The sequence below is a fragment of the Rhinoderma darwinii genome, chromosome 8 (assembly GCF_050947455.1).
Source record: "Rhinoderma darwinii isolate aRhiDar2 chromosome 8, aRhiDar2.hap1, whole genome shotgun sequence".
Lineage (NCBI taxonomy): Eukaryota > Metazoa > Chordata > Amphibia > Anura > Rhinodermatidae > Rhinoderma > Rhinoderma darwinii.
Window position 1 is genome coordinate 28,055,539 of NC_134694.1, and position 144,179 is coordinate 28,199,717.

At 39.9% G+C, this 144,179-nt stretch overlaps 1 protein-coding gene across 2 annotated transcripts; it reads right to left on the minus strand.

Moving 5' to 3' along the window:
* Window positions 1–13,856: 13,856 nt before the first annotated feature.
* On the minus strand, window positions 13,857–101,543 carry TNC (tenascin C). 2 transcript variants are annotated; one of them, XM_075835543.1, is made up of 24 exons: window positions 101,343–101,543; window positions 77,779–78,335; window positions 73,724–75,130; window positions 71,532–71,795; window positions 70,559–70,674; window positions 66,512–66,665; window positions 63,769–64,032; window positions 62,730–62,915; window positions 62,541–62,630; window positions 62,198–62,461; window positions 59,370–59,642; window positions 56,285–56,557; window positions 52,695–52,967; window positions 45,663–45,785; window positions 44,616–44,759; window positions 43,750–43,869; window positions 43,504–43,647; window positions 42,180–42,310; window positions 36,749–36,881; window positions 32,576–32,727; window positions 28,010–28,106; window positions 24,412–24,573; window positions 21,155–21,318; window positions 13,857–17,153 (listed from the first exon to the last, which is right to left on the minus strand). In XM_075835543.1, exons 2-24 carry the CDS (start codon window positions 78,239–78,241, stop codon window positions 17,043–17,045), a joined length of 5,508 nt encoding a protein of 1,835 aa, XP_075691658.1. In that variant the 5' UTR covers window positions 78,242–78,335; window positions 101,343–101,543; the 3' UTR covers window positions 13,857–17,042. The 2 variants fall into 2 exon arrangements, with proteins under 2 accessions (XP_075691658.1, XP_075691657.1); XM_075835542.1 differs by lacking the exons at window positions 52,695–52,967; window positions 56,285–56,557; window positions 59,370–59,642 and having other exon boundaries at window positions 101,343–101,541.
* Window positions 101,544–144,179: the final 42,636 nt, after the last annotated feature.

Consider the following 144,179-nt stretch of genomic DNA (forward strand, 5'->3'; position numbering starts at 1 on the left):
TTTGGCCGGAAGTCCCGGACCGAACACAGTGCAGGGAGCCGGGCTCCTAGCATCATAGTTATGTATGACGCTAGGAGTCCCTGCCTCGCTGCAGGACAACTGTCCCGTACTGTAATCATGTTTTCAGTACGGGACAGTAGTTCCACGGAGAGGCAGGGACTCCTAGCATCGTACATAACTATGATGCTAGGAGCCCGGCTCCCTGCACAGTGTTCGGTCCGGGACATGCGGCCGAAATACGTTCCGTCCATTACGGACGTAACATGGTCGTGTGAACCCAGCCTTATTTGTCTCCATGTGTCTCCACAGCGACCAACCCCTTGTAATGATTTCATAGAGCTGAATCTTAAAAATTTAAGTTCAGGATACAGGACATTGCCGTTGACAGTTAAAGAGGCTCTGTCACCAGAATATAAGTGCCCTATCTCCCACCTAATCTGATCGGCGCTGTAATGTACATAACAACACAGTTTTTTTTGGGGGGAAAACAATCATTTTTGAGCAAGTTATGAACAATTTTAGATTTATGCTAATTAGTTCTTAATGACCAACTGGGCGTTTTTTAACTTTTTACCAAGTGGGCGTTGTAAAGAGAAGTGTATGACGCTGACCAATCAGTGTCATACACTTCTCTTCATTCATGTTTAGCTGTACTCACATACTCCCACACGCTGTGCTGTCACATACTCCCACAATAACTTTACCAAAGTGTCTTGAGAGTGAATAGACATCGCCTCCAGCCAGATTGCGATGTCGATTCACACTCCTGACACTTCGGTAACGTTTCTGTGGGACTTACTCACAGCACGATCTCGCGAGATCACGATGTGCTGTCATTAATGTTCAGCTGTAGTCACAAAAATTATAGTTTTTAAAAATAAAAACCACTGCTGTTATCTACATTAGGGGCTTTGTAATAGGATCCTCGGCCAGACATGTGGTAATCTAGAATACCTTTGTGGGCCAGATACATACATGATATTATGATACTCTAGACTAGTACCAAGTTTCTCAATTCTAATGATGTAGGCTTGTGCTATGCTTAGAAAATAATTTTCAGTACCAAAGGGGCCTATTCACATTGCCTTCCGTTTCGCCTTTCCATTCATCTGTTCCGTCAGAGGGACGGAAATTCAAGCAGAAAGTACCGTTTCCATTTGCAATACCATTGATTTCAATGTTATTTTTTTGGTTTCAGTTTATTTCAGCTTTCGTCCATTCCGCTAAGTTTCCGTTTTTTTTTTTTTTCACTGAAACAATAGTGTAACTGTTACTTTTCTCATTAAAAAGTGGACCCTTGAGTTGCAATCTGTTAGCCGCTGGCTGAACTGAGGTGCGCAGTTTATGAAATTTTCCATTTCTTCAACCTTAACCTCCGCAAGGCGGTATGGACTTTCCCGGTTGGATTCTCAGATTGCGGTTCCCAGGATAGTCACTGCTAAGCACCAGGTACATTGCAAGGAAAGTTATCTACATTACAGCGCCGATCAGATTAGCTAGGAGAAAGGGCACTTATAAACTGGTGGCAGAGCCTCTTTAAGCAAAATCTATATCAGCTATTTAGGTATCCGAGGGAGTGCATGAATAATGACGGTTGTAAGTCTTCCAAATGTAGACACAAATGCCACTTAAGCATTAACTCATTAATTGCGCCTATTTTAGACCTTAATGACCAAGCTATTTTTTACGTTTTTCCATCGTCGCATTCCAAGAGCTATAACTTTTTTATTTTTTATTTGACATAGCTGTATAAGGTCTTCTTTTTTTGCGGGACAAGTTGTATTTTTTAATAGCACCATTTTGGGGTACATATAATTTATTGATTAACTTTTATTAACTTTTTTTGGGGGTAATAGAAAAAAACCCAGCAATTTCGCCACTCTGTTTTTGCATCCTTAATTTAGACCATTTACCGTGTGGTATAAATAACATAATAACTTATTCAGCGGGTCATTACGATTGCGACAATACCAATTTTATATAGTTTTCTTATGTTTTACTACTTTTACACAGTAAAAACACAGTTTTTTCTAAATTATTTATTTTGTGTCTCCATATTTGAAGAGCCATAACTTTTTTATTTTTCCGCCGATGCAGCTGTACGAGGGCTTTTTTTTGTGGGACGACTTGTAGTTTTTATCTGTACCATTTTGGAGTACATGTGACTTTTTGATCACTTTTTATCACTTTTTTTGAAGGCAGGATGCACAGAAAACAGCAATTTTGCCATTGTTTTTTATTTTATTTTTCACAGTGTTCTCCGAGCGGGTTAAATAACATAATAGTTTTATAGTTGAGTTCGTTGCGGACGCGGTGATACCAAATATGTGTAACTTTTTGTACTTTTGTTTACAAGAATAAAGCATTTTTATAAGGGGAAAAAGTGGGTTTTACATTTTTTTTTCTTTGGAATTTTTAGTTATTTATTTAACTTTATTAAACTTTTTTATTAGTCTCACTAGGGGACTTTACTATGCGATCATTGATCGCTTTTATAATATATTGCAATACTTCTGTATTGCAGTGTATTATTGCCTGTCAGTGTAAAACTGACAGGAATCTGCTAGGTCATGCCTCCGGCATTGCCTAGCAGGCATCCACTACAGGCAGAACTGGGGGCCTTTGTTAGGCACCGGCGCTGCCATAGAAAACACCGACACCCTGCGATCGCATGCAGGGTGCCGTTGGGGTGAGAGAGGGAGCCCCTTCCCTCCCTCCAAAACCACTTAGATGCAGCGCTCACTATTGAGCGCCGCATCTAACGGGTTAAACGGGCGGATTATGATCCACCCGCTCGAGCTGCGTTGCTCCAAGCCCTCAGCTACCGGAGCAGGGAGTTTTCCGTCCTCACGGCGCTGATCATTTATTGTGATGCAGCGCCATGAAAAGGCGTATGCATCAGAATAAAGCCCATTAGTGGCCTCCGTGAAAAGTCGTATTGGTGGTCACTAACGGGTTAAGACATGCCTATACTCTGGGGTGTTTATGACAGACAGAGATAGACAGGGGTTGGTCACCCAGAAGGTGATCATCAAGGGAGACGTCCAACGACATACACTGATACCGACGATGAAGGCACACACCCAGGGCTAAGCAAGATGGAGACGACAAGTGTCCCATACAATGACTATGTAAGATGATATCTTTATTCTGCATTACAATCTAAGCTATATTACAATATGTATCTGTCTATGTATGTATCTATGCTATAGTATTATTTTTATTACTATATCTAAATAAACTAACCATTTTTTGTATAAGTTTCATATTCCACCTATTAAATACTGATCGAGAATATTGAAGGAAACACGGTCAATATTAACTATTCAGTGAGTCAGAAAGAACGATATTTAAGAGTCGTCAATACATTTAACCGATTATATGTTGAAGGATCCGAAGAGCATTACTTTTCTGTGACAAGTTTATACACCATAGGAAAACTGCAATTCTCTTAACATTTTCTGGGGCTGTTTACGCACCATAAAGCAGCAGTATGCAGCTTGAATACATTTACATCAATGATAATATAAAAACGTACAATGTCTGAGCCAGTCTGCAAAATGAGGACCAGCAAATCTGTCTAGTCTGTCCATTCGGGTAATTTCTGGTCATTGGTTTATAATTTCACAAAATATATTTACCCCAAATGTATGTAAATTGCTTCACAGGGTATCATTTTCTAAAAATTTAATTCTTCCCATTATTCCGAACGTGCGTTCCCTCTGCTTTCAGACACTACTGTGATTATGAAGGTACGCTTGTCTTATACATTAAGTGAATATATTAGTGTGGCAGCTATTCATCAGACCTCTGCTGCCAAACCCGTGGTGACCCTTCACTACTTGAAAAACAGCTTATTACCTAAGGTGTTTAATATGGAGCATGTGAGTGGTAGTAAATGAATGTAAGGTCATAATGTGCTGAATAGTAAGGAACCTCTGCCGTGATTTAAGCCATTAGCAAAGTGATCTGCGATGTCATGGTACATGGTTGTGTTCCTTTATAAAACATAATCATTTCTTTGAATTGGCATTATTATAAAAATATGAAGGCTTATGTTAATCTTTATGAATGTGTCATACACAAATATTTGAAGATAATACCGTGACAGACCATTGAAGAGATCAGGGCAATGTATGAAGCATGAAAACCCACAGCTGAATACAGCACACTATTGGTATTCTGTATTTTATGGAAATGAAATTCAGGTTTAATTAATAAAATGTATCAAGAAACATTCTGTATGAGGGGCAATTGAAAATAGATGAAAAACAAAAATCCTTGTATCACTGTCTGCAGCCTGTAACTCTGGTGACTAAATGTCCCATGATGCCATATAAGGATTGACTCACTTAGACCTCATGCACACGACCGTGCTCGTAATTACGACTCGTAATTACGAGCACGGCCGGGCACGGCCGGCCACTGGCAGCCGGCCGCTTTTCCAAGCCATGCTCCCATTATAAAGTATAGCAGCACGGCCAGTAAAATAAAAAAATAGAACAAGTTCTATTTTTTTAACGGCATGGGCACCTTCCCATGAGAAAACGGGAAGGTACCCGTGGCTAACAGAAGTCTATGGGCCCGTTATTGCGGGTTGTAATTACGACCCGCAATAACGGGTGTTTTTACGGTCGTGTGCATGAGGCCTTAGGGGAGTGTGGCCAGATTACATCTAGAGTAAGTTACAATTATATATATATATATATATATATATATATATATATATATGTATATATATACAGTATATATATATATATATATATATATATATATATATATATATATATATATATATATACTAGAAAATCATCCGGCGCTGCCTGGGTATAACGTGTCGGTCTGTCTGTTTGTGATTTCATTGGCTTTGTTCTAAGGGTGCCCAGGAGGCCAATCCTGCCCTTGTATTTTCTTGGTTTACAGGGAAATCGTTAGTAGCCCTATATGCCCCGGCAGTTACACACAGTTTATTTAAATTTTAACTTCCTAAATACCTAAAAGCTATCTACAGTCATAAGATTGTGACAGAGCCTGATGATTAACAACATTGGCAGTTTTATTACCAGTTGGCCATAGACTATGGTTGGATCATAATTGAAAACAGCAACAAGCATGAAAGCCAACTCATTAGCACACTGAACATGATGCGCTCAATCAGCTTGCTTTCTAGCCTGGGTTTGGGCAGGAGTCTCTGTGTTTCTGAGAGCCACCTGTCTGATCTGTTGCTGAGAAAGCCCGAGTTTGCTGAGGAGTTTCAGCAGCTCGAGCAGCATTATGACGCATTTGATAAGCTTGCAGTTGGGCAGGTGGAGTCTCTGCAGCTAGTAATGCAGCTTTCCTTCTGGCCATCAGTAGTCTTATTGGTTTCTATGGGTGACTGCTCACCTGTACCTTCCCATCTAGGATTATCTTGTAAAGTGCAGTACCTGCTACTGCCAGATAAAAATATCTTTACTATAAAAGCAAATGTCTGTATTCACTTTTATAGTATTGGATTGTGATCATGTAATAATGGCTGATAACAGGGAACAACAGCAAGGTCGGGTTATTTTCAAAAACCTTCCTGAACACCCAATGTACCTATGTGCCAAATTTGGGGTCAAATGGTTCAGGCGTTTGGATGCCTATAGTGCCTATAGTGGACAGACAAACAGACATTCACTTTTATAATATAGAATAGCAGAGTTACCCGGCTTCACACTGGTCCATTTGTTTATTGTTTGTGTGGTTAAAAACTTAATTTCCTGCTGATATGAAGCCGACAGATTCATAAATACAATAAATATATTTATATATACACACTCAACATTGAAATTGCAACACTAAGGAGGGCAAGCCGTAAGATTATGCAAATCGAGGAAGTAGTAGGTGTCGCTAAGAGCTGCAAATGATCACATTTTCAAGCACCTAGCTCTGTGGCATGTGGGAGAGGCATAAAAGCCAGATTGAAAGCAAAGTTTTTGAGCCACATAAAACCTCAAAAATCGGATTAAGTGGTGTTGGATGAATATGTTATGCCTCATGTTTGTCGACGTGCCAGTTATCGCCACTTGTCAGAAATTGAAAGGGACAGAATCCTTGAACTGAGAGACCTTGGTTCATCACACCGGAAGATCGCTACGTGCCTAGATAGAGATGTCTGTAGAAAAAGATAAAAGATACAAGATGTAAGATTGAAGCAAGAACGGTGCTCACCTGGTAATGTTGTGCTGGGAGCACAACGTCCTTCTTAGCAAGAGATAGGAGGGTCTGCAGCCTGGGAATTGTCCGGTGACCCGTAGGGTTCCGTTGGCACAAATTGTAAGTATACGAAGCGAAAAAGAGATTCCCAATGAACGGCGCTGATCCTCCCAGAGGATAGATAGAGGGGATCCAACAAGCTCCTTCTATCTGGAGCCACTAGTCAGGTTTCAATGAAATCCAAGACTGCTATAGAAATAGTCCTTAGTACTTTTATTGCGTTTTTTATAAAGTAAAATACATTTGAATGTATTCAAATGCATTTTACTGACTCCAGATAGAAGGAGCTTGTTGGATCTCCTCTATCTATCCTCTGGGAGGATCAGCGTCGTTCACTGGGAATCTCTTTTTCGCTTCGTATACCTATAATTGGTAGAGATGTCAGCACTGTTCAACGTTGCGTGTCTCGGCGGTTGGGAGAACGAACCTCTACACGGACAGATTGTCTGATTGGAAGAATGGCGCAAAGTGATTCATTCTGTACTCCAAGTGAAATTGGACATCACATCCCAAACCTAGGGCGGCAACCAGTCTTGACACAAACCATCAGAAGGTGTTTGCACGACATTGGGCTACGAGTCAGACGTCCAGCTACAGGTATTCCAGTGACCACACACCACTGCTCTCAAAGGCTGTTATGGTGCACAGCAAGACAGCAATAAAGGCTGGAATGGAAGTCTGTCCTTTTCAGCCATGAATCCCGCTTTTGTCTCGGATGCAATGATAGCCAGAGATTGGTCTGTAGACCACGTGGGCAATGCCACAAAGCGGCCTTCACAAGGCAACGCCACATCGGTTCTACTCCCGGTTTTATGGTGTGGTATAATGTATGGTAGCCGGACCCCTCTAGTCTTCATTTCAGGTACACTAACAGCTTAACATTACATTGATTTGGTTGTGGAGCAAGTGGTGCAGCCATTTCCACAAAGAGTCCCAGAAGCCGCTATTTAACAGGACAACACCCGGCTGCATGTTGCCCGTGCTACTGTGAGCAGCCTGCGTGGCCTAAACTAGGTACCATGGCCTGTAGCTCTCCGAACTTATCTACCATCTAACACATCTGGCACGTCATTGGTCGACAATTACAAAGGGAGCTGCCAGCAGCCAATCTTGAAGATTTGCGTGCCCAAGTGCATTCAGCGTGGCATAACATTCCTCAGACAATAGAAAGTAGGGAGGAGACCTCCAGCTCACCTAACACACTCCGGTGTGTTTTGGATGGCACTCGGATCCTCGTGTCGACACACGGTAGATAAACAAAAGGGAAGGAGTAGGATCCAGCGCTGAGTCAAGTTTTAAAATGGATTTTCTGTTCCAAGTTTAATGGCATAGATGTTTAAAAGGAAGTCCAGTTGTGGATAGTCCTGGGTTGGTAAGAAGTGAAGGTATTGTCCTCGGGGCCTACGCGTTTCGGACGACTGCCGCGTCCTTAAACTTGGCTGTAGTGGTGACCACTACAGCCAAGTTTAAGGACGCGGCAGTCGTCCGAAACGCGTAGGCCCCGAGGACAATACCTTCACTTCTTACCAACCCAGGACTATCCACAACTGGACTTCCTTTTAAACATCTATGCCATTAAACTTGGAACAGAAAATCCATTTTAAAACTTGACTCAGCGCTGGATCCTACTCCTTCCCTTTTGTTTATTCCTCAGACAACCATTGAAAACCTCACTAATAGCATGCCAAGGCATGTAAGTGCGTGTAATTCTGCACGTGGCACTCGATACTGAATAAACCAAGGTGTTTGGAATATTTTTTTTCACTTGCATATTATTAACATGTCTATTAAAAAATACGTCTTGTCCCAGATATATGTCTAAGGCATGTGAGAGGCTGCAGACCGTAACCTACGCAGCAACATTCATGTATCGGCCGCTGTCATGGACCTCCGCCGTTCCTCGCCTTCAGAGGGCAGCGACCGCAGACCTCTGGCTTCATACCAGCGTCTCCCTCCTCGGAGACGCCAGCTCACGCCGGTGGCTGGTAACATTCTCAAAAGACTTACAGCTAGGTGAGCCCCTTTAGCTTCTTAAACACGATTGTTTTTTACCTTGTTCTTTGGAAATCCTTCTTAGGTGCAAACGAAGGTGTCCATCTGTTAGGATCCATGTACACATGAACTACATAGTATATCACATGCATTATAATCACTTATATGGTATACGGTGTTCATGCATTATATATCATTAAAATTCTAGACACATCTATATATTGATGTACTAGCTGTATGGTAGAATTTATATCTCATGTTTACCAGCTATATGTTGTTTCTATTTTTATATTTTTCTCTCTGCATTTTTATATATTTAATAAAAGGTATATTTTATATTCACACTTTTGTCTTCCCTTAGTTTATATAACTCCGTTTAGGTCGATTTTGAGTTTAAAGTATTTATATGGAGTATTGAACCATGTTCAATTGTTGTTGTTTGGACTTTATATAAGAATATTCCTACATACCCGGCCTTTATGGTAAGAGCATTATACAACAATGTTTCAAATACTCTAAACCTGTTCCTTTGATGCTGCAAGCTCTATTATGTTTAGTTCTACTACCTACAGTACCTGCTAGACATATCAATTTGCATTGTGTTCCGGGCTTATCAACAGTTATTACAGTATGTCAGTCTTCACTGTAATTCTGCCATTCTATTCATAAATAGACCCATGCCATACCATGCCCTATAAAATATCTGTCCTCATGGCCACTATTTTATGTCCCATATCCTCAGTACTGGGAACTTATGGGAACTTGTACATATATTGTGAATAATATTTGCAGCTCTGATTTGAGTTGCACTTTTATAAGCTGCCTATGCGTCACCAGCTTCAGGCTACTTTTATGAAAGTACAAAAGAATATTTCTGCAGTTACATGAATCTGATGAATTCGAGCCCTTGCTTGCCGAGTCAGAATTAGATTAGAAAATGAGACTTTTCTCCTTTATCTCAAAATGAGATTTCATATAAAGATGTAGTATGTGTCAAATTGTCTCTTCACACATGAGGATTCTGTCATATTCTGGGTACTTGATAACAGGCTTCATAACACTGAGTATTATTAATGCTTAATATATTTAAAACTATTGGTAAGTTTTACCTACAGTGATGCGCGTAACCACAAGAAGTGTGTACGTGAGCAGTAAAGAGCAAAGACAGGTTTTGGTACTGAGTAATTTATACTGCCACATAGTGGTCACAAAAAATAGTGCATTAATTCAATTTTTTTGTTGCTCAAATCACAAAATTACATTGAAATGTATTTCTAAGGCCAAGATAACTTACAGATATTAAGTGTGGTATCACATCCAAAATATATCCTGACACCATGTTTTATTGCAAATATAAGTGCATTTAAAGTGAATCTGTCAGCAGATTGAGGCCTCAAACTGGGGAGAGGAGGGTGAGGGCATTGTAAACATACCTATTGTCTCGGTCATTCAATCGACGTTTGATTGCGGCGGTCGCTAGTGACACTTTTTGCTCTGAGTGACAGGTCTAGCAGCCAATAAGGAAAGCGCTAGAGCCGTCACTCAAAGTAGAGGGGAGGGTCTGGCAACATTCAGGGCAGGAGCATTTGCACATCAAGTGCCCACCTTAGTGGCAATTGCGATCGCGGCCATGGGAATTAAACATTGTTTTCTCGGTCATGCCAGTCAAAAGGTATGTTTACAATGACCCCCCCCCCCTCCCCTATATCACTCTGTCAGCAGTTTTGAGGCCTGACAGATTCCATTTAAATTCCATATAGCTTTACATGGGGAAGTACAGGGGCATAGCTAGAGGGGGGGGGGGGGGCTACATGGGCATTTGCTAGGTGCCAGTGAAGGCACTAACAAGTCAATCTGACTTAACCAGAGTATTTTGATTCATGACTAGGGTAGCAACCTGAATCTTTGCCCTTTCAAAGTAAAGTCTAGCTATGACTCTGGAGAAGTAAATTTAGAGGGTGCCTTTGGCAGGTAAATTACTTAAAATAAATTGTTCCCTCTGCCAAACAACTTAAATATCGTAGTCGCTATTGACCGTGGCATTTAAGGTGTTAAATGGCCAGGATTGGAGGTTTCTCCAATCTCAGCCATTACAGCGGGAGCCCGGCTGTCAGGCACAGCTTCTGTGCCCAGACGACCTCCTTCACGTACATGAATGGCAGAATGTGCTAATGGCTGTATTCTATGCCGTCCGTGTACGTGATTCTGCGCCAACTGTTAAAGTCATGATATCATGCAAATTTAGATGACATTTTATGTAATATTGTGTGTTTCTGTATTTTCTTTGGGTAAAAAGGAGCTCAGAATTATTATTGTGTAAGATCACATCCCACCGCTGCTTAGTGTTTGGTTTGAGTATTTGCATACTTTAATGTTCTAGTGATAGCGCTGATTTGCATTGATGATTCTTGTTGCTTGGCGATCACCAATAAAAGTAATTATAGCCCTGTGTGATCACTGGTGTTATTCATTCTATTCCCTGCTTCATTGTCATGCGTGCTGTTTAATTAAAAAGCAGGAGTAGAGGAAATTGGACTGGAGAAGATAAAATACTGACTCAATGTACCACTGTTTTTTACTTAGAATAGCACAGCTTGGTCAGATCTCAGAGAAGAAGAGAAGAAAGGCTGCTCAGAAATGATTTACTCGCTGCTGTTCTTCAGTCCTTTAACAGCTGTTCTCTGTGGTGCTGTATGCTTCACTACTAGTAAGATGACAGATTTTAAGACTATAAAGGCATAAAATAACAGACAATGAACTTAAAGGGAACCTGTCACCAGCATTTCACCTATTGGACTTTACTTATCCCTCACTGGCCGCTGCTATCAAAAGTTCATTGCCGTTATCCCCTCTCCTAAACTCCTCCCCCGACTGTAAATAACGGTCTGCAATCATTTCACGATTTTTATCGTAATAATCCGGTGACCCTTTGTGCGCACACACCAGAAGAGGACATCAATGCACAAGTGCGGGATTTTGTGTGCTGGGGGAAGGCGAGGAGCTGTCAATCAAAAGTAAGGAGGCGGAGTCAACTCGGAAAGACCTGAGGAATGAAGATTTGACTCTTTTCAAATGAAGATATGACTCTTTTATGCTCATTAGCATACGGTGCGGGAACACTAAAAAACTGAATACTAAAGCAACAGAGCCGACTAAGAAGACAATTATAGGTTATATAGAAATGATTTTTCACCCACTACCAGGTATTGGTGGTTTAATAGGTGAAATGCTGGTGACAGGTTCCCTTTAAGAGTTATCTATCACAAGATAACAAGTCCGATAGTTATTTACTGTTTAATGATTAATAGATTAATAATGTTTCTCACGTGTGAGTATTGACCCTCAATTTTTGACCAATTAATTTGAAGATCATTAACTAAAAAAAATGTTTTCCAGGGATGCCAGGTCAAATGAAATATATGTCTTAAAGGCTATGTACACCTTTGATGTTGTTTCTGTTTTTTTTTTTTTTTTATATGGGCATCAGTGTGTTTGGAGCAACTTCCTAAATATATTTTATTATAAAATATTATTTATTTTTTTAGATACAGCTGCTTTGCATCCTGTATACAGAGCAGCTGTATCTAGCACTGAAACCTGTATCCGTCCGATCAGCGGCACTGAGGGTTTCAGTGACAGCGGGTATTATATCTACAGGATTGTGCTGATAACGATCACATCTAAGTTCATAACTTAGATGTGATCGATTACAGGTGGATCCTGTGTTTCAGAGACATCCAGGACCCTCAGTCAGTGAACCCGTCAGTTCTACAGACCTGGCAGATTCAGGTCTTGGCGCACTATACAGCTGCTCTATATACAGGATACAAAGCAGCTGTATCTCAAAAAGTTAAAAAAAAATATTTATAAAATGTAATTAGGAAATTGCACCAATCACACTGATGCACAATTTAATTTACCCCCCCCCCCCCAATAAAAACCCAATAAAAACAAAACATGTCAATGGTGTACATATCCCTTAAACAGGATTCCCAATGTGATATTTCCTTAAACCTATAAATCTGATCGACCTTCTTTATCTAATGTGCCGTACTATGGATTTCTTTTGATGGTTTTATGTTTAACTTAAAATGGTTTTCCTATCTCAGACATTTATGTTATGGTATATCCACAGGATAGAGTTATACCAGAGTGTTCCAGATATACAGAGTATAGTATTCCCAGAGGAAGAGTACACACATTGCTCAGACGGTGCCACATAATAATGTATACAGTGCCCACGCAGTGCCATACTGTGCCTCTCCACGGAACTGCTGTTCCATACTGTAATCATTTTGTTCAGTAAGAAACAGCAGTTCCGTGAGGAGGCAGAAACTCCCAGCATCATAAATGTCTATGATGCCAGGGGTCCCGTTCACCTGTACCGCGGTCGGGCCGGGAAATCCACACAGACATGGACCGCTTTTCACGGCCCGAACTCGGTCGTGTGCAAGATGTGTTACTGTCCAAAACCTTACAACTCACTTAGAAATGTAACAATCCACTACTTATCTAGGTTACTAGAGTAGAAATTGTTCAAATGATGGTATTGCCTTGTATTCTTTATGTATTCCGAACTATACCTGTTTCTAATGAATATTTCGCAAAACTACTAAAAATATTCACGGATTTCATTTGGGCAGGTCGCAAACCCAGAATTTGTTTTACTACTATGACGAGACTTTGGACCAAGGGCGGCATGGGGAGTCCTCACTTGAGGAAGTATTACTTGGCAGCTGTTTTAGACCTAACCAAATTTTGGTGGAATACGTCTCCTGGGAAAAGGTGGGCAGAGATTGAATGTTTAATCCTGGGCTGCCCTCTAATTGCGTTACTGTCCCCCTCTAAGTACCCCATATGTCGTGGTCATATAATGAGATTAAATCCGTCCTACCCACATTTTTGCTGGAGAGGGTGTGGATACATCGGTACCTATATGAATGTCCGGTGGGGCTGTCCCTTAGTAAATACCTTTTGGAAAGCTATAGTCGCTCTTCTTAAAGAGATCACGGAATAGATATTTAATTGCAACCTACATTGGCTCTCTGCTTTTTAGGAATATTAGATTTCCCACTAAACCTAAGTACAGTAGTAGGACTCATCATACTAGCTGCAAGGGCCATGATTGCAAAATACTGGAAATCCAGCTCTCCCTTAACCACTACTGAACTTTGTCATACCGTACAATTTGCCTATAGTATGGAAAGAATTCTAGCCATGAGTTCGAATTCCGTATCCCGATTGGACTTAAGATGGTTTATATGGAATTCCTATTATTTGATCACATATCCCTAGACATAAGATATCTCTAGACGTAAGATCACTAGAACCTTATGACCTATACTTTGAAGTGAATTTTAATGGTCATAGGCTGGAATCACACATGCAGTTTTCGTGGCAGTATACTTGGATCCACCCTTGGCTTTGGCACAAAAAGACCGCACCAAAGACTTGCACGAAAACGGCATGCCTGATTCCAGCCAAACTGTAGTTTTCACATATTTACTTTTTACACTTGGTTCACTGAGTTATCGCATACTATGTTGCATTCCACTTGAAATAAAGCAAATACTACAGACTGAATGTACATTATTTTTTATTTTTTTATTCAAAGGTTATGGTACATAACGCAGAGGGACATTTGGTTCTTTCCACAAGGATTTACCTAATAGTTGGCACCATCTGGATGGCACATTGAATGAGCACTCTTAATAGTTAAGGAGATTGCAAAGCATCATTGTGAAAAGACAGACAGGCTCCTGAGGCCTGGAAAGAGTTAAGCGTGGTTTACTTAATGTTGTGTCATGTACACCAATATATTATTCAACTAATTTTTATAAAATTACTCAGATATAAAAAAATAAAAAAAATATAGCGTGCTGTCACGCAATCCTGCTGCGGAGGGAAACTATAGCATCCTTTGTGTTTTTGTGCTTGACAGAATTATTGCCCTCATAGCAAATCTATATACAAATCTGTATACAGTACAATAACATCAACTCTCAAAAAACGGTCATTTCACTTTTGAATTTTTTTTTTTCAGATATAAGCCATTTTTTGGCTTCCAAGTTTTTCTTGTGCTCTGGATATCCTGCAGAACTCAAAGGCCATTTTAATCTAGAAATACTCAATGGTCTATAGTTTTAGGTGTCCAAACAGGGAATTGAAATCATTAGATCAGTGTCAGAAAACTCTGGAACAAACTTTAAAACGACTTATAGCGAACTGGGCTTGGGTCAGACATGACCTATGGAGGGTTTATGCAAAAATCTTGTTGACCCCAGAAATAAAACAATCATCGAATATGATTGGGCACCAATAACTTCTGCCTCTGAATTAATCTACAATGCCTAGTCTAGGTCTATAGCAAAGTTAGGTGAGAACATATAGTCAGGACCCCATTCAAACAAGGGTCTGAGATGTTTTTTGCCATTGCAGGTAAAACCTTTTCTATAGTCGACTCCGCTATTGATTCCGTCGGAAAACTGGAAACCTGCCGTAATGGTGACGAACGGAAAGCATTAGCGATGTTTCCGTCACCATTGAGATCAATGGTGACTGAAACGGAGGCTGTGCTTACACTTTCACTTTCCGTTGCGGGGTTCACCCGAAGGAAACCTCCGACGGACACTTATACTGTCATTTTTGGTTAGACTCTTATTCTAACTCATCCCTAATGTAAATGAGTAGTTTTATTTTCAAATGTAAAAAAGTATATATTTTTTCCAGAAACAACGGGTCTAAGCTGCAGTACCAGATATAGCGAAAGGACAATAGTGGCGCTGTTTCAAGAACAGCTGACTCTTTTTCTCATCTCAGATAGAATAGGCTTGAAGAAATATTTTTCTTTTAATGTCTTTTGTTTCCCAGAAATGGTTAAATAACTCCAATGGCTGACAAGCCTCGGGCAGCTCTACAGAGTTTATATTTAACTGATCAAATAATGACATTATAATTTTGAAAAAATAATTTTTGTCATGTTAAATTATATACATTATTGCAAATGACAGTGCGTTTAGTCTAATTGCTTTTCATGGAAATTTTTTACTTTTTTGTCTTGTACTTTATGAACAGTCTATGGCGGACAAAGTGTCTCTGCCAATGTAGCAGAAATACATTAGACCGCACGTCAATACATTCCTCATTATTTGAACATTTGGTTGTTTCACAAAAAATATTTTTTTTTTTATTCAAGCAACTATATGAGATACATATAAGGAGCAGCGAAGGCAAAAACATTGTGATTTTTTATTTAATTATAGTTCTTTTACAACTAGAATTCTTAAATTTAATATGGAAATCTTAACTCTTTAGGGTTTCTATAATGTACGGTAGTTTTACATTTGTTCACCATTTTACAGTTTATTTATAATCTACATAAAAAGTTGAGCAACTTACACTGCATTACTTATGTTGTACTGATATTGAAAATCTGGAGTAAGCTATTCTCATCTACAGATGCATTCACAATTTAGAAGGATGCTGAGCTGAACGTCCCCTACTTGTTCAGTGTCTGCACAGAGTTTGCGTCTTACAAAGTGTTGTCCTTATATCAGGCACTGTGCAGTAATCTGTAGGAAAAAACAACTCTCCCAGAATGCACTGCAGCAGAGATGATTGCTCAGCTAAGCTTCGTGGGCGTGTCTGTCAACAAACTGTCGACTTGATCCAGCAGCAAGCAACCAAAATCTGAATGCAGCTCTGATACATGCTGACTGACATAAAATACCTGCGGTGTGGTTGTAGGGAGTACAGAAGGCACCCAGGCACTTTGCCTGTGAGGGCCCAAAGGCTTCTTTGCCACATAAGAAGTCACTAGTATTATAAATGGCACATTTTAGGTGAGAGGCCCTGTTTTAGATATTGTATTGGGGCCCAGGAGCTTCCAGTTACAACTCTGTATGATACAAAAGGTAAAGCAATGTATTTGCAAACTTACTAAATGTAGGTATATGATATATATTTACATATAAAATGTAAAATTATGCGCAAAAGTGAACCCGCACCTTAACCATCAATTGTAACGTTTGAATCTCATAGAAAGAATTCATTACCGTAGCATATATATATTATTTTCTTTATAAATAGTGGCAGTAGGATTTTAACTTGGGGCAATTATCTGGAGTTTTTTGGAGAGAGGAGGGGTTCTCTGGTAATGGGGGCTCTGGGTGATTGACTTCAAGCAGCTAGAATAGAAAACATTCAAACGCAAAAAATGTGCCTTCTCTTTCCAAACCCAGGACGCTCTTAACATAGCATGATCATTAGAGGGGGACTAACTTCAAATATAATACCAAACTTTCAGAAAGATTTTATTTTTTTCACAAGACAGTTTTTTTTCGAAAAATAATGTAAAATTTCCAACTCTCACAAAAAATGTTTTTGTTTTGATACATTTTAAAATGTAATTTATTTATTTTTAATATAAAAGCCTCCCAACCCACCAAATAAAACAATTTTACTTATGACAAAATATTAAACAATAGCTTTGTTCAAAGTATGACAATTTCTAAAACTACAACTGTACACTTCATTTTTTTTTCATTGTTCCTGTCAATGTCCTCTTCTCCCGTTCTGTATCATTATAGGAGGGTGCTATACGTATGCTTAGCTGTATCAGAAAGTCTTTGGTGTTGTTTGGGCCACAAAACACCTTTAAGCAATGACATACTTAAGACACTGCGGTATTTCTGTAAGACACTTTTTTTTAAGGTTGAGTTGTATAGTAGAAGGTGTGAACCGGCTGGTGTAATTCGATATCGAAGTCAGTCTGCCCACCGTTTCTTCTATTTCTTTTAATATATTAGTCTTTATGCTCTCTTTCGCCTCCCTTCAAGATTTCTGAAACTGGCTGGTCTTATTTTCATTTCTGCAAACTCAATGGAGTATTCATGACCCTTCCAGTGGAACCAGTTGACTCCCTGCAAGAAATAAAGTAGAGAAAATAATTACAGTATAGATAATATACACGGGTCATGTAGTTACATCATTTCCAAGCTCATTACTGATAGCTCTGCTTGTCCGATCCATGATACGGATTGCTGCACCTAATGATCACGGCATAGTATTAAAGTCTTACAATGCAATGTTCTGGGGCATTGAGCTTGTGAATGTGTGGCATCACATCCAGTCATATGGCACATGCCGCAATGTAGCCTTCCCCTAAAATCAAACCTAAGCAAACCTGAAAGCTCACTTATTAAAATAATATACACAGCCCAAACATAGTATACGTCAATTTCCTAAGATAGGATTGATTTATCAAAACTGTCTAACAGAAAGTCTGGCCATGTTGCCCACAGCAATCAATCACAACGCAGATTTCATTTTTTTCAGAGCGGTTTACAAATTCAAAGCTGAACTCTGATTGGTTGCTGTTCTCATACTTGTATGAGGTCTTGTTTTTTTTGCAGGAGTAATCAGTGGCTTAGCTATAGGGGTCGCAGCAGTCGCAATTGCGACCGGGCCCCGAAGCCAGATGGGCCCCCGGACCACATCAATAAAAAGTTACTATAGTATCTCGGGCCGCGGGCCCCTGTTACTACAGTAACTGACAGTACTTACCTTCCTGGTTCCGGAGCGCAGCGGAGGTCCTGACGTCACAGCGCTGTGCGCAGCGCATGACGTCACAACGCTATGCGCCGCGCACAACATCGTGATCCTGGATAGAGTCAGGACAGAACTTCCGCCGCGGCTGAAGAGGAGGGTAAGATTAATATCCCTGTCTGCTGAAGCTGATTGGCAGGGTCCGACTCCCGGGAGCCAGCCAATCAGCTGTTTTGAAGGGGCCGCAGCACTCGTACGGGAGCTGCTTCCCCTTCATTCTGGTCACTTCATTCCAATCACTTGCTCACACTGTGAATCCATGTCGGCGATTCACAGTGTGAGCGAGTAAGGGAAATGAAGGGGGAGCAGCTCTCGTACGAGTGCTGCGGCTCTTTCAAAACAGCTGATTGGCCGTCTCCCGGGAGTCGGACCCTGACACATCAGCTATTGATGGCCTATCCTGAGGATAGGCCATCAATGTTTAGGGACTGGACAACCCCTTTAAGCCTACGATGTAATAGTCTTAGAGGGCCCATGAGACAGGATCACAGATTGTGTGATGCTGTCTGCTGTGCCCTGTATCTAAGCCAATCACATAGTAGGCTTAGATACATGGCCCATGTGTGATCCTGTCTGATGGGCTCTGTATTTAAGCCTACCACATGGTAGGTTTAGATACAGGGCCCCAGCACACAGTAATCTTATACTGTATAAGATTACTGTGTGCTGGCCCCTGTATCTAAGCCTACGTTTTGGTAGGCTTAGATACAGGGTCCCACCGACAGTATCACACATGGGCCCTGTATCTAAGCCTAACACATGTGTTACTAATCGTTTTTTGTATGTTTTCTTACAGGTTCGCTCGTTGGACTACGTCGGATTCCAGGACTACTTCGATGACAGCTTTTTTTATTATCAATAAAATGGTTAATGAGGGTTGTGTGTTTTTTTTTTATTTCAATAAAATTGACAGCGTCCATTGCTAAGGGGCTTAGTGTTAGCCGGTGCAGAGGCTAACACTAACCCCCATTATTACCCCGGTACCCACCACCACCAGGGGTGCTGGGAAGAGTCGGGTACGATCCAGTACTTGGCCATCTGTAGTGATGGTCGGGCAATGGGGCGGCCACAGGCTGGTATTATCAGGATGGTAAGGGCTAGAAACAGTGGCCCTTCCCACCCTGGTAATGCTAGGCTGCTGCTGCTTTATTGTATATGGCTGGTTATGAAAAATGGGGGCAATTTTCATAACCAGCCAGATACAACACAGCAGCAGCAGGCAGCATTACCAGGGTGTTAAGGGCCACTGTTTTTGGCCTATCCCAGCCTAATACTACCAGCCTGCGGCTGACACGGTGCCTGACCGTCGCTACAGATGGTCGGGTACTAGTTCGTACCCTGCTCTTCCCAGTACCCCTGGTGGCGGTGGGTACCGGTGTAATAATGGGGGTTAGTGTTAGCCTCTGCACCTGCTAACATTAAGCCTCGCCTTAGTAATGGATGTTGTCAATCAGTCAGCAGCTATTACTAAGGCGGTAATAATAAAGTTTAAAAAAGATACAAGCACATGGAAAATAATATTTTATTGAAATAAAAAAACACAACCCCCATTAACCATTTTATTGAGAATAAAAAAAACGCTGTCATTGAAGTAGTCCTCGAATCCGAAGTAGTCCAACAACCGAACTTGTAAAAAAACACACAAAAATAATTAGTAACACATAAAGAAGCAAAACAATTATTATTCTTACCTTTCCTGGGTCCAGCGCTGGAGCCGCAGTGTCAGCGAGCTGGGCCCTATATCTAATCCAATCATGTCTGATACTGTCTGCTGAGCCACTGTATCTAATCCTATCATATGTGATACTGTCTACTGAGCTACTGTATCTAATCCCATCATGTGTGATACTGTCAGCTGAGCTGTGTATCTAATCCCATCATGTGTGATACTGTCTGCTGGGCCCTATCTCTAATCCTATCATGTGTGATACTGTCTGCTGAGCCACTGTATCTAATCCTATAATGCGTATCTGCTTAGCTGTGTATCTAATCCCATCATGTGTGAAACTGTCTGCTGGGCCTTATATCTAATCCTATCATGTGTGATACTGTCTGCTGAGCCACGGTATCTAATCCTATCATGTGTGATACTGCCTGCTGGGCCACTGTATCTAATCCTATCATGTGTGATACTGTCTGCTGAGCCAATATATCCTATCCATAGTTTATATGGTCGTAGTGCTATAGATTTGTTGTCTCCTATACACACACACACATTTTTTTTGGGTGGACACATATGTATTGAGGCTATTTCCCCTGACATTTTAAGTCCTTAGTGACGCCCCTGGCTGCTAGTGCTGCATTGTTGGGTCACTTAGGAGACCCAGCGATGCAGCTGAAAGCTGCGGACCGTCGACCATGAGAAGTTCGCGAGGGGGGGCCCAATAAGAACTTTTGCATCGGGCCCATGAGCCTTTAGCTACGCCCCTGGGAGTAATTGTTCTTTCATTCGGTACAATTTTAGGGTACGTATATGATAATGATTAATTTGTATTAGTTTATATTTTAACTAAAATGCAAGAAAATAAAAAAATTGTTTGTAGTTTTTGATTTAATTTTTTTATGCCATTCACCAATCACCTTTAATTATGTAATAGATTTATAGAACACGTTGTTAATGTTATGGTGATACCCAATATGTGTATATTATTTGTTGCTTTGTAACCGTTATACAATCATGTATAATGTATTATAGGTAAAAATATTGTTTGCATGTTTTTATTTTTCTATGTTTTTTTTCACAAATATTTTTATTTAATATTTATTTATAGATTTTTTGCAATCCCATAATGAGAGTTTTTAAAAAATATTTATACTTTTACATAATATTGTGTTTGCATACATACATACATACAGCATATGCAAGCACATTATGCATGTGAACTTATAGATATGCCCTAACTATGGTGGCCCCTTCAAAACAGCTGATCGGCGGTGGTCCCGGAAGTCAGACCCCGACCCATCAGCTATTGATGGTCTATTCTGAGAATAGGCCATCAACTTTGATCGGCTGGAAAACTTCTTTAATAGTAATTGAAACAACTACAATTTTGGAAGGAAATCCTCATTTTAAATTAAAATGAGCGACTACTTTATACAATTCCATTATATCTGTTTATGGGGTAGTTGGCTTATAATTAATATGCCTACTATAAAATATCCTGAATTGCAAATTTTCTCTATTATTATGCAATGATTTAGTAGGGCATTAGTTCCTGCATAATTATTTGGGATTTTCTAAAAGACAGGTGACAACTGACGTAACAATTGTAATAGCAAAATATTGAAAATCATATAAGAAAGGGTTGAAGCTTACCTGACTGTGACTGTTGTCACCAAATCTACCCATGAGATTTACTCTGTGACAGTTCTTATACCAGAAAGCTCCTTTATAAGACAGAGCACAGTTGGTAATAGCAGAATCATTGTCCTTGTCATATGTAGAAAATGGACGTCCATTGTGATAAGTCATTGAATCACCTAAAATATCAGAAAACCCCTTACAGTTAATAACAGGTATGCACACACATATGCTTGTGACAACCTCCACAAATATGCTTGTGACAACCTACGCACAACACTTGTTCACTTTGCAGTCATTCAATAGGAACCTTCATTGTAAACTCCCCTGGGTTCAAATTCTGTCCATGGTCATGTGATGGACACACAGGTGCAGGACTGATTACAGTTACATTAAAGTTATCAGTGCTGTGAATTGTAACGAGTCCTGCACCTGTGTGACGATCACATGACCAGGACAGATTTTTTACCCCCTGGAGGTTGAGGGTATGTGCACACACACTAATTACGGACGTAATTCGGGCGTTTTTGGCCTGAATTACGTCCGAAAATAGCGCCTCAATAGCGTTGACAAACATCTTCCCATTGAAAGCAATGGGCAGACGTTTGTCTGTTCACACGAGGCGTATATTTTCGCGCCGCTATCAAATGACGGCGCGTAAATAGACGCCCGCGTCAAAGAAGTGACCTGTCACTTCTTTGGCCGTAAATGGAGCCGTTATTCATTGACTCCAATGAATAGCAGCGCCAATTAGGTCCGTAATGGACGCGGCGTTCAAGCGCCTGCACATGCCGTTACGGCTGAAATTACGGGGATGTTTTCAGGCGGAAACATCCCCGTAATTTCAGCCGTTACGGACGCTGTCGTGTGAACATACCCTAACAATGAAGGTTCTTATTGAATGACTGCAAGCAGAGATCTTGAAAACTATGAGGAATTGATACTGAAAGTATATTGGAAAAGTATCTAACTTTTCATTATACAAAAAAAAAAATAACATTTATTTGCTGAAAACTTAATATCCTTTTAAATGTTGAAAAACTTATCTCATTGTAGTTTTCAAGAACACAAAATACATTGTCAGATCATTTAAATTATTTGGCTATTCCATTTACGTCCACATTTAACAATATCAGCTTAATGATAATTGAGGAGGTAATTAAATATCTAATTACAGCAGGTAAAAAATGAGAGCACAAGGATTCTGAACCAAACATATGTTCTACTGGAAATAATGACTAAATATGATTAATAGCCCAGCTAAGTCATGTATATCAGTAGCAAAGAAGAGAAAGGATCCATCGATGCGTAGTATAAGTAGGGGAAACTCCGTTCCCACTTTATTGGAAAATAATCACACAAAGTAAGAAGAAACACCAGGAGGATGACAAGGTGGTCAGAATGGCAAAAACGAAGCCTACGCGTTTCAAGCACTGTCTGTGCTCTTAATCATGGCTAAGACACAACTCATTTGTCTTAGCCATGATTAAGAGCACAGACAGTGCTTGAAACGCGTAGGCTTCGTTTTTGCCATTCTGACCACCTTGTCATCCTCCTGGTGTTTCTTCTTACTTTGTGTGATTATTTTCCAATAAAGTGGGAACGGAGTTTCCCCTACTTATACTACGCATCGATGGATCCTTTCTCTTCTTTGCTACTATTACATGCCGCGTGCCGTCGCGGTTGATCCGGGCGATATTGGACACAGGAGTGTGGAGCTGGTGAGCTGGAGGTTTCCTCCCATTCCCTTTTCCCTGTTATTATCACTGCATGTATATCAGTATCGCCATTATCTCTGGTACCAGAACATGTATTATAGAGATGATGATTGTATAGATATTAAAAAATATAGCTGTGCCCAACAAAAGTGTACCCATTGTCATGCCCCGTTGCAAGCATCATGTGACTAGTTATACCTACATGCCATCTACATTCTTGTCTTACACTAGTCTTGAGGTACAGAATGTCTAACGCTGGTTACTAGTGGAACACGTCTACAATTTGTTGACCAACTCACCTAGCTTTAACCTAGTTTAACTTGACATGTTGCATTGCATTCTGGGTGAGTTAGGCCCTGTTCACACAGAGTTTTTGTTAGGCAGGAAAAACCTGCCTCAGAAATCCTTTAGGAATTTTTAGGCAGATTTTGACCTGCCTGCACTTTTTTGACACACCTTTTTTGCCCACATCCATTGAGGCCAATGCAAGGACCGTGGGCAAAAAACACCACAAAAATACTTGGAAATGAGCGCCACAGGTTTCTTCTAGCTCCCATTGAAATCAATGGGAGGCAGAAGAAACCTGCGACACTCGTCAAAGGTGGAAGCGTAGAAAAGGAGGACATACCGCTCTCTTTTTCCTACGAGCGGCAAAAGGCAGCTCGGGAAAAAATACGCCTCTACCTCCCATTGAAACCAATGGGGGGCAATTTTGGCTGTTTTTGGGCGATGATTTCGACGCCGTTTACGCCTCAAAATCAGCACCAAACTAACTCAGTGTGAACAGGGCCTTTGTTTTTTTCTTCATGTCTTTTCTGTTCTGTCATTTTTACAGAAAACATCCCCATTGATTTCAGCAGGATTATTGTGAGCTTAGTTGGCACAAGGTGGCTTCTATTACATCCAGTTTTATTTCGTTTTTTGAGTTCCATTTTTTATATCACACATGTACTTGAGATTATTAACATATTAATTCGAGCAAAGTTACTATATTCACCTTTTGTTTTCCCTACATTCTGGGTTTTCCTGTGGAAATGCTCCGGATTTATACCCGAACATGTCCTTCTGGCAAACTTTGGGTGGTATGTATCGGTGAACCTATTTTTTACTTTACAATGGGTGACATATGCAACTGTATGCTATACATTCGGCATATACTTCGGAAGAATGTCTCAACATACATGTATATGTTGAATGTAAATGAAAAACAAGATGTGAACAGAGCCTAATACTGTTGTACCTAAAAGCAGTTACGCTATTTGGAATGAGCAGTTTTAGTGGGCACCATTTCTTTCAATGAGCTCAAGCCTGTTGGGGCCACATTCCACATGCTACAGAACAGTGCCAGGTTGTACTTATGTTTGTTCCCTGCCATTTTTCTGTGACATTCATACACATGGAGTAATATACATATATGGAGTAATGGAATTAGGAAATCTGCCCCATTTTACTTTTGTGAACAGACTAACTTCTTTAAGTTGACTGTATTGTCCAATAACTTTTTGAAGTACTGTATCTAATATACTGATCATGTTACATAAGATAAACACTCACCTGCTGTACCACTGTAACCATCAACCTTCAGTCTGTATCGACTCTTAGAATCGCCAACTCCAAACTTATCATAAACAGCGAAAGCAGTTTCACCCCGATCTCTAAGGTCAACACGCAACTCATATTGTCCCTGGGATGTAATTTTGTGCAAATTCTCCAGACCTATAAATGATAAATGTTTAGATACATTTTTATAGTAACATGGGTTTTACAAGGTGATACTTGATATAAACGCAATTCAATTTTCATGGATAACGCAAAAGCACGCATCATTTTAGGGTTGACTTTTTTTTCAGAAACAGCACCACTCTTGGTTATGGTCTCTATCTGGTATTGCAGCTCAATCTCATTGGAAAAATGGAAAAACCCACTTTTTCCCCTTACAAAATGCTTTATTTTGAAAAAAAAATGTTTCAAAGTTATACATATTTGGTATCGTCGTGTCCGTAACGACCCCAACTATAAAGCTATTATGTTATTTAACCTGATCGGCGAACGCTGTAAAAAATAAAATAAAAAACAATGCCAGAATTGCTGTTTTCTGTTCACCCTTCCTTAAAAAAAATGTGATAAAAAGTGATCAAAAAGTCGCATGTACTCCAAAATGGTACTGATAGAAACTAAAAGTCATCTTGCAAAAAAAAAACCCTCAAAGCTGCATCAGTAGAAGAATAAAAAAGTTATGGCTCTTCAAATATGGAGACACAAAAACACATAATTTAGAAAAAACTGTGTTTTTACTGTTTAAAAGTAGTAAAACATAAGAAAACTATATAAGTTTGGTATAGTCGCAATCGTAACGACCCACTGAATAAAGTTATTATGTTATTTATACCACATGGTAAAACGGCGTAAATTAAAGACACAATAAAAGAGTGGCAAAACTGCTGTTTTTTGTTTTCTATTACTCCCCAAAAAAAGTTCATAAAAGTTTATCAATAAATGATATGTACCCCAACATGGTGCTATTAAAAAATACAACTTGTCCTACAAAAAACAAGTCCTTATACAGCTATGTCGATGCAAAAATAAAAGTTATAGCTCTTGGAATGCGACGATGGAAAAACGTAAAAAATAGCTTGTCATCAAGGTTTAAAATAGGCTGGTCATTAAAGGGTTAAAGGTGTTTTCCCCTAGATAGACCCGCACCTATCAGGCATTTATAGACATATAGATGTCTGAGATGGGAATAACCCTTTGAATGAATGGGGGTGAGCTGCAATACAAAACATAACCAATGGACAAGACAGGCAAGTTTTTTGGAAGAAAGAAAAAAGAAGATCCTTTTTTTTAAATTCCGGACAACCCCTTCTAATAATGTTGAGTTTTGCTAGCGCCAGCAGCTTCCCTGTTGTTATCAGCTGATTCCCACGGGGAATTTTTGAGACAGGCCCTTTAGGCACTGAACAGACCCTTTAGGTGTAAATGACCATCTTACTAAACAACATACCGCATACCAATAATCACATCAATAACTGGTCAGCAGTATTATTGAACCTGGTAAATTTAGCTTAACCACTAGGGACTATACAGGAACCCTACAAGGCGAAAAAAATGCAACATGAATATGTCAATATTAGATTTTTTCTCTTCGTCTGTTAAACAGTTACAGGTTTAGAAAATTATTTATAACCCGCGAGCATTGCTAATGATTTCTTAACTGTGTTTTAGAGCGTGTAATTCTTGTTTTTAGCTGTTAAATTTGCTGTTATTATTATTTTGTTTTTGGTTTTTTTATAATTTGAACAGAATGAATCAATTTAACTGGATAATCTGGTATTATTGCTGTTCTGTACGATAATGGCAGTGAAATAATGACTTTTTTTTTTTTCCACAAAACATCATTTGCTATTGCGAAAGTTAATTGCTTGTCTGATACTGTTCAACAAAATAACACATTTCAAACTGGAAAAAAAATCCATACTGTATTAAGCTGTTGTTTTCTGCTCAGTTCTATTATATAAAGCCAGAACCCCCGCAGCTCAAATGTACGTCTTTGTACTGGAGATCACAAATGACTCTACAGTGCAGATTTGTGCAGTATTAAATGAAGATAAACTGATTTGGTATTTGTACCTATAGATTTTTTAGGATCAGTATGTTTTTATATGTTTTATGTGCTTTATATTTATACATGTGAAGGGATTTTAAAAGGGGCTGTCACACCATGACAACACCTTCCTGAAATAACCCTAGCTCAGAAATCGACCGATTCGACTTCTGAAACCCGCACCCGGAAATGTGACAGTACACGGTTCCCACTCTATTAAACGGCCATCCATGTAATATATGAATGCGAGCTGCTGATACTTAGTGGCTCTCCATTCTCTCTATTCTGACTCATATGGGGGTCCCACTTATGATAATTATATGCCCTAATAAAGGGTTCTTTTAATGAGACAACCATTTTACATATGTTGGTTTTTTTAAAACTTATGTCTGTTAGCTAGATGCTGTATCAAGATAATTTATCATGTCAGCAGGAGGAGGCTATTTAAAGGGTAACTAAACGTTTGACAAACTTCTGACATGTCATAGTGACATGTCAGAAGTTTTGATTGGTGGGGGTCCGAGCACTGAGACCCCCACCAATCACTAAAACGAAGTGGCAGAAGTGCTCGTGTGAGCGCTCAGCTGCTTCGTGACTGTTCGGCTTTTTCCGGAAAGTCTATGAGCCAGTACTCCGATACATCGGCTTTCCGGCAAAAGCCAAACACTCACTCAAGCGCTTCTGTGTCTTCATTTTAGCGATTGGTGGGGGTCTTAGTTATTGGACACCCACCAAGCAAAACATCTGACATGTCACTATGACATGTCAGAGGTTTGTCAAACGTTTAGTTACCCTTTAAATGTTTATTTCACATGAATCCCTACTATACGAAAAAGTCTGAAGATCATTTATTTAAAGGGGCTGTCCAGGAGTATAAAAAGTGTCTGCTTTTTCTCTGGAAAAAGCTCCGCTCATGTCCATAGGCTTTGAATGGTATTGCACAAGCATGGCTGGCTGTTAAGAATATGTCCATTACTTACATCAAGCACAAAGCACATTTATTCATGTTTGTTAAGTACAATACTCTAAAGCTCGTCCTAATATTGGAAATATTATGTACCAAAATTTACTATGTTCATCCCAATAAACACTAAAGACAATGATGTGACATAAGAAAATCTAAGAGGTAGAAACAGAGGAAAAAGGCTTAAAGTATTTATTAAAGTCTAAAACGCGTTGTTAATTTTTTTTATCGAGGCTTAAATGCAAGTGAAGATCCGCTTTAAGATGCACTTTGTTTCAACATTTTATTTGATTTTGTTTAGGCATTTTATCTTTTTGGATTTTTTTATTGTGTGTCGGTTTAAGTTGTAAATCTGGAGGTTGATATGTTTATACTGTGCCATTATTTATTCAAGGCTATTTGTTGGTGAATCGTTTTGTTTCTGTTGTATTGTGTAGTGCCCATTTCAAAGGGTTTTTTCTCTTTGTGTTTTTTTTATATCTGTAAATAAGACGTTAGGTTCAAGCTAATATTCCTTAAATGTGATATGCACTTGATTCTTATTTTTAGTAAAACGTTTTGGATACATAGTTTGTCTTTCTTACCTAAGAAAAATTCATTTTTGGGATCTCCAAATCCACTGCTGTAAGTTCTCCAATTTTTGTAAAAATCTTCAGATCCGTCAGTTCTTCTCACAAACACCTACAGATAACAATAATTGTTTATATAACACAAATAAAAAAAATACATTTACAATTGCTCTTTCTTTACAAAATGCTTTGAATCCATGCTACTCTAGTAAAGAACATTTACTACTGATTTTCAACCCCATGATATACATTTAAAGGGATTTTCCCATCAGGGGCATTTATGACATATTCACAGGATATTGTAAAGGATCTGCCAGACACAGCTTCTGTGTCGACACCCGTGGTTAATCAGTCTGTTTCTGCTCCTAGGTCTGATAGAGTGACTCAATCTGCTACCACTCAGGCTGGTAGGCTGAGGAGTGGGAGAACCTATCACAGCCTGGCCAGACGGTTCTAGCTCCCGCCCTCGGTCTATGTATACCTTCATTTGCTTCTTGTCTTTGCCTGTGATTCTATCTTGTTTCCTGACTCTGCTGTTCCAGCTATTACTATTGACCTCTGCTTCATTTTGACCCTGGCTTTACTGACTACGCTCCTGCTCTGCGATTGGTACCTCGTACACTCCTGGTTTGACTCGGCTTGTTCACTACTCTTGTTGCTCACGGTGTTGCCGTGGGCAACTGCCCCATTTCCCTTAGCTTCTGTGTACCCTTGTCTGTTTGTCTGTCGTGCACGTATTAAGCGTAGGGACCGTCGCCCAGTTGTACGGCGTCGCCTAGGACGGGTCGTGCAAGTAGGTAGGGACTGAGTGGTGGGTAGATTAGGGCTCACCTGTCTGTCTCCCTACCCCGTCATTACAGATATGCCATAAATGTCAGATAGATGCAGGTCCCACCTCTAGGACCTGCACCTATCTCTAGAACGGGGCCCCCTAAACCCCGTTCTACTGCTCTGTGCTCCCGCTGCCACGTTGTGATTTCCAACCATGTAAGAAGAAAACAGCATAACTCGCTGAGCTACACTGTTTCCCTAACTCCCATAGAAGTGAACGGCAGTTACGGAAACAGCGTAGCTCAGTAAGCTATTCTGTTTGCCTGATTAAATGGTTGAGAATTACGAAGTAGCAGAACAGGGTTTAGGGGGCCCCATTCTAGAGATTTGACATTTATGGCATTTCCCATGGATATGCAATAAATGCCCCTGATTTGCAAACCCCTTTAAAGATGTTCTGACATTGTCATGAATAGTTAGTTACCTGGGGTCAGTGAAACTGATGGTTGCCCAAGGATGTGTCAGAGATAAGCAATATTCTGCTTGGTATAGTTATGGTTTTTCATGCTTTGAAGTTTTCCTAACTTTCTTACTCAGTCTTCCAGCTGCTCTCCACATGCTGGATGAAAACTTGCTTTGCAGAACAATGATAATGTTCATGTGTATATTATACATGGGACAGATGGATAGATAGATAGATAGATAGATAGATAGATAGATAGATAGATAGATAGATAGATAGATAGATAGATAGATAGATAGATAGATAGATAGATAGATAGATGATAGATAGATAGATAGATAGATGATAGATAGATAGATAGATAGATAGATAGATAGATAGATAGATAGATAGATAGATAGATAGATAGATAGATAGATAGATAGATAGATAGATACGTAGATGAGAGATAGATAGATAGATAGATAGATAGATAGATAGATAGATAGATAGATAGATAGATAGATAGAGAGAGAGAAAGAGAGAGAGATAGATAGATAGATAGATAGATAGATAGATAGATAGATAGATAGATAGATAGATAGATAGATGAGAGATAGATAGATAGATAGATAGATAGATAGATAGATAGATAGATAGATAGATAGATAGATAGATAGATAGATAGATAGATAGATAGATAGATAGATATGAGAGATAGATACTGAATAGTTTTGATTATTATTCTATAGAAAGATATTTGACTGTAATTTTGTCACACTAAATCATCTGCCTTGTCTCTGAAATGTTTCTCTCTGACTTTACTACCTTAAAGGACAGGCGTGTATAAAATGTATCCTATAGGCTTAGTTTGACATGCGATCTGGGCGTTTTATTGCTGTGCAAATATTTAGCATTTTTGTATTATTTCCCATACTTCTTCAGGTTTCTACAACAGGTGTTACAAAATTCTATGTATTATTTATAGAAGTTTTAACTTCTATAAACCTTAAATAATAAATACTAGAAATGTCTCAATATTTTCTTTTTGGCAAAATATTTTGTCTTTTTTATACATTTTTAAATATCAGAAACGATATTTAAAAAATTCCCACTGTATTTTGTCTTACATTTTTTTACACTTGCCATACATGATTGGACTTAGATGAGATCATCTGATGTGTCCATACAAGCGAAATGTTAGACAAGAACTGACCTTCAAAGGGAAGAATCTAAACAGGTTCTATACAGATCAGCAAGAATTTATTATGTGTAAGATGACCCCTGGCTTAATGGCTGATAACTATTCATCTGTGTATTTCAGAAGGGTCACATTCCAATGGCAGATATGCAGTCATTTTAGTATTCATGGGGGTTGGGGAACACAGTCTATGAATCATTACTTTTACTGTTCCTATAGGTTATAAAACATAGAGTTAATATACTACATGTGGAGCATGGAAGCCAAGAGATAAGTGACTCGCTTAGACATTTTATTCTTGTATCTTATCCCAACCAGAACCACAGGAAACCATATAACTATTGTTTTATATATAAAAGATTAAAATGTTTTCATTCAAATTAATAAACAAAAAATTATGTGCAGAATAATTTTGTTATTTATTTTTATATCTCTTTAGCTCCGTTTTAGAAATAAGAAATAAAATTCTGGCTGCCTTGGAAAGTTTTGTAGATTACTGTGTACTGCCGACTTATACAATGAATGTAATAATAGCTTTAAGGTCCTGAACCCCACCTAGTGGTGGTTGCAGGTAGCGCGTAATTTAACGCTCTTTACAGGGAATTTGGAGTGCTTTATCTGAAAACCGATGTCCACCCATTAAAAATGTATTATGAAATGAATCAGAACATAATATTGGACGTAAAAACCAACATGATGTTAAAAAGTGGAGATTTTCTTTAAATGAACACTAAATGTAAAATCTGCAGTTCATAAAAGTGCTTATAGAAAGAACTAATACTACTATACATATATACAGATATAGCCAAGTTTATCTGGGCTCTGATAACTTGCTGCAGTGTGAGTTCGTCTCTGGGCTTTTTCTGGACTTCCCACTAATCCCATTGAGGAACATTAGAGTCATCCTAACCCAAAATGGCTGCACCAACAAATAAAATCCAACTGCACAGTACATAGGTCTAGTGTCCCATTTAAGGGGTTCTCTGGGAAGAAGGGGGTCATTTGTTTACTTACATTTTGTCTATAGACAAGCAAAATAAAAATAGATTCAAATGAATGCATCCTGTAACCATGGACGATATACAAGTAAACAAACATGTAAAGGGCCCTCTTACATGGGCTAATGATTGGGCAAATGGCGTTCATACAAACTTTCTTTCCCGATCATTGCGCTCTGTAAACAAGGCAGCGATCAGCCGATGAGTGAGCAATTGCTCGCTTATTGGCTGACTGCATCTTTTATGCGGCCAGAAAAATGGTCACTTTTTGAGTTAAGATAAAAAATGTATGGGAAGGAATGATTGTATTTACGATTGTCTGGGAAGGAACGATTGTATTAACCAATATTCGTCCCCATACTTCCCAGCATTGCTCCAATCGACATGCTGTATTGTCGATCAGCGCTTGGTTGTGTAAAAGGACCTTAACGCACAGCAAAGTCCTCCAATTTCTCCGGAGTTAACTGTTCATTAATGTAGTAATGTAGTTGACGCTTCGGACAACGAGAAAACAAAGGAGCCATCCTTGAATATGAACGGGAAGAAAATGTCTACACGGTAACTGTCCTAAAAAAGGTATCAATTATCTTTCTTTCTTATTGGCCTGTATTTGGACCCATATTTGCATCTAAAATGAGTGAAATTGTCTAAGATCAGTTCCGGACTGGCCCACCAGAATACTAGGGGGACCCAGGCTCTGCCGGGATTATGGTGCCCAAAGGTCCAGTAGAAAACAACCCCATTTGGAGCTAATCACTTGCCACTTTTTCTTACGGGTTGATTCACAAATAATCTCTTAGATCTTCTTGATTATATATCCTGTTTGTGCAATAATAACAACAACGGCGTTTACAATGTAATTAATAATGGACGTCCTTGTGTTCTGTATGGATGGAGTTGGGGGGAGGGGCCCTCAGAATAATTCCCTCCAGTGGGCCCAATAAATCCCAGTCTAAAGCTATCTGAGATTATAAACATTGCTAATTGGGCTGTGTCATTATAACGTTTTACTTACTCTTTATACTTTTACCAGCCAAACTTTTAGAAATAAGTGAACACCAAATGGATCTCGTAATTAATAAAAGCATTACATTATTTTTCAATGGTTTGGATCATGTGATACAAGCGGCTTTGAGAATCTACAGTATATTTAATTATGTGATACTTACAATCCATCCACCTCCATCAACATTCATGTCACAAAATACTTCCATAGGTTGTGACTGGTCACCATTTACATAAATTGTGTACATTCCTGACTCTATCTCTCCATTTAGAATGGCTTGAGAACAATCTTTAGGGAACTGGTATAGAAGTCCAGCTAGAATAAAAAAATGAAAAAATGTAAAAGTCGATTAGAACCAGAAATTTTGAGCCATTTTTTATTGCAATAAAGGTGTCCCGTAATATCATCTTCTAAAATTGAAATTGGTCACATTGTTGGGGGGGGGGGGGGGGGGGGGTCAAGGTATTATTTACATTAAGTCAATTTCCAACTCAATTTTATTGGATAGTAGGTCGCAATTACAATCTGATTTGTCATAAGAGGGATTGACAAGAATATTTTAAAAAGAAACCCAGCCAGGAAAATTTACTGTTACTCTGACAATATCCTAAGCTGTGTACTCAATTTGTATGTTTACCGGGAGGGGTGTACACAGAAATCACGGGGTCTCATATCAAGGCTTAAAATGGGCCCTACCCCCCAATGGGAGTTCAGACAAAGTTTTTTTCCACCCTAAGGCCACTTTCAGTATTTTGGATCAGTATTTGTAAGCCAAAACCACGAGTGGAATCTACAGGAGAAGTAGAATGGAAAGATTTGCACCTCTTCTGTGTTTGCATACACTCCTAGTATTTACTTACAAATATTGAAGCAAACCACTGACCCAATTACTGCCATGTGAAAGTGGCCTAATTTTGTAACATATCTTTATAGAGGTTGGAGATCTTTTGCACATGGATCAAACTACTGGGTGCAAAGTAAAATCTGTGTGGATTTACATAGCTACTATTGAACTCAATTGGAATTGTAAAAGTCTTTATGAAGTGGGTTCCTCCATAGAGCTCATGTGTGGGTCGAAAAACAGGAGAGGCCTGTCTGTTAGTGCACCCTCCCTCCATGGGTTCCATAGGAGTCGTACGGCCTGTCTTTTTTTTTTAACTCTTCCATATAAACATCTGGTGCCAACAAGAGGGGAAGTATTTTCCCATAGCAATCAATTGGATCACATATAAACTGAAACCTGATTGGCTGCTGTGGGCAACTGGTCTACTTGTGACCCACTAAGTTTTGTATTACTTTGTTCAACTGATCTACTAAAAACTTCATACTGAATGACTCATATTCATTGTACATAAACTATAATAATAAATTTATCTGTAAGGATTGGTATTAGTAAGGATTCAGCATTTTGATCATAATATATTTCTTAAAACCTTTCTGTTCTGGAACAGATATCTCATTCTTCGTCCCAGAAAATGTTATTTGTATGTGATGGAAAACAAAGGGATTCCAGTTCTAACATGACACATCTGATTGTTCCTATAAATATGGTAACTGTAAATCCTGAGCTTTAAGAACAGGAAGAATAGAGATTCGGCAGCTTCTGTGTGTAACCACAAATACAAAGAAGCCAATAATAATATGCTGTAGGGAATAAAGTAGCCAGACTATTCCCATGCATGCTGCTTGCATAACATATCTACGTGTTAGTCCTGTCCTCTGGCATTAGCCAATATTTTTTTTTTTTATCAGAATGGCTTTAAAACTTAAGTTGTTCCCTTTCGAGGATTAACTCAGAAATGTGTCTGCTTTAGATTTCAGCACAATGAAGCCACCGGCACTGGGAGCACATCCTGTTCACTTGTCCGATAGCCAGGGTGAGGTAAGTAGCCCAAAACAAATTCTTTGTCTGGTCTTCAAATCTTTGTAGTATGTCCCTTCCTTCCAGCAGTTACTAGTCTGGCTTCTCTCACTGTACGCGAGTCCTTCCAAGCACATGTTTCCTTTCAAATATGAATGACTTTCCATTCAATAACTTGAGAATTTAGGCACCCTTAAGTCATATTTAGGTCAGACTGTAAAAAGTTATAGGACATTGTATATATTTTAGCCAATTGTGTATATACCGTATTTTTCGGACTATAAGATGCACCTGACAATAAAACGCACCCAGGTTTTAGACGACAAAAAATTGGGGGAAAAAAAAAATCATTTTTTACTACTTTTACAAAGCAAAAACTATATATTAAAAAACATGGTTTGTTCTGTTTCACCACATTCTGAGAGGCATTTTTTGGTACATATGATTTTTTTTAATCACTTTTTATTTCATTCCTTGTTTTTATTTTTTAGATTCTGCTTGCGGATAAATGGGAAAAGTTTTTTTGTTTTCAGCTTTTAATATTTTTTTACACTCCTGAAAATGTATCTAACTTTTTTTTTTTTACGCATTTTATTAGTTGCCCTAGGGTCTTGAACCAGCGATCATTAGATTGCTGGTACAATGCACTGCAATACATGGATGAGTTACAGAAACAGCGTAACTCGCTGAGCTACGCTGTTTCCTTAACTCACATAGTAGTGAATGGCAGTTACAGAAGCAGCGTAGCATGCTACGTTGTTGCCATAACTACTATTCAGTTCTATGGGAGTTACGGAAACAGCGTAGCTCAGCGAGTTACGCTGTTTCCATAACTCAACCATGTATGCAGTTTTCGGAGCTATTGATTTCCGGAAACAGCGTAGCTTGCCGTGCTACACTGTTTCCGTAACTGCCATTCACTTCTATGGGTGATACGGAAACAGCGTAGCTCAGCGAGCACTCGGCTGTTTCTGTAACTCTCAACCACCTAACCTGGAAGTGGCCGGGAGGCAGCAGAGCGAGTAAGATAGAACGGGGTTTAGGGGACCCTGAACTAGAGATAGGTGCGGGTCCCAGAGGTGGAACCCGCATCTATCTGACATTTATGACATATCCTGTGGATATGTCATAAATGTCCCTCATTGGAAAACCCTATAATTCCCACGGTCGCTATTGACTGCGGCATTTAACTAGTTAAATGGCCAGGAACAGCTCCATCGCTGTTCCTGGCCGTTAGAGCAGTGTGTCAGCTGCTGGCACCTGCAGTGTATGAAGCGGGCTCATCGAGTGAGCCCACTCCAAACATCATCCCTTCCCCGCTCCATGATGTGCCGGCACATCATGGGTCAGGAAGGAGTTAAGTAAGAAGTGGTCAGGGGGCCCGGAGCTGTCGGGTCCCTTGACCGACGACTATAAGATGCAGGGACTTTTTAGCAAGATTTATTCTTGCTAAAAACTGTGTCCAATAGTCCGAAAAATACGGTAATCATTTACAATATAAATATCCAATGTGCCAAAATAATCACATTTTCCCAATACAATAACCTAATAGTACTGCGTTCCGTAAAGCGATGTAAAGTAGAGTTTACCTGTAAATGATTGGTATATCACAACTGTCATTGAAGTACGCATTTTCCTCCAGAAGAAAAATTTTCTGCTTGGAGGGTACGTGGAAAGCTTTTAATGCAGCCTTGACATTTAAAGAGCTGGAACAACACTTGCTGTTTGGTTCTGTCAGCGTGACTACTTATTTTTTTGTTATGCTTTTAAAGTGTTGTTGCAAATAATTCAGCTGTGCTTATTACGTTTTGTCTACCTTTATGATGTAAATGCAAGATCGGTCTCTTGTTTGATATCTTAAAATCAAACATATTGTTAAACGTAATTCCATGCGCTGTTACGAGACCCAAATTGTACCGTGGGAGGGGGATAAAAAAATATTTTATGTATATTACATTTTTCTCAATTGGCATCACTTCATATAATAGGTAATTATATTTTGCTATTAGTGATTGTCCACGCTTATGTCAACTCTAACAGTCATACTAATATGAAATGCTTATGGAAATGTAAAGAAAGCCATACACATTAGACCAACGTTGGCCGAACCCGCAGATTTCGGTGGGACCAGCCAACCATCTAATAATAGGGAAAAATCTGTTCTCAAGGGAGATCAGCCACCGCCTGAGGTATCTGGCAGTGGTTTATTCCCCTCTACCAATTGAGAACACATGCAAGGCCGAATCGAGCGTGCACAAGTATAAGGAGGTCGGGAGGAATAGAAATGTTTTCTAAGTCCATATTAAGGCCGCAAACCCTGGCCTGACTGTGTGTCTGATGACCTGAACTAACAGCATCATAGGGACTCATGGCCGGGATTTGAGCTGTAATTTGGGCGCAGAAATTTGCCTGCATTGCGCTTATGTAAAACTGGCCTAAAGCAAAACAAAGACTATTAAACGCTAATATCCTTACTTGTTGTAAAAATAGTTTGGATGTATTTGCTCTTGAAGTTTCCATTTATTGCCTGAAGTCTTACTGTATACTGAGAAGAAGGACTGAGGTCAAGCAGTCGGTATGAGGTGGCATCTGGTTCCAAAGCTACTTCCTGTTACAATGGGTAAAAAAAAAACAATGAAAAAATATTTTTCATAGATATTAAAGATATCCAACTGCTCAAAAGGAATGATAGACAGCTTCTTTTATAAGGACATACCTGGACAGATGCCAAAACCCATTGGGCATAGTGGGCCCATGTTTTTTTGAGTAAATATGATCTATGTTTGTCAAACTAAGGGTTGGATAAACATCAAAGGGCCCACATAGATCCGGAGCTGTCCCTGCATACTGTATGTCCAAGCTTATATAGAAGTATTCATTCTCAATCATGTAGCTGCTATGTTAAAGCCACACAATACACAATACAAGCATAACATTAAAGTTATTATCAAAATGTTTAAGTCTTAAAGGAGTTGTCCGAGATAAAATGACTATGTGTTAATGCTTGTAATTTATTAATGTAAATACATTTTTAATATACTTACATTTTCCAAAGTGGCCCCGTTTCCAGATCTTGCCGTGGGGTACTTGATGGGTGAGGTCACTCTCCGGCCGCTATGTTGATATTCAGTTCCTTACCGGGTATACGACATGTCACTTGTGACGTGCCGTGTATTGGCTGTTCTGCTGTACAGCCCGAAACGCGCATGCGTGGTCCTTGCTGTTCTCGCGGTCCCTGCTGTTCTCGAGAGAACAACAGGGACCGCGCATGCGCGTTAGAGGCGGTACAACAGACCAGCCCATACACGTCACAAGTGACGTGTCGTATACCCAGAAAAGAATTGAAGATCAACACAGCGGCCGGAGAGTGACGTCACCCGTCAAGTACCCCACGGCAGGATCTGGAAACGGGGCTACTTTGGAAAATGTAAGTATATTACAAATGTATTTACATTAATAAATTACAAGCATTAACACAAAGTCATTTTATCTCGGACAACCCCTTTAAACTATAAACTATGAAACTACAAATGTCATGTCTGCAAATTTCAGCTGGAAATGTTAATTCCTGTAATGCACCATTTATGTAGTTAGCCCGATAATATTTATTTTCTTTGGAAGAATGTCAGGAGTAATTTGTAAACTCATTAAACCAACATAATTAGGTTAACTAGTTTAATTGTTACACATGTTTACCATATGCCATGTCGCATTAATAAGAAGCAAAGTAAAATATCAACTTTCATACTGTTAGTAATAAGAGACTTGAAATATCTGGTAAGACAATTTAGAGACCCCATCAATGGTCTGTATGGAAATAATCATTAATACATAAATCTTTGCAAATTGTATTCATAGTTTGTCTTTTCCTCTAACTTTGAACAGATTTCACATGCTGATGTCTCAATGGTTATTAGCTATGGAATTATTTGTACGTCTCATCCTAGGATTCATTCCAGAGTTTAGTGGAAAAGGGTAGTCACTCCAAGGATTAGTGGTCAAGTTATCCTGACGAAGGCTGGAACCACGCGTTTCGTTTTTGGTGCAACTTTTGATGCAGTTTTTTGAAGCTAGGAGTGGATTCAACTGGAAGGAAAAGTGTAAACGCCCTTTTACACGGGCCAATTACCAGGCAAACGAGCGTTCACAGAACCCTCATTCCTGATTGTATAATGTATAAACAGGGCAACGATAAGCCGATGAACGATGATCGGCTTATCCTATAGTTTCTGCAGCAGAAAATATTATAGTTGTTGGCAGCACATCTCCCTGTGTAAACAGGGAGATGTGCTGCCGGCATGATAGAAATGTATGAAGTATGATAGTATGAAGATAAGCGATCGCAGTAACGAGGGCTCGTCCCCATACATTAATGATAATAGCTCGATCAGTGTTGATAAACGAGCACCGATAAACGCGTTGTCTAATTGATCAACGCTCATTGTTACGGCCAGTGTAGAAGGTCCCTAAATCCTTCCTGCGTACTTTACACTCTTGATTTTGGCTAAAAAAAAAGGCCTGAATCAAAAACTGCACCGAAAACGGCATGTGTGGTTCTGGCACTTAGTAAATAAAAACACACAAATAAAATCTATTGTTTTTCTAGTGACATAGAAGGTAAGTACAAGTATATCAAGTGAGTCTCAGATTTGATCAAGGTAATAGAAAAAAGTGTTATTTTACCTCAATGAATAGGAAAACATGTCTACATTCTTCCAGAAACAGCTCCACACTTGTTTATGGGCTGTATGGGGTACTGCAAGTAAGCCCTATTCAAGTGAATAAGACTGAGCTGCAATACCGGACACAGTCATAGATGAGAGTGGCGCTGTTTCTTGAAGATCAAAGCCATGCTTTTCTGATCTCTTACAAGCCATTTAAAAAGCCCCTATTATATGGTCGTCTTCACAGTCCCCCAACAGCAGAAGAAGGCGGGGGGGGGGGGGGGGGTTCTGAACAGCTACTGTACATGTCTACACAAGTAGGATTCCCATCTATTGCTGGTACTGAATTTATCCGTTGTAATTTGTCCATTGTGTACATGACATTCACCCTTTTACCCACAGATGGTAGAGGGTTCATTTTAATCTTTGGGTTATGATCCAGTTCAAGACTAGAAGATAATTTCCGATGAACTCATGAAAGAGAAAAAGGAAAATTACTTAATTAAGCTTGACAGGGGCGCATCTCTCAATCTCTGATTCATAACATTAGCAAAATTACTTTGTAATTAAAATGTTTTGCATATTAACCTTTGAGTGTTTCCAAATTATGGTTCTAATATAGTTGAAGGACTGTGTGATAGTACAAATGCATTTATCCTTTCATAGACTGTACATTCATATACTCTCTTTAGTCTAATCTATCTATCTGTCTATCTATCTATCTATCTATCTATCTATCTATCTATCTATCTATCTATCTATCTATCTATCTATCTATCTATCTATCTATCTATCTATCTATCTATCTATCTATCTATCTATCTATCTATCTATCTATCTCATATCTATCTATCTCATATCTATCTATCTATCTATCTATCTATCTATCTATCTATCTATCTATCTATCTATCTATCTATCTATCTATCTATCTATCTATCTATCTATCTATTATCTATCTATCTATCTATCTATCTCATATCTATCTATCTATCTATCTATCTATCTATCTATCTATCTATCTATCTATCTATCTATCTATCTATCTCATATATATATATATATATATATATATATATATATATATATATATATATATCATATCTATCTCATATGTATCTATCTAAAATATTTTTTTCTGATTGTCACTGTGCGTGGTTTATAAGCTTAAAGGGGTATTGCCACATTAGACATTTATACCATAAATGTCTAACAGATGAGGAATCCAGCTGTGGAACCCTCAAATATCTCTAGAACGAGTGACCCCCATCTGCCTTCTGAGGTCACCAGAAATAAAATAAATGGAGAAGTGGCTGCACACATGTGTGGCTCTCTCCATTGATTCCTATAGGAATTACGGAAACAGCAGAGCCGGCTTGTCCGTGAGATAGGTGTCAAAAAGTCACAATGTTTTGGGGAAATAAAGCTATCCGGCTTTTTAGGATCAAGAACGAGTGCTGTGGGTTTTTATATTTCTGGTTTGACATAGTGGTGCTGGATTGGCTACAGCTTGACACTACTTTCACCATGTAAATATACCATTTGAAACTCTCTTCCCATATATTAGGACATGTGATGTGCTGCTGATTTCGACACTTTCTGTACCATAGAGGCAGGTGCTATGGAGCCTCTGTTTTAATACTGTATGTGGTAGTGAGAAACGGAGAAGGGATCCTTTTTCCACAAACAAGAGTATGGGGAGTTAACCCAAAGATCATTTAAAGGGGATGTAGGGGGGTGGCATGATCACAAAGTCCTACTGTACAGGGATAGTTAGGGTTAGGTAGTGTTAACCAGAGTGGCAGACGTTAGTATAGCCCATTCACAGCTCTGCAGGTTGTTAGTGTAGACAGTCAGCAATCTTGTCAGCATAAATATCCCATGGAGTTTAGCAGAGCCCCTATAATGCAGTGTGACAATTTGTTTTTCCAAATTACTGTACAGCATCTGGTATAAAGATGACCCTTACCAGAAAGTACATTTCCAGAGCAATCTCTGTACAAATGTAGAGGCAGCACGGAATTTTGGCAGATTTCAGCTCTAAAGCCTCCATAAAAGGAAATACAGCTCTGGACAATAATACAGGCTGTAACTCAGGTGCAGTAGTTATAAAGATTGTTATCTTTTTATGTAAACTAATTCTATATGTAAATTGTAAAAAGATGAAAATACAACTTAATTTTCAAAACATTATACTAAGCTAAGCAACTTTGCAGCCTATGTGAATATTCGAAATTGAAAATGCATTATTCTCTGGGAATGCTTAGTGCCTGGTGACCTTAAGTAAAGTATCCAAATCTTCTCTTATCTCCACGGGTGATAGATTCACCTTTTCAATTCAAAAGCTATTTACAGAACAGTGTCTTAACTCATTTTACCCTGCTTACTTTGTACACCTCTGAAGGCTGCTTAAAGTTCAAAGTAAAATAATTGGCATACCTTTGCGGAATAGAAAACATTCAATAATTTAGTTGATGTAATGATAAAGGGTAATATTTCATGGAATGAGCCAATAATCAGGTGAACAACCGTTCGTATGAACGCTCGTTCCCGATCATTGATCTGTGTAAACAGATCAGCGATCAGTCGATGAACGAGCAAATGTTAATTTGTCGACAAATCGGATATTTTACGTGACCAGAAAAATGGTTGCTAGTCAACATCACATCCCCCTGTGTAAACAGGGTATTTGCTGCCCACAAGATGCAAAATGTATGGGTGACAAACGATCGTATTATCAATTATTTATCTCCATACTTGCAATCACTGCAATGGAGCAAACAAGCGCCTATCGGCGTGCTTTATTGTCAATTGGCCCTCATTTAACAGGCAGTATATCTGCCTTTATAAAAGGACCTTTAGTGAGAACCCCTTTAAGACTAAGACAATCCCTGTCAATAAGTACTACTAGGGCATATGGTAGTCATAAATGGGGGGCCTCCGGTAAGGACCCCCTCTGTGCGAGAAAGGCACTAACAAAAAGAGACCATCAGTCTGTCCATGTATTACATGGTCAGCCATTCAAATGTATAGTCAGTTGAAACTTCCCCTGGCAACCATATCTGTTCGCCAGGTGTCCCAGGAGTCAGACCGGCAACAGTTCTCAAGCAACAGTTTCCTGTGCCAAAAGTCAACCTGCGAGTGCAACACAGACCCAAGAACAGATTTGTATATTATGTTATCTGTACAGTAGAGGTGTAATAAATATAATAGCAATAGTGCTATAAGAGGATTGGGATTACCTTGACTGTTCCATCCACAGACTCGTAGATAAGCAGGAACCCTGTAATGATGGACCTTGGTGGTCTCCATGTAATCAGAGCAGATTCTGACTGAATTTCAGTTGCTGACAAATCTCTAGGAGCATCCAAGCCTATATAAAAGAAAGAGACCAGCAATTGATAAAAAAAATAAAAAGGAATATTTATCATTTGCCGTTTTTCCTGAATTTTTACTGATTACAACGAGTTTCTATTACTAAATCAATGTTTTAGATGATTTAAAGCAACTTCTAAATTTACTTTAATTAAAAAAAGTTTTTATTTTTTATGATACAGCTTCTATGTATCCTGTATATGCAGAAGCTTTATCCTGCCGTCAAATCCGATTCCTTTAGGTCAGCTGGACTGATGGCTTGGCTGACAGCTGGTCCTGCGTCTGACATGCAGTAATTAGATAATAACAATCACATTTAAGTTCATAAACTCAGATGTGATCCTTAATAGCTGTATCCTGCTCGTCAGAGGCAGGCAGGACCCGCTATCAGCCAAGCCGTCAGTCCAGCTGACCTAATGGAATCAGCTTTGATGGCAAAATACATCTTCTATGTATACAAGATACGTAGAAGCTGTATCTTAATAAATAACCTGGCCAAAAAAGGCAGAAATTTGTTTTCTGCCGTCGGCCAGATTAGTTTCTTAAGACCCTTGAAGGCCCATGTGTGACCCTAGACATGCACCCACATCTACATATTATGCAGACAGCCTCAGACAGCACCTCATATGTTGATCGACTGATGTTGTGTTTAGAATGATCCTTTTCTGTTTATTCAATATTTAGGTATATTTTTATTTTTGTAGAGTGTTTCATCTGACAGCTATTAATAATTATATACTGTCTATCTGAGCAAATATCATACATCAACAAGCTAATCATTATCTCTAGAAGAAAAGAATTGTAGGTTTCCCGACTCCCATCTGTCAAACTGTGATAATACTATTCTTTACCGTACTGTCTCCAGACCTTTGTTCTTGACACCTGGTTTTATACATGTACAATTGATGTGAACACAGCCCTTGAGCTCAGCCATGGTGTCAAGAGCTATATGACAAGTATGAGTCTGCATCTGCTTTCAGACAACAGATAATCCTTTTCATCTAAAAGAAACATTGATGCCGGATATAGACCATTGGAACACCTAGCATTAGCATTTATATTATTACTTGCTGATTCTCAGGACAGATGCATTCAAAACCTAAATTCATCGGCGAGCTTTTTGCTCTAAACCTTATGGTAGACATCATGACTTGTGGAGAGAACATTGATATGTATGTAATTTTACTGTACCGGTAGTGAATATAGTGGAGATTTCACGACTTCTAAGTGGTCCTCTAACAGCATACATTTTTAATAAGTATTCAGTAGCCGGCTGAAGCCCGATGATATCATTTTCTACAGTGTTGCCTGAGACTGTAACCTCCACAGCCGGAGCTGCAGCAAGGAGAAAGAATTGAAGGAACCATCACAATTTTTTAAAATATAATAATAATAAAAAATACAGGAACCTTTAGCAAGAAAATGAAGGATCCTTACCATTCTTTGCAGAGTAGGAGATAACGTAGTTGTCCACAGATGCCAAAGATGGTCTCCACAGTGCCAGAGCTTCAAAATCAGTGACATTAATGGCTCTAAGACCTGATGGACTGTCGAGAGCTATAACATAAAAAAAATAAAGACATATCAGTTTGTCTTAAAAATCAAATATGGTCAGCATATTTTATTATACCCCCATAGAAAAAGACAGAAACCAGAAAATTGGGACTTATTAATGACATTCTGAGAAGACCACCTAGGCATACAGTGGTCATGTACTGGACACCCTGTCATATTATGTGATGAGCTTTCTCTTTTCAGCAATATTAGTGCAGCATTCATAAAATAATATAGCGTAATGCATGACTGTTGTTAGATATACATTCAGATTAAAATTGTATCCCCTTACCTCTATTCACTATAGACAGATTGTCATGCGTCTGCAGTCATCTATAGTCATGTATGGAAAATTAAGATTCTGCTTGGGACCTTTAGAGATGTGGATCACTTTAGAGATGTTTTCAATAAATGATATTATACTATTGATTTTTTATATATTCAGTTTTGTTCTAGTGGTTTTAAATAGCTTTATGTTGTCTCGTGCGAGCAGCCCCTTTGAATAAAAGACAGTTGATCGCCATGGCTCATCACCTGGCTAGACGTTTCCCCTGCAGGGGAAGTGTAGTACTACATGCTGGTCATTTATTAATTGGCCCACTATGTAAGTAATGGACTTGCAGGGTCTGTTAATTTATGACATCCTAAGACCATAATATGAGATATGGAAAGAGGTTGTCTCCATGATACAAAGCCCTTTTATATGTTAATACATACAGTGCATGAGCACCATATAGCAGTATACATACCTGTGGTCAGGGTATCAGAGGCAGGTTCACTTTCTTCAGTGCCTCTCAGAGATACAAGAGATACAATGTACCTAACACCCGGAAGGAGGTTAACTAAAGTCGTTTCAGTTCTCGATCCATCCACTTCCACTTTTTTGATGGTCCCTAAAAAGTAATAATTTATTAAAATATATAATAGAGAAGTATAAAACTTTCTTTATCTTTTTTATTTTGGAATCATTTCTGGTTTTCACTAGAAGTATAATAACATGTGACTGAAATATAAATCTTGTGTAAGGCCTCATTAAAAATGAGGTGTAATTTTGGGCTTCAATTTTTAAAAAGGATATGAAGAAATGGAAAAAGAGAGTGGCAACTAGATTATAGAAATCAATGAGCCAGGACAACTGGGCTGGTTGCATTTGGAGGCAATCTTATAAATATGTATAAAAAAACACCAGGTCAATACATGGAAACTATTAACTCCGAGAACGATGCAACGGCTATCATATACATTTGGAGGAAATGCAGGGAAAGGTAATATTTCATCTTTGAATTGCTCTACCCCAAGAGTAGAAATGGCAAAACAATAGAGGGGTGATGTTAAATTGATCCAGAGAATTTATCTGACTGCCTTTTTGGGATGAGGAAGAATAATTTTTTTCAAATTAGCTACAATAGCCCCGGTCTTAGGTTGGAAAAATTAATGTCCATTAAATTTACAGTTTAAGTTGAAACCTAGGAAAGTTATGCTCACAAGAATAGTGTCCATATACATATTAAGAACTTGGCATTTAGTCTATGACAGCTACAATGCATAAAATTAATTTGCATCAATTTGCATTAACCAGTAAAGAGTGGCATTTACTAAAATGTGTAATTAACATACAGAAAAAAACACTGTAAATGGAAGTATAGTCATGTAAAAATCATAGACCTCTCTAGTGTTACTATGTGAATGTGCAATTGTGCTCTGACCTGGGTACCACTGCTGCCCTTGTGGCTATATATACATTAATATATTTTATTTATTATTCCAATACATCTTTTCTTCCAAAATGATTTTACCTCCATTCACAGGAACATAGGTGATCAGGAACTTGTTAACCCGAATCTTCGGTGCCAACCAGTTGACTTTAGCAGAATTCTCAGTAATATCAGAGAAAGAAAGTCCTTTGGGAGACCCCAGGGCTGCAGAAACATAAGTAGAGCTTCTTAGTACTAATAGTTAAGCCTCCCTTGGGCAGTTTTGGAATGTTGTATAATATCCAGCTTGCCACCTACTTCTAATGACTAATAATTACATGACATATGGTACCGTGCTTCGCATAATATTTGACAAAATTGGCATAATAATGTTTACTAGACCGGAGTGTGTTGGCCTACTTCCCATAAATGTTTCATAAGATTTTATCATTTGATACATCTGCACTTCGAGGCTGTGATACATTTAGCAGTACTGAGCTTCACTTTAGACATGATGTTTATTTAGGTTCAAGAGGTGTCCAGTAAAGGGAAAAAATCATGTTCTCTTCAAGAATAGAAACAGATTTCTAAAAATTTTTTTTATCAGTACTACAGAATAGTATTGAATACTATTTTTAATGCTTATGCTCTACTATGTAACTTAATTTGGTATTTTGTAGCTCCATTTTATAGCTCAGACTTTGTGATGCAGAGCTCAAAATACTTTGCATAGACTTCGGGGAATTTATCAACTTTTCTACGCCAGCTTTCTGATGTAGAAAAGTTGCGAATGGCACAAAAGTCGAGGCAAAAAATCTAAAAAGTGGGCAAAGCTTAATGAAAGGGGGCACCCGCGGCCCTGAACAGTTACCATAATTTACGCAAGAAACTGGTATAAATTATAGCAGTAATCTACACTAGCTCCAAGTTGGGATAGATATCAGTCTGTGGCGCACAAGCGCCTGAAGATGCGAAAAATGTATCAAGAGGTCTGTACCGTTTAGGCTACATGCACACGTTGTGTAATTTGGTGCAACATATACGCATGAAAACCACAGGTAAATACAGGTAATTTTGCAGGTAAAATCCACACCTAATATAGTATATTTAATATGTGTTTTTAGGGGCGGTTTTTATAATTTAATGGGAAATAGGTGAGTTTTTATGCTGCAGATTTTGGTGCATTTTTTAATAAACTTGTCAGATACAATTCGCAGGCAGAAACGCAAGATAAATTGACATGCTGCCGTTTTTTAAAATACGCACTACAAGTCAATTTTTAATTTTTTTTTTTTTTTTTCAAATGGCGATTTAAAATAGAGGCCTTTAGCGTCTGCACTAAAAATATTGGAACTGCAAAGAGTTGAACATTAGGATGTTCATTCCATAAGCATTACTATTTTTATAAAACGTTTTAGAAATAATTTACATTTTGCTAAATCTTTTACACTTTGGACCAACCGCTTCAGTATATGGAAAGCACAAAAGAAATCCCGACAATCTTTATCTGTTTAGTAGTTAGTATGCAGCATCCAAAACACTCAGCCCTAGCAGCAGCCTAAGCTCGAAAATATTTGTTTAATATCTGTCCACAGCAATTTGTTCTCGGTTCCACTAGATATTTTTCAGCTTTCTTTAATCTGCCTTTTGATGAGTCTTTTGCAAAAAGAAGAAGACAGATTTTTTTTTTTCAATCAGGATAAATAGCCCACACAAGAAAAGTCCATTAGTAATGGCCAACAAACCCAAACAAGCCGCATTAAAAGGTTTGATGGAGAACTGCCAGCATTACAAAAGAGCAAGGGGTAAAATTGATTTGGAAAGAAGTTGTCAACAGTGAAACATACAAAATATATTTGAAAGCTCAAAATCGTTCAGGTTAGTGCCAGGAGCAGAAGAGAGAAAAGAGGCGAGCAAAAAAAAAGAGACACATATTCAATGAAATCCCGAAGACAATAGCGCTCAACTATTCCCAGTGTACAGAGGGAGGTGTAAATTGTTGATGTTCCACAGTTAATAAATTTCGTTATTTGTTTTCTACTGAAGCATCAAAGCCAGGAGATACCAGAAACGGGCACTGTCCGTCTTATTTATTACAAAATGCTAAGTGTCTCAGTGGGAGGGTATACTGGCATGAGTAGACGAAGAAGTAAATTAACTGGCAGACGAAGACGTAGATCAGTTACAGCCTCTTGCTAACTTTGACTTAAATGTCTGTATTCATCAATAACCTCATGGCACCGAGCAGATGCCATAAGGATGCTCAAGTGATTTATTTTTTTTGAGAAATAAAACTAAGGCTAGGATAAAAAAAACAATAAAAAGAACAATAAAAGTTTTAGTCATCCTTGAGTTTCTGTAAAATCATGGCATTACTGCCACATGACATCAATGTTTTCCAATGGAAAAAATATGGGAAACATGATCGCGGACTACCTTACGACCATCATAAAAAGTCTGACATGGCTGGATTTTTTTTGTGATGATCAAAACATTGCCAGGAGAATCGTTTCCCATATAGAAACATTCAAGATGAGTCACAATCATGCTACGATTTTACCACGGCTTGTGGCCCTAAACTTAGTAGTCTTAGTTCTCGAAAGTCTCTAGCCTACTATAAACTTTTTATTCCAACTAATGATGAAATAAAATATTTTTTTTTGTATTTTATTCAAAGAAGTAGTAAAGGTATATACAATGACAGCATTTAAGAAAGGGCTAGATGCTTATCTAATGACGAATGTCATTGAGGATAATAAGTAACCTAGCAATAAATGATGCATAATTGTTCGAGAAGGGTTGATCTTGATGGTCCTGTGTCTTTTTAGATCTGTGTAACTATATAATTATTTTTATTATAATTATTATTATTATTTTTTAAGCAACATATGAGCCATTGAGTTCAAGACCACATGCACATGGCAGAGTCCCCGAAGCAACGTACTACAGAGCAGTAGACCCTTTGTGTGCTGCCATATGGCGGTTGTGCACCATGTTATAAGGTTATTATCCCCTAGAGGCATAGCTTGTAGCTAGGAATTCATCTGCTATATGGTGTCTGTCGAAACATGCCATATTGTTTTTTTCTGTCAGCTTCATACAGAATCCAATAAAAAAAGCTTTGTATGCCTCTGTATAAAATTTGAGGCGCATAAAGGTACAAATGGGCCACATAGAAGTCTTGGGGTGCCATAATATGACTCTATACACCGAAAAACGGCCATATGCATGGGGTCTGAATATAATAAACTTTAGAGAATAAGAAAATAACTCAATTAATTATCCCAATCAAATTTAACGTAGCTATTTTGTCAAAATATTCTGCATATTTTTCTTTCAATTTCAAACCTTATTAACAATTTGGGTTCACTAATCTGCAATTTAAAACCTTTATCAAAAATCACAAAGAGGAAGGAAAAATTGTGATTAAAGCAGACATGTAGCTTCAATGGTCTGGCAGTAATAGACAGAATGAAATAATCTTTTGTTTTCACAATTCCTGTTATTATAGTGCATTGTGGGTATAGAACCATTGGGCTGTGCAGAGATGATTTTCAGCATAGAGAGTAGAAACAAAGGAAATAAAAAGGAAAAAAAAAACATTTAATTATATGTGACTGGTATCCAGCTGCCGGAGGGTGATAGTTATACAGCCACCTGTGGAGGAAAATTGTATGTTACAAGCGCTTAAGACTAGAGAAGAAAGCGTTGAAGAGCCCGGGAAGATTTTCATAGCATTGATGTATGCTGCAACAAACAAAGCGATAATTTACTTATGTATATACAGGTAGGGGTATATACATACATATTTGTAGCCAACCTACAAATAAAGAATATATGTGCCGTGCTAAGCCATGGGTATAGTATAATGCTCTATAGGTTAAGGTATCATGCTTTCTCTAATAGTTGCATTTGTATTTATTAAAGGAGATGTCTCATCGGAGACATCCCTTTCAATATGAGAGCCTGCTCCCGAGACCTGGCAAATAGCTTTTTGTTCCTGCCATTCAAATGGATATCATCAAAGAGTCCGCGAGAGCGACAGCCACTGTTACCAGCTCTTCACTCTGGCTCATAGAGGTTGTTCTCGAAAGAAGGACTTTCATTTATGATATCCACTTGCCCTAACAGGGTACATAGACCGAGGTTGTCCTGATGAGGCAAATTCTTTGATTTGGAGTACATATTGCTCACATTACAATGCCAACCACCACTGGCAAAGAGACCAAAGCTAAGGAGGACGACACCACCATGAGCCATCGATGATGGAGCGGTTGAGGAATTAGTGGTTAGATAACCCTATAATTATCATTTATCATCTATTTGTTCACCATAATAATTATTCCCTTTAATTTTGTAATAAATTATAAACTTAGCTTGTAGAAGTAAGAAGTGTCCATCTTAAATGTGTTTTTTAATGTTTGTTCATATCTATGGGATCCTATTTAAGTATTCATTTAACTTACCATAGTATATAATTTTGTTAAACCACATATATATTTTTTACTTTAAAGTAAAAAATAAAAAAAACAAGTCGGTGAGTAGGTATTTTGACCACTAGGTCCTTGTTCCCCAGGGTGGCCAGTAACTCATCAGAATTTCCTTTGCCCATTACTGCACAGTCTGTACTTTTTTTTTTGGTTCAAAATTTATAGACTGAACACAATTCGATTATCTTCACATTCCTGTTTTAGAATACTATTGGCATCTTTAGTTGCTAAGTTGGAGGAAACGTAATGCTTTTCAAGACCCTCGGTACAATAAGCCTTTATGTTGACAAGAACCACCAGTAAGGAGCTCTATTAGTAAGTAATGGCAATATCGTCACATTATGTTTGCTGCACTCATGTTATAAATTATCAAATGTGATATCTAAGTATCTAAGTAACGTTTCCTTTTAAAAAATTTAGATCTACTTGATTCTACTTTTAAAGCAATTGTCACTGATATAACCGATAGTAAAGTAACACTATAAATTCCCATTGTAATTCTACATTAGATTACTTTTTAGGACTGTTTAATGAATACACATTGAAAAGCTTTCTAGGCAGTGCCCAAATACGTTTAGGCATGTTCCTAGCAAAAGGCGCTTTTGCCTGTGGATAAAACTACTGGATACCCATGCTCTTGTGGCGTTTCGGCTGTGAACTGGTGTTGTGTATTGATACATGCCACCACCATGCCTTTCGTGTGGAATATAACTACAAGTCCTTAGCTCTGAAGTGAGATGAGGCAGGAGAGGAACACATTATATCCCTGACAAAAGTTTTATAAAAGGGTTGGTAGCATTTTCTACCCATGTATCATATGGTCAGCCATTAAAGGGTTTTACCCATCTCAGACATTTATGACAAATATGGAGGATAGCGTCCAAGAGGTGGATCTGAAAACTGGATGCTTGGCTGTAGCGCACATGCCCGGCCACCTCTCCATTCATTCAGTGCTTGGATGTATCGGCAGCCACCTTATGAGGCAGGATGGGGTCGGGGAACCCCTGTTCTTCAGAAAAGTGCAGGTCACAAAAGTGGGACTCGAACATTTTAGATATTTATGGATTATCCTGTAAATATGCCATAAATATCTGAGATGGAATATCCCTTTAATTTCTATCGCCAGCCGGAAGTACTACATTCCCCTTCTGTGGCTGCTGCAGAGGACATGTATAGCCAAGGTTTTCTCGCTGGGTATCCCAGGAGCTGTACCTACGGAGATCGGTTGATCACTGGGGTGGTTATATACATGAAACAACCCCTTTAACTAATTTTCTTTTGCAAAAAATTTTTTAAACTATTTATCCTATGATTACATTTTGCAAAATAATGAGGAATAGCATTATTATAGTTAGCTAAAAAGGAAATGTTTGGGCTATATGGTTTATATACTTGCTTCCAGCAGATTACATACAGCTTATACATGGCATTGATAGAGTCCCCGGTATGTCTTTTGGCTGCATATTATAACACGTTATTTCTATTCTTATTCTTTCCAGCCATAAGAAGGCAGATGTTTATATCTAGGCAATTGACTGTGTTTACCTCATATTGTATATAACTTACTTTTGCCATTTATAGCAAAGAATTGAAGGTCTCGCTAACATCTGTAGCTTCTCTTGGTGAGAAATTATTTGGCTTTGTTCTACAAATGATATAAACATTAGGCACTTGCTAATATTATTCCACGTACAACACGTTCATCATTTAATATGACGTTCTTTCTGTGCTTGTCTGCTTAGTGTAACTTCACTCTGTCAAGCAACAGACTAGTGACATCTTCAAGGGGTATTTTACTCTAGAGCTTCACTAAAATATTTTTGACATAGTTTCTTGGATCTGGAATGGGAGCCTGCCCGTCGAGGATATTTATTCATTTATTTCACTGTTCATCAACACAAAATGCCTTTTAGGGAATAAAAATATAATTCAAAGAGTAGATGACAGAGTGTGGTGAATAAGTATTTTCCCCCTTCCAATATAATTTGTAATTTTTTATCCAAAAACAATTTTTTATTTTTTTGCTGCACTTATATGGATGGACAATTTTGGCTTTAAAGGGGTGGTCTCATGTAGACAACTTTTCTGATAGAAGCAGCTGCAGGGGACCCCATTTTTTTAATGACCATATGCCCTAATAGGGTATTGAACAGAGAACCTCTAAATGTTCGCATGGGTTTTTTTTAAATCTTTTCCTAACCACATTTTAATTGACATAGCTTTACGGGGTCTTGTTATTTTTTTGCGAGGAGATATTTTTTTTTTTATGGCACCATTTTGGGGTAAATAATTAACCCAGTGTTTAACTTTTTGCTATTTTAAACTATTACTTATACCTTGCATTTTAATTTCTTTGCTTAAACTTGCTGAATATTGCACATTTTGGAAAAAGATGGATGACTTTAAATCAGTGCAAAGCCTACTCTATTGCTAAATAATGCATATTAGTGTTAATTTTTTTTCTTACTATAAAATACCTTTTATATACCCCAACAAGACATGGACATATTTCTAGATATATCCATAGCTTTACATTAAAAAAAAAAAAGTCTATTTCTAACTTAAGAAAGCTGAAAATTATTTTTCGCTTCCCATTGACAGTACTCTCAAAAGTGATGATAACCGTGTAACTAAATGAAAATACCTGTTGTTGCCTCTCCTTCAATTGACGGAGAGTGCTGACCACTAGAAACGCCATGCAGCGCAATTTCATATTCAGTGCCTTCTCTTAGTCCTGTCACAACTGTTGAACGTTCACTGCCTGGCACTGTTAGTGTAATTGGCTCATACTGCTTTTTGGCATCATGCACTTTAATGATAAAGTTGTCAAAACCACTTTCGTCAGCTGTCCATGACAAATGGAAACTGTCCGGGGTAATTTTGGAGACTATGAGGTTTCCAACTTCAGGTTCGGTCTCTGGAAAAAATATCATGGGAGGAAGAAGGAAATGGAAAAATGTTGTTAATGTTGTAGTCCTACTTTCTCGTGATAAGATGCCGAAGGCCTGGCTAAAAGAGAAGCTGCAAAAGTAAATATTCTAAAGATGCAATGTAAAACACATTGTGATATTCTCTGCCTGTAAAAAAAACAATACAAGACAGCAAAACATACTAATAACGGAGAATTACATAGATTACAGAGAGAACTATGTGGACTGAAAACAGTTTAAACATACAGTATTTTTCTGACTATAGGACGCACTGGACCATAAGACGCACCCATAAATTGTAGCATAAAAGTGGAGAAAAAAATGGGTTTTGCCTTTAACGGTACATTTCCTGGGTAATATTGAGACAATAGGGTACCAGAGTGGCCCATAACAATGTCAGACACAGAAATACATTGGCAGAAAGATATTGGCATCCATAATGCTCTCACCCTCCCCTGAACTCACCGACATCAGAGATGTGGAGAATCAGGGGTTAATGGTGTTGATCTGCTCTACTTGTGGCTCTGCACAAAGGAGGGGGCGTGGCTAGAAGGTCCTTGCAGATCAGAACCTGCACAGATTTACTGTGCTGTGTGTACAAATGTCTGGGTTAATTGCTCACTGAAGAGTCAGATTTGACCGAATTTTGTGTGTAAGATGTGACTGTTAGTGAGCAGATAACTCAGAGATTTTTTTACACACAGCACAGGACATGCTGCTTCAATTACACTGCATTGCAAGGACCTTTGAAGCTCGGAGCTCAGTCTCCTGCTCCTGGCATCTTTTTGCCTTCAGGAGATAAGATGCAGCAGAAGATTACAGCACAGGTTCTAAGATAAAAACTACGTCTTATAGTCCAAAAAATACGGTAATCATCTTACACATTATTTGGTTCTTTCTCACAAACCAAAAAGAATGCCAGAAATCAGAAGTAAGCTTAAATATAAGGCCTCATGCACACAGCAGAGCTGTACTACGGAGCCGCACTATTTTTGCTGCCGCGTGGGGCACCATATACCACCGAATTAAAGGATTACTCTCCCTAATAACTAGGTAAAAATAGGTAAAAATTGTTCTGTAATACGGCATGCGATTGAGCACGCCACAATTGTTTATCTGCCAGATCATATGGAATCAGATGGAAAAAACCCTGTATGTCTTCATATGAAATTAGAGGCATGTGGTGGTACAGCATGGCCCCATAGGAGTCTATGGCTGCCGTATTACAGCCATAAAATGGCCATGTGCATGAGGCCCAATTTCTAATTTAGATGAAGTCATCCATATACAGCAAATATATTAATAATCAGATCAATATATAAATACATTTATTGATTCATTAATTCTATTAAATGATACTTAAAGGGGTTTTCCAGCTTCTGACAACTGATGACCTATCCACCGGATAGTTCATCGGTACATGATCTGTGGGGGTCCGACACCCGGGCCTCGCACAGATCAGCTGCTCCAGTGCCTCCGTGCACCAGACGAACGTGACGGAAGCAGTTAGCTCCAGTGACGGAATAGCGGCCAAGCTGCATTACTGCAGCTCTGCTCCTACTCAAGTGAATAGGAGCGGATCTGTAGTTCTGCAGCACGGCCGCTATGCAATGGTCAGAGCCAACTGCTTCCAGGCTCCGTCCATAGCATAATGCACCACGACATCCGGTGCCCGCAGGCCACCGTTGCGGCTTATCTGTGCGAGGTCCGGGTGTCGGACTCGCACTGATGACATACTGATGACCTATCCGGTGGATAGGTCATCAGTTGTCAGAAGCATGACAACCCCTTTAATAGTTGTTTGGAAATATTCTCAGATATATATAGCTCCTAATTTAGAAGTAGAGACACAACATAAATAGAACATTCACAGTAAAAGATAGACAAACAAGCCTAGTACCAAGTGGACAGGTTGAAAAAAATGCATGAGCCATAAGCAACAGTTTAAAGAGCAGCATGAAGGAAAGGTTGATCTTTGCACATAATATTACCACTTTTAATGGCTATATCTGTTTATTGCTCTGCCCCCAAAATATGTTTTTAGGGGAAACAAGGATTGGGCATTTTAGACTTCAACATGCTTGATCCTTTACTAGTAGTGATGCCTAGCAGGACTCATGCCCCTTTGAAATAAAAATGCATGCTTGGCCGATCTAATGCTGGTCATGTACTTAAAGAGGCTCTGTCACTACATTATAAGTTTCCTATCTCTTACATAATGTGATCGGCGCTGTAATGTAGATTACAGCAGTGTTTTTTATTTAGAAAAACTATCAATTTTGACGGAGTTATGACCTATTTGAGATTTATGCTAATGACTTTCTTAATAGACAACTGGATGTGTTTTTACTTTTTGGCCAAGTGGGCGTTGTAAATGAGTGTATGACGCTGACCAATCAGCATCATACACTTCTCTCCATTCATGTACTCACACACAGCGTGATCTCGCGAGATCACACTGTGCTGTCTCTTACTCACACATTAACGTTACTGAAGTGTCATGAGAGTGAATAGACATCACTTCCAGCCAGGACGAGATGTCTATTCACAATCCCGACACTTTGGTAATGTTTGTGTGGGACTTAATGACAGCAAGCGTGACCGATTTCAAAGGTGTATATAGCCTTTAAGTACATGACAAGCAATATATATTTTTTTTAACATGGCAGTCTATGGGCGACCGATGGCTAATGGATGGTCTCTGTTAGAGGCATCCGTCGGAGTTATATGTTTTTGTTGTACATGTAACTCTATGTAGCTCTGAATGAGAATGGGTTGTAAGACGTGTTACCATATTGTAAATGCAGTCTATGCAGCTGGTATGAAGCCCTTGGAAAGAGAGTATGCAACAAGAAGCTTTGCATGATTCCACTTTCCTGAGGAAGTCCACTTTTAGCAGACATGAGAGTGGGTAATCGGCCCAAGTGTGCATGGCATGGAGGGGACAGCAAACACCAGACCCTTCTATTCTGGCCAATAATAGCACCATAATCGGGGATCCATTTTAATCTCTGCTATGGTGCTTTCACTCCTCTCTGTATGCCCCTATTTCAGGTATATGTAGAACAATACTCTAAGGGTCAGCCACTGTTATATGGTGTATATCTAGTGTTAGTGACACAAGCAGAGAATATTGCACAACGTTAGATACCAATATAATGCATTATACATCGATATAAACACAGGACAAAATAAATAGTCAACAGACAGGACAAACAACACTCACACGTTCTAAAACTGAAAGGATAATACTCATTAATAAAAAAAAAACAGACTATCCGATGATGGCTGGAATGTCCAATACCTGTAGAGATTGAAGTGCTAATAGGTTGTGTAGGTTGACCACGGATAGTGCCATAGAGGTAGATGGTATAATCAGTGTTGGGTAATAACCCTGAAGTAGAAGTTTTCCTGAGATTGCCAGAGACATTTAATTTCACTGGCTCCAATAAACTTTCTGTATCAACGATTTCTATTACAAATTCATCAAAAACATCTGGTGTTGCTGTCCAGGACAAATCAAAGCTCTTGGGCGTTACATTGCTGATGGACAAGTTGTCTACTTCTGGCTTGTTTTCTGATCAGGGAAAAATGTAATTCAATTAATCAAAGACTATTCCGACAATACCCACAAGGATGCTTGTTCAGTAGCTCGCATGCCCGCCAGAAGAAGAAAGCAGAAGTCTGTTGAGTGTTTCTGTTGCCATGATATAAGTTCATCTCAAGCTTCAATTACCCACAGAAGTAGTTTTATTTTGCAACTTTTTGCATGCTTACAGGTACTGTTTGATGAATCATGCACTGTAAAGCATGGAGGATGAATGGAAGAAGCTGATGAATGAAGAAGCTGTGGGAGTATTTGTATCAAGCCACTTTAGGCATGATATGCAATAGATGAGCAATGAAAAAAAAGGAGCTGATTGAAATTTTCAATTTTCGTACTATGTTAATTTAAATTTACAATATTTTTTAGCTATTTTAATTTAACCTACCCACCAAAAGAAAGGCCCAATGCCCCAAGAGACGTTGTGATCACAACACGCATTCCTCTGATTTCTGTCATAAAAACGATGGTGTGGATTGAAATCCCCAAATGCCCTGATGTATACACACAGATAGGTTATACAATGAAGGAAATAAGTATTTGATCCCTTGCTGATTTTGTAAGTTTGCCCACTGTCAAAGTCATGAACAGTCTAGAATTTTTAGGCTAGGTTAATTTTACCAGTGAGAGATAGATTATATTTAAAAAAAAAAAGAAAATCACATAGTCAAAATTATATATATTTATTCGCATTGTGCACAGAGAAATAAGTATTTGATCCCCTACCAACCATTAAGAGTTCAGCCTCCTCCAGACCAGTTACACGCTCCAAATCAACTTGGTGCCTGCATTAAAGACAGCTGTCTTAAATGGTCACCTGTATAAAAGACTCCTGTCCACAGACTCAATTAATCAGTCTGACTATAACCTCTACAACATGGGCAACACCAAAGAGCTTTCTAAGGATGTCAGGGACAAGATCATAGACCTGCTCAAGGCTGGAATGGGCTACAAAACCATAAGTAAGATGCTGGGTGAGAAGAAGACAACTGTTGGTGCAATAGTAAGAAAATGGAAGACATACAAAATGACTGTCAATCGACATTGATCTGGGGCTCCATGCAAAATCTCACCTCGTGGGGTATCCTTGATCCTGAGAAAGGTGAGAGCTCAGCCGAAAACTACACGGCTGGAACTTGTTAATGATCTCAAGGCAGCTGGGACCACAGTCACCAAGAAAACCATTGGTAACACATTACGCCGTAATGGATTAAAATCCTGCAGTGCCCGCAAGGTCCCCCTGCTCAAGAAGGCACATGTACAGGCCCGTCTGAAGTTTGCAAATGAACATCTGGATGATTCTGAGAGTGATTGGGAGAAGGTGCTGTGGTCAGATGAGACTAAAATTGATTGGCATTAACTCAACTCGTCGTGTTTGGAGGAAGAGAAATGCTGCCTATGACCCAAAGAACACTGTCCCCACTGTCAAGCATGGAGGTGGAAACATTATGTTTTGGGGGTGTTTCTCTGCTAAGGGCACAGGACTACTTCACCGCATCAATGGGAGAATGGATGGAGCCATGTAACGTCAAATCCTGAGTGACAACCTCCTTCCCTCCACCAGGACATTAAAAATGGCTCGTGGCTGGGTCTACCAGCACGACAATGACCCGAAACATACAGCCAAGGCAACAAAGGAGTGGCTCAAAAAGAAGCACATTAAGGTCATGGAGTGGCCTAGCCAGTCTCCAGACCTTAATCCCATCGAAAACTTATGGAGGGAGCTGAAGATCCGAGTTGCCAAGCGACAGCCTCGAAATCGTAATGATTTACAGATGATCTGCAAAGAGGAGTGGGCCAAAATTCCATCTAACATGTGTCCAAACCTCATTATCAACTACAAAAATCGTCTGACTGCTGTGCTTGCCAACAAGGGTTTTGCCACCAAGTATTAAGTCTTGTTTGCCAAAGGGATCAAATACTTATTTCTCTGTGCACAATGCAAATAAATATATATAATTTTGACAATGTGATTTTCAGTTTTGTTTTTTTTATATAATCTATCTCTCACTAGTAAAATTAACCTAGCCTAAAAATTCTAGACTGTTCATGTCTTTGACAGTGGGCAAACTTACAAAATCAGCAAGGGATCAAATACTTATTTCCTTCACTGTATATATTGTGTATTTGGTGATTCGCACCCACCCAAGGTTTCATGACAAAACTGCACTTAAAGGGGTTGTCCCATCATAGACAATTAGCCGAGGCGGGAATCAGATGATTGCCGAGGGTCAGAGTTGACAGTAACTGCCGGGGGAAGCCACAGCCAGCCAGGCACTTTCCCTACAGCAGCTATGGAAATGTAGTATTTTATGGTGGCCAGTTAAATTCACAATAAGTTATTCAATGTATTCATATTTATGTTTTTACCATTCTTATAACAGTGGCAAAATGATGTCATTGTATTATAAAGCATTCCACCAGATCTGAATAGATTGGCTGTGCATAACACCAGCTTGCGGCTGTTTTTCTGTGTAATGTTTTAATATAAAATAGTTTTTTGTGATGTTTTATTTATATCAACTATTTTTATAGAAGAGATAAACTGCATCTAGAGCTGTTTAAATAGAGTTTATTATTATTATTACCATTTATATTATTTTAAGATGTACTAATGGAAGATGATTAGATGGCCAATGTAATCCCTCGAATGGAAAAGTTGAAGAAGACAGAACAGCAAAGCTGATGAAGCAGATGCAAATTTCGTGATATAGCAACATGGATTGTGGGCAACTGATGGAGCAGTGATGGCAAGACCATTCTGAAACATTCCGATGAGAGATACCTGTGACAGCTTCCCCAAAGAGAGGCTTAGTATTATATCCCTCAATCACACCATATAGTGTGATTAGATATTTTGAGGCCGATTTCAGATTCGGCACTTCCAAAGAACGAAGTTCTCCAGGAACCACAATGGTTTGTGTATTTTCATCATCTTCAGTGTCCTGAACCTGAATCACAAATTTCTCATAATTGTTGTCTGGAGCTGCCCACGTGAGTTTGAACGAGTCCCAATTTACATGGGACACCAATAGGTTGCCCAGCTCAAGAGGCACTTCTGAATATGAAAATATGCTATTATTAGTCAAGGAATTTTGTGAAGACAAACAAATATTTTCTAAAAATATTCATGTGAATGAAAAAAACAGAACATCATTACATCAGTGAAGCACACACACCTTAGTGCATGAATGCACAACATTTCATATAGACAGTAGCAAAAAATAAGAATAATAATACAAAAAAATTGTTAGTTATATTTGGAGGTGAATATTAAAGTGTAGGTAAACGTTTAACAAACTTCTGACATGTCATAGTGACATGTCAGAAGTTTTGATTGGGGGGGGTCCGAGAACCAAGCCGGTTCGTTTCTGTACGGCTTTTTCTGGAACTAAATGTATCGGAGGACGGACTGCTTCGTTTTAGAGATTGGTGTGGGGGTCTCAGTGCTTGGACCCCCACCAATCAAAACTTCTGACGTCACTATCACGTCAGATGTTTGTTAAACGTTTAGCTACACTTTAACTTTACACAATTGAAAATGCTAAGGCCTCAGTCAGAATTCTAAAAAAGTAATACCTGGATCCCTGCAGTTCTACTGAAGATGCCTTTATAGATCCCTGTGATGCTAGTTTGATAGAACCGTGGGGGTCCGATAGTTACATCCGGAATATGGACTGTTAAACATTGTTACGATACGCTAGTGGTTACGAGCCTTACACTTGACATACATGGACTAATATTCTTAATTTATTAACTACAAATAGTAAAAAGCCATATAATACTATAGCTTTGCAAGTGTGTATATATATATATATATATATATATATATTATATGTCTGTAAATATAGTTAATTATAGAAGTGCTTAATAGAATGGAAAAAATATATATAATAAACAAGAAAAGCAAATATAATGGTAATTTCACTCTGTATTGTGTTTTTCCTATTGCTTGCTTCTGTTGCTTTTCCTCACATAAGGAAGAATTATATGATCTTATGAATAAATAATCCTACACTTTTATGAACACATTCCGTTGTATCATGAATACCAGTATTGTATTAAAACTACTCAGCTGGGATTCCCATGCCAGAAAAAAGTCTAAGATCGTCTTCCCTAAACACAAAGAATTGCTTCATACTTAAACTTGTTAATTCCGTCTTTAAATCGTAATCACTCTTTTCCACTTTACTGCACAGAGTAGTAACTCCCTTAGAACTAGAACCCCAGGGCATGTTCCTGGAACAAGGATGGATGGATGATCAGCTCTGTTTGATTTGGATAGTCAGTATTTGTCTCACATGATGAATGCATCAAAACCAGATGAAAGAGATGAAATCATGAAACTAGTCTTTGCCTTCATAGTATTTTCTTATGTTCAATTGTTGGGAAATCCCAGTGTGATTTTGAATGCTGAACCAACCAATATTACTGTTGGTAATATTGATTTCAATTATATTGACACTTGGCTTTTAACAGGATTAAATATACTGGGAAAAAATTTATCTGAAAAGTCATGGTATGATTTTTTTTAACAAAATTACTGGCATGGAAAAAGTTCTGCAGTAACCAAGTCATCGTATCGGGTTTCTCCTCTGTTTTATTTATGGTTCTGAGCACCAAAATGTCTCTAGAAATGGAAGAATTTTAGACTAAGACCTCATGCACATGGCAGATCCCTTACAGAGATCCTTCACCTAGAGTTTCTGAAGCTTCATACTTTGGATAGACAGGCACTTTGTGTGCCAATATATGGGGCCTCTATATGGCACCATATTACAGAAATATTTTCGCCTAGAATCAATGGTTCTGATGGAGAATGTAACGTATAAGGTCAGAGGCATACGAATGTACAGTATGGCCCCACAAAATTCTATAGATACTGTACTATGGCTCTGTACGACATACAGAGTGAGCCCTATGCAAGACATTAAGAAATGAATATGGAAATGAAATATATGACATTTAATGCGTTCATGTCAGATTTCATTATTGGTTAATAGGATTCACCTAATAGATTCCATCAATTTGGCCAGTTTCATTTGGCCGTAATAGAATTCTATGGTGCATCCTGGGCAAATTATGGCCATCTGAAATTGTCACTAAAGTGATCATTAGGTCCATTCCCCATCACTTATTGGTAATAATATGTTAAGCTATTTCATAAGAAGGAGCAAGCAATGGAATAACAGATGGAATGACACTTTAAAGAACTGAAAAATATGTAACATCATCTGCAAAACAAAATTCACATTGAAAGATAAAGGTAATATAAAAAGAAGTGAAGGTTTATTATCCTTTGTTGGTAGAAGCAAACACGACACGTTCGTGCTCGGTAGAAAGAAGGTAAAAGCTGAAAAGAAACTCTGTGGATTGAAAATTCATGTAGTATGAATATATTTACTTGCTGAATAAAATAATGGGTAAAAATTGATTATTTACAAGCGTGGAGGAGACAATGGTAATTGTGATCTACCCTTCCCAATCTTCAAATATCCTGAAAACAAAAATTGTGGCTGGAGAGACTGGAGGAAAATTATTTTGTATACTTTTTTCGATTTAGCATTGCAAGGAGAATTACTACTTTTCAAGGGACTATGTTGAGTTACTCACCAGTACGCCCAACCGCAGTTGCAGGTTTGCTCTTGTGTCTGCCTTTCTCTACAACCAATGAAATGCTGTAGTCTTTACCAGGTTCAAGCCCAGTCAGTACATAGGAACTTGCATCTCCGGGAACCTGGACTTCAGTTTCAGAATCACCACTGCCGATGTAAGTAAGTCGGTAACGGTCAAACTTGGCTACAGGCATTATCCATTGTAGATTTAATGTGGTCTCAGTTGCACCTGTGACCTCCAAATCCTTGGGGGCATCCATGTCTGAAAGAGAACATTTACTTGGTTATTTCCCACTTCTATTTCCAATGCCATGGCATGGTCTTCCATTTTCTAATCTTACCAGTTGCTGCATTTACAGTAGCAGGAGAACTTTCTTTGTCCTGTTTTACTGCTGTTAGTCCTATGCCATATTCAGTTCCTGGTCTCAACCCTAGGAATCAAATAGAGATAGAGATGAGTGTAAACATTATTATCTGAATTCATAAATCACTCAAAAATACTTTAGTTAGAATTCTGAAAACGGTCTGACCTGTAAGGGTAGCTTTAGTGGTAGCCTGGTTACTCCTGGGTACTGTTATTTCTTCATGGTCTCCTCCCGAAAGTGGTGCAAACTTGATTCTGTAGAAGTCAATATAGGCCAAGGTGTTCTTCCATTCCAGAGTAATAGTGCTGTCGGTCTGTGACACTTTTCTCAAATTTTTTGGTGTGTCTAAATCTTTACAAAGTAAAATTATAAGAAATATTTAGGTTTGACATGTCAATGTATTATATTAGATGTTTATAATAATACTACTAGACAATGGCAACCTGTCAGCACTAATAAGGGGTTGTATGAGATTGGAAAATACACGGCTGCTTTTTTCTAGAAATTGTGCCACTCTTTTCCATGGACTGTATCTGGTATTGCAACTCGAGTGTATTGAGCTAAGCTGCAATACCAGACGCAACCCATAGACAAGAGTGGCGCTATTTCTAGAAGAGAGCAGCATGTGTTCTCCAATCTCATGCAACTTTTTAACTGTTATAGTGTTCACTGAAGATGGAGGAACACAAATAAAAGTGTCGGATAACTGGGAAAGTAAAGACTAATCAGCAGATACCAAAGACCAAGTTATGTGTATCCTAATGGCTGTAAAATATTGGTTTGGTCATTGTATACAATATTCTGCTACCTGTATTAGAACTACTATGTTGTAGTGTTAGAAACCCCATTTTATAATACCTTCATAGGAGATTCTAAGTTAATGAAGGGGGGTTCCCCGGTCAAGACCTTATCTAGTAGCCAGAGCAGAGAGCTGCTACAAAGAATGTCTCTCATTCCGGAGGAGCCATCATGTCCAACAATTTCAAAGACGGCCCATTAATTTAAATGGGAACTGTGTACTGTAATGCTTCATTCCCGTGCAGTAGTGCTCCAGGAGAATTGAACACATTCTGCCCGATTCCTTCTATAAAGTATATAGGGTTTCACTAGAGGACAAGTATTTAGTATTTTATTACTTAACTTTTTTTTGTACATATTAACAAAAATTAATTAAAGTTAAACTTTTGTTGATAGTCTTTAATACCTGTTGTGAAAGTTTCCGATACTGGAGAGCTGGTCATTTCTTCTCGGCGAGATGTTAAGATAACCTCATACTCTGTATCTGGTCTTAGGTTGTTCATAGCATATTGGGTTTCATCTTCTGAAAGTTCCACTGTAGTCCTGGGCTCATTTCCAGTACCATAGGTGACAGAAACTCCATCGATCTCAGCCAGGGGTTTCATCCATGTTATTAAGGCAGAAGTGTCTGTAACATCCTTTACATCAACTTCACTGGGAGCATCAAGCCCTAAAAAATGAAGTTTCATTAAGATACTATTTGCTGATATTTTCAGAAATTAAAAGTTTCCAACAGTGTTAGTCTACATTCTATGGGTTCTATGTATATATCCCACCACCATGGATGAGTTAATTTGTCAATTGCTATTTTTTGAATGAAAGAGAATTTTGATATGATGTCATTTAATGAACAATGCATTGTCTATAGCTTGTTTTGCAAAAATGATTTGTCATGTGAATGTCTAGCACTGACATTCCTTTTTCATGAAATGTTTATTTCAGGAATGGTGTGGGAGAAAAGCTTAATCTCTTATTGATCCTCCTGCTCGTATCTTCCTAAATGTCAAAAAGGAAAACAAAAACTAGGATTCAAGCAAAAAAAATAAAGTTCTTTGTTCCCTAGAGACAAGTGTTAATTGAAAAAGGTCATTCAGAGAATAATAGAGCTTAGCGAAACATCATTAATATTATCATATTATTATATTAGTATTAATGATAGATAATATGACATATTCAAAGTATGAAAATGATGTCATCATGAGGAAAATTGCACAAATATTTTTGGAATCCCGGATCTCTGCCCTATAAAGAAGAGGATTTTAATGTAAAACTTTTACGGCAAGCCTCTGTTTTTATTTATGTACATTAGTCTTACAGGGATTCCATGGACTGTGCCTGAGAGTTTCGAAACAGTGTCATAAAACATGATGGATTTTCCAGGCACCATTTATGAGTTTTCACCCCCACCTCTGCTCTCACAAGTCCTAAAAATGTATTGATTTATAGCATTCATTTTCATTCACAAGTCTTTGCAACTACGAGGGAGCAGACATGTTCGTGTTTAGTCTGATTATATGGAATGTGTCTAACACGGGAAAGAATCAGGTCATGATTGATATTTTTACATTGTGTGACAAAGCAGCTGGCTTGACTTAAATATTCACCACCCTCTCTATTGGTGCTTATAATCATGTGTTTTCAATTTCATTCTGGCCTATGGTCCTAACACTGAGGTCTTTGTCAGCGAGACCACTGGTCAGACATGATGTGGGAAGAAAGATGTCTTGGGTGGTATTAAAGCATTTCCTATTCATTATTGTCGGTTTATGACCTAAAGTTGATCCAGTGAGAAAACTCATCTTGTTGCATTCACAGATTTATGTTCCCTTAGATGATTGTGATGATATCTACAACTGAAATACAGAAAGACTTTGATAAGCTAGCAGCCTGGGCAAAAAGGTGGCAGATGGAATTTAATGTTGATAAATGTAAAGTAATGCCCCTCGGCCATAGTAATAGTGATACTGCATATAAATTTAAATGGAATAAAACTGGGGAGAGCAGAATAAGAGAAGGACTTGGGTATTTTGGTTACCAGTAAGCTAAGCAGCAGCACTCAATGTCAATCAGCAGCTACAAAAGCAAATAAGATTTTAGGGTATAAAAAAAAGAGAGATAAAAACCTGCAATCTAAATGTAATATTGCCCCTTTATATATCCATTGTAAGACCATATTTTGAATATGGTATTCATTTTTGGGCTTCACATTGTAAAAAGCTATACTGTAGGAGCGCTAGGGAGGGTTCAAAGGCAGACGACTAGATTATTAAAGGAGGTGGGAGGTCTCCCTTACAATGAAAGGCTAGAAAAATTGGACTTGTTCAGCTTGGAAAAACTGTGCCTTCGAGGTCATCTTATTAATACGTATAAATATATATGTAGTCAATACAAAGAGTTGGCACATAATTAATTCTTTCCAAGAACTGTACCAGGAAACGGTGGAGAAACGGCCTTTTAGACATTACTATAGGTAAGGGTTCTTTACAGTTAGAGTAGTTACATTAAAGAATGCCCTACCACCAGAGGTAGTAATGGCAGATACAATGTCAGCATTTACAAAAGGGCTCGATGCTTAGCTGATGACAATTAGCATAGAGGTTTATAAGTAATCTAGCATTGAATGATGTATAATTGATCAGAGAAACATTGAACTGGATGGACATGTCTCTTTTTTTCAACCTATGTAACTATGTATGCATTGTTGTTAGGTCATTGGAAGGCATACAATTGTTTACATTTACCCTAAATGTCCTAAATGTTGATGAGCATGAGTCATTTTGGTGTACGCATATGGTTCCGTATTATGAAGTTATTCTCCCCTGATTGAACATGGCACCATTTTTTGGGATTCTGTATGAATCTGACAGAATCTGACAGACAAACCTTTGTGTTCCACCATATAAAATCAAAGACATACGAAGGTAGAGTAGGACCCCATAGAACTCGGAGAATCTACAGAGCTGTAATATAGTAGAGTGCATGAGCCTTTAGGTGATGTTCCTTAGCCATAACCTGTCATTGTAATGAACCAGCTACTACCATTGATTACTTATTTCCTAAGCGGGAGGTCCTTCAATGAAAGTTACGCTTTTCAAAATTCACAAAATAATTTTCACTCAAGAGATAATTGTAATATGTTTCTATTTTACTTGTAGTGGTTGTCTTGGTCAAGGCAGGTCCTAACGAATTGTTTTTCACAACATGTATTGATACTTCATAGGTTTCTCCCGGGGCAAGTCCTTGCTGCTCGAAAGATGTTACAGAGCTTTCCAAGCTAGTGGTTATCTCCCCATTTAGTTTTTTCTGTAAGAAATCAATATAGTAAAATATGTTAGATATGTTTGTTGCTGAAGATCTCAGCTAAACTTTCCATGACAATAAAACGAGAGTTAAATAATTAAGTCATTTGTCAAAAAGTTTGCGTATCATTTCAAATCTCTTTTGGTCCAGGGGCATTTTTAGGGTATTCTGTTCACAAATTTTATATTAATCTCTGATTTACTGCACATAGTATACCATCAAACATTTGTTATTTAAAAAATAAAATGCACCACTCAATGCTAGAAGTCTGTTACACCCTGTAAGGGAAAAATCTCTAAAGGACACATTTCATATGAAATTAATAATTTATCATTCATGGTTGATGTAAATGTAAAAATGACGGAAAATCATGGAAAATGTTACATATTGTAAATGTTGGTTTCCAACAACCCAGGACATTTAACAATATAGACTTTACCCTTTCTAGACTTCAGAAATAAAAATTTTCATCTAAAATATTTCTTATCTATTAGGAGCCATACACACATGGACAATACACTTGTGTATTTTAAGGTACGTAATGGAAATTGTTTATGTATGGGACAGTTTGGTGACTTTTAAAATGCAATAAACGTGTGTAGTTGATATGAAAAAAAAAATCTGAGGCCTTGTATTACTTGTGCGAAAGAATCTAAGTACTTACATTTAAAGCATTTTTTACTATCCATATATTCTCTTCATTATTTCACAATCTCGCATTACTTTTTATTGACTCATTATTTCACGACACATTGTTGAAAAAGCGAGCATTTAGTTGTCCACAGCATGTGTATCTCTACACACATGCAGTAGTAGTTCCTCAGATGGGCAGGAAATTAACAGTTAGGCTGAGTTCACACGGGGCAGATACACTGCGTAATAGCACGCAGCGTATACGCCCTGTGCGCCGCAGGAAATTCTGGGCGAAAAACCGCACCAAACTGTGGTGCAGTTTTTCGCCGGGAATGTCCGCTGCGGAAAAATGCAGCACTTAAACGGCCGGCCTCCTGGGGTGAAGTTTCATCCAAGGAGACGGCTGCAGCCTTTAATTGGTTGCAGCAGCAGTCGCTTGGGATGAAGCATCATCCCAGGAGGCCAGCCCTCTGACGTCATCCAGGCCGGCCTCCTGAGATGTTGTTTCATCCCATGTGACCGCCGCTACAGCATGCAGTGGTTACATGTGATGAAACGTCATGCCAGGAGGACGGCCTAGAGAGAGGAACACTGACTCCAGGGTAAGTATGAGGTTTTTTTTTCTGAGTTGCGTTTTTTGCGGCGGAATCGCTGCGAACCCGCCGCAAATATACGCGACAACTGCTATCCTGTTTGGATTTACCTCCCCATTGAATTCAATGGAGAAAAGCCCTAACAAATAAGCAGCGTTTACGCAAATACAATTGACATGCTGTGGAATAAAATTATTTACGCAGCGTGTGGATGAGATTTGTTTTATCTCATCCAATTTGCTGCTACTGTATTTGCTGCAGATTTTCCGCAACTAATTTCGTTGCGGGAAATCTGCAGTATTTGCGCAACATGTGAACTGACACTTATAATGATAAGATGCTAAAGCCTACAAAGGTACTCCTTAGATAACAAGCAAGCAACAGACGTGTTGTTTCACTTTGAGCATGTGTTAGCTTTCAGTTGTACAAAATAAAGTTCAGTTAGTGAAAGTAAAAATGTTTTCAATGTTATTTCTAAATTACTTTTAGGGTAGGCCCAGACGTGGCGGATTTCTTCCGCAACTGTCCGCATCAATGCCGCACAGAATCTGCGTTGCAGATTCTGTTGCGGGTCTGCCCAAAATGGGCATTAAATTGATGCGGACTAGCCGCTGCGTATTGAGGTGAAAGTACTTCCCTTCTCTCTATCAGTGCAGGATAGAGAGAAGGGACAGCACTTTCCCTAGTGAAAGTAAAATAATTTCATACTTACCGGCCGTTGTCTTGGCGACGCGTCCCTCTTTCGGCATCCAGCCCGACCTCCCTGGATGACGCGGCAGTCCATGTGACCGCTGCAGCCTGTGATTGGCTGCAGCCGTCACTTAGACTGAAACGTCATCCTGGGAAGCCGGACTGGAGGAAGAAGCAGGGAGTTCTCTGTAAGTATGAACTTCTATTTTTTTTACAGGTTGATGTATATTGTGATCAGTAGTCACTGTCCAGGGTGCTGAAACAGTTACTGCCGATCGCTTAACTCTTTCAGCACCCTGGACAGTGACTATTTACTGACGTCGCCTAGCAACGCTCCCGTAATTACAGGTGCACACACGTAGTCACCCGTAATTATGGGTGCACACACGTAGTCACCCGTAATTATGGGTGCACACACGTAGTCACCCGTAATTACGGGAGCCCCATTGACTTCCTCAGTCCGGCTGTAGACCTAGAAATACACATAGGTCCAGCCAGAATGAAGAAATGTCATGTTAAAAAACCAATACGCTCCGCAGCACACATAACATCTACATTACATCTGCGGACTTCATTGCGGAATTTTGAATCTCCATTGAAGCCAATGGAGAAATTCCGCAATGAGTCTGCAACCAGTCCGCGACACGTCCGCAACAACCATTGTATGCTGCGGACACCAAATTCTGCACCGCAGCCTATGCTCCACGCGGAATTGTCTGCAACGTGCAAACGAACCCAACCACAAAGCTGTGGCAGGCAATGGAGAAACGGGTCCCCTGTGGATTTCCGCTGCGGAGTGTCCGCAGCAGAATTCCCTTAGGCTCTCATTGTGTCTATAGAGACCTACAGTGGGATCTTTCAAGGGTAAGTCTTATTTAGGGCCTCTATTTGATGCCATGTTCAATGATTTCTGTATGACACCCACTGAACAGATTCCTGAACTCCTGATCAGAGGTTCAAGCTGTATAAGCCGCATGTCCATTCAGGCTAATTGAGGGATCGTGCAGTTTGCATATCAACATTCATATAACCACGTGACCCTTTTTTTGCCAATTATGACAATAAAGTTGAGTTCACGTGGGGCGGATACACTACGTAAAAGCACACAGCGTATCCGCCCTGTGCGCCACAGGGAATTCCGGGCAAAAAAACGCACCGAACTGTGGTGCAGTTTTTCAGCTGGAATGTTCGCCGCAAAAAACTTCAGCATTTAGCCGGCCTGCTAGCAAGCCGGCCTCCTGGGATGGCGTTTCATCCCAGGACATCGCTGCAGCCTGTGATTGGCTGCAGCGGTGGTCACATGGAATGAAGCGTCATCCCAGGAGGCCGGCCCTCTTATGTCATCCAGACCGGCCTCCTGGGATGATGTTTCATCCATGTGACCGACACTACAGCCTGTGATTGGCTGTGGCGGTCACATGGGATGAAACATCATCCCAGAAGGCCAGCCTGGAGGAAGAAACACAGACTCCTGGGTAAGTATAAGATTTTTATTTATTTTTTTGAGTTGCATTTTTGCGGCGGAATGCTCTGAACCTGCAGAAAAAAAAAGCAACAACTGTTATTTGTTGCGGGTTTTACCTCCCCATTGAATTCAATGGGGAAAACCCGAAACAAATAAGAAGTGATTACACAAATACAATTGACATGTTGCGGAATAAAATTCTGCACCGCAGGTTAATTTCTGAGCGTTTTTTTCCACTCAGTATTTATGCAGCGTGTGGATGGGGTTTGTTTTTATCTCATCCACTTTGCTGATACGGTATTTGCTACAGATTTTCCGAAAAGAATTCCGTTGCGGAAAAATCTGCAGTATGAACAGACCCTAAAACATATAGCATGAATTTTGGTAATTGCACCCATAGGCACCATTTAAGCAGGACCTCTAATTGATGTCCCAGATAACTGAATATTGCCACACACTACTTCTACATTAACAAGTCGTATACTGAACTTCCAAAAAACAGAAAAATTTCTTACAGTATTCTGGAAGATAAGTCTCCAAGTATCAAAGGAAATATCTAGAGGCTCCCACTCCACATCAACAGAGGTTTCCTTTATTGATTTAAATCTCAGATCATCAGTGGTAGGCAGGTCTAGAATAGGTGATACAAAAGTAAATATACTGTTAATTATAATAAAAGTTTTTTTCTAAAAAAACAAGAATGTTTTTAACCAATTAATTAGTTGTAGGGTCTCAGCGCAATGAATAACATAGTATGTACTGAAAAGCCAATACATTTTGGTCCAAACTGGCCTGGTTTATAACCTGGCTGGTTACTTTTATTGACAATTTATTTCTTAATATCAGACATATTTATTTTATCGTTGATCTTGCATCGTCAATGGTTATTTAATATTACATAGTATCTTACTAAAACAAATGAAATAGCAGATAGCAATCAAATGTCCAGATAGGATAAGCTATGCAGAACAAAAAGTTTAGGATATTGACTACAGTTACACATAATACAGTTCTTAAACCTCATACATTCGACCTTCTTTGGAATCTACGTATATCAGGTAGCTCTCGAATATAAAGCCTATAGAATTCTATGAACCTATACTGCACCTCTGTGTTAATCTAATTTTTGCGGAATCCGTAAAAAAAAACCCAATAAAAACATGTTTCAACACAAGCTATATGCCCTAAAGGGGGTTAAGGCCCCCTACATTATCCAGAGCGGAGCCAATAACTAAAACTGCTCTTGCTCTGGAGAACTCAGCCAAGCCTATTATTGCATGGTCGGCTATTCATTAGAATTTCTATTTCACCGGCACCTGTACTTTTGTTTCGAATGTTTCCCGTACCCTTTTAAATGATGAGTTTCTGCATTTTATCCTCTATACCATGCTGATTATAGTATCTCTTTCAGTTGTTTGCCAGCATGTTGGTGCATTTGCTTCCATATACCCGTGATAGAAGGGCAAGAAAAAGTTAAACTGTACTCACGTGTTGCAACTCTGGCGCTAACTGGGATGCTCTTCTGGTCCCTCAAGATGGCATATACACGGACAAAGTATTCTACTCCAGGCTCAAGTTCTCTAATAGTGGCTGCTGTTTGGTCTCCGGGAACTCTAAAGTCAAACTCTAAGCCACCAGGACTTGTTGGAACATAGGTAATGAGATATTCTGTAACTTTGATTTTGTTGGCCCATTCAAGGTTCATGGTTTTAGTGGTCACATCTATCACAACTAAGTCTTCTGGTGGTGATACTGTTGGGTTTTAAAGAAAATTAACATTCAGTTAACAGTCCTTGGAATCGTACCAATGCTTCCCAAGTTAAAACATTTAAGAACAATAAAAATGTATAGTCGGCATACTTCATCCAAAACATCTATTGGTAATCATATCAACGGGCACGTACAACATGGGTTAATTGTGTTGCTCAGCTGGTACAAAATGACTGAATTCGGGCCAAGTAAGAGGACCATCTCCATATTGCCATATCACAGTATGTGTCATTAGACTTTTCTAGTGCAGTCCGTAGCGTGTACTCCGCAGAATTATAATGAATAATAAAGGGGTTACTCTAAAAGCACTGACTGCACTCAAGATAGACAAAACAAAATGTGTCAAGTATGTGTGTGTATGTGTTTTTCTTAATTTCTTAATTTATTATTTTTTATATATACAGTGTTGTCAAATAATTAAAAACATTGTGATGCCAATCTATTTCTTCCCAATGATCTCTGACCCCGAAAAATGTAATTTCCCAACACTATAACATAACATAAACAGGAAACAGGAAACCAAAGTGACCAAAGGAATTCCGTCTGAATAGAGGGAAACTACACAATCTTCTAACAATGTCCTAATTCGCTGAATTACCGTGTACTATATTAATATAACATATCTATCTATCTATCTATCTATCTATCTATATATCTATCTATCTATCTATCTATCTATCTATCTATCTATCTATCTATCTATCTATCTATCTATCTATCTATCTATCTATCTATCTATCTATCTATCTATCTATCCTTGCATGGATTTTCTCCCACACCTTAAAAACATACTCGGGGCCTAATGGGCTTTCTATGATACTGGGCCTAGCATATGTGTAAATGAGATAAGGAAAATTGATTTTCAGCAGTGGAATATTTTGGAGCTATAAAAATAACAGGTGAGTACTATTAGGGCTCATGCACAGGGTCATATTCCAGATTTGTATTTTATCGTTCCATAATACAGCGCCATGGGCCAATACAGTTCTTCTGTGTGTGTCTAAATTTATATGGAGGCACACAAAGGTTTTTTTTCTCATGGCTTAATATGGAATATGTGAGGAAAGAATTGGAAAATGTTCCATCAAATGCTGTACAGTATAAAAGAGAAGCATCAGTGGTGTATGAAGGCACCATACTATATGTTGGAACATAGCGTGCCTATGGCTCTGTACTGTAATATGGAACCGTAAGGACTCTGCGTGCTGCAGTATAGACTCCATGTACATGGTTTGGCATACTTCTTAACATTCTAATCCCAAATACGGGACATTGTAGATCCTGTCACTGGTTCACGGGACTGCCTCACGAAAATAGGGACTTTGTCGTGTGATTAAGGTCTAAGGGTAAAGCTGTGGAGGGGAGTAGGGACATTCCTATCTTTGTGATTGGGCTCTGGATTTCTTAATACAAACCTTATATCCCTAACTATAAGTGAATCTTTGCAGTGTTTGTGCTGCAACAGGAACCACAGGCGACATCGGCTCTTTTGTGAAAACTATAATACTGCATTCATCCTGTAAATTTATCTTTGATTCAACTAAAACTGTAAAACTTACACTGTATAAACTTCCCATGCTTTAGGAAAATGAAAACAGATGTGATACACTGCAATTCAATATCAAATGTGTAAATTGCTTAGACCCAAGCACTGCGACATCCAGGTGTGTAATCCGTGGTTCACAGATTTTTATCATCACTGTTTAAATGGAAATGAGGCAAAAGCCGAATATGATCCACTCAACAAGCTCTAACAGCTTGGTGTGAAATTTCTGCTTTGCAGTTTAGTATGGAGCATGCATATTAACTAAAAAAAGCAACAATAGTATAATTCAAAAAAACGTTTGAAGAAAAAGGAATGTTGAAATTCTGATTATTTTACATATATGGATTAACTAGATATACCATACCTTCCGAGCAGAATTCTCCGATAAAGCCTTCATCACAAATACACTGTCCATTTACGCAACGACCTTGATTATTGCAGTTGTTAAAGCAGGTTAGTTCACCACAGTTGTCTCCTGTGAATCCTTCGGTACACACACACTGCCCATCAATACATTGTCCTCTGTTATTACAATCATCAGGGCAGCGTAGTTCACCACAGTCATCACCCATAAATAAATTGTCGCAAATACATTGACCGTTAACACAGCGACCTCTGTGGTTACAATCATTAGGGCATCTCAGTTCTGAGCAATCTTCTCCCATGAACCCATCGTCGCATACACACTGACCATTAACACATTGTCCTGTGTTATTACAATCATTGGGGCATCTAAGCTCATTGCAGTCCAGTCCCATGAATCCTTCATCACACACACATTGCCCGTTTACACAGCGGCCTTTGTTGTTACAGTCATTGGGACACCTCAGTTCACTGCAGTCCTGGCCCATAAATCCATCATCGCAGACACATTGCCCATTTACACAGCGGCCTTGGTTGTTGCAGTCATTCAGACACCTCAGTTCACTGCAGTCCTGGCCCATAAATCCATCATCGCAGACACATTGGCCATTTACACAGCGACCTCTATTATCACAGTCATTTGGACACCTTAGCTCGCCACAGTCTTCTCCCATGAACCCTTCCATGCAAATGCAGACCCCATTCACACAACGTCCCTGGTTGTTGCAATTGTTTGGACAGCTCAGTTCACTGCAGTCATCCCCAATGAATCCTGCATTACACACACATAGTCCATTCACACATTTACCATTGTTGTTGCAGTTGTTTGGACATGCAAGTTCACCACAGTCTTCACCGGTGAACCCTTCTTCACAATGGCACACACCATTTATACAACGACCACGGTCAAAGCAGTCATTAGGGCAAATTAACTCACTACAGTCCTCTCCTGTGTAAGGCTCATCACAAACACACTCATTATCCACACAACGTCCACGGTTGTTGCAATTGTTTGGACACAAGGGTTCGCTACAATCTTCCCCAACAAAGTTCTCCTCACACTGACATCGGCCGTTCACACATTTTCCATGTTCACCGCAAGGCACTGGGCACACTTCTTCACTACAGTCTTCTCCAGCAAAGCCATCAAAGCAAACGCACACTCCATTAACACATTTTCCTTGGTCGTTACAATCATTTAGACAGGCTAATTCACCACAGTCCTCCCCGGTGTATTCTGGGTTGCAAACACATTTTCCATCCACACATGTCCCTCTGTTATTACAGTTTCCAGGGCATTCTGCTTCTGTACAGTTGGGTCCTTTCCACCCGGGCTCACAGACACAGCCACAAGCCTCAGTGCTGTAATTCCCATGTCCATTGCAGTAAGGCTTGGTTTCCACTATACCTGTGCAGATGAACAAATGGAATCATTAAAAGGGATGTAGTCAAATTTTTCAAATTTTTTTGAATTTGTCATTTGGTCATCACAATAGGAGTGCATGTAAATCCATTTTACAACTTAAAGTGTTATTTCAAATGTATGGCGGATACATCCTAAGTGTACGATAGCTGGATGTCAGACCTTTGGGACCCCCACCTTTTGGGGAAAATGGATGTACTATAAATGTCTATGGTTGGAATAACCCTTTAACTAAGAATAAGCCTAAGTGAGTTATTACAGTGCACCAAACAAACAGTAAATGACAAATTCAGCTCTGTTACATAGAACATGTGATATCAGGCCCATATAATTTGATGAAATATAATCAGCCTGAAGTCTGTAAATTATAATACAATTTGTTAGAATCAAATGTGTAGACAGGCTGGACCTCATTTATTAAAACTGTAACTAAATACTGGCCAAGCCGAGTGCAGTTTTTGGCAACATTTAAGTTCATCCGATGGGATAGATGAAAACAATATTTTATCAATAGTATAGGAAGTCATCCAGTTTGAGACAAATGCCTTTTAAATGTGTTTGTTCCCCACATTTTGTTCTCTACTGAGAATATTATTCCCTCTCCATCAACCAATAGCAACCATTAGGGCATGGCCAGACGTGGCAGAGTTTTTCCGCTGCAAATGTTGGTGCAGATTTGGGGCAATTACGCAACGACTCTGCACCAACATTTGCATATTTGACAGGTAATTCAGACGTTGCAGAAAACACAGCGGACTTGCCACAGATTTCAGTTTTTGCATTGCAAAGGCTGAAATCCGCAGTGAAATTCTGCTTCTTCTCCGCAACAGACAGTGCATGCTGCAAAGGGAAAATGTCTGAACTAACTTGCCTCAAAATTTATTGAAACAAATGTAAAAAACGGCCGCTGGAGAATTCCACTGCGGACTGTATGCTGCGGAATTCCACAGCAATTCCGCCACGTCTGGCCATGCCCTTAAAGTGGATCTGTCATCATTCTATACTGCCCTATTCAAGCATAGTATGGAGACTGGTCCGCTCTAGTTTAAGCCCAAACAGCATAAAAGAATATTGTGCCATTTGGCTAGTAGCAGTCAACCAAGAATATAGCGCACTCATAAATACAGTGGACTCATAACTATATGGGAAGCGCAACCCCCGCCTCTACCTAAACTCTTCTCCACCCCTCTTACAAGTGACTAACGGGTTACAGCCATCAATCACTTCTGAGGGAGGCGGGGGGAGGCAAAGAAAGGCGGGGGAGCGCTCTCATAAATAATGTAGACTAATCAGCTGCATTCTTTTCTACTATTAGCCAAATAGCACAATAGTTGTTTGCCGTTTGGGCTAATAGTAGAGCAGACCTGCCCCCTTACTATGCTGTCCTTAAACAGTGTAACATGGTATGGTGACAGATCCGCCATAAGTCGCAGTGTTAACAGTTGGAATTTAACATTTAAACAATAAAATCTGAATATGAACTCTATCGAATGAAATAATTTACTAAGAATAAGCCTTTACCATGGGCAGCCAAGAGACACACATCCCAATAAATCCCCCCCCCCCCACGTTAAAGGTAAATGTGCCTGACTAAGAAGAAGCTGTCCAAAACTGGACACAACTTTTTATTTAATACCAGTAAATGAATATAAATAATTTCATTTGAATATGTTATTTTACCTTTTATATGTCCCTTACACAAGGGTTTTACCTCCTTGCACATATTTCATTTATATACAATTATGCAACTGATTCTTAGAGCCTAAAAAGTTAACAAGAGCAGCACAGTTTTTGTAGTCTTATTAGGACGTTGGCTTAAAAAAAAGTTACAACTTGTAATTATTCTACTGATGTAAGCAATGCCACATTTTGCAATACTTGGTGACTGTTGATACGTGCCACCTCATGAAAACTTCAGTCTCAATTATTGTTTCTGTTCCCTTTACTTTTAGGAACAATATTATTAGCTGATACATTTTTTCCATTCTTTGTGGTTACTCCTAATGGTTAAAGTCTAGTGAGAAGTTAAAAAAAAGTCAATTGTAGACATATAATTATAAGATTTTACAAAAAGGGCTAACCCCCTCCTTCCTTATTACAAAACAACCACATACTTATGAGAAATACTAGATGTTCAGCATCATTTTAATTACAGAGTAGTCTATAGGGAAGCATACAATATTGTAATGGGACAAATGTTCAAATAGTTTCACCACTTAAAACAGCAACCGCCAGAGATGAGGCAGTCCCGTGTGGTTAAATAAATTATCCAAAAACATAGAACTTGAAATAGCTTCCTCAACCTCCGGTGCCATTTATAATTTATATTGCTAGTGTCTTCTTATATGACAATAGACCTTTAGTCCCCCCCCCCGGTACCGGGCCCCGCATGTGACTGATACCTCTGTCCCCTCTATAGCTACACCCCTGCTTCTTCTTTAATATTTTAGGGTTTATTTTAACATAAACATATATATACACTATGGATAGGTCTGCCATATATGACTAAGAAGATGTAGAAGAAGTGGCACATGATATCGTTGGTTGAACCTTTTATTTGCCTCCACCCCAGTGTTCTTGTTTTTCTACATAATGTTTAGAAAGTTCATTACTTAAATTAGTAGTGTTCTCACCTTCAGCAGTCTGTGTATTAGAACAGCACCCAGCCCCTGTAGTACATTGTTCTCGAAGAGATGACACAAGACCTTCCAGCTCTTCCAATCTGCTTAGAAGGTCCTTGATATCTGGAGATGCTGCACATCCACAAGCTCTTTTAGGAATGTTGATGCGATGTGTAAAAATGATCTGGTTTTCCCCATTTAAAGTGGTGTCTTGGTAATTTTTCTGAAGCTCTGTCTGTGGCTTCACCTCATTTTCAGCCGTTCCTATAGGGTCGAGGTCAACAGAGCATAGGGAACCCATTGGAACTTTAATATTGTACACATGGTTAAACACAACTGGCTGGTTGTCTTCAGGAAGAGTAATGTTTAAACCAGCGTCTCTTCTGTGTCTGATAACTTTTCTTATAAGTCCACAGTTCACTTGAGAACCCAGCACTAAAAGGAGACAGGCAAACACCTGAATGGGATACCCCATGGCTGTGTCCTTATTAAATGTTTATTTTCCGTGCTTTTCCTTTGAAGACTCGGTTGTATGTAGCTTTTTCTGCGTTCTCTCCCACTTTTTTTTTCTAAAGGACAAAGACATTTAAAAATAATGATATATAAATAGATGTAATAAAAGATGACAATGCCACAAAACCCCCATAAGATTTACATGGAAAACCAGTAACAAGCTGATAAACGAGTGGACTTGTTTCAGTGAACTTGGGTTAGCCAGTTGGGTTTCATGTCTGTACAATGGCTACATTCATTGTGGACTAAGAGAATTAATGACAATAATGTGCCTGGCTCATATGTCTAATAGTTATTTCTAACAGCATACCGCATTGAAGTTATTCTTGGCTTCCACATACCATGCATACATTTACATTAGAGAATCTACTGAAAGCCTTTAATATAAACACCTGTACAGGAGAACATGATTATTAATTTCTGTTCAGTATTTAGTTCAGATTTCATGCTGTCTCCTTTGTTTAAAACACTTTTGTATTTATTTACACCTTAGGTAGATTTTTTTTCCATATAAAACTCATATATGGAGCCAGAAAACAGTCATCATAACACTATATTGGTCACTCTCCCGACCTTTGGTCTATACTTCTAACCCATCCGACGTACCTTGGGGGAATTTAATAACATTTTCATACCAGTTAACTGGTGTAGAAATGTCAAAAATGGCTGTTTTAAATGCTCTCACCAAAGTGAGCAGAGCTTAGCAGAAGGGGGCATGGTCACCAGTGGCCTGATACATTTATTATAATTTTTGCCAGAGACTAGCGTAATATATAGCGGAAAACCATGTCAGCTACTGAATGGCATAGATTTCATTCAGTGGTGCACGGACAGCCGACCATGAAACAAACTTATTAAGAGGCGCGTGTCTCTTAATAAATTGTTGCGTCTTACTCCGGCTTCCTTTTTTACTAAGACTGGTGACGGCTTAATAAATTAGAGTAATCATGCAACTTGTCTAGTCTATATGTAAAAACTCTGCCTTACTGGACTCATGTCCAAAATTTAGAACTGTCGACATGAGACACTGCAGGGAAGGCATGGTACTGCGGTGACTACGGTGATTGTTGGATGCCGAAGTCTAACCAGCAACTCAAGGTGAGGCTGTCAAAGAGGCTTTGGTATCCAATGAGTGGATGAAGCGTTCTTTGCAAGAGGAGTTTAGGTAACACTGGAAGGGAAAACCTAAGGGCACATTGAGTCACTAGAGGGGAGTCATCAATTAGCTGGAGAAAAGGGCGGGTACAAAAAGCATTTCTCTCTCTGGGGGTCCCGGTCTGTTCGTGCATTACATGGATAGCCCATTGATTTCAGTAGCTAACATGTAATTCTTCATTTTCCCTATGGTGCTGCTGCTGGGGAATCGAATACTAGCTAAAATGTTCTTCTGCATGTCAATGCTAATAGCTGGGTGGTCAGAGCAGTGGGATACCCGGTCATCAACTTTTTTTCATGGAACCTCCTAATAAAAATTGATTGCCGATAGCGCACATCCCCTTCAATGTGCCTATGACAAAAAGTGTTGAATTAGAGAATTAAGTGCCAGCAACTGTCAGTTTTATCATGGGGTGAACATTCAATTCAACTTCATTGACCTCCATGGTGGGAATAAATGTCCAAACCTCCGATACATTAACAAAAGTTCTAAATTTTGTTGTAAGACTGTTCAGTCTGAAGGGTTACACCTGAGCATACTGAATTCCATCTGTTATCCCAGCATCTTCACCATACACAAAGAGGTGGTATTCCTGTCTGGTATTTCTTTTCATTCAGCATAATAATGAAACATGAGACAGATCCTTGAACTCTTTGTATACATAATAAATAAGAAGACAATTCAAGCAGGTGAAAGGTATTTTTCCCTAATGATCAGTAAACTCTTTAACTCACTCTAGTGTTTACTCAATAAGTAAACCTTCTGACCGTTCTTAGTTGGATGAAATTTTAGGAATTTTTTGTTTTTGACCGATGTACCTCTACCATTAGAAACATATGGCATAGTTTACACAAGTAGTTCCGAGCTGATTATTTTGTTCCGTATTTTCATTTTTCTTTGTGCCAAAAACAGGAGCTGATCCCAACAGGAGAAAGAAGAAAACCCTAACAATCTAGTTTTAGTTAAAACTACATTGATACCAGCATTTTTTTGCAGTATATTTTTGGCCGGATTTAGATGGCTATAATAAGGCCACATAAGATTAGTAGAACCATGGGGTCCAGGTTATGCAGTTGTAATGCTAAAATGTGGCTGTAAAGCTATTTTGTTAGAGAAATAAAAGACCATCATTGATTTGTCCTATTTATGGGACTAATGTAAATGTCAGAGGACATTAGCTTACTTCAATTTCCATCAGTTCCATTATGATCAAGGCAAAGCGGTGAGAAGTAAGATGTATGCTGGTACACTGAGTATTTGAGGCTCAGTAATATGAAGCGTAAGGGTCCATCTACATTGGACAATAATCGGACAAAGGAGCGTTCGTATGCTCGTTCCCTATATTGCCCGGTGTAAACAGGACAATGATCAGTCGACGAACAAGCAGACACTCGTTCGTCAGGCTGATTTCAGCTTTTATGCTGCCCAGAAAATCATCATTTTCCGCCGCACATCTCCTCGTGTAAGGCTGCCGACGTTATGCGAACTGTATGGAGACTGGTATTCATATGACAGTAACATGTAAAAAATTATCTGCTTTTTTGCGCTATTTCGAATTTCAAACAATAGAACTGTGAATGTATACATTTATATTAAGCATACACCAGACTATTGGAAGTTGGCAGTGTAAGTAACAAAAGAACAGTAAATACTTGTTGGAGCCTTGGAAGTTATGTAGATGTAGGATTTTTTTTTAAAATATGAGCTATAATTTTGTTATTTATATATTCCACTTTCGAGCTATGGAATTCCAACCATGGGATGTGGTGTTTCCAAATTCAGTAAATGGATTTAAATGCAAAAAGGATGAAAAGTTTTTCTTACAGGAAATTGCATCTGTGGCTCTAATCAGTAAATACCATAACTGAGGTGATTGATCCGGGATTTAACTCAATTTCCATATACAGAATCAAGAAATCATATTTCCGCTATATTGGCAGCTGTTTTGTCGCATATTTGTCTTGCTTTCCCTACGCCAGTACAGCCAAAAAGTATGAAATTTATTGATTTTAACTATCAAATAGACGTGTAGCAAAGCTGAACTTGTCATTTATTAGGTACTTTTTTACATACTTTGCAACTTCATAGGTTAAGTTACCGTAGTAGGTTTCCACGCAGTCCTATGAAAAACGCATTGTGATATCACCACACATTGTGCTAAGTCAAAAACTCAGAATTATATGTAACTTAAAGATGTTGTTTTCTTAGACAACTGGTAACGGACCTGGTTCTGAGTTACCCAGAGCCAGCACTACACCAGACCAACGTATCATCTGTAGCGACCTGCAACTACGTTCCGAGGCTTGGTGTTCTGCTAGCCACCGGACTTAGTGTCTAGTAGATAATTCTCCGGCTAGCATATACAGAAACCAGAGAGAGGAAGGTGAAGGAGTCGGTGGTTGCTGGTAGCTATGTACAGTCTCGTAATTTTCCTGCTGGCTCAAAACCATATAGACAGATACAGCACCAATGAACTGGCATCAAAATCGTAGTCACATGGTTTATGCAGAGAGTCAGAAGCCAAACACCATACAGGTAAAGATGCAAAGTTGCCAGCAAAAAGTAAAGATAAAAAGAACAGCGTCTCATAGGGTAAAAACCTTCATATGTGGGCACAGAATGGTACAACAATTTGAATGGGCTGATCTGGTTTAGTTGTGCTATTGTATAGGCACAATACTCATTTTTTGAATATGTAGAAGTCGCTGCCGGTGTCGTCATGCCAAAAATTGGCGGCACACCAAGGTGTGGGTATAGCAGGACACTCAGAGACTCAAAGATGGGAAGACTTTGAATCATGGAAAAGGTGGGCACTATTTAGGCACAGACTTCAGATGGATAGAAGCAGGATCACCAATTGGTATTCAGTCAACTTCCGTTTATTTGGTCTTATAAAAAGCAGCGTGTTTCAGGGTTTCTTTGCGTTGCTTTTTGTAAAGTTGACTGATTACCAATTTGTGGTCCAGCTTCTATCCATCTGAAGTCTGCGCCTGAAGATTGCCCACCTTTTCCTTGTTTCAAAGCCTTTCCATCTTTGAGTCTCCAAACATCATACAGGGGGCACAAACTTTTACAGGGTCAGAAAACTTGCAATGGTTGAAAATAAATTTATAACAGAAACCCAAGACCAAAAATCCAGGAACAGTACAGAGGTAGTAGAGTCAGTCCAATCCGAGTTCAAACACAGGTAATAGGTAAAACAGGATACAATGCCAGGTACACAGGGTGCCCACCACTATAACTGGCAACTAGTGAAGTAACTCAATGGATTTAAATAGTGCGCCCTCTAGTGTGAATAGCCGTGGCAGAAGGCCATGACTGGAGCGTGGTGAGGTCAATTTATTTCGCAACCCCTATAGCATGGCATTCACAGGACCGCCATATAAAGCTAAGTCTACCCACTATATCTAAAGCAGTATCTACACTACTAACATGCGCAATACTACAGAATTCTTCAAATGACATTCTGACAACCATATAGTGACGTTTATAGCAAACGTGTAGTATAGTCACCCTCATAGTCCTTTTTATCCCCCCCATCATCTCCATATAATCCTCCTGTCTCTCCTTTCCTGGGCAGCTCAAGTCTGTTAATAATTTCTATTGTTGCAGTGACCTTGCGGGAACCAGGAGGAAGAAGAAGAGATCTATAGAATTGTATTTCACACATTGATGTCAAGGAGAAAACAACTCGGAGATGACTGAGTCTGATACATGACTAAAATGCTAAGCCGGTCTTGGGCCGGAGTCATAATGTACTGTACCCAGTCATCCCTTTAAATGTCACTGGATATGTTTATCTCCCAATCTAATAATGAGATGCTGCTGAAAACATCTCTGTTTGTTAAAATCATTCAGGGATTTTTTTTTAGCAGCTTTGCATAAATTATGAACTGAACATCCAGGCAATATAATGATATTTTAGAAAACGATCAGCCGCAGCAATAATTGATGCAGTAGGGGGTTGATTAGATTAGGATCTATCACTTGGTGTAATGGCCTGCGGGCACTGAGATGTTTCACTACATGCTAATTGCTTTTAATATCACAGGATAGATTTATACCAGCAATGAACATTTGCATGAAATAAAGACACTGAGGAGGTAAAAACAAAGTATGTTCCCAATTTACCTAACCTCCTGCTGGACTTCCCCTCCAGAGTAATGACATTTCAAGCTGCTTTTTCACTGCAGTCTTTTCCAACAAGGAAGATAGATTTCCTAACAAACATCTGACCATCTGGCTTCCATAGTAAAGGCTGAAATGGATAAGGTTGGCTGACAGCTCATCTTTGTTCTATTGAGGGGTTATATTCATGCTACATGATGTGTAGAAGAAAGATCTATCTATCTATCTATCTATCTATCTATCTATCTATCTATCTATCTATCTATCTATCTATCTATCTATCTATCTATCTATCTATCTATCTATCTATCTATCTATCTATCTATCTATCTATCTACGGTATCTATCTATCTATCTATCTATCATCTATCTATCTATCTATCTATCTATCTATCTATCTATCTATCTATCTATCTATCTATCTATCTATCTATCTATCTATCTATCTATCTATCTATCTATCTATCTATCTACAGTATCTATCTATCTATCTATCTATCTATCTATCTATCTATCTATCTATCTATCTATCTATCTATCTATCTATCTATCTATCTATCTATCTATCTATCTATCTATCTATCTATCTATCTACAGTATCTATCTATCTATCTATCTATCTATCTATCTATCTATCTATCTATCTATCTATCTATCTATCTATCTATCTATCTATCTATCTATCTATCTATCTATCTATCTATCTATCTATCTATCTATCTATCTACAGTATCTATCTATCTATCTATCTATCTATCTATCTATCTATCTATCTATCTATCTATCTATCTATCTATCTATCTATCTATCTATCTATCTATCTATCTATCTATCTATCTATCTATCTATCTATCTATCCATCCATCCATCCATCCATCCATCCATCCATCCATCTATCTATCTATCCATCCATCCATCCATCCACACCATTTTTATGTCTGCATTATCTATCTATCTATCTATCTATCTATCTATCTATCTATCTATCTATCTATCTATCTATCTATCTATCTATCTATCTATCTATCCATCCATCCATCCATCCATCCATCCATCCACACCATTTTTATGTCTGCATTGTCTCATCTTTTAATAATTTTTTGTATCATGCAAGAAAGATGTACCTTTTTAAGAAATTAATTCTTTGGTCTTGCACTATATTGCTTCTTTTTTGGTGTTGTATCTTACAGTGACAGTAAAAGAGAGGTCTGTTGTGCTGCTGCCCACCCAAGCCTTTAAGAAGTAATGGAATACTGTGGAAAAATTAAAAGTGAATAGGAAATAATATTTATTGTTCAAATATTGAAATATAGCCTATTCAAGTTGTGATAAGAGCGTGTATTATCCAACGTGTTGCCGTTAATTACCTAGACTTGACTGTGGATATATAGACACAACAAGCCGAGTAATAACTAAAGCTTATATAGACTGAGAATGTGAAGGCATTCGAATGTTATGAACGGCCACTAGGGATCACCTAGCAAGGACGAGTGAGTTAAATTGAACACGGTGCAGCCAAGAAGGGGTAGTTTGAGGGGGCAACTGGTCAGTTTTGTGCGCAATAGCGGCTGCTTCACAAAGACCCACATAGGCACCAGGTGACTGCTATACCTGGGAGGTGCTCAACTGTTTCCGGTCAAGTAGACTAACTGTACGCACAGTCAAGGTCTCCAACCTCAGTTTATTGGACTACTATGAAGTTCTTGCTATGCATATCAGGTGTGTCGCCCTTCCATAAAAAAAAAGTTTCAAGTGACTCACGGGTGATACGAATTCTGCACACATTCTTGAGCTAACTTTACAGCCTACCCATCTCAAATCTATATTTTTTGTCTCTATTATAAAGAAACATGGGGCTACAGAAACTTACCGATATTACAAGTATAAAATAACTGACTAATATTCTTCTAGAATAGTTGTGTTCTTTTATAGCAGAGATAAAGTCACACAATTTACATTAACATCTTGTACTTTTAGGATTGTTACTCATATTTTATTTAGTTAGGGTTACTATAGTGATGTCTTCTTCTCATTCATTTTGTACATGGAAAAAGATAAAGCCTTTGGGGTTTAAAACAATGCTCATGAACAAATATTAAACTATGGCACTTCCATGCATTTTTAAACCACATGTACTATGTTATTTTTTAATGGTATAATAAATCTAAAATACACAGGCCCTTTAAGAGGTTTATGGGGTTTATCCAGAAAAGGGCAAAAACAATTAGCCACTAAACAAGAGAATGTAGTACTATGGCTAAGGGGCACTGGCTACATGAAATGTATATAGTATCTGTGTCTTCAGGTTGGTTTTTATCCAAGCGCTCAAGTTTCCTCCCATGGTATGAAAATGTACTAATAAATTATGTGGGTGTTTATGGAAGGGAAAACAGTAAGCTTTTTCCATGAGTAAAACTCTATATAAATATCTGTGTGGTACTGACATTGCATGCCTCATTACTAAATATCCACCTACACATCACACTAGAGTTTTATTTCAGCAAATAACGTGTCTCTTTGACACAAAGTGCCAAAGATAGTTAGCAAGTGACAGAAATACTAAATATATTCAGTCAACATCAGAGCACTGTAAAGCACTGCACTAGAAATAAGACAGCAGCTGCCTGACATTGACCTCTAAGAATTCATCTAAGTTTAATAATCAGCCTTGTAGTTCCTGACAGGCTTGATGTCCACATATTCTTAATTCACTGCAGAAATAACTTGTTTCTGAGAAGGTGAGAATGATGTGTAAAAAGTTACGGAAGAATTTGTGCAGACTCCCAAAACCAAAGGGTAGGTAAGCATAATTTCCTATTTTCCAAACCATTTTCCATCTGTGTAGCGCATTAGTACTAACTGTGGCTTACCAAGAAATCTGCCTTCTAAAGCAGAAAGAAATTGGATGAAAAGCGACCACATCAGCAGTAAAATAGTAAAAAAAAAAATATTTTAACTTTTTAGATTATGTAAAACAAATTAGCATAAACATTCCCATCCTAATCTGTTAAAGACCTGAATGTAGATGCTTTGAAGTTTAATTATAAGCATTAACTACTCTATGTGTATGTAACTGTCACATCGTAATGGGAAAGGTCGTAAATAAAATTTTATGGCGGGACCTCTGGCTCTTCAGTATAAAGCAATAAAAAAGTAATTGTAGGATAATAAATATATCTAATCAAACCTCAGAAACAGTACAGGCTGTACATGGATAGAAGTGTGAGCGTCAAAATATTGCCCACTGATATTATCCATTCTACGAACTGAGAACCTGAAACAATTATCATTCAGTTACAGTCATTCGACAATATGTAGAGAAGTCTCACTATACTAGAATATACTACATTTGATAAAGCAGATGCACATAGACCATGGGGTATGTAGCCCCAGTAGAAAATACAGAATGGTTTCCAGTTATAGGTTAACTCAAAGTTCAGAAAAATAGGACAAAATATAAAGAAAAAGTAGAGGGAAAAAATTAGTCTGGTTTTAATGGATACTTTGAAGTTCTACCATATCAATACGTATCACAAGACTGTCTTAAAAGGTTTCACAATTGTCATTCCAGTAGTCCTGGCCAAATTTTAAAGGAGTATTCTAAGTTTTACTGTCACTTGCTGATTAATGAGAGTCTGACCGTAGGGAATCTCACCATTCACTAGATTGAGGTGGTCGAGACCCTTTTTGCATTTTCCCTGCATAGGTTCTCTGCGGAGAACTGCAATTCAGATCCATGTAAGTAAATGAGGCTCAGTTACAGTACCGGCACAGCATCTGGATGGCCATGTCACTATTGCACCCTGGCCAATTGTCTGCAAAAACAAATTCTACCCCTGCAAATATTAAGAAGTAAATTGTCTTATAAACAGGAGTATCCAGTAAGGTAGGGCTCCCAAGGACTCCATATTGGTGTACCACAAGTCACAATGCATTTTTAATTTGTATAACTTTTATATATGGACTTTATATACTAAATATTTTATGTAAGAAAAATATTTCTGAAATCATTAGGATCCCTTGTCTGGTTGTGATTAGTATATTGAATACATACGATGTATATCAATTTCTATAAGAACAAATAGTAGCATTGTACAAAAAAGTAATACAAATTATGTGTTTGGTTTTGTCGGATTGTGTTCAGAGGCTTTGTAAAGCAGAAGGCTTATGAAGACTTATATACCTTAAATATTTGTGACATTTGTGCCCTTAGTGGCAAAATAATACATCTGTTACCAGTTAGAACCAATGTAACAAGAAGGGGAGGGGGCACTTTATGAATACAATGCCCTGTAACGTAAGACAGACTGTTTTGCTGCCAGGGCTTTTAACCTCCCAACCCTCAGGCTGTACACTCTCTAACAAGAGCGTGTGTCTTTATTGCTTTGCGGTATGTGTATTGTGTAGCACCTCTTGGCAGAACCAGACAAAATATGTTATTATTCTTAGAAACGTGAGCGTGTGCGGGGAATACCAGATCCATACTCTTTGCTTCTGTCTTATTGAGTGTCTTGAATAGGATTACCAATCCTTCTTTCTAATTATGCTAATTGTAGATTGTATTAGAAGATGCAGCACTGAACCTCAAATTTTATAGTAACAGTCCATTAATGTGTAAATATAACCCTTAAAAAAACAGCAGTCAACTTAAAGTGAAATTCCACCCTTGCAAAACATATTTTCCCACCTTAATAGGATCAAAATTCTGTGTTAAATAATTACTTAACAGATGTTCATAGCGGTCAGAGCTCAGTTTAAAAATAAATAAATAAATAAATATATATATATATATATATATATATATATATATATATATATATATATATATATATATATATATATATATATACAGCTCCAAAACCCTTGTATAGACCTAGATTTTAAAAAAATAACATGCTCGTTGCCTGCAGCTGCCACTAGAGGGAGCTAAAGTGCTTACTGCATACTGTTATACATTGAACTCAATAATAACAACACATTATGCAGTATGCTCCTAAGCTCCCTCTAGTGGTGGCTGAAGGCAACTAGAATGTTTTCTTGTAAATTTTTGTTTTTGTAGTGCATTTGAAGCTCTGTATCAGAAAAATGAAGCTCCGACGACCATAAAGATATATTAAGAAAAAAATCAGCATAACATTTTGGACCTAAAAGCCATGTGATGATAAAAGGTGGAGATTTAGTAAAGTGTTGGCTTGCTTTTAAGTTAATTCTGCAATAAGTGGCATTATTTTTTCAAAATGGACAATTGTAGCACAGGCCGGTTGTAACGCCGTATATTAATCTTGGAATTAAAAATACTATACATCCATAGCATAGTATTTTTAATTTCAAGATCAATTAATAAAAAAATTATATTTAGCTGTTTTTCTACCATATGTAACATAACAGATATGTATGCAAATTTGTACTCGTTCATGTAGCAGATGTATCCCACCCACGCTATTTGATTATCCATATTTCTAAGTAAATGAGATTTGGCAATACTTTTAATTTTAAATGGTGTTAAAAACATATCTCAAGGAATTACGCTCCAGTTTGGAATGTGATGATAATTTATGTAGCTGAGAATTTTAATTTAACTTTACTGCACAGTGATAATTCATTCACTATAGGCAGCAAAACAACTTGTTTCTACTAATAGTAATAATTAAGTAGATAGTCTTTACTTTGGGGTCTGATGGTCTAAAAAAAAACAAAAAACTTAATTATCATATTAAGGTTGAAGAACGATTCCACATTAAAAAAAAATTTACATGATTGATTTTATATTCTTTAAATGTAAACTCCTCTGGATCAACCATACATGATTTCACATGCGAAGCTTTAGCATCTGTATGACTTGCACAACACCCTGATTCCTAGGGTGTCTGCTCAACAGAACTCCTGTGGCAATCTAAGTTTGATTTAGATGAACCGTGGAGGGGGCGGTTGGGTGTTGTTGCCTTCAGAGAGTACAGCAGAAAAGGATAACACAAGCAATAAGTAGTAGTGATTTTTGTTTTTTACTAAAGCGCTAGGGCTGTTTTGGTGAAATGACTCCTTTAAGTTTGTAGAACAACACCTTTACAATGGTGTCAGGAGCTTATACAGATGTGTTTTTTATGCACAGCAGAAAAAGCAGATACTTCTTAAGGAAAAATTGCATTTTGAGAATGGTAAGAATGATAGGTATGGGGAAGCAACGTAGTATGAAAATGAACTTAGCTCTTGGAAGGTACTGATTCTCCTTGTGGAGATCCAGTTGGTAGGCAATCTTATGGCCAATGCATTCTGGGAATAAACATATGCAAAATAGCTCTTCTCCAGAGGAAAGCAACTGTCTCTCTTGTGCCATCTATAGGTGACTACCCGGTAAGTTAATGTCTAATCCTTTATAGAGCCTTGAAACATGTCTCGGGTCTACTGTGAAACCAGAAGAATCCTTCTGTAGACAGCACTGCTTAGGGAGTTGATGCTCCTCATCAGTACAGAGTAGGGTTCCTGTTGGCTGAATGAGATGCCTTTGATGAAGCTCTTGCTAGGTACTGAGTCTCCTTGTGGTGATCCAGCTGGTAGGGAGTCTTAAAGTCAATGCTCCCTTGGAAAAAGTATAAAAAATAGCTCTCCTCCAGAACGAAAAAAAAAAACCCCACCTGTTTCTCTAGTGCCAGGTGCCTACTCTGTATTGGTGACAATATAGAGACAGTCTTCTTTTTCTGGAGAAGAAAGAGCTATTTTGCATTTATTTGCGCTAGACATGTCGTCACCCACTATTGACGAGTTGATAATACAGAAAATTTAAGGTATGTCTGACGCACAATAATGGAATATTTGAGTGAAGAAAATGTGGGATCACGACAAACTTTCACCCTATTATACAAAAACGCCCATCTTGTATGTGAAAATATCTAAGGAATATGTGTTTTGTTTGGTCAGTCCTTGTCAGCATCTCGTCTATTAGTGAGTAATATATAAGTATTTGTCAAAAGCGTTTTTTAATATAAATTGTATACACTGTGATTTTTTCATATAAATATGGTATAATATTTATTGTATAATCTTTGCTGTATAAATTGTATAGTACAGATGAAAGGAGCTTGTATGTCAGTGTTTGTCTCTGTCTGTCAGTCAGTAAGGAACCTCCATAGCAGATTCTGTCACATTTGCTCCCAAAAATTTGTGCTGTATGTATATTTTTTACGGCAAAATGATTGGCACCATAACAGTACTGACCGGAACCAACTATAACCTAATGGGGTCTATTCAACGCCATTGATATTCCTTGTATGATGGATTCGTCACACAATGTGGTTTCCATTGTAAGCGAAAACCATAATGCAGATGTGAATAGAGCCTTAATTTGTCATGTAATATTGTATACTTAAATGATACTTAAGCTATGTTTACATCTGCTTTTAAATTCCATTTTTCTGTTCCATTATAGAAGCAGAAAAACTGAATTCCAACTGTGTCAGATCCGCATGGTGGACACCAACGGTGCCTGACGGACCCTATTGACTTATATTGAGGATCGTCGGGTTCCGTCATTGTGTGCGTCGTTTTGCCGGAAGAAATAGCGCCACATGCCATGCTATTTATTTCTTAAAATTTGCGAAAGGAGGCTTAGAATTAGATCCTCCAATGCAGATGTGAACAAAGCCTTATTTGACTTGTGAGTGAAATTCATTTTCCTGCACAAGTCAAGTTCTTTTCCATCAGGTTTTTGTTGCTTTTTGAAGGAAAAAATAGCGCAGCATGCTGTTCTATTCTATTCAAAAAATCAAAACGTATAGCTAACGTAAATCTAACGGATCCATTATAAGTAAATGACATTTAAAAAAAAGATCATAAGTAATCAGAACGGATCTGTCATATCATTATAAATCCTGTAAAAATGGAAACCATGATGCCAGTGTGAACAAGATCGGCCCATAACTATAGCAAGTGCATAAGTTGCAGTTGTACTTTGGCCCCCCAGCCTGTCCCTCTGGCACAGAAGAGGATTGCAGTACAATACATAAGGGGCCCTGTGACAGATTTTACATTGGGGATCAGGAGCTCCCTCTAGACATACAATATGATGATCAGGCTTGGAGATATCAAGCTCTTCTGAGAATAAGAAGCACTCAAAATAGCCTAAGGAGATTTCCCTACATGTTAGAAAACACCAAATACTTCCAGATTCTCAAAGAAAAAGGAAATAATGAATCCACACAGAAGCAATAGAGCTGGTGGCATGGAAGGGAGGTCCGAGAATGGTAAGATGTCTCACTAAGCACAGGTGCACTTATTCATTGTTCTCAGGCCACCCACAGAGACGTCATGTTTACAGATAGTATCAGTGTGAATGCGCTCCTCACAGTTGTCTAAACTTTTGAACTTTTGGCTCAGTATGTTCTAAGTAGGACCACAAATAAATGTAAAATTTAGAAAAATTATATCACCAAGTCGTCATCACATTATCCTGAGTTTAGGTAGGTGTCTGAAATCTATTTTTCATTTGTCAATTTCCTCTGCGCTATTCTGGTTATGCGAGGCATTTTTATTCTGGGAGCTCCGCAACTTCAAAGTCAAATATGAGTGATAGTTAGTGATATTGCTGCATACCAATGAGTGTCTCCAGCAGACAGACCATTCCACGGGGCACCGTCTCGATAATAAGTATAGGAAGACTTTCATAATAATGTTTACATTTAAAATAAATACTCTATTTATGGATGAATGGACTAAACTTGATAATTCCGGAATTCAATGTGTTAACAAGTAGCAACATTTACTGCATTTCATAAAGTTATTGAAACTTTATTTTTAAAGGGTACCTCTACCTTTGAACAGCACTTTTACTTTATATATAGATATAATCTATATAAGAACTAACTTTATTATTGCATTGCTTTATTTATTCTACACTGATTTTGAGTTATTTTACAGAACAGAGCTGCATTCTGCTGGCTGTCATTGAAAACAGTCAATGAGAAGGAATGCTGGTATAATCCAGTTCTGAAGCCAGCAGAATTTGGAGTACAGCTCTGGACAACAATAGCGACAAACTCAAAATCATTACAGGAATGCATCTAGAGAAGAATGCGGTGCCCCATGGGAAGAACCAATTAGAACCAAAGGGAACTTGTCGTGCATTCAATGCAGAAACCCATTTATATACCAATTTGGTGTTGGCCCCAATTACCAGAAACTAATCTAATCCACACAGCAAGCGTAAAAAAATGTCCCATACATCATGTTGTATGCAGGCATATGGACTTTTACATAAATATCTGAGAAAATATAACTTTTAATGCAATTTATAATTTTGTGCATAAAACCATTTGCTTGTTAATATTATTATTATTAATAATAATAATAATAATAATAATATCATGTACAGAAGCATTATGAGATTTAGATGTAATGAGCCTATAGGCATAAAATACTTGTTGCCTTAGGCCATGTTACAAAAGTAGCATCCCCTGTAGTCACAGCATGTTTGCCTCTCCCCCATTAGTCTCAGCTGTGCACTTATCCCCTTGTAGTCACATCAGTGCCCTCTCTTAACCCTTGTAGTCACTGTATCCCCACAGTAAACATTAAAGTGCCCTCACTCTCCCCTCTTGAAGTCACAACAATGCCTTCCCCCAATCTCTCTTGTAGTCATGGGCTCAAAGCAGGATATCCTTCTCCCCTTAAAAATGACTGCGGTCTACCTTTCCCTATATATTCACCTCTCACATGCTCACACAATGTACCCTCTGCTAGCAGGAAACTACATGTAAGCTCCCATTACTGCTGCCTGTAACCTCCTGCTCATACATGGGTTTTCTGCAAACAGACATTGATGCAGGTGGAGCACACATTACGGCCAATATCTCACAGTTGCTGTGTTCTCCCTCTTTGCCCAGCAGCCTGTGACCACCTATTCAGGGGGCAAAGGGTTGCTAGTACTCTGCACCCTTCTAACAGAGATACCCATATGCACATGCCCTGTGTGCCTATTATGCTCATATGTACATGCCCTGTGTGCCTATTATGCTCATATGTATATGCCCTGTGTGACTATTGTTCTCATATGTACATGCCCCATGTGCCTATTGTGCTCATATGAACATATCCAGTGTGCCTATTATGCTCATATTAACATACCCAGTGTGCCTATTGTGCTCATATGTACATGCCCCATGTGCCTATTGTGCTCATAAGTACATGCCCCGTGTGCCTATCGTGCTCATAAGTACATGCCCCGTGTGCCTATCGTGCTCATAAGTACATGACCCGTGTGCCTATTGTGCTCCTATGTACATGCCCCATGTGTCTCCGTGTACATAAATAAACATAATACAATAATTTAAAGAGAAAAGTAGGCACACACTTTTTGACACTGAATACTTGTCCTTAAAAAGAACAACAAATAAAATTAAATTAAAAAAATCTGTTGAATCAGGTAGTTCTGCCTGTCCAGCCAAAATTGAAAATGTAACATTGGCATCTCAATAGCGGGCATGCTTTCTGCTTACTGCATGGGAAATAAGAAACATTCCTGGAAGGTGCTACTAGGCCAAACACATCACACACCCAGAAACTCTTGCTTCCTTCCAAGTAGTTAAGCTTCATCCGTCAAATTACTCTTTCCATTTTCACTTGCTGCCTTGCTTCCATTGGCAGACACATTTTTGTAGAATTCACATTTACAGTTTATTCTTTTTTTCCAGAAGTTCATTCTTCTTTCAAGTGGATGTCAGAAATGGTTATTTCAGGCTATACAGACAGACATTATAGCTACAAATGACTGTACAAACATGTTTAATGTCACTCTCCTTGAACGTTAAGGTTGTTAGCTGAACATATATACACTTGTCCTCCATGTCAAAGAGATTTCTGACAAATTTAGCGAAGAGAAATATGATATATAGAGGAAGATTAAGCTTCTATAACTGTGTGCTACTGTATTTTCTGGTCTTACAAAACAAGCTCTTAAAAGGAAGGCGGATCAGCTGTTTCAACAAAGTTACTTCTGCTTTTCATGCCTTAGGGATACGACTTGCAGACACTTGCGGGACTAGCTTAATTCTTAAGCAATTCTAGAACTGTAGTAAAGAGGATGAGAGTGTTGGGAGACTGATGAAAGACTATATATAAAGTGTTGATATGTTGTAAAAAATGTTTTAATAGTAGTGTCTAAACCCCACAAATAATCCTACGCCCTATAGTAATCTTACGCAGTAGTTGAACTATGACAAAGCAAATATACATTTCAGTACAGTGTATTCTGGCATACATGATGGAATCGTAATTTTTCACTTCCATTTTTCTGTACATTTAATTAGTCAATAATTAAGTTGTCCCCAAGAGACAACAAGTAATAACAATCTGGAAACCTGTAGGGTTGGATTGTAAGGCTTTAGACCTAGGCGCTCAGTGCCAGGAGGGTGCAATAAGCCACTATTTCTTGGCCAGGATATTTAGATACAGAACTTGAGTAGCAAACTAAATCTTTGCCCCAGGTGAAAAACAAAAAACCAATGCCACACCTCTATCTGTTGTTTTTTTTTTCCAGAAACAGCGCCTCTCTTGTTTATGGGCTGTGTTTGGTATTGCAGCTCAGTCTCATTTACTTGAATGTAGCTGAGATGCAATACTAGACACAGCCTATGGACAGGTGTGGCTCTGTTTCTGGAAAACATCTGATCATGTTTTTGAATGTTGTACACCCCCTTTGGCAGTTTAAGATTTCCTCTCATTAGTTTTGTACATTCCATTTAGTGATACTTTAAGCCAGTGAAATCATTATACGTGATATTTTATAATGATTGTACCATATAATACAAAGAATTAGATTTTCACTGCTAACCATGGCTTTAGTACAATAACATGTATAGAATTAAAAAAGTTAAATTATTGGTCTTAGAATCCAGTGTCCTTAGCTGAATTCCCACCACTGGGATCAAGAGAAAGAAGAGAAATCTGCACATAGTAGAGCAGCCTTGGTAAATTCAGTTTTCCCATGGTTGCTCAGGCAGCTTATCAACAAGTAAAGAATCTGATTTATGGTTGGCTATATGCATTATATGCATTATATGGCCACAGTATGTGGACACCTGCTAACTATACTATTGTGGGGCATCCCATTCCAAAACCATGGGTATTAATATAGAGTTGGGCTGCCTTTTGAAGTTAAAACAGCCCTTCACTCTTCTGGCAGGGCTCTCCAGAACATTTTGGAGCAAGTCTGTGGAAATTTGTGCACATTCAGCCAAAAGAACATTTATGAGGCCAGACACTGATGTTGAACGAGAAGGTCTGTCTCACATTCGACACTTCAATCAGTCCCAAAGGTGTTCAATAGGGTTGAAGTTTCAACCAGTGGGGGCTTGCTTTATACCAATCCATCCAACGTTTGGCATTGCGCATGGTGATCCTAGGTTTGTGTGCAACTGCTCCACCATTAAAACTTTTTTTCATGAATCTTCTGACACAAAGTTGTTGTGCTGATGTCATTTCCAGAGGAAGTTTGGAACTCTGAATGTGTGATGCAACAGAGGATAGGCAAATTTGAGCACCACCTGCTTCAGCACTTGGTGACCCCTTGAGTTTGCGTTATCAATCACTTTGTGGCTGAGATATTAATACTTCTAGGCAATGCCATAAATGTCAGATAGATGTGCACCTATCTTTAGAATGGGGCCCCAAAACACTGTTCTATCTTTTTCTGCTCCCTCTGCCTCCCCGGCCACTTCCTGACTACTTGGTCGGCAGTTACGAAAACAGCATAGGTCCCTGAGCTATGCCGTTTCCGTAACTCCTATACTGGTGAACGGCAGTTACGGAAGCAGCTTAGCATGCGAACTACACTGTTTCCGTAACTACCATTCACTTCTATGGGACTTACGGAAACAGCATAGCTCAGCGAGCTATGCTGTTTCCTAAGTTATGGTCGGAATAACTGTGGATATGTCATAAATGTCTCTCATGGGAAAACCCCTTTAAGTTTCATGAACTGAGATAAAATAAACAGCTACCTAATGTACATTGTGTTAAAAATCTGCATGGCTTCTTCATTCTGGGACCACTAGAGGCGATGTAAAGAAACATTGTTTGTATCTGGTATCTAAGGGAGATGTCTATGGGTAGAATGGAAAAGCTTTATTCTATTTGCCTTAAAGGGATTGTCCAGTTTAGAAAACAAATTCTCATATACCCTATTTGGGAATTATGAGTTAACATAGTGATGTCCAGAGTGGAGAGAGGTTACAAAGTACGTCTCTCACTCTACAGTACCTGCCCTGTCCTATTCTGTTCTATCCTGTCCTGCATTACACAATCAATCCATTGATATGAATGAGAACTGAGTAATGTTTCATTTCGCCTGTGGTGGCGCTGCGTAAACATGTAACACTTACTGACAGGTTTCCCCACAGATTACGACTGATCACTGGTGTGGGCGTGTAACAGGTTCAGTGATCTCCCAGCACAGGACTATGTAGTAGAACCTGATACTAGGACTGTTAATTCAACATTTAGTCCTTATACTGCAAAAATTATAGACAACAGAGAAGTGGTCAGAATACACAGGTATTTTATTATTTCACATGCATAGTTGTCATTTGTTTAGTATACTATGTCATAAGGCAACCTTTTTCACTAATGTTATATCCCTTGCAACCTCTGCCTGCACAGGTAAAATTGAGAAGTTCCTGTTTTCTGAGTCATCAAAATTTCCAAATCCAGCAGAAAAGACCCTAAAACTTTGAAACACTTTTTTTTTAAGTGCATTGTATATTAAAAGAGACATCTGGTCTGGAGACAAAAAAGATGATATAGCGTAAAAAGTCCCTCTTGCTTAAATTTATTCATGATTTCAAATTGATTGTGGCGTCACTGAGTTCTTGTCAGCAAAAGATTGACCACCGTTTACAATTATGATTCAGACTGCAGACCATTGTCTCTAACCTGTGGCTTTCCAGCTGTTGCAAAACTTCAACAGCATGATTGGAGGTGTAGTTATGCAATAGCTGGAGAGCCACAGGATGGAGACCGCTGCTATAGACTATTGAAAAACAAGCTCTTAGGAAAGCTTCTCTGTTAAAGAGGTCCTCCACCAATATATATATGTATATATATAGTATATATATTTGATGTCATTGCTGCCAAGCTTTAATTATTTCAGCTGGATCACGTATGACAATCTGGTTGCTAGGGAAATACTTTCTAACAGTCACAGTCTGTCTCACATTACTCAGGTCTTCATCACAAAACCATCAACTGAGGGCAGAGAATGGACTCTGAGGCTTGGCAATACCCAAACTATATGGGCATGTTCAGACGTGGCGGAGCAGACACTGTCCGCATCAATGCCACACATAATCCGCATTGCAGATTCCGTTGGCTAAAATGGTAAGTAAAATGCTGCGGTTTTGTCGTTGTGGATTCAGGTTCGGATCACACCCTGCTCTCTTTCAAACATTCCATCCCAGTCTGGCTATAGACCTCGACACACATAGGTCCAGCCAGAATGATGAAATATCCTGTTCCTGAAAGCAATCCGCAACGCAACACACATAACATCTGCGGATTTCATTGCGGAATTTTGAAACTTCATTGAAGTCAATGGAGAAGTTCCGCAACAAGAACACATCAAGTCCGCAACAGACAGTGTATGCTGCGGACAGAAAATTCCGCACCGCAGCCTATGGTCCGCAGCGGAGTTTTCCGCAATGTCTGCACGAAGATAACGAAAAAGGTGTGGAAACCAATGGACAAACTGTCTGCTGCGGATTTCCACTGCGTACTGTCCGGAGCGGAATTCCACAGCAATTCCGCCACGTCTGAACGTGCCCTGTCTTTCTCTGTTTCTTATTGACACATAAACCATACTTAAAAAAAAATAAAAATAGATGAAAAACCTATTTAATAACAATATATTGTAGAATTGCTTATTTTGACATTCCTTAATATCAGAGCCATAGCTAGGCTTTCATTCACCAGGACAAAGGTTTTGTTTTCTGTCATTGCCCTGTTTCTAAATACACTGGGCAAGGTAAAGTGGCTTGTTGGTGCCTCCCTGGCACTCACCACTCGAGGCACACGTCCTGCTATTCCTAACTAGCTAAGACTCTGCCCAATGTTTTGCATACAGTACCTTAGGACCAGAGGTATATGGTTTGCCCCATAGTTGTAGATAAACTTTCCTGCACCTGGGGTAAAGTTTCATATCACTTCTTTAACCCTGTATCTAAATAATCTGGCCAAGACACAGTGGCTTATTGGTGCCCCTGGCACCAAGCACCCAGGGTACCTGCCTTGCCACCCCACTCCTAACTACACCACTGGTCTGCCAAAACATATTTGCAGTTCAAATTTTGCTTTAAATCAATAATTTGTATTGTTATTAAATCACATGATCATAGGAATTTATAATACATTTATAGTACAAAGTGTAATAAAAAAAAGTTTACCAGATTTAAAGGAGTTATTCTAAATAAAAAAATGATCAGCTATCACTAGGTTAGGTGATAATTTTCTGATCGCCTGGTGCCCCACCACCGGTTCTTTGATTGATCGTGAGAATGGGGTCCCAAACCCCCTGCTCCTCCTCACTGCTTGACGCAAGTGAGGAGGGCTTTGAATTTTGTAGTGCAGTTTTTGCCTCAGTTTGAGTCAAACACATGAGTGGTGATGCATCAGTTCTTTTCTTTATAACTTTTCTTCCATTTGTATCCACTTCTGGCTTTGGCTCAAGAAACTGAGTTAAAAACTGTACCAAAAACTACATCAAACTCCTTGAGAGATTCTAGCTTTAAAGAGTTATTCTCAAAATAATAAGTTATCACCTATCCACAGGATAGATGACCATCTTCTGATCGCTGGTGGCTCCACCGCTGGGACCCCCACCATTGGGACACCCAATGATCAGAACAAGGGTCCCGTACCCCCAGATTCTCCTCACTGCTCAACTGCAGTGAGGAGGACATTGAATGAAGCGAAAATTAAGCATGCGCACTGCCACTCAATTCAATGTCTAGAAAAAAATTATGGAAACAGCCAAGTACAGTGCTTGGCTGTTTCCGTTAATCTCATAGACCTTGAATGGAGTGGCGGGTGAATTCTTGACCTCAGCTCCATTCAAGCTCCTCCTCACCGCACTGAGAATGATCTGTGTGTTTGGGACCCCTGTTCTCACAATCGGTGGGGCCCCCAGTGCTTAGAAAATGATCACCTATTCTGTGGATAGGTGATAATTATTTATTCTGGGAATAATTACTCCTTTAAAGTTGTGTGCAGTACTGATTCTATTCAACTTTAAACCGGCCCAAACTTCAAAACTTTTTTTAATTATTATTGTTATACATGGTTGGCAATCTAATTAATCACACAAAAGTCGCAATGAGATCCCCCACAACTCCAGTCACCTGACATGAAAGCAAGAGATGCTTTATTTATAAAAAAGGAATGGGAGAGCATAGACAGGGAATGCAGGTCAGTGACCAGCCAGCTATTAACAGTAAAAGCAACATTGCAACTGAATCACTCAGAACTGGACCACAAGGAGAGTATTCCAAAAATAAGTTTGAATGGGTGAACTATGTGTGATATTCAGTGAGGTCTGCCCATTGTGCACTTCTTACTTCTTTCTTGCTTGTACAAGCATAATACTGTATGTTTTCATTGAGATTTATAGCTTCCACATGATATCAAAGACTATTTTGTATACAGTGATGATTAAAGTTTGTATAAACTTTTTGTACAGTCATAATGGGAAAAGTTTATTTTAGGTCCTTAGCAGCAGGAGAGTAACACTGGTTACCAAGATCTCCAAGATCAGAGTATTCATCTTTGAAACTACTTTAAATACTGAACTTTTTTTTCCTTCAAACAATATACCTGAGGTCGCAGAGATCTTTCCACCGAACCCTGGGGGCAAGCTAATATTTCTCACAGAACAAAGCATCAAACTACATTCTGAAGTGTCATGTCAGTGAACGTAGCTCACCTTATATCACACAGGGAACTTGAGAAACATACAAAGCATCAATTAACGTCTTAATACATTTCATATGGTTGACATAATTGTTATTCAGCAAAAAAGAAAAACGTATTAGCCATTTTTTTACCGACTATCCTGTGAACCATGGAATCCTAGATTAAAAGTTCTATGAGGCAGAGTGTGAGTAAAGAGATTTAATTTGGAAAATGTCATTCATGTACAACCAATTATGCCAAAGCCATTCAGCAACTCCACTCCCTATTGAGACTGATCTTTTTATCTAAATGCCAGTATTGGAAGGGGCATTAGTGCCACCCTCCTGTTTCAGTAAAAGGCTTTCTGCTGTGTATACAACTAAGGAATAATGTTCTTCACTCAATCCTTAAAGTCAAGCTGTTTTAATTAAACGTCTTTCTACAGAATTGAAGTACACAGCAGACATGTCACAGGTATGTATTATACAACATTACAATAGAAACGGAAACGTTAAAGGCAACTACGCAAGTTTAAGATTCAATTTCCCATTTTTTTTGTATATATTATAATAATAATTTGCTCTAGTTGACACGTAAGTAGATAAAAATTATAGAAATTATTCCTAAAGTATAAGTTGAAATGAACAATAAAACAGAAAAAAAAATACACTAAACTATTCAAAATTAAGATATTAGTAGACGTAAAAATGTGATGATATACTCGAGTGAGTTTTGACAATCAAAATGAAGGAGTTGTCTAAAGTTTTTGATGTTTAAGAAAGTAAAAATCAAATGAATAATAGTTTTCATTCAAACACATGCGGTTAGGTGAATGATATAAAAGGCTTACCTTGAAAACCGTAATATTCTAGGTCCTACAAAGCGCAGCCATTAGATGGATATAGGGAGGAAGCCCAGTTTATCTCCTACTGCTCTGATAAAAGTTTGGTACAGCAGTAAGGTGCGCGAATGAGTGAGATGCTTGGTAGGAAGAGGCTTGAGTGCTGAGCACATGCAGTCAGCTCAAGCTTTATATAGTTAGGCTGCCAGTCCTAGTGCGTCGCTCATTGCTTTGTAATGGGATGCCTTAAGGCAGGCTTTCCTTGCTTTATTAAAGGAACAGCTTCCAGTTGGAGCTGCTTAAGCTTTCCAGTGTGGGACAGACATGCAATAGGTATTTGCAGTTTACCATGTAAGGATACAGCAAATGAAGTTTCATTTAAGAAATTGAAATGACTCAGCTGTGGAACAGTGACACACAGAAGCAATACATTTTCTTGAACAAATCACTTAGGAATTCTGCATCTGTTAGAGTTTTAGGAGTGTTTTCTTGAAACACCCCCCCCCCTCCTTTGTTCCTATGATCATTGTGATATCCTATATGCAATAATTCTACCGTGAAATTGGCTAGGAAAAAGTTAGTCTTGGACTGCGGTGACCATCGCTAGGCTTTATATTTATACACTACACCGCGTTGAAATCAATTTCTTAAAATGACACTGGATATTACACACAGAGTACTATACAAAAAATGTGTAGACCTCAAGTTAGGGTTAGGTTAAACATGGTAGGCGTTTATATGTGTTGGCTATGTAAAGTAACCCGTGGCTTGTATAGAACTAGCAAAAAATAATAATTCTGATCTCCTAATTGGTATTACATATGTTCTGTATTTGTCGTCTCTGCTCACTACTGTAACTCAAGGACAGATGGGTTCTTACTGCCTGTCTGTCTTGTACATTACAGAGTCAATGGTGTGCAGTCATGTCATTTGTGTCTATTTGTTACCTCTTATTCTCATGTCATTGTCTTACAATCTGTTGTAGATGGATGGTTTTCCAGGAGCAGTGGGAGTGTCAGACTTACAATTCATCCCTTTGTCTGACATTGGGAATACCTAGCATATAGTAGAGTAGGGTTGCATTATTTTCTTTGAAGTAGTTCAAGCTCAAAACTCCATATAAATGAACCATTACAGCTTGTTTCAGTTTACAGAATGAGTATCTCTTGTGTGAAATGTTTTGTATGACTGCTCAGTAGGATTAGGCTGACGTACCTAGACATCGCCATTGAAATCTGCAACCATCTGGCTTTCATTGAACTAACAGCAGAACAGGCTGAAACATATAGTTCTACAAAGAGTTGCCCTGTAATAATGTTATTTCCCATTAGCTTCTAGAATCACGTAGCAGGTCATTAAACATATACTACAACTTGAATTAATATGGAGTCATTTACCGCTGACCAATAGTATATCATAATCTCTTAGCTTGAATAATTTGGAATTTTATATGGAATGCATTCCAGCGACTCATTTTACTGATATGGCTTATCTCAAATAAAAGCACAGATTATTTAATTATGTTTTTAATTATTTATGGATATAAATCTTAGTTCTGTTCATATTATATAATATATGAAAAGCTCTGACCATGTATGACTTTAAGCAAAATACTCATGTAGAATCATAACTTTTTAAAGGAGTGTACTGCACTGTAAGTTATACTTTATAATGTTCACAGAGAGCAGATTTTGGTGGCAGCAACTACCAGCCTTCCTATACTTTTTCGCATGAAGCATGTCCACACTTAGAATCTCCCATTTGCATCATAAAGTCTAAAAAGCATAGTATTTCTGGTGCAGTTCAGTTCTTGGCAATCTCTATACACTTATCTTGAAGCACAAACATAACTGTATTACAATAGATACCTACTAATTTAAAGAATTGTCTCATCTGAAAAAATCCCCTTTGTTGGAAGGCACTTCTGACAATGATCTGATCACAGGAGCCTCAGCAATCAGATGCAATCTATGGGAGAACTCAGCAGTAAGTTTTCAAAGTCGCTGAAATGCCACAGGAGATTTAGGGTATTACACAATTCCCATTTAAATCAAGAGTGGTTCGTTTAATGCACAGACGTTCCGGGTCCTTGAGAGTGAGAGTGCTGTCTTTATACCAGACAACCGCTTTAACGTTAGAATTCCATGCAGAAAAGGCAACACCAATGGCCATTTGCATCAAAGCAGTAGAGGAGATGTCCCGATCTAGGGGTATGTGGAACCGTAGCGGAGTGGCAGCTGGCTAAATAACAGTCTATAAAGTCTATGCAAAGTCCTTCACACAACGGTACGTGTAAGAGTCCAGACAGTAGCAGAGGCTTTGGCAGGCAAGGAACGTGACGTGGTAGATGACGCCAGATGTGGCGGATGATATCAGACGTGGTATATGACAGCAGGCATATCAGGTGACACCAGACGTGGTGTATGACAGTGTAGCATCCATGTCCGCGGGCCGTCGGGTTCACTCACCTCCCAACGCCCGCAGCCATTGATCTGTGAGCGCTGGTCCCCGTCTCCCTCCTAGGAGACGCCAGCGCTCACTTCCGCTCCGTTAAGCTGTGTCCCGTAGGGTGCGCGCGCACGCTCGCGCCCGGCCTTAAAGGGCCAGCGCGCGCAATAAGGAAATCGTCATCATCATCAACTGCCACGATTTCCTGGTCTATAAGAAGGCCCCTGGCCTTCTAATCATTGCCTGGGCGTTGTTAGTTTTCCCAGTCTGTCTTTAAAATGGTCCCTTAGTGTTTCCCGTTCCTGTTGTTACCCGTGCCTTGTTCCCTGTTCCTGTTTCCCGTGCTTTGCCTTAGTATCAAGTCGTGCCATGTCCTGTGACATCTGCCACGTCCAGAGGAATCTGCCACGTCCTGTGTCATCTGCCACGTCTGGAGGAATCCGCCATGTCTGGCGCAATTTGCGGTTCCTGTGTCATCCGCCACGTTTGGCGCCATCTGCTGCACCCATCTCATCTGTGCCAGAGCTGCGGCCACCATCTGGACTATTCAGGTACCCTTGTGCGGGACATTGTATTTCTGGGGTTTCTTGTGGTTTGGCCAGCTGCCTTCCCGCTAATGCGGTACGGCCTAGTGGGTCCACTAACCTGCTCCGTGACAGACAGCAGGTGTGGCAGATGCCACCAGACGTGGTGAATGATACCAGACGTGGTATATAACAGCAGGCATGGCAGATGACACAACACAACTTCATTCCTAGATAAGGTATAGGAACAAACACAACACGGGATACAGGATACAGGAAGCAGGGTACGGGAACAGGATACAACTTAGGGACCATTTGCTAAGACTAACATTGGAATAAAACAACAACGCTCAGGCAAGCAATGAGTGGAAGGGCAGAACCCTTTTTATAGTTCTGGATGATCTAGGGATAATGGGATAAGTAAATGAATGTGCGTGCCCTGATCCCTTAAGACCGGGGACGAGCGTGCGCACCCTATAGGAAATCTAGGATGCAGCCACTTGTGCTGGCACCTCCTAGGGGGGAGATGCCGGCAAGAAGAGAGAGGTCTGCGGTCGCGGCCATCGGGAGGTAAGGAGAGGCGACGGTCCGTGACCGCGGCCGATACAGTACCCATCCCTTATGCCCCCTTCTCTTGGGTCCAGAGCATGAGAGAAATTTTTAATAAGGTTAGGGTCATTAAGGGCTCCTTCAAACTAACATTCTTCGAGGACAGTCAGCCTTTCGTTTCATGTGATCGACTGCCAGTAGAATAGAGGATCTGGTCTATTGCCAAAGGTGTAGAAACACCCCCCAACGCAGAATCAGCTGCGGGTACCTAAGCTGTAGGAGGAACAAGAAGAGCAACTCGTGGATGTTGGCCGTAGACAATGTAGAATGGCGTGGAAGTAGTGGACTCACTTGTGTGATTGTTATAGGAGAATTCAGCCCATGGAAGAAGCTGTACCCACTCATCATGCTGCGCGGAGATAAAGTGACGAAGATAATTATCCAAAATTTTGATAATCCTCTCGACTTGACTATTAGACTGAGGATGGTAGGCCGAGGAAAACTTCAATCTCACATTGAGGAGTTTACAGAGGGCTCTCCAGAATTTTGAGGTGAACTGAACACAGCACGGGATACAGGATAAAGGAAGCAGGAAACGGGAACACTGGGAATAGGATACAATGACCGCGGCCATAATGGAGACAGTAGACAAGAAAGAGGAGAAACGTTTTATAACCCTTCATTTTTAGATTCTGGGGCAATCTTCAATAAATTATTAAGTAGTTATCTTCTATGAGTGATGCACTTGAAAGTAAAAACGATAATTTTACATGGCTTAGCTTGACAAAGTATTAAACAGGCTGCAAGGTATTGGGTATTATTCTAACAAACTGTTACAATGCTTATTTAACCCCTTCCCGCTTTCGCCACTTTTGACCTTCCTGACAGAGCCTCATTTTTCAAATCTGACATGTTTCACTTTATGTGGTAATAACTTTGAAATGCTTTTACCTATCCAAGCGATTCTGAGATTGTTTCCTCGTGACACATTGGACTTTATGTTAATCGCAAAATTTGCTCGATGCATTCAGCATTTATTTGGGCAAAACACCAAAATTTCGAGAAAAATTGCAAAAATGTTCATTTTTCTAAATTTTAATGTATCCGCTTGTAAGACAGACAGTTATACCACACAAAATTGTTGCTAATTAACATCCCCCATATGTCTACTTTAGATTGTCATCATTTTTTGAACGTCCTTTTATTTTTCTAGGATGTTACAAGGCTTAGAACTTCAGCAGCAATTTCACATTTTACAGACATTTTCGAAAGGCTATTTTGCAGGGGCCAGTTCAGTTGTGAAGTCGATTTTAGGGCCTAATATATTAGAAACCACCAAAAAGTCACCCCATTTTAAAAACTTCACCCCTCAAAGTATTCAAAACAGCATTTAGAACAGACATGGGCAAACTACGGCCCGCGGGCCACATACGGCCCGTTAGGCTTTTTAATCCGGCCCGCCAAACTTGTCCAAATTATAGTAAAAACCTCCTTTTTTTTCCCCTTTCCCTGCAATGCCCACGTTTTCCCAATAGATGGCGCACTCAAAACACATTGACCGTTGTTAATGTGGCGCGTATTTCTCTTTATTTCACTTTAATTTTCACTTCGTTTCACGTCACCATTAAGCCCTTCTGTGAAAATGAGCGGACCAAAGAGAAGGAAAGTGGATTTTGCGGAGTTTAACACAAGTAGATATTATTGAGCTTGAGTATTTCGTTGTGTAATAATATGTGTAATAATATGTTTTGAATGTTGAAAGTGATTCCATTTTTCAATAAATGTTGATTTCTTTAACTTTGCACCTTCGATTGAAACTTATTAAAAACAGACGCAATCTTGATAAATCACAGTGCGTATGTTATTTTAATCTATTTACATTTCCTTCTCCCAGTATCTGCGAAATAGTATGTAAATGCCATATCTTGCATATTCCTTGAGACAAATTTATTAACTGATAAGGGCTATTTTTCACATTTGAAAGACAGTTAATAAATTGGGTTGTAGTGTTCTTACTGTGCTATGAGGTTTGCACACACTACATTTAATGCTTTAGTATATCCGGCCCAAACACTCCCTCCAAATGCTCCTGGCCCGGCCCCTCTGTCAAATTTTAGAACCCATTGTGGCCCGCGAGTCAAAAAGTTTGCCCACCCCTGATTTAGAAGGTTCCTTAACTCTTTGGAAGTTTCACAGGATTTAAAGCAAAGTAGAAGTGAAATTTACAAATGTCATTTTTTTTTGCAGAAATTCATTTTTAATCCATTGTTTTTGTAACACAGAAGGTTTTACCAGAGACACACAACTCAATATTTATTGCCAAGATTCTGCCATTTTTAGAAATATCCCACATGTGGTTCTAGAGCGCTTATGGACTGAAGCACAGTCCTCAGAAGCAAAGAAGCACATAGTGGATTTTGAGGGGTTCTTTTTATTAGAATATATTTTAGGTACCATGTCAGGTTTGAGTAGCTCTGGCGGTGCCAAAACAGTGGAACTCCCCCAAAAGTGACCCCATTTGGGAAACTACACCCCTCAAGGAAATTATCTAGAGGTATAGTGAGCATTTTGACCCCACAGATTTTTTGCAAAAACTATTGGATGTAGGCCGTGAAAATGAAAATCTATATTTTTTCAAAGAAAATGTAGGATTAGCTAATGTTTTTCATTTCCACAAGGACTTAAGGAGAAAAGGCACTGCAACCTTTGTAAAGCAATTTCTCCCGAGTAAAACAATACCCCATATGTGGTCATAATCGGCTGTATGGACACAGTTCAGGGCTCAGAAAGGAAAGAGCGCCGTTTGGTTTTTGGAGCTCAAATTTAGCAGGAATGGTTTGGGGAGGCCATGTCGCATTTGCAAAGCCCCTGAGGGGACAAAACAGTGGAACCCCCCCCCCCCACAAGTGACCCCATTTTGGAAACTACACCCCTTGAGGAAATTATCTAGGGGTATAGTGACCATTTTTACCCCACAGGCTTTTTTCAGAAATTATTGGAATTAGGCCGTGAAAATAAAAATCTACATTTTTTCAAAGAAAATGTAGGTTTAGCTACATTTTTTCTCATTTCCACAAGGACTAAGGGAGAAAAAGCACCACAACATTTGTAAAGCAATTTCTCCCTAGTAAAACAATACCCCATATGTGGTCATAAACTGCTGTTTGGACACTGCGCAGGGCTCAGAAAGGAAAGAGCGCCATTTGGCTTTTGGAGCTCAAATTTAGCAGGAATGGTTTGAGGAGGCCATGTCACATTTGCAAAGCCCCATAGGAACCAAAACCGTGAAAACGCCCAAAAAGTGACTCCATTTAGGAAACTACACCCCTTGGGGAATTCATCTAGGGGTGTAGTGAGCATTTTGACCCAGAGGTGTTTCATAGATTTTATTAGAGTTGGGCAGTGAAAATAAAAAAAAACATTTTTCTTCACTAAGACGTAGCTTTAGCTCAACATTTTTCACTTTCCCCAACAAATAAAGGAAAAAAAGAACCCCAACATTGTAAAGCAAGTTTTCTAGAGTACGGTAATACCCCATTTGTGGTCATAAACTGCTAATTGGACACACGGCAGGGCTCAGAAGGGAAGGAGCGCCATTTGGCTTTTGGTTTGCAGATATTGCTGGATTGGTTTCTGGGCGCCTGTGGGATCAAAACAGTGATAACCCCCCAGAAGTGACCCTATTTTGGAAACTACACCCCTCAAGGTATTCACCTATGGGTGTAGTGAGCATGTTAACCTTGCAGGTGTTTTGAAGAAATTTGTGTGGACTCGATGGTGCCCAGCTTGTGCCATCATAACAAGATAGCTCTTTAATTATTATGCTGTTTTTCCCGGTTTTAGAAATACCCTACATGTGGCCCTAATATTTTGCCTGGAAATTCGACCAGGCTCAGGAGTGAAAGAGTACCATACGAAGTTGAACCTAGAAGAAAAAAGAGGAAAAACAATGGTGCCACATGGTGCAGATCACAAGAGAAAATAAGGACGATGAACAGTGGTGAAGATTCTGTTCACCTATGGGTGTTGTGCAAGGGTAGGCACAACTCTACTGTAGACAGGTAATAATTAATGATGTGGGTTTGACGAAGACGCTAGTCCAGCGTCGAAACGTGTAGCCTAATTAACCATTTAAAACCCAATAAATGCTTTATTATTAATTACTTCCTTGTCTGGATTTACTATTAATGGTAGCAGCGCTGTATTTTGGTTCACCTTTCCTCTAAAATATGCCATACGAAGTAGAGGCCTAATTTGGCAGCTTACAAAGTATTGGTTCACAATTGCAGAGGCTCCGATGTGAAATAATAAAAGAAACTCCTGAGACGTGACCCCATTTTGGACACTACACCCCTCCAGGCATTTATTAAGGGATGTAATGAGCATTTTCATGGCCATTTACAGGTCTTTTCCATAAAAGATTGCTCTTTGGATGGTGCAAAGTAAAAATGAAAATTTTTCCCTAGATATGCCATTTCAGTGGGAAATATGCCATGCCCAGCTTGTGCCACTGGAAACACACACCCCAATTTTTTTTAAAAGGGTTCTCCTGGGTATGGCGATGCCATATATGTGTAAGTAAACAGCTGTTTAAACACGCTGTAGGGTTCCGAAGGGAGGAAGCTCCTTTTGGCTTTTGGAGAGCGGATTTTGCTTGGTAGTAATTTTGTTTGGCTTTAAAACAATAAAATAATCCATAAATATTTATTACGCTGTGAAGCAATCCTTTCTGCACAGGCCGGTGTCGCACTGATAAATGTCCTTTCTTATCCCCCTTTTGGTGCACACTCCGCACATTTGCAGTTTGGGGAATTTTGCTGGGCAACTGTTGTCCTGGTATAATACGGGCACCCTCGCTACCAGCAGATATGTTTGGGCCGTACCCTTCCTGGTTCCCTAATTTTAGGGCCTTGATAAATCGCCTTTTGAAACAGAAGAAAAGTTCCCCTCGGGCTGGCACAACTGCATATTTTTCTTTCCTGATATATTGGAGCCTTAACTAATTTATTTTTTCATAGACGTAGTGGTAATTTTTTTGTGGGACGAACTGTAGTTATTATTGGTACCATTTTGGGGTACATGCGACTTTTTGATCACTTTTTATCCTATTTTTTGGGAGGCAAGGTGACAATGGCAAGGTGAAGCAATTCTGGCATCGTTTTTTAGCTTTTTTTACAGCGTTCACCACACATCATAAATTACATGTTAACGTTATTCTGTGGGTCAGTACGATTCCGACGATACCAAAATTTAGCACTTTTTTATGTTTTACAACTTTTGCTCAATAAAATTACTTTTTGTAAAAAGAATGTCTTTTTTCTGTCGTCATGTTCTGAGAACCATAACATTTTAATTTTTTCATTGACGGAGCTGAATGAGGGCTGTTTTTTTGCGGGACAAGCTGAAGTTAGTATTTTTGGATACCAGCGACTTTTTGATCACTTTTTATTCCAATTTTTGTAGGGCAAAGTGACCAAAGAAACAAAATTCTGGCATTGTTTTTCATGTTGTTTTTTTATGCGGTTCACCGCGTGGAATAAATAACATAAAATTTTTATAGCTCAGACTGTTACGGACGCGGCTATACCAAATATGTATGTTTTTATGTTTTCTATAATAAATGACTTGATAAGGGAAAAAGGGCAATTGTGGTTTTGTTTATAACTTGAAATGCTTATTTTACTATTAATGACATTTATTTTTACTTTTTTACACTTTTTTTTTCACTTTTCTTTAGTCCCACTAGGGGACTTGTAGGTCCAACTGTCAGATTATTTTTCTAATACATTGCACTACCTATGTAGTGCAATGTATTAGATCTGTCAGTCATTCACTGACAGCAAGCCGATTAGGCTTCGCCTCCAGGCGGGGACTAATCGGCTTCCGTAATAGTAAAGCAGGAGGCCATTGTTAGGCCTCCTGTTGCCATAGTAGCAGTCGGCAGTCCTGCTCTTGCAGGGCAGAGCTGCCGATCTGCTGCCAACCACTAAGATGCAGCGATTGCTTTCGATCGCTGCATCTAAGGGGTTAATGGCAGGAATCAAAGCTAGCCCTGGTTCCTGCTGTTACAGGGGGATGTCAGCTGTAACATACCGCTGACATCCACCGCTGATGATGCTGGCTCAGTGGCTATGGAAGCCTTTTAGGTCCCGTCTCCGGTCGGGGCCTGAAAGTCTTCCATGCTATGCATACCGGGAGGCAAGTGTTAGGCCTCCGGTTGCCTTGGTAGCTACCGGCATCCTGGCAATTTCATTGCTGGGGTGCCGATGAGCTGCAAACATCTTAAATGCAGCGATCGCTTTTGACCGCTGAATTTAAGGGGTTAATGGCAAGGATGGGAGCAAACTTCAGTCCTCGCCATTACCCCAGGGTGCCAGCTATAACATGCAGCCGACAACCGGGGATGGTGGCACCGACTCAGCTTCTGAGCCGCTGTCCACCTTTTGTCGTATGGATATGGCAAAATGCAGGAAGCACAAGCTTTCCATGACGTATCCATATAGCAAATGTCGGGAAGGGGTTTATCTCTGAACCCTGTTGTTACTGGCATTGTTAGACATCTAATGTTTCTATTCTACAAGATATGCTTTTGGCTTCAACAATTCCATTGCAGTTAGCAGGATGTGTTTTTGTAGATGTTTGTATTTTGCTTATGATGTACATTTTATAAAAGTGACATACTACCTCTCAGTTCATTATTTACACTACACGGATTTAGTTCATAAGACTTGACAATGTATTATATCAGCAAAGCTTGGCCTGGAATATGACAATTGAAATCCTAAAATATCTTATGTTCAGATCTACTTTTTCAGCTTCAACAGTTATTCGGTCCATCTGACATTTATCATTATTTTTACAGAAGGACATATACTCAATGAGAGAATTAAAGGTAGGAGCTGCAACCAAAAATAACAACATAATAGTTTAAGGGTAATCCAGAGGTTTTTTTTAAAAAAGGGTCTGTTTTTTTTTTCTTTCTATAAACAGCACCACCCTTGTCCATGGGCTGTTTCTGGTATTGCAGCCTAGCTCTATTTAAGTGAATAAGGCTGATCTGCATTACCAGATACAGTCCATGGACAAGAGTAGGACATTTTATGGGGAAAAAAGCAGATCCTATTTTCTAATCCTGTGCAACTCCTTTAACCCTATCATGACCAAGGGTCATTGGTGCCCCTGTGTCCAGGTCAAATTTTCCATTTCTGATATGCACTTCTTTAAACGATAATATATTTGCAACCGCTTTGAATATCACAACTAGATTAGTTTAATTAATTCCATGTTTTTAATTTTTATTATGATCAGACAAATCACACAAAATGTGCAATTTTTTTTTTTTAAATTTCTTATATATATTTCTCTATATTGTATGTATGAATATATATATATATATATATATATATATATAAATAAAAGCATATATATATATATATATATATATATATATATATATATATATATATATATATATATATATACTACCGTTCAAAAGTTTGGGTTCACCCAGACAACTCACACATATTTATCAAATGAGTTGCAAAATGACTAGAAAATATAGTCAAGACATTGACAAGGTTAGAAATAGTGATTTTTATTTGAAATAATAATTTTCTCCTTCAAACTTTGCTTTCGTAAAAGAATGCTCCATTTGCAGCAATTACAGCATTGCAGACCTTTGGCATTCTAGCTGTTAATTTGCTGAGGTAATCGGGAGAAATTTCACCCCATGCTTCCAGAAGGCCCTCCCACAAGTTGGATTGGCTTGATGGGCACTTCTTGCGTACCATACGGTCAAGCTGCTCCCACAACAGCTCTATGGGGTTGAGATCTGGTGACTGCGCTGGCCACTCCATTACAGATAGAATACCAGCTACCTGCTTCTTCCCTAAATAGTTCTTGCATAATTTGGAGGTGTGCTTTCGGTCATTGTCCTGTTGTAGGATGAAATTGGCTCCAATCAAGCGCTGTCCACAGGGTATGGCATGGCGTTGCAAAATGGAGTGATAGCCTTCCTTATTCAAAATCCCTTTTACATTGTACAAATCTCCCACTTTACCAGCACCAAAGCAACCCCAGACCATCACATTACCTCCACCATGCTTGACAGATAGCGTCAGGCACTCTTCCAGCATCTTTTCAGTTGTTCTGCGTCTCACAAATGTTCTTCTGTGTGATCCAAACACCTCAAACTTCGATTCATCTGTTCATAACACTTTTTTCCAATCTTCCTCTGTCCAATGTCTGTGTGCTTTTGCCCATATTAATCTTTTCCTTTTATTAGCCAGTCTCAGACATGGCTTTTTCTTTGCCACTCTGCCCTGAAGGCCAGCATCCCGCAGTCGCCTCTTCACTGTAGACGTTGACACTGGCGTTTTGGGTACTATTTAATGAAGCTGCCAGTTGAGGACCTGTGAGGCGTCTATTTCTCAAACTAGAGACTCTAATGTACTTGTCTTGTTGCTCAGTTGTGCAGCGGGGCCTCCCACTTCTATTTCTACTCTGGCTAGAGCCTGTGTGTGATGTCCTCTGAAAGGAGTAAGTACACACCGTTGTAGGAAATCTTCAGTTTCTTGGCAATTTCTCGCATGGAATAGCCTTCATTTCTAAGAACAAGAATAGACTGTCGAGTTTCACATGAAAGCTCTCTTTTTCTAGCCATTTTGAGAGTTTAATCGAACCCACAAATGTAATGCTCCAGATTCTCAACTAGCTCAAAGGAAGGTCAGTTTTATAGCTCCTCTGAACAGCAAAACTGTTTACAGCGGTGCTAACATAATCGCACAAGGGTTTTCAAGGGTTTTTTTAATCATCCATTAGCCTTCTAACACAGTTAGCAAACACAATGTACCATTAGAACACTGGAGCGATGGTTGCTGGAAATGGGCCTCTATACACCTATGTAGATATTGCATTAAAAACAAGACGTTTGCAGCTAGAATAGTCATTTAGCTCATTAACAATGTATAGGGTGTATTTCTGATTACTTTAATGTAATCTTCATTGAAAAAAAACGGTGCTTTTCTTGCAAAAATAAGGAAATTTCTAAGTGACCCTAAACTTTTGAACGGTAGAGTATATATGTATATATATATATATATATATATATATATATATATATATATATATATATATATATACTGTCACCCTGGATCGCTGTGAGCGGATAAGAGGGCTACATACAAGGCTATATTCACATGACATAAAAAAAAAGGACAGTTAACATCGGATCGACTATCAGTTTTTCATGGCTGTTTTGCATCGTGTCTCAAAATTTGAATCCATTTCCCGACCGTCTAACCGTATTTCACCGACATTTGCCAACCGTTTTTCATGGACATTAAAAAAATGGATGAATTTTATTCATAAGGGTTTTTTTTGTCGCAGCCACCTGAAAATACCACAGTGCCCATGTACATAGTGACGCAATACCACTGTATATAGTACCACATTGCGCCCTGTAGATAGTGCCATTGCCCACATATAGTGCCCACTGTAAAGAGTGCCACAGTGGCCACATAGTGCCACAGTTTCCACTGTAGATAGTGGCCACATATTGCCACACACAGTGCCCATGTAGATAGCACCAGTGTTCCCTGTACGTAGTGCCCATATAATGCCACAGTGCCCATGTAAGTAGTACCACCCTCCCAGTATATAGCACCCCCTGTAGACAGCACTATACCCCTTGCAGATAGTGCCACCCCCTGCAGATAGGGCCACTCCCTGTAGATAGCACTATCCCCCTGCAGATAGCACCACCCCCTGCAGATAGCATCTCCCCCTGAAGATTGCACCGTCCCCCTGTAAATAGCGCCACTCCCCTGTAGATAGCGTCACCCCTCTGTAGATAGCAACATCCTCTCTGTAGATAGCACCACCCCCTGCAGATAGCGCCACTTTCCCTGTAGATAGTGCCACTCCCCCTGTATGTATCAGCACCCACCCTCCCAGGGGCGTAGCTAGAGGCTCATGGGCCCCGATGCAAAAATTCTTACTGGGCCCCCCCCCCCGCAAACTTCTCATGGCCGACGGTCCGCAGCTTTCAGCTGCATTGCTGGGTCTCCTGAGTGACCCAACAATGCAGCACTAGCAGCCGGGGGCGTCACTAAGGCTGGGTTCACACACACTATTTACGGACGTAATTCAGGCGTTTTAGCATTGAATTACGTCCGAAAATGCGGCTCAAAAGCGTCGGCAAACATCTGCCCATTCATTTGAATGGGTCTTACGATGTTCTGTGCCTACGGTCGTTTTTTTTTACGCGTCGCTGTCAAAAGGCGGCGCGTAAAAAAGTGCCTGTCACTTCTTCAGACGTAAATGGAGCCGTTTTCCATGGACTCCATGGAAAACCAGCTTCAGTTACTTCCGTAATGGACGCAGCAAAAGACGCCTGCACATGCCATTACGGCTGAAATTACGGTGCTGTTTTCTCCTGAAAACAGCACAGTAATTTCAGCCGTAACGGACGCTGCCGTGTGAACATGCCCTCAGGGCTTAAAATGTCTGGGAAATAGCCCCAATACATATGTGTCCGCCCCAAAAAAAAGTGTGTATATGAGACAGCATAGCATATATATAGCACTACGACCCTATAAACTATGGATAGGATTAGATACAGTGGCTGAGCAGACAGTATCACACATGATATGATTAGATACAGTGGCTCAGAAGGCAGTATCACACATGATAGGATTAGATACACAGCTCAGCAGACAGTATCACACATGATAGGATTAGATACACAGCTCAGCAGACAGTATCACACATGATAGGATTAGATACAGTGGCCCAGCTCGCTGACATTGCGGCTCCAGCGCTGGACCCAGGATAGGTAAGAATAATAATTTTGCTTCTTTATGTGTTACTGATTATTTTTGTGTTTGTGTTTTTTTACAGGTTCGGTTGTTGGACTTCGGATACGAGGACTTCAATGACGGCGTTTTTTTTATTCTCAATAAAATGGTTAATGAGGGTTGTGTTTTTTTATTTCAATAAAATATTTTTTCTATGTGCTTGTATCTTTTTAAACTTTATTATCACCGCCTTAGTAATGGCCGCTGGCTGATTGACAACCTCCATTACTAAGGCGAGGCTTAATGTTAGCCGGTGCAGAGGCTACACTAACCCCCATTATTACCCCGTTACCCACCGCCACCAGGGGTACTGGGAAGAGCCGGGTACAAACCAGTACCCGACCATCTGTAGTGACGGGCAGGCACCGGGGTGGCCGCAGGCTGGTAGTATTAGGCTGGGGAAGGCCAAAAACAGTGGCCCTTCCCACCCTTGTAATGCTGCCTGCTGCTGCTGTGTTGTATCTGGCTGGTTATGAAAATTGGGGGGGACCCGACATCGTTCTTTCCAATTATTTTTTTTAAATGACGTGGGGTCCCCCCCATTTTCATAACCAGCCAGATACAATAAAGCAGCAGCAGGCAGCATTACCAGGATGGGAAGGGCCACTGTTTTTGGCCTTTCCCCTCCTGATAATACCAGCCTGCGGCCACCCCAGTGGCCGACCATCACTACAGATGGTCAGGTACTGGATCGTACCCGGCTCTTCCCAGCACCCCTGGTGGCGGTGGGTACCGGGGTAATAAAGGGGGTTAGTGTTAGCCTCTGCATCCGCTAACACTAAGCCCCGCCTTAGCAATGGATACTGTCAATCAGCCGGCGGCCATTACTAAGGCGGTAGTAATATAGTTTAAAAAAAAAACACAAAGACATAGAAAAAATATTTTATTGAAATAAAAAAAAAAAACACACAGCCCTCATTAACCATTTTATTAATAAAAAAAAAAGCTGTCATCGAAGTAGTCCTGGAATCCGCCGTAGTCCAACGACCGAACCTGTAAGAAAACACACAAAAAATGATTAGTAACACGTGTTAGGGTATGTGCACACACACTAATTACGTCCGTAATTGACGGACGTATTTCGGCCGCAAGTACCGGACCGAACACAGTGCAGGGAGCCGGGCTCCTAGCATCATAGTTATGTACGATGCTAGGAGTCCCTGCCTCGCTGCCGGACAACTGTCCCGTACTGAAAACATGTTTACAGTATGGGACAGTTGTCCTGCAGCGAGGCATGTGTCTGTGCACATACCCTAAGGCTTAAATACAGGGCCCATGTGTGATACTGTCTGTGGGACCCTGTATCTAAGCCTACCACAAGGTAGGCTTAGATACAGGGTCCAGCAGACAGTAATCTTATACAGTATAAGATTACTGTGTGCTGGGGCCCTGTATCTAAACCTACAGTGTGGTAGGCTTAGATACAGGGCCCAGCAGACAGGATCACGCATGGGCCATGTATCTAAGCCTACCATGTGATTGGCTTAGATACAGGGCCCAGCAGACAGGATCACACAATCTGTGATCCTGTCTCATGGGCCCCCTAAGCCTGATACATCGTAGGCTTAGGGGTTGTGCAGTCCCTAAACATTGATGGCCTATCCACAGGATAGGCCATCAATAGCTGATGTGTCGCCCGGGACCCGCAAATCAGCTGCTTTGAAGGGGCCGCAGCACTCGTACGAGAGCTGCTTCCCCTTCATTTCACTACTCGCTCACACTGTGAATCGCCGACACCGATTCACAGTGTGACCGGAATGAAGTGACAGGAATGAAGGGGAGCAGCTCTCGTACGAGTGCTGCGGCCCCTTCAAAACAGCTGATTGGCGGGTCCCGGGAGTCAGACGCCGCCAGTCAGGGCTAACCTTACCTTCCTCTTCGGCAGCGGCGGGAGTTCTGTAGTCTCGATGCTGTGCGCGGCGGCATAGCGCTGTGACGTCATGCGCTGCGCACAGCGCTTGACGTCAGGACCTCCGCTGCGATCCGGAACCAGGAAGGTAAGTAAAGTATGTTACTATAGTAACAGGGGCCCGCGGCCCGAGTTACTATAGTAACTTTTTATTGATGTGGTGCGTGGGGCCGTGGGCCCCCCTGGCTTCGGGGCCCGGTCGCAATTGCGACCGCTGCGACCCCTATAGCTACGCCAGTGCACCCTCCGTAATTGGCACTTCCTGTAAATAGCACCACTGTAGCTCCCTGTAGGAGCGGAATCCATCTATGGCCATATATGGAAAGTGACGTTAGGGGCTAACTCTAAAAGCGGAATCCCCTGCCTGAGCGTCGGCAGCACTGTGGCCAGGGATTCTGCTCCAGGAGTAGCCCCTGACGTCATTGTCCATATATGGATAGTGATGCCACAGGCAACTCCAGTAGCAGAATCCCCGGCACAGAGCGATCTGACATCGGGGATTCCACTCTTATAGAGAGCCGCTTACGTCACTGTCCATATATGGATAGTGACTCCAGGGGCTTCTCCAGTTGCGGAATCCCCGGTCAGAGTGTTGGCCAGGGATTCTGCTCCTAGAGAGACCCCCTGACGGTGGACAGTGATGTCAGTGGCCCTCTCTAGAAGTGGAATCCCTGACACAGAGAGATCTGACATCGGGGATTCCGCTCCTAGTGGGAGTTTAGGTGGTACTATCTATGGTGGGGTTGCTATCTACAGGGGCGACACTATTTACACCAGGGATGGAGAGATGTCATGGGCTCCCTCTATTAGGGGAATCCCCGGCCAGAGAGCTGGCCGGGGATTCCGCTCCTAGAGAGAACTCAGGTAGCGCTATCTGAAGGGGGTTTTGCGCTATCTACAGGGGTTTGTGTGTGGCGCTATCTACAGTGGGAGGTGTACTCCAGGGCTCTTAAAGCCCCGGCAGACATGAGAGTACAGCGCTGCTCACATTGAAGCAGCACTGCACTCATTAAACCCGGTTCAAGGCAGTCAACGTTTATACACGTAACAACTGCATGGGGCATCGGCAGTTAAAAGGTATATAGCCATATGGCAGTTGTGAAGGGGTTAGAAGCCCAAATAATTTTATGGCACTCTATAAATTATTGATGCATAATTCACATTTTTTGGTTGTCCTATGCAGCTGCACAAAAACAAAGGGGTTAACTAGTAGGACAGGTGACAAAAATTGACACTAAACCTTTATATAGGCTACCTAAATCGTTCATTCACTTTAACATAATGCACAAAATATCACATATAACAGATATATTTCTGATATCTCGCACATATAAAATGTACGGTATATAGTGTATGTCTGCGTTTCATAATAGTTTACATATGAGCCTAAAATTCTACGGGCTAGAACTCTTACTTATCTGCATAGAAATTGGGGATGTAGGTTATGCTGGAGGTGGTTAATCTTTTCATGTTTTTTAGTTTACCACAAAACTTAAAAGGGGTGTTCCAAAGATGGGCATTTATGGCAAATCCATCTTTATTTTCTTCCTGTGGCTCATATATAGCGCCAACATTCTCTACAACATTGCACAGGATTCTCATTAATCACATTAGTCCCTGTCCCCACAGGGATTTTAATTTGCTTTCCCAAACACCCGCTAGTGCCAATTTGATAGTTCTGCAAAGCAAAAGTTCTAAGTATTGTGCCACCATAATACCCATAGGATATGCCTTAAATGTTTGATAGCTGAGGATCCCCACTACTTGAACTATAATGCAGAGTGTACATGTGTGGCCAGCTCACCCTTCTTCTCCCACTGCTTTGCTGCCAAGTACTGCTGGGTTTTAAGACACAAAGGGGTACATTGACCCTCTCTCTTCAGATAAGAGGGGTTCCTAGTGGAGAGAGGATATACCAAAATGTCTATCTTTGGAATTTACTGTTAAAAGCTGTTGACAGTACACTCTGCTCAGTGGTTAGCACTGTCGCCTTGCAGCACTGGGGTCCTGTATTTGAATCTGACCATAGACAACAACTTCATAGAATTTGTATGTTGTCAAAGTAATTGTGTGGCTTTCCTCCACCTCCCCAATAGTTTTGTTGGTTTTCTATTTGCTAAAATAAGTGGCAATAGCCGATATTAGCAGGTCATTAACGTACTAAACATTTACATTTATATGTTACAATAATTTGGTGTGTTTTTTGCAATTGCGATCATTCATGCGATCGCTTATCCTTCCGCCGCTGATGCTGTTACGATTACAAACAACAGGCAGGTGCCTATTTTTTAGAGTGGATGTAATATTTAAGTCAGCATAAAAGATGCGATCAATGACAAACAGGAATTATCGATAATCGCTCAATGCACATGTTTACACTGGACAATGGTTGGGTTCATTAGTTCGATCTAATGATTGTTCAGGTATTACAATACAGAATGTGCACACACCTCTGTTTGTAGAACTCAGAGGTTATCAGGCAGCACAGATAATGATCGCTCCCGTTTGATCAACATTTCACAGGTAAAACATAAAGCCTAGTAAATTTCGAAATACATATTTGCATAACGTACTCATTTTGAGCTGTATGTCATTTTCTTAATCAACATCGTAAAAAGGCGCATCTATCTGAGACTGATGACTAGGGGTGGACGTACCATATTTGCAACTTGTGCAGCTAAAGACAAGTTAGCAAAGAGGACAAGCAAACCTGAAAAAAAACACCACTGCTTGCTGTCTATTAAACTGTATACAAGGGACTATGCCAGTGGATCCCATGGCTCATAATGACTGATAGATTAATGCACTACAAACAAAAACTGTGGGAGGGATCCTCCAGCTCACCTTGAATGCAGGTTTTCTGCGCTCTGCGCCTGGATCTCCGTGCCGGCTCACGGTGTTGAAGACAGAAAAAACAAAAGAATGGAGGATCCAGCGGAATTAGTTAAAATAGAACATTGTTCCAATTTTATTTGGAGTATTAAAAACAAGATTGGTCCCGAGTGTAATACTTAGAGATAGATAGATAGGTGCTTACGCGTTTCAGACGCACACCACGTCCTTCCTCATGGCTTTTTGTTGAAAAAAGCCATGAGGAAGGACGTGGTGTGTGTCTGAAACGCGTAAGCACCTATCAATCTATCTCTAAGTATTACACTCGGGACCGATCATGTTTTTAATACTCCAAATAAAATTGGAACAATGTTCTATTTTAACTAATTGCGCTGGATCCTCCATTCTTTTGTTTTTTCTAGATTAATGCACTAGTGGGGGTTTTTAAAGTGATCTTTAGGGGAAAGTCTCCCTTTTCCCTCAATACATTAGTGTTTGCCGAGAAAGAATCCCTTTACTATGACTCTATGGTCTCTGTCCGGCCTTGCTGATGATAGTTCATCTACTTTAGAAAAGTTGTGGGCAATTGGATTTACATTGATGTATATTGAAGCTCAGCACAACTGCCGAGATGGTGCTGGTGCCCCTTCCTGCTATTACCAATTTCCATCTTGCAGAACTTTTGAGACTTTTTTTGGTCCTCAGAGCTTAGTTTGAGAAATGCTGATACAACCTTAAATTAATAATACTCCAAGAAAGATCTGCAAATGTTTTGTTGGTTGTAATTGATGTCTCTAAAGTGGTAGCAGTTTGAACTTTTGCATTACATCTCACATCTTTGCTCAATTTGCCTTCTTTGAAATTCCCCACCACCAGGCACACTTGCACTTAATATATCCATCTTGAAACTCCCTCTTGATGTATATATAAGCCACTACACACAGTAAGTTCCTTCAGCTTTTATATACATCAGCAGATAATCTGCTATTTGATGTGTAACAGGCAGACGTCTGGAGCCATGGTCACAATATCTTGGTATCTTTGTGGTCGGCCTCAGGTGCGTCTCGTGAATGAGGATCTCTGTTAATGAATCGTGTTCTGGTATATAAAAAAAATGATGTGGCTCAAGTATATGATAACCAATAATAATAATAATAGATAAAATGAGTTTTCAAAATATATTATTTTTACTAAACCCTAAAAAAAATACTTATTCATCTTCTAAATATTAGTGGCACAACCACATGATAGAGACAGGGCATCTATTTTTATGTCCTATATTTGTCCCCACCTGTTAGAAACATAAGGATTTTCCTTGGTAGAGAAAAAAAAAGAATTAAAAATCTCTGTCTACTCTTTAACCCCTTCCCGCTCCTTGACGTACTATTACGTCATGGCAGCTCTATCGTTCGCGCTCCATGCCGTAATAGTACGTCTTGCAGTTAGAACAGCGGTGCGCGCGCCCGGCGCGTTCATGCGCTGTGATAGCTGCTGTTTCTGACAGCAGGCTATCACGGCATAATGGGACGGGACCATTTACTATGGTCCCGCCTCGCCGATCGCCGCTATTGGCTAGTCAGTGAGTAACTAGCCAATAGCAGCGATCGGTCTCATTCAGCACAGCAGTGCTCGAGCCCGGCGTTCCTGAGCTGTGATAGCTGCTGTTTCTGACAGCATGCTATCACAGCATAATGGGCCGGGACCATTTACTATGGTCCCGCCTCGCCGATCGCCGCTATTGGCTAGTCAGTGAGTAACTAGCCAATAGCAGCGATCATTCTCGTCACTTCCTCTCTCTGACCTCACATCCTGCTGCAACCGCCCTGAACGCCCTGTTGGAGTTAGCGAGGCGTTGAGATCGGTTGTGAGCAGAGAGTCAGAGAGAAAAGAAGTGAAAAAAAGTGAAAAAAAGTTTCTAAAACAACGTTTTTTTTGCTTCCCACCACCCCATCCACTACCCACTCCTGTTCCCTTCCTCTTTGAGTTCTACCCACGTTTTTTGGTCAGTGATCTCCTATCACTGACCACTTTTCAGTCTTCAGGACCACATTTCTTGGTCCCTGGGGATTTTTTTTTCATTTTTTTCTATATAAAACATAAAACAAAAAAAAAATATAAAAAGAAAAAAAAGAAACAAAAAAAAATAGTTAGTTTAGCCAATTTTGAAAATTTAACTGGTTAGTTTAGTATTAGCCCCTTCCCGCTCCTTGACGTACTATTACGTCATGGCAGCTCTATCGTTCGCGCTCCATGCCGTAATAGTACGTCTTGCAGTTAGAACAGCGGTGCGCGCGCCCGGCGCGTTCATGCGCTGTGATAGCTGCTGTTTCTGACAGCAGGCTATCACGGCATAATGGGACGGGACCATTTACTATGGTCCCGCCTCGCCGATCGCCGCTATTGGCTAGTCAGTGAGTAACTAGCCAATAGCAGCGATCGGTCTCATTCAGCACAGCAGTGCTCGAGCCCGGCGTTCCTGAGCTGTGATAGCTGCTGTTTCTGACAGCATGCTATCACAGCATAATGGGCCGGGACCATTTACTATGGTCCCGCCTCGCCGATCGCCGCTATTGGCTAGTCAGTGAGTAACTAGCCAATAGCAGCGATCATTCTCGTCACTTCCTCTCTCTGACCTCACATCCTGCTGCAACCGCCCTGAACGCCCTGTTGGAGTTAGCGAGGCGTTGAGATCGGTTGTGAGCAGAGAGTCAGAGAGAAAAGAAGTGAAAAAAAGTGAAAAAAAGTTTCTAAAACAACGTTTTTTTTGCTTCCCACCACCCCATCCACTACCCACTCCTGTTCCCTTCCTCTTTGAGTTCTACCCACGTTTTTTGGTCAGTGATCTCCTATCACTGACCACTTTTCAGTCTTCAGGACCACATTTCTTGGTCCCTGGGGATTTTTTTTTCATTTTTTTCTATATAAAACATAAAACAAAAAAAAAAATATAAAAAGAAAAAAAAGAAACAAAAAAAAATAGTTAGTTTAGCCAATTTTGAAAATTTAACTGGTTAGTTTAGTATTAGCCCCTTCCCGCTCCTTGACGTACTATTACGTCATGGCAGCTCTATCGTTCGCGCTCCATGCCGTAATAGTACGTCTTGCAGTTAGAACAGCGGTGCGCGCGCCCGGCGCGTTCATGCGCTGTGATAGCTGCTGTTTCTGACAGCAGGCTATCACGGCATAATGGGACGGGACCATTTACTATGGTCCCGCCTCGCCGATCGCCGCTATTGGCTAGTCAGTGAGTAACTAGCCAATAGCAGCGATCGGTCTCATTCAGCACAGCAGTGCTCGAGCCCGGCGTTCCTGAGCTGTGATAGCTGCTGTTTCTGACAGCATGCTATCACAGCATAATGGGCCGGGACCATTTACTATGGTCCCGCCTCGCCGATCGCCGCTATTGGCTAGTCAGTGAGTAACTAGCCAATAGCAGCGATCGGTCTCATTCAGCACAGCAGTGCTCGAGCCCGGCGTTCCTGAGCTGTGATAGCTGCTGTTTCTGACAGCATGCTATCACAGCATAATGGGCCGGGACCATTTACTATGGTCCCGCCTCGCCGATCGCCGCTATTGGCTAGTCAGTGAGTAACTAGCCAATAGCAGCGATCATTCTCGTCACTTCCTCTCTCTGACCTCACATCCTGCTGCAACCGCCCTGAACGCCCTGTTGGAGTTAGCGAGGCGTTGAGATCGGTTGTGAGCAGAGAGTCAGAGAGAAAAGAAGTGAAAAAAAGTGAAAAAAAGTTTCTAAAACAACGTTTTTTTTGCTTCCCACCACCCCATCCACTACCCACTCCTGTTCCCTTCCTCTTTGAGTTCTACCCACGTTTTTTGGTCAGTGATCTCCTATCACTGACCACTTTTCAGTCTTCAGGACCACATTTCTTGGTCCCTGGGGATTTTTTTTTCATTTTTTTCTATATAAAACATAAAACAAAAAAAAAAATATAAAAAGAAAAAAAAGAAACAAAAAAAAATAGTTAGTTTAGCCAATTTTGAAAATTTAACTGGTTAGTTTAGTATTAGGGTTAGTTAGTGTCAGGGAACCGTCAAAAAGCGTAGTTAGGTATAGTGTCAGGGAATTTAGCGTCAGGAATCGGTCACCGTAGATAGGCTTAGCGTTAGGGATCCATCACCGTAGTTAGGTTTAGCGTCAGGGAAGCTCGGAATAATTAGATAGGTTTAGTGTCAGGCACCCGTCACCGTAGTTAGGTTTAGTGTCAGGGAAGCTTGACATAATCTAGATAGGTTTAGTGTCAGGGAATCGTCGCCGTAGTTAGGTTTAGCGTTAGGGAAGTCCACATAAAATTTAGTTAGGTTTAGTGTTAGGAACCCTCGCCCTAGTTAGCTTTAGTGTCAGGGAAGTCCACTTGCTCTCTAAAAACAAAACACACATTTGTGCTAGTTGTGCTATCCTATTGCTCCCAGTTAGGGATTTATTTTTTTGCAGTATATAAATTTTGTCTTCGCACAACAAGCATGTCCCAACGGACATTTACTGCTGAAGAGGCGTATGCATTTCTGGCCTCCGACACAGACTCGTCGGATGGCGATACAGTATTTTATTTGTCTACCTCCTCATCCAGCGATGAAGAGGAGGGACCCCCTAGGAGACGCCCCAGGACCACCACCATAGTAGAAATCCCTGAGAGAAGTGACCCCACAACAAGTGATACCCCTGAGCGAAGTGACCCCATTTGGACACCCACACCAGACCATTATGAACCCCAAATCCCTGAGTACACGGGCAGCCCAGGCATCAAATTTAACACGGCAGGGTTCAGTGAGATGGACTTTTTCAAGTTCTTCTTCACTGATAACTTTATAGAGCTAATGGTCACCCAGACTAATTTATATGCCCAACAGTATATCACCAAGAACCCCAACTCATTTTATGCCCAATCCCAGAGGTGGACTCCTGTAAACGCAGCAGAGTTGGGCAAGTTCTGGGGACTGCTCTTGAACATGGGGCTTCTAAAAAAGCCATCCATTAGGACCTACTGGAGCACGGACATCCTATACCACACCCCGATGTACCGTATGGCCATGTCCAGGATGCGTTATGAGGCAATACTTCGCTTCCTACATTATGCCGATAATGAGCAGTGCCCACCCCGAGATGACCCCAGTTTTGACCGTTTATATAAACTGAGACCCCTATTAGACCATTTCAGTGCCCGGTTTGCCCAAGCATACACCCCCGAGAAGTGTATTTCCATTGATGAGTCCCTGGTACATTTTAAAGGGAGGCTTCAATTCCGCCAATACCTGCCAAGTAAGAGGGCAAGGTATGGCGTGAAGTTGTATAAGCTGTGCGAGAGTGCATCAGGGTATACATATAAATTCAGGATATATGAAGGGAAGGACAGCAGTATTCAGCCCCCAGAATGCCCCCCCTTACTGGGAATTAACGCAAAAATTGTGTGGGATTTGGTGCACCCACTGCTGGACCAGGGTTACCACCTCTACCTGGATAATTTTTATACCAGCGTCCCGCTCTTCAAGTGCCTCGCTTCCAGAAGGACTGCGGCATGCGGCACTGCTAGAAAAAATCTTAGAGGCCTCCCTAAAACACTGCTTGGGCAAACACTCAGAAGGGGTGAGAGCAGGGCACATTCTAGTAGCAACATATTGTGTGTCAAGTACAAGGACAAGAGAGATGTCCTTGTATTGACAACAATACATGGCCACACCAGTACCCATGTACCTGTACGAGGTACCAGTACAGAGACCCCCAAACCAGATTGCATCCTGGACTACAATAGGTACATGGGAGGGGTGGACTTGTCAGATCAAGTCCTGAAGCCCTACAGCGCTACGCGGAAATCGAGGGTGTGGTATAAGAAGCTGGCCGTGCACATCATACAGATGGCATTGTACAATGCGTACGTGCTACGTCGATGTGCAGGCCAGAGGGGAACTTTCCTGGAATTTCAAGAGGTGGTTATAAAGAACCTAATTTTTGGCGACCAGGAAGGAGGGGCACCCAGTACTTCTGGAAGCGAGGCCACACGCATCGTACCAGGGCAACACTTTCCAGGAGAAGTTCCCCAAACTGGCAAGAAGGGAAAAAGTCAAAAGAGGTGCAAAGTGTGCTATAAGAGGGGGATAAGGAAGGACACAACATACCAATGCGACACGTGTCCCGAAAAACCAGGGCTCTGTATGAAAGATTGTTTTAAAATTTACCATACATCCATTGATTTTTAATTTACCCTGATGCACTCCGCACAGCTTATCCCCCTCATCTTTCCCTTTTGAGCCCTGCCATGTGCCCAAGCAGCAAATAACAGCCACATGTAGGGTATTGCCGTACCCGGGAGAACCCACATTACAATTTATGGGGTGTATGTCTCCGGTGGCACATGCTGGGCACAATATATCGGACACTGAAATGGCATATATGTATAGGAAATTGCAAATCTCACTTTGCACCATCTACTGCGCATTACCTTTTACACAATAACTGTTGGGTCAAAATGCTCACTACACTCTAGATGAATGTCTTAAGGGGTGTAGTTTTTAAAATGGGGTCACTTCTCGGGGGTTTCAACTGTACTGGTACCTCAGGGGTTCTGCCTACATGACTTAGCACCAGAAAAGCTCCAGTAGGCTAAATGGTGGTCCTTCCCTTCTGAGCCCTGTCGTGTGCCCAGGCAGCTAATAACAGCCACATGTAGGGTATTGCCGTACCCGGGAGAACCCACATTACAATTTATGGGGTGTATGTCTCCAGTGGCACATGCTGGGCACAATATATCAGACACTGAAATGGCATATATGCATAGGAAATTGCAAATCTCACTTTGCACCATCTGCTGCGCATTACCTTTTACACAATAACTGTGGGGTCAAAATGCTCACTACACCACTAGATGAATGTCTTAAGGGGTGTAGTTTTTAAAATGGGGTCACTTCTCGGGGGTTTCAACTGTACTGGTACCTCAGGGGTTCTGCCTACATGACTTAGCACCAGAAAAGCTCCAGTAGGCTAAATGGTGGTCCTTCCCTTCTGAGCCCTGTCGTGTGCCCAGGCAGCTAATAACAGCCACATGTAGGGTATTGCCGTACCCGGGAGAACCCACATTACAATTTATGGGGTGTATGTCTCCAGTGGCACATGCTGGGCACAATATATCAGACACTGAAATGGCATATATGCATAGGAAATTGCAAATCTCACTTTGCACCATCTGCTGCGCATTACCTTTTACACAATAACTGTGGGGTCAAAATGCTCACTACACCACTAGATGAATGTCTTAAGGGGTGTAGTTTTTAAAATGGGGTCACTTCTCGGGGGTTTCAACTGTACTGGTACCTCAGGGGTTCTGCCTACATGACTTAGCACCAGAAAAGCTCCAGTAGGCTAAATGGTGGTCCTTCCCTTCTGAGCCCTGTCGTGTGCCCAGGCAGCTAATAACAGCCACATGTAGGGTATTGCCGTACCCGGGAGAACCCACATTACAATTTATGGGGTGTATGTCTCCAGTGGCACATGCTGGGCACAATATATCAGACACTGAAATGGCATATATGCATAGGAAATTGCAAATCTCACTTTGCACCATCTGCTGCGCATTACCTTTTACACAATAACTGTGGGGTCAAAATGCTCACTACACCACTAGATGAATGTCTTAAGGGGTGTAGTTTTTAAAATGGGGTCACTTCTCGGGGGTTTCAACTGTACTGGTACCTCAGGGGTTCTGCCTACATGACTTAGCACCAGAAAAGCTCCAGTAGGCTAAATGGTGGTCCTTCCCTTCTGAGCCCTGTCGTGTGCCCAGGCAGCTAATAACAGCCACATGTAGGGTATTGCCGTACCCGGGAGAACCCACATTACAATTTATGGGGTGTATGTCTCCAGTGGCACATGCTGGGCACAATATATCAGACACTGAAATGGCATATATGCATAGGAAATTGCAAATCTCACTTTGCACCATCTGCTGCGCATTACCTTTTACACAATAACTGTGGGGTCAAAATGCTCACTACACCACTAGATGAATGTCTTAAGGGGTGTAGTTTTTAAAATGGGGTCACTTCTCGGGGGTTTCAACTGTACTGGTACCTCAGGGGTTCTGCCTACATGACTTAGCACCAGAAAAGCTCCAGTAGGCTAAATGGTGGTCCTTCCCTTCTGAGCCCTGTCGTGTGCCCAGGCAGCTAATAACAGCCACATGTAGGGTATTGCCGTACCCGGGAGAACCCACATTACAATTTATGGGGTGTATGTCTCCAGTGGCACATGCTGGGCACAATATATCAGACACTGAAATGGCATATATGCATAGGAAATTGCAAATCTCACTTTGCACCATCTGCTGCGCATTACCTTTTACACAATAACTGTGGGGTCAAAATGCTCACTACACCACTAGATGAATGTCTTAAGGGGTGTAGTTTTTAAAATGGGGTCACTTCTCGGGGGTTTCAACTGTACTGGTACCTCAGGGGTTCTGCCTACATGACTTAGCACCAGAAAAGCTCCAGTAGGCTAAATGGTGGTCCTTCCCTTCTGAGCCCTGTCGTGTGCCCAGGCAGCTAATAACAGCCACATGTAGGGTATTGCCGTACCCGGGAGAACCCACATTACAATTTATGGGGTGTATGTCTCCAGTGGCACATGCTGGGCACAATATATCAGACACTGAAATGGCATATATGCATAGGAAATTGCAAATCTCACTTTGCACCATCTGCTGCGCATTACCTTTTACACAATAACTGTGGGGTCAAAATGCTCACTACACCACTAGATGAATGTCTTAAGGGGTGTAGTTTTTAAAATGGGGTCACTTCTCGGGGGTTTCAACTGTACTGGTACCTCAGGGGTTCTGCCTACATGACTTAGCACCAGAAAAGCTCCAGTAGGCTAAATGGTGGTCCTTCCCTTCTGAGCCCTGTCGTGTGCCCAGGCAGCTAATAACAGCCACATGTAGGGTATTGCCGTACCCGGGAGAACCCACATTACAATTTATGGGGTGTATGTCTCCAGTGGCACATGCTGGGCACAATATATCAGACACTGAAATGGCATATATGCATAGGAAATTGCAAATCTCACTTTGCACCATCTGCTGCGCATTACCTTTTACACAATAACTGTGGGGTCAAAATGCTCACTACACCACTAGATGAATGTCTTAAGGGGTGTAGTTTTTAAAATGGGGTCACTTCTCGGGGGTTTCAACTGTACTGGTACCTCAGGGGTTCTGCCTACATGACTTAGCACCAGAAAAGCTCCAGTAGGCTAAATGGTGGTCCTTCCCTTCTGAGCCCTGTCGTGTGCCCAGGCAGCTAATAACAGCCACATGTAGGGTATTGCCGTACCCGGGAGAACCCACATTACAATTTATGGGGTGTATGTCTCCAGTGGCACATGCTGGGCACAATATATCAGACACTGAAATGGCATATATGCATAGGAAATTGCAAATCTCACTTTGCACCATCTGCTGCGCATTACCTTTTACACAATAACTGTGGGGTCAAAATGCTCACTACACCACTAGATGAATGTCTTAAGGGGTGTAGTTTTTAAAATGGGGTCACTTCTCGGGGGTTTCAACTGTACTGGTACCTCAGGGGTTCTGCCTACATGACTTAGCACCAGAAAAGCTCCAGTAGGCTAAATGGTGGTCCTTCCCTTCTGAGCCCTGTCGTGTGCCCAGGCAGCTAATAACAGCCACATGTAGGGTATTGCCGTACCCGGGAGAACCCACATTACAATTTATGGGGTGTATGTCTCCAGTGGCACATGCTGGGCACAATATATCAGACACTGAAATGGCATATATGCATAGGAAATTGCAAATCTCACTTTGCACCATCTGCTGCGCATTACCTTTTACACAATAACTGTGGGGTCAAAATGCTCACTACACCACTAGATGAATGTCTTAAGGGGTGTAGTTTTTAAAATGGGGTCACTTCTCGGGGGTTTCAACTGTACTGGTACCTCAGGGGTTCTGCCTACATGACTTAGCACCAGAAAAGCTCCAGTAGGCTAAATGGTGGTCCTTCCCTTCTGAGCCCTGTCGTGTGCCCAGGCAGCTAATAACAGCCACATGTAGGGTATTGCCGTACCCGGGAGAACCCACATTACAATTTATGGGGTGTATGTCTCCAGTGGCACATGCTGGGCACAATATATCAGACACTGAAATGGCATATATGCATAGGAAATTGCAAATCTCACTTTGCACCATCTGCTGCGCATTACCTTTTACACAATAACTGTGGGGTCAAAATGCTCACTACACCACTAGATGAATGTCTTAAGGGGTGTAGTTTTTAAAATGGGGTCACTTCTCGGGGGTTTCAACTGTACTGGTACCTCAGGGGCTTCTGCATACATGACTTAGCACAAGAAAAGCTCCAGTAGGCCAAATGGTGGTCCTTTCCTTCTGAGTCCTGCCATGGGCCCAAACATCAGTTTATCACCACAAATGGGGTATTGCCGCACTCAGGACAAATTGGGCAACAAAATGGGGTGTTTTATTCCTTGTGAAAATAAGAAATTTTGAACAAAAATTACATCTTAATGGAAAAAAATATCATTTTTTTAATTCACAGCCCAATTCAAATAGGTGCTGTGAAAAAACGGTGTGGTCAAAATGATAACAACAACCATAAATGAATTCCTTGAGGGGTCTAGTTTCCAAAATGGGGTCACTTCTGGTGGGTTTCCATTGCTTTCATACCTCAACACCTCTTCAAACCTGGCATGCTGCCTAAAATATATTCTAATAAAAAAGAGGCCTCAAAATGCACTAGGTGCTCCTTTGTTTCTGAGGCTTGTGTTTTATTCCACGAGCGCACTAGAGCCACATGTGGGACATTTCTAAAAACTGCAGAATCTGGACAATACATATTTAGTAGTATTTCTCTGGTAAAATCTTCTGTGTTACAGAAAAAAATGGAATAATATTGAAATTCAGCAAGAAAAATGAAATTTGCAAATTTCACCTCCACATTGCTTTAATTCCTGTGAAATGCCTGAAGGGTTAAAAAACTTTCTAAATGCTGTTTTGAATACTTTGAGGGGTCTAGTTTTTAAAATGGGGTGTTTTATGGGGGTTTCTAATACATAGGCCCCTCAAAGCCACTTCAGAACTCAAGAGGTACCTTAAAAAAAAGGCTTTTGAAATTTTCTTAAAAATATGAGAAATTGCTGTTTATGTTCTAAGCCTTGTAACGTCCAAGAAAAATAAAAGAATGTTAAAAAAACGATGCCAATCTAAAGTAGACATATGGGAAATGTGAACTAGTAACTATTTTGGGTGGTATAACCGTCTGTTTTACAAGCAGATGCATTTAAATTCTGAAAAATGCAATTTTTTCAAAATTTTCTCTAAATTTTGCAATTTTTCACCAATAAACACTGAATATATCGACCAAATTTTACCACGAACATGAAGCCCAAAGTGTCACGAGAAAACAATCTCAGAATCGCTTGGATAGGTTTAAGCATTCCGACGTTATTACCACATAAAGTGAAATATGTCAGATTTGAAAAATGGGCTCTGAGCCTTAAGGCCCAAACTAGGCTGCGTCCTTAAGGGGTTAAGGATATGATGATAAAGTATATACTGTAGCATGTGTCTGGTTTCCACTCAAAACCACATGCAGTCAGGAAATCCAGGAATTTTCTTTCCAACGGTCTAGTCGGTGGAGAAGTATCTCTAAGCAGAACTGTCAGCATCTCTTTGTCTTGATTAGAAGGTAAGAAAAATGTGGATTTCATAAAACATTCAGACAATGGAGACTTGTCAAGACGTCTAGGACTAAGAAGTTAAATGTACAGGACTGATTGAACCTGTCAGAGTGTAAGTCTGTATTGGAGATGTCGTATAGAAGCCTTTTTGAAAACAAAGGATTCTCAACATGTCATTTCTTGATGGAAGTATGAGATGAGAATGAGAAGTCGATGAGTAAGCAATGGAAATAAGCCCCAAAGTAACTTTCTAAGTGCTAAGAGAGGATTTACAGATATTGCAGCTCGCACGTGTTTCATATAGGATTCTAAATGTTACGTGAGGGTCTCCTACATAAACATATTGTGTTTCAACTAGACAGTTTCTTTTAAACAAAGTTACAAGAGAAGCGAATACTCTAACAAGTGTAACAAGTGTAATAACTAACTGTGGATACTGAGAAATGTGATATATGTATGAAGGCGCAGACCAGGCTGCACACAAAAGGGACAGGAAAGCAAGCTAACTAGGGTGCATATAGCTGCCTTCTGCTTATTAGGGTGGCACCAGAGCCCGATCACATGTATGGGTCTAGGTTAAATGAGCTTTGGGACATTGTACCAAGAGCTTGGATACAAAACACTTGTTCCTGTTGATAATACAAGGCTGATTGACAAGCTTAAGCTCCTAAAAACCTTTGAATTTTTTTTCCCATCCCCTCTCGATAAAACAGCATGTGTAAAGACACCCTAAGGACACTTTCACTCGGTAGTATTTTGGTTAGTATTTATAAGACAAAACCAGAAATGGGTCCAAAATACAGCAGTGGTACAAATCTTTCCATTATACTTTTTCTTGTTTTCTTCTGGTTTTGGCTTACAAATACTAATGCCAATTGCTGCCCAAAATGCGGCAGTGTGAAAGTGGCCGAAATAAAACAATTGATGAATTTTAACTGGCAAAAGGTTTAGCTATATGAGCATCACTAATTAAGATTGATTAGAAACACCTCTGTTAGGGTCCTCTCAGGCCGGGTTCCCACAGGTCGGACACGCTGCCTAATAATCATGCAGCGTGTCTGACCTGGAACCCATAGTACATTCCGTCCGAAAAATCGCACGACATTGTGGTGTGGTTTTTCAAATGGAATTTCCGCTGCGGAAGAAAACGCTCATATTACCCAGGAGGCCAGACTGCAGGAAGAAGGAGGGCGTTCTTGGTAAGTATGCTTTTTTTTTGTTTTCCGGAGTTGTGATTTTTGCGGCGTAATCGCAACACTTGGCTTTCTGTTGCCGGTTTTGCATCCCCAATGATTCAATGGGGAAAACCCACAACTGAAGATCAACAAATATGCAACATATATTGAAATGCTATGGAATTATATTCTGCACCGCAGGTCAATTTATTAATGTTTACACTGCGTTTTTTTCCGCAGCGTGGGCATGAGATTTAAAAGAGTTCTAAATCTCATTCACTTTGCTTCTACAGTAAATGCTGTGGAATTTCCGCACACAATTCCGTTGTGGAAATTCCGCAGCATTTGTACTACGTGGGAACCTGGCCTTGCAAAGCCAAATATTGGCCATGAAATAGAGCACCGATCAAGGAGTCTCTTCTTCAATCGGTGCACGTTTGCTCCTTTCACAAGGAGCAGTGATCGGTTGTGTATGGGGCGAGCGATCGTTACTTACAAACCTTCCTCCTCCTCTTCCATTTCCATTATATTGGCAGCACATTTTCCTGTTTACATAGGGAGATGTTCTGCCAACTTTGCAACAATTTTATTGGGTGCGTAAACTAGCAGATCAGCCGACGAATGAGTGTTTGTTTGTTCAACGACGGATCGTTGCCCTGTTTACATAGAGCAATGATCGGGAAGGCGCGTATAAACGCTCATTTGCCCGATCATTAGCCCATGTAAAGGGGCCTTTAAATTGACACCTCTGTATATGTGAAACATATACTGACAACCCATATGGCATCAATCTTAGCTCCCACAATGTACTCCCAGTTTTATTTACTTAGTATGTTTTCTATCAATGTATAATTAGGCAGATAAAGACTTATAGTCATTGGTAAAGTGTTAAATTTAGGGGGAACTATTTCCTAAGTTCTTCGTTATGACTGCATTGGTAAATGGGCTCACATATTTAAGTAAGGTTTTGCCTTATGTGTCAAACTTGCTCTGCTGCTGAGAATAAAAAGATAAAATACTAACTGAATGTATTTTTCAAAAGAACACAAAACATTCTGTAGATGTGTTTTAGGGTGTGCAGTAAAATGATATCCCCTAGCTTACTTATTATTTCCACTTTTTTTTGTTACAGGCTACATATGTTGTGTTTAATATGTAACCATAAATCGGGGATAGAGAGCATAGCCACTTCCTTCCTTGTGACATCACCAACAAATTATATTTCCAGTTATTAGAATAGAATAAGCGTTGATGGGATTTCCTTTTCCCTATCTGCAGCATTGGCACAATAGTCGCATTCTACATATGACCTGTGAAGACAGTACTGAGTATGAATAGCTGGCAGGACAAATGAGAGTAGGTAAGTAGGTAAGAGATGGAAGAGTAGAATGTCTTCATATAGACACATACCTGTATGCCATGTTGGATGACTGGATGGTGAAATCCAAAGCCCAATAAGAGCAATAGAAATAGAAGACAGAAAAGCTCCAGGACAAAAAACGAGCACACTCGATTTTAATTTACTTGCTTTACCGATTCTGGCAGTTACTATTGTAGATAGTTTACCGTAGATTTATCATTATGGGTATGTTTTAAAAAATCTAGATATCACATAGAGCCCATTTTGACCCCATACATACAATAATGAAAATCTTGCACAATATTAATAACAATATTTCCGAATATGTGCTTAAAGAACACATGTCAATGTTAGATTATTATATGATTTCTTTACGGTTTTTAATTAAAGCCTTTGTCTCATCTAGACAGCTAGCTACTGTTATGACTGGGAGACGACGTGGCTGCGGGGGATGTGTAATATAACATTCAAATGAAAGCCAACCATGTAATATGTCTTTATCCCTCCATCCTGCTAACAGTCTCCTCCAGCATCACCACCCAATCTTGCTGACAGTCTTCTCCAGCATCACCATACAATCTTGCTAACAGTCTCCTCCAGCATCACCACCCAATCTTGCTGACAGTCTTCTCCAGCATCACCATACAATCTTGCTGACAGTCTCCTCCATCATCACCACCCAATCTTGCTGACAGTCTCCTCCATCATCACCACCCAATCTTGCTGACAGTCTACTCCATCATCACCACCCAGTCTTGCTGACAGTCTCCTCCAGCGTCACCATACAATCCTGCTGACAGTCTCCTCCAGCATCACCATACAATCCTGCTGGCAGTCTCCTCCAGCATCACCACCCAATACTGCTGGCAGTCTCCTCCAGCATCCCCAAGCAATCTTGCTGACAGTCTCCTCCAGCGTCACCATACAATCTTGCTGATAGTCTCCTCCATCATCACCACCCAATCTTGCTGACAGTTTCCACCAGTGTCAATATACAATCTTGCTAACAGTCTCCTCCATCATCACCACCCAATCCTGCTGACAGTCTCCTCCAGCGTCACCATACAATCTTGCTGACAGTCTCCTCCAGCATCACCATACAATCCTGCTGACAGTCTCCTCCAGCGTCACCATACAATCCTGCTGACAGTCTCCTCCAGCATCACCATACAATCCTGCTGACAGTCTCCTCCAGCATCACCACCCAATACTGCTGACAGTCTCCTCCAACGTCACCATACAAGTGAGGTGTGGTATCCATCAGCAGGAGGTCAGGGAGGAAACTGTCAGCAGCAGAAGGTTATTCCTATCACAGAGTGGTGTGACAGTCTCCTCTACTGCGGAGGAGACTGTCAGCAGGATTGTATGGTCACGCTGGAGAAGACTGTCAGCAGGATTGTATGGTGACGCTGGAGGAGACTGTCAGCAAGATTGGTTGGTGATGATGGAGGAGACTGTTAGCAAGATTGTATGGTGACGCTGGAGGATACTGTCAGCAAGATTGCGTGGTGATAATGGAGGAGACTATCAGCAAGATTGTATGGTGACGCTGGAGGAGACTGTCAGCAATATTGGGTGGGAATGCATCACTATACAATCTTGCTGACAGTCTCCTCCTGCATCACCACCCAATACTGCTGACAGTCTCCTCCAGCGTCCCCATACAATCCTTCTGAAAGTCTCCTCCAGTATCACCATACAATCCTGCTGACAGTCTCCTCCGCAGTAGAGGAGACTGTCACACCACTCTGTGATATGAATAACCATCTGCTGCTGAAAGTCTCCTCCCCGACCTCCTGCTGACGGATACCTCACCTACTCACCCGATCACAGTCCGCACACCGTCCACACTGACAATACATCTAGCGACAGGGGATGGGGCCGTTGGGGGGTGCCCGCCGGGGAGGGCACCGGGGGGCCATAGGGGGGGCCCGCCGGGGGTCACGAGAGCGGGGGTCTGTGAGAGAGAGAGAGGGACAGACAGAGACACACACACCTTACCTGCAGTGCAGCCGGTCTTCATAATGGCGCCTGTTATCTCCCTACAAACCGGCTTCTCTGCTGTGTGACTCTGACCTGCCTCTGCGCAGTACAGAGCCAGATAGCAGAAGCAATGAAGAGCTCCCGTTCATTGTTTCCATTGCCCTGTGCTGCCGTATTCCATCTCTGTATGTGTCGTTAAGCGACACATACACAAATGAAATAAAACATGGCAGCCCCCAGTACAGTAAGAAAGTGTCAATAAAAAAAACTTTGTGTGTGAAAAATTAAATAAAGTCAATATAATATTTTATTAAATAAAAACACAAATTAATAAAAAAAAAAAAAACATGACACTGTCCCTTTAAAGAGACATATCTTCCTTTTTTTTGTTGCATGGTTGCATAGCCTATAGGGTGGGGATTGTAGACTTGTTTAGTGATTGCTTTGACCACTCACATTTACAGTTGTTTAGAAGTATATATTCTCTTAACATGAGGAGAAAGTTACTAAATGATGCATTATAAGAGGTTGAGCAGGAGTGAAATATTGTGACTATTCACGAGGGGCCCCTTTGATAAAAAACACAGATACAATTCAGAAGGATCATTCACAATGCAAGTTGTATTAAGATGCTCTTCTACTTGGAAAAACCTGAATTTCTAGCAAAGGAAGGGTCATTCACCTTTTTTAATATTCTGACAGGAGGAAACAGAAGTACAAACTGAATTCTGCTATTGTGTTGTATTTAGCACTACCCAACTAATTACATTTTTCAACAGCAAGTCAGCAAAATGTATCCGAAAATCTGTATTGCGAAGGCAAGTTCCTCGCTTAACATAATACCAACTGCGAGGAAATAAAGCAGAATGTGGGTATAATGGACATGACATAAAACGCTAGTTCATAATGCACAGGTTTTGGTATAAATACTAGATATAGGGGCACAGGATAGAACAGCATATGGCATGCACAAAGTATACAGTTTATAGTGGCAGAACGAGAGGCAATTCAAGCTGTGTTTAGTAAAAAACAAAAAACAAAAAATACATTAATATGGAAAGTCCTCGATACAGCTGCAATTATATGTTTATCAAATGATCTAAATAATGTTAGGGACCTACAAATAAACATGAGACTTCTGTTCACATCTGTGCTCATATTTCCGTCATTCTGTTGTGTCATAGGAACAGAATAACGAAAATAATAAAGCGCCTTTTCCGTCAAATGAAAATTAAAAGCACCCAAAGAAACCCATTGACTTTAATGGGTTCTGTCTGGTTTTAGTCAAGGTTTCCATCATGGTGCTGAACAAAATATCGCTACTTTTATATTTAATCCACCATTTGTACACGGATCTGCTATGGAGTGTCCTAAAGGAGCCTCCAACACAGATGTGAGCCTAGCCTTAGTCTGTACTATCATCTTATACAGTTTCTGTGGTGCTGCTTAACATTGACTTTTTAAATAAGGCTCTGTTCACATTTACGTATTCAGGGTTCTGGTATTTTGGCGTGTTGACACTTTAGGGTCGGGAGTGAGCGGGTGCGCGCACCCTACGGGAACGAGTAACAGGAAGAGACAGTACTTGCCGGAATCTCCAGGGAGGAGAAGGACGTCCGCGGAGCGTGGAGTTACATCGCTACAGATTTTGCATTGGGGCCCACTAGCTTGGTTACACTTCTGTAGTTAATATTTGGTGTGGTGTAGTCAAAGTTGCTTAAAATCTTGTCATCCTATAATAGACAGCCCACTAATCTGAGAGACATCGAGATTCGGCGTCTTCTATTTTGCAAATAGGAAAGTATAATTGCAATGAGAAAAAATTTAAAACATGAACATACTTTACATCACAACCAAAGATAGAATAAAGATTGCCAACACAAGGCAGGATTACGGGATTACAGGAACGTGCGACTGTGCCACTCCAAGTGTCTGCTAAAATCAATGCACTCATTGTCCTGCTAGGGGTCTCTATGTAGGTATGAACTCTCATCATCATACATTAAAAAACAAAAAGACAGATCTAGCCGTGGAAAATCACCTGTGTGGCCCTAACGGCAACATTACAGACATGAAAGTATTGGAATTGAAAGCAAATTTCCAGTTCTACAGAGACAATAGAGTCCGGAAATCCAAATTCATGACAATCATTTACACACTCAAAATAGTACTGAATGAATCACATGGATTTAAGTAATTTTCCCCCATCAAATAGGGAATATGCCCCTGAGAAATTGTGGGGGCATCACAACCATGGGCCAGATCGGAATCAGAAAACAATTACATTTTCTCACTTCATATCTACGAATTACTTGAACATTTCCCTGCTTTATCTATATATTGTTTACTTGTTTTCACTTGTCTAATATACTACACCATCTCTTTGTCCTTTTGTGTATAAATAAGGCTTCTTTCACATCTGCGTTGGGGTCCTGTTCTGACATTCCGTCTGAGCTTTCCGTCAGAACGGGAACCCTGAACAGACACAAAACTGACACAAACAGAAACCAGAGGTTTCAGTTTCCATCACAATTGATTTAAAATGGTGACGAATCCGGTGCCCATGGTCTCCGTTTGTCTCTGTTGTGCAACTACGTCGACTACGCTATTGCTTCCGGCAAAACTACGGGTCCGGTGCTCAACAGAGACGAACGGAGACCATGGGCACCGGATCCGTCACCATTGAAATCAATGGTGATGGAAACAGAAACCTCTGTGTCAGTTTGTGTCTTTTCAGGGTCCCGTTCTGACGGAAATCTCAGACGGAAAGTCAGAATGGGTCCCCAATGCAGATGTGAACGAAGCCTAAGTGAAGCAATAAGGTCTGGAACCAGGGCTTGATAATAAAAAGAAGAAGTCTTCCAGACCTACTTCTTTTTGCTTCAGTCACAAAGTGTGCCGACACGAGGATCCGTGCGCATTCGACATTGCTTCAACTGGATCGGTGAGCTGGAGGATCCCTCCTTTCCCGTCTTCCCTACCTCTTTGTCTTATATAAATAAGTGACTCTTCACATGTTACACCACACATGATGAAGAGATATTGGGCTCTTGAAAGCTTGCAATTTGTCATCGGTTTTGTTTGATTTCAGTTGACCAATAAAATGTATCACATACTAAGGATTTCCATTTTTTTCTTCTTTTATCTACTGGGTAACACAGTACAAATAATTATTTTGTAAGGGATGCAGAAATTGTAACTTTACAATGTCATACAGTGAGAAAATGTTCTAATACACCATCAGACCTGCTAATATATGCTGCAGGCAGTTTATTACGTGAGTCATGTGATTGTATCTTCAACTATAACTCAGGTAGTCTGACATACTGAATGCCTGGATTTGTTCACTTACACTTCAAAATTGTTAATTTCCACTTTAAATTGGGCAAAAAAAAAAAAGCAAACTGACTCATCTTCAAAGTGCATGTCTGTAGACGCTAGGTACATTGGTATTCTTCTGTGCTTGCCATGAACTACATTTTCATAAGAATATAGAGAATGGTGCAAAACATTATACTGTATCTCCCATAAGTGATGAAGAGTCAGATTGTTCAGAGGTTCGGGCAATTTTACAGGCCAAAAAGCGCTGTAAATTGCAAAATAAAATCTCAATATCCAGTTTTCCACTGCTTAGCATGGATGGCCGATAACAGCGGGAAACCATATCATCTTATGTTGCAGTCCAACGAAAAAGAAGAAAGGACAACTCCTGTAAGCTATTGAGCATGAAATATGTATCAATAATGAATGGTTCCATACAGTACTTTCAATGGTTGAAAAAAAAACACAAGTCCATCAGGTTCAACTTTTCTCAATCCTAGATATCTGACCCAGAGGAATACAAAATAACACCCCTCCCCCAAGGTGATTGCCTCACAAAGGAAAAACATCTTAGCTGACCAAACAAGGGAAGTCAGTCAATTTCCCTGAACCACATTAACTTTATACTTTCCTTTCATTAATTATATCCTCAGTACCACTAGACATAAGGTAATTTTAAATTCTGATGTTAAATGTACCATCTCTACAACTTGTACTAGGGCATTCCAAACCTCAAACACTCCTCTTACTGTGAAGTACCCCTTCTTATATTAAACATTTAAATACCTCTCCTCAACACAGGTCCTTTAAACCATTCCAGCTTTCTTAGAATAAATCAACTGATCACTGCAGGTCCGGCTTCTCTAAACCCCAGTGATCAGCTTTTATTGCTGGCGGAAGCTCCGTGTGGTCGGTCGTTTACATTTCAGCAACTGCCTGTCCTTTTGTATGTGCCTTGCAGCTGCTACTTGGCATTGAGGACAACTGATTAGTGTTCCACAGACCTTTTTTCACCACCAGTTGTGCGCCTTCGGTATCATGTTGTTTTGAGGTTTAGAATTTGTCTCAAGTAGCATCAGTCCATAAATCCATCCTTATGATGTAATTGTGCTAAAACCTCTGTCACTAAAGTAACAATATCTTTGCAGCTTAATTTATACAACATCCGGGAAACCTGCATAATCAAGTATGGTGGTCTTCAGATCTTTCTGTTTACAAGGTAATGCTAAGTTTTGGCCTCAAATCATTCCGGATGAATTTAGATAACTTTGTTACTAGCCTCCTGCAGAGAGGGGGAAAAGCGCTACATGCTGGTATGTGAAGATACTGTTTTTGCGTTTCAGATGGGCTGTAAGTATACGTTATCATGATATAGTTCATCATGTTTTAAGAAGTTTGGAGTTCAACTCGATTTTTCTAACAATTGTGACTGATGAAATGAAGAGGAATTGAACTGTTGTTGAAGTTTTGAATAATTTCAATAGTTCACATGCTGCACTTTATGAACTGTACGGCACTTAAAGGGGTTTTCCCATCTTGGACATTTATAGCATATCCACAGGATATGTCATAAATGTCCAAAAGATGTGGGTCCCAACTCTGGGACACGCACCCATCTCTAGAACGGTACCCCCTAAACACCGTTCTAGCTTTGTCTGATCTCGCTGCCTCCCGGCCACTTCCTGGTTATATGGTCGGGAGTTGCGTAAACAGTGTAGCTCACTTAGCTAGACTGTTTCCCGTAACTCCCATAGTAGTGAATGACAGTTACGGAAACAGCGTAGCATGTGAGCTACGCTGTTTCCGTAACTACCATTCAGCTCTATGGGGCTTACGGAAACAGCGTAGCTCAGCGAGCTACGCTGTTTATGTAACTTACAACCATATAACCTTTTTCATGGTCGGAATTCACTTCATTCAGCCGCTACACAGAGTGGCTGAATGGGGTTTAGGGGGCCCCGTTCTGGGGATAGGTGTGGGTCCCAACGGTGGGCCCCACATTTATCTGACATTTATGACATATCCCTGGATATGTCATAAATGTCTCTCATGGGAATACCCCTTTAAGGCCCTATTACACGGCCCAATGATCCGGCAAACGTGCATTCATATGATTGTAATTAGGGCAACGATAAGCCGATAAACAAGCAAAAGTTCATTCATCGGCTGATCTGATCTTTTATGCCAAATTAAAAATCATCGTTTTCGGCAGCACATTTCTTTGGTAATCAGGGAGATGCGCTGCCGACATGATGAAAATGTATAGGGACAAGTGATCGTAGTAACAATCACTCGTCCCTATACACAAGCAATCATTGCTCCATGTAAAAGGAGCAAATGAGCACGGATCAATGTGCTGTCTCATTGATCGGTGTTTGTTTACACGGACCATGTCGGGCTGTGTAATAGTATCCTTAGACTCTGCTACTCAGATTATCCCCAAGCCAAATCCGTTGGCAATACAGGGGGTTTACACCATCCTCTGGAGGCCTCGCGACAGATACCCATCTCTACAGGTCCTGTGACAATACTTAACTAATCCTGTAATGAAGGGTCTCTTTTTATTTATTTATAGACTAAAATGTGCATATTTAATTGTATCTTTATTTATTTAGTTATCTATTTAGTTATAGGCTAAAATGTGTTTCTTGAATTGTATCCTTATTTATTTATTGAATTTTTCAAAATACTGTATTAAAATTTCTTCTAAAAGACTACATATAATACAGGATAAAATGTACAGTTTACAGTACTTAATGTACACTTCATATAAAATACAGCATTAAAGAAGCTTCACAAAATGAAAACATAACAAGCACTATATCCCTGCTCAGAGAGTCGAGAAATCAAGACCTTCAACAAGCTTTTCCGCATAACGTCAACCTGGCTCCCCCAAGCTCCAACCAGTATCAACCCGGACCATCTCCCAGTCACAATCCAAGTTTTTCTAGAGTACCTCTAAGATTTTCCCTGGCATACCATTGAGGATATTTTAAAGTGAACTAATCTAAATGAATCTAAATGTCTCTGGTTCAGTCCAACGAAGAACAATAATAGGTTTCTATTTATAAAAAAACCCGTTTAGCATCTTTCTTTTTGCGTCTCACTCCATCTAACCTTTCTAGACCTAATAACTTGTGTAGTTGTGTAGTGAGTTTAGGAATGGTGGGTATTACGGGAGATAACCAAAGTAGGAATATATTTCCCAATGTCACCAGCAGTATAGTATGAAGAAGAGGTGGAATTCACTTACCCTCTGGTCTCAACCCCCCAAATCAGCAACGTCTATATGATGAAAAAGTAAAAGTCCCATTATCTTTATTTTTTTCACATAAGGTGGATTTACCTATATTTATCACGATTATACTACTGTCTAATGTGCAATGCAATTAGCAATATTAATAAATATCACTGAACAATATCATTGTGCAGCACAGAAATAATACTACAAAGCAGTGCCCAAATAATAAACCTAGGGCTACACACAGACTTTTTATAGTAAAACTGTTCATTAGAGCAATCAGAACATAAATAAGTGATTTACAAGGTGTTTCTAATGGTGTGTTCACATCAGCGTTCGGTTTCCGTTGATGGGTTCCGTCAGAACTTTCCGTCAGAGGAACCCATCAACGGAAAGGGAAACGGAAACCATAGCTTCCGTTTGCATTACCATTGATTTCAATGGTAATGCTACCATTCCTAATGGTTTTCATTTGCCTCCATTCCGTAAGGTCTACGTTGTTTTGGCGGAATCAATAGCGCAGTCAACTATGTCTATGAAATCTATGCCTGATGCACACATCACATCACATCATGTCTCAACACTCTCTTAGCATGCGGCAGGAAGGCGTTTCACTACTACTGATTTAAAGGGGTATTCCTGGAATAGCAAATTATCACCTATTCACTGGATAGGTAATAACTGCTGGATCAGTGGGGGTCTGACCACTGGGACCTCGTTACCTCATGTTGCTGTTAGGAGGAGATGAATGTAGCGAGGCTTGAGCATGCGTCCTGCTGCTTCATTCAAAGTCCATGGCACTGAGGGAAGCTGCCAAGTGTTGACCGACACCCCATTCATCTCCTCCTGGCGGCGGGAATAGGGGATACAGGAACAACATTCTGGCGATCAATTTATTACCGGAATACTTCTTTAACTTC

Coding starts and splice junctions, on each gene's coding strand:
- TNC (XM_075835543.1), bottom strand. CDS start 78,241: ATGGGGTATCCCATTCAGGTGTTTGCCTGTCTCCTTTTAGTGCTGGGT. Junction 66,666..70,558: donor GACTTATCTTCCAGAATACT/GTAAGAAATTTT, acceptor GATTTCTTACAG/AAAAAACTAAATGGGGAGAT. Junction 45,786..52,694: donor TGAAGGAGAGGCAACAACAG/GTATTTTCATTT, acceptor ATGTTTCTGCAG/CCCTGGGGTCTCCCAAAGGA.